Source organism: Equus quagga, chromosome 14 (genome assembly GCF_021613505.1).
Source record: "Equus quagga isolate Etosha38 chromosome 14, UCLA_HA_Equagga_1.0, whole genome shotgun sequence".
NCBI lineage: Eukaryota > Metazoa > Chordata > Mammalia > Perissodactyla > Equidae > Equus > Equus quagga.
In genome coordinates this window covers 40,515,006-40,659,184 of record NC_060280.1, presented here as the reverse complement: position 1 = coordinate 40,659,184, position 144,179 = coordinate 40,515,006, and the positions used below count along the sequence as shown (strand labels likewise).

The following is a 144,179-nucleotide window of genomic DNA, read 5'->3' as shown; positions in this document are numbered from 1 at the left end:
TTAATCCTTATATATGCAGCACCTCTAATTAGAGTGGCTGCTACACATTATATATAAATATTTAATTGACACAAAAGCTCGGTCAGAAGACCAGGTCTCTTGAGCTATAAGGAGATATTTCCACTTTAGTTTTCCTTTAAATGTAAATATATCTGGGAGGAAAGCAGCAGCAGAGACATAGTGACCATTCTTTGAACACAGCTGTTTATATGCCAAAGACTGTGCTAGACATTTCACATATTATTCCTAATATTGTAACCATCCCTACCTGTTATATTCTTTCCTTTTTTCAGATCACTGTATGTAATTGTAGTTTATTTGCCATATTCCATTCTAGGACAGAGGCATGGCAGAAGGAGGACACTTTGGGAAAAGGGGCCTGATGGAACTGAAGGGGTGGAGAAGGTACCAGTGATAACCTGTCGTGATCAGTTTTGTCCCACAATCATCTGATCTCGTATCCTTGTTACTCCTCATTCTGATTGTGCCCATTGGGCAAAGCACCGCATCATTTTATCCCATGGAAACTGTGGACCAGAAACTTGCCTCTGAGACCACACAATTTATCAGCGGAAAAGGTACAGTCAGTCCTTTCCACTCAGTCTTCCCAAACCCCTTTCTGAAGTTGATTCAGACCAGTGAGATAGGCCTCTTTGGTAATCTAGTAAGAGGAAGCCTGGATACCTTCCTTCTAGTGCACGCTGTTGCAGGCACTGACTGTGAAGCCCACTTCCTCTGGCTGAGAGTATGTGACTCTAGAACACAAAATAATTAATGTTATGCCGATACTGCTTTGTCTCACCATAGAGGAGATTGATCGGGCATTTCTCCTGTTTTTATTTAAGCTGTACCTCTTGTCCACGCATAACCCTGGAAGCAAAACAATTACTGTGGCTGCACAGACTCTGGCTGCTGATTTTGGGTTTACTACTAATTTAGCGTGTGACCTGGGCTGGTCCCTTCCTTCACTGGCCCTCAGATTCCTCTTCTGTGAAAATGAAGGGGTTGGTTTGTTGCTTTCCTTGGTTCTTTCCAGTATCAGCATCTATAGGCTAAAGTGATTAGTAGCCCTAGGTTTTATTGGGTTCCACCTAGTGGCTTTGCCCCATATTGCAGCTCTAAGTTGAAAGGAGTAGTGAGAAGGGGAGCAAGACACATATTTATTTTGTCTCATATTTAGTAAAAGCTTCAAATTTAGATCAAATTTAGATTTTGATGTTATCTCTCATTGAGATAATATAGACAGCTACTGAGTCTGCGAATGTATATGCTTAAGCATTAATTAGTTAATGTAATCACTTAAACTATGCTTCAAATTTTGTAGCCATGTGTCAGCATTTCTTCATTTAAAATCATTAGAGTTGGAGCCTCAAATGATGGAAATAGTTTAGACCATTCTTTCTTTTGGGAAATTCTACATGTAGAGAGCACATTCAGGGCAAGCCAAGCAACATTCTGCTGTGCTAAATTCCTTCAGGGAAAAGTTCTTAGGGGAGGTAAGAAAAGCATGTAAAAATAATTAGTCGTAGAACATAACAATCATATTTTCACTATGCACCTCCTTTGTAATTATGTTGAACACTGAGGATAGAAAGAAGCAGGAGACGTGGTTCCTATTATCCTCAAGAGATTGATAATTCAGTGGGAGAGGCAGACGTTTATAAACATATTCACAATGCTGTATGTAAGTATATGAGTTATAATAGAGGGTTTTTAAAAATAACTGCAGTGGTAATACAACAGAGACATCTGTTTTGTTGGGAGAGTTAAGGCAATCTTCATGGGATCGAAGATGTAGAATAGCACAGAATAGAAGGAATCCTTCACCGAATAGAAGCTGCTACTTAAAGGATAATTCAAAGTTTTCTGAAGGGACGGGAAGAGCTCTTCAGAGAAATTGAACAGCATATAAAGGCACATTTTCAGTGGAAAATGATTCAAACAGTACTGATGTCAAATGTGTAAGTGTTTAGAGACTGAAGGAAGTACACTTATCTTTTTCCTGTTCTATTTTCTCTTTTTCTAGGACAAAACCCCCACTCCCACGTGCCTTTTTTTTTTTTTCTGGAAGGACTGAAACCAGCATAGCCATGGCTACAAGGTGTGTTTGAAATGAGTCTGAAATGTTGTAAAGAACATGGGCTTTGGAGGCTGCAGACCTTGGTTTGAGTCCTGGCTCCTTGCTGACCAGCTAAGTAAACTTGGGCATCTTCTTAGCTCTTGGAGAGTCACTTGTTCCTTTGTAAAAGTGAGAAAATAATAATACCTACTACATAGGGTTGTTATAAAGATTAAATGTGAGCACAAATAACATCAGGAATGAAAGTGAGGGCATGATTATTAGATTCTGGAGAAATTAAAATAGAGTTCCAAATAATGAAAAACATTTGCCATCAAATTGTAAAATTTTGATAAAATGAGCAATTTCCTTTAAAGCGCAATTTATTGAAAACATGCACAAGATGTATTATAAAAATTGAATAGTCTATATTGAGTGGAGAAATGTGTCTGAAAATCAAAACTTTCCCACAAAGGAAACTCCAGGCACAGATAAGTTTAGTGATGAATTATTCCAAACATTTAAGGAAAAAATAACACCAATCTCACCTAAACTCTGTCAGAGAATAGAATAAGAAGGAACACTTCCAATTTTACTAGGCCAGTCTAATCTTGATGTTACCAAACCAGGTTCGTTTTTGGCCGCCGCCCAGAAAGCCACACACTGAGACGATGAGATTACAGCAGAGAGAGGGTTTACTCACAAAGCACCCACCTGAGGAAGTGAGAGCATGAGCCTCAAATTTGCTTCTATGAAAATAGGCACTCAGGGATATTTATGGGATGGGGGCAAGGTGGTCTGAAATGTGGAGGTAGGTGATTGGAGGTAAGGAGGGGTAAGGTAATTGATGATCTGTGCAAGTGTAGTCAGACTTCATGCCTCTTTGTAGGACCGATGTTCACAAAATGTCAGCATTAGCATAATCTGAGGGTGGAGTTTTTAGCCTCTTGACATCAAAAGGTCGCCTTTTGGACTTCTCCTCTGTCCCATCTGATGAATTGGTGGTCTCAACCCGCCCGAAGTGGACAAGGAGTTCTAATTCCTGACAAACAGCTCACATACCCATTACCATGGTGACCCAGGCTCCAGGGAGATGTTGTCTATAGGAGCCTAGTGGGCGTCAGATAGCATATTGCCTAAGCAGCACAGTTAACAATGAGGGGATTAAACAGCTAAAAGCTATAACCAGTAATTACAAAAAGGAAAAAACTTTACTTCCTAGCTACTTAATCATCAATGGCTAACTCTCTGCTGTTTTCATTGATAACAAAACCTGATAAGCACATTATAAGAAAGAAATATTGCAGGTTAATATCTTTCATAAACATAGATGCAAAAATCCCAAATTATGTTAGCTGATAACTAAATCAAGTGAGATCAAGGTGGGTTTATTTCAGATCATTTCAATATTCAAACATCAATATAATCCACTCTATTAAGAAAGTAAAGGAGGAGGCTGGTCCCGTGGCTGAGTGGTTAAATTCACGTGCTAGCTTCAGTGGCCCAGGGTTACGCCAGTTCCTAATCCTGGGCACAGACATGGCACAGCTCATCAAGCCATGCTGAGGCGGCATCCCACATGCCACAACAAGAAGGACCCACAACTAAAAATACACAACTATGTCCCAGGGGGCTTTGGGGTGAAAAACGAAAAATAAAATCTTAAAAAAAAAAGAAAGTAAAGGAGAAAATCATATGATTATCTCAATGGTTGCAGAGAAAAGCATTTGATACCATTCAACATCCTTCACATTATAAATGCTCAGCATACTAGAAGTAGAAAGAAATTTCTTTAATCTGATAAAGAACATCTATAAAACCCTCATTGAATGCCTCTTGATTAAGGGTAAAATCTTTGAAGTTTGCACTATGAGATCAGGAACAAGATTAAGGTGCCCACTTTCTCCTCTTCTATTTAACGTTGTACTGGAGATCCTACTTAGAAAAAAATGACATGAATATTGGAAAGGAAGAAATAACTGTGGTTATTTGTGGATAACATGATTTTAGGCATGGAAAATCCAAAAGATTCTCCAGATAAACTATAAGAATTAACAAGGCAGTTTGTTAAATTTAGCATACAAATATTAATTTGCATTTTATATACCAGCAAAAAGTAATTAGAAAAAATTTAAAACTACATATCTAATGAATGATGTACCAGGTCTCCCTCTACACAGAACATTATAAAACATTATTGAAAGATTTTAAACATGTTCAAATAGAATCCAGATCAAAAGCAAAAACATTCAGAGATACCCATAAAATGTTAGCACTAATTGCATGCAAATCTCAATAAAAGGGAGACAACCTATTAACCGCTCATCATAGGGTGGCTATCAAAAAACTTCTATGAAAACTGTCATTGACTTCAAAGCTTTGATCATGTGTGGCAAGAAAGGTTGTGATATGTCTTATGAGTGTCTGGAACATCAGAGGAGCTAAAAAAATAGTGTTAATAGTGATCTTCAATCTACATATGAGGGAGGGTCAGGAAATGGACAGGGCTGGGGACAGAAGTTGATTCATATGTATAAGGCTACTATGAGGATCCGAAGACAAGCAACAGGTCACCTGACTTGTTTTTTCACTTACAACCATGGCGTTGTATTGACAATAATTTGTCTTTTGATTCAACATTAATGTGTACCTAAATCTAGCTTTTTGTATATTAAAAGTCATTTATAGTCTGACTTCTGCCTAACTAAATTTATTGGCAAAACTAAGGCCATATGGTGAGAAATATCAGGGCAACGTTATTCAAAGCATGGATAAATTTTCTGTGCCTCCTGTTAGGCTTATGAATTTATTGAGCATCTACTATGTGTCGAGTACAATAGAAGAGGTTTTACATATATAATATCTGATAGATATTATTGTAGCTTTCTTAAAGATAAGAGAATGAGACTCAAAGAGGATGTGCAGCTTGTTTAAGGCACCCAGAGTGTTGGGTAAAGAGTCAGTTATGAGCTCAAAGCTACCTGACTCTAAAACATGAGCTCTTTGCATTATACCATCATGCCTCCAAGCTTGAGATATGTGATAAACTGTTTAGCTAAGAATCTGCCACATCATTAGTATTCAATAACCTCCATTATTATTATTATTATTAAAATATAACTAAATCTCATGGGGATGCCCTCTTTTTTTTTTAAATGAAGTAGAGCCTGAATCTCTTATCCAATAAATCATTGCTCCTCCTTGAGAGCACGTATTACAAACAATTATAGGAATGATCAGGCAAAACATGGTGGAGATAAGTTTCTCTAAGTTTTTCTCCCAAGAAATGACGGTTATGATAGTAAGTTGTTACTCCATGAAGGAAGCTTCAGCTACGATTAGCAAGTTCTGTACAGTGGGCTACTATCCCTCTGTTGTATTCCCTTGGTAGCAAGCTCTTAAAAAATCTGTGAGTCTCTTCAAAGAGAAGGAAGTTTTGCTCCAAAATTCTGAGGACTGGTCTATTCCTGCAGTGTATTAGTCATCCAATAAAACCTTAATTTATTTAATAGATAGCAATCCTGAAACACCATAAATAAACTGCTAGTAACTAAATTAGTTCTTCCATCTTGAGTTAGATTCACTCGGTCAATGGATCTGCAATAAAAGGATCTTTTCCTGCCTTATAAGTAGGTGACCGATTGGCAGATCAAAGATAATTTCCTTTTTATACTTGTATGAACTTGAGAATTACACCTGAGTAGTGTATTCCAAACAGTAGGATGATTCTGGGAAGTTACAACTTGTTGCCTTAAAATTTTTACTGAAGCTAGAGTGCTCAATATAGCCAAATAAAAAATCCAAAAGAAGGCAGACGTGTAAGTTCTTTGATATTTGTTAATGCAACACACCAAAATTATACTTTACCTTCATGCAAACAAGAACAATAAAATCTCAAAATTCAATTCTCTATAACTACTCAATTTTTTAGTCAATGCTCCCTCTTCCTCACTTCTCATTTCTGCCTGTCCCAATCCTACACATTTTCACTGCCTAGATCTACATCCCATTAGACCCTTTAAAGATTTTTTTCACCTGAGATGAATATTAAGGCTTGTTTTGTGGTGATTTGTACGCATAGTTTCTGTATTAATATCTTTCTTCCCCATGAAATACACAGGCCTTAAAGACAGTGGTTGGTTTTAAATTTATTTTTGTAATCCCCAAGGTGCCTAACACAGTGGCTTCCATCTAGTAGGTTCTCGATAACTGTTTGGTTGTTGAATAAATAGCAGAAAGATTACTTTGAAAAAAATACAATAGAAACTAGAAATTGAAAGACAAGGTAGTCTTAAACTCTCCCTGGGAAAGGATTATTTTTCTTTTTGCTATTCTGAAAAAAAGAAAGTCCAATGGAAATGGAAGAAGCCATTTAAGATGTCTGCCTGATAATATGTAAGAATAAATAATAACACTTCTAATTTACCAATTATTTTGAAGGAAAGAGGAAGGCAACTTTTTATTTAGAAGGACAATTAAGAAATATTATCCACTTTGTGAATCCACATTGTGGATTGTCTGTGACAAATATTTTATCTTCAGCAATCTTTTTATCCATAATACTAGCTATAGAGATAATTCTATTAGCCCATTTATTTTGAGGAAGTGCAAACTCCTTTTTATTTAAAGTTACCAAAACACAGTTAGTATTTCTTTGACCATTCCGTCCTGGATCCATTTCATCTCCCACAACATAACAGCCACTAGAGCACTGTTCCCACTTTACACCTCTTTCTCACAAATCTCATCCACTGTTAAAAACTCAATTAGCACGTTGTATAGTTGGCTGTTGTTTCAACACTCAACTTTATCCCATGCTCCATCCTATATTCGTAAATGCCATCAGGTAGTGCCACTTGAATGCCCCACTGTTATCCTCAAATCAGAATCAGATTAAACTGTCTTTAAATGCCAAGTATCTGCTAGGCACTTTCTAGCCATGTCCATCTCTGTCATCTAATTACAAGATAAAAATATCTAAAATTTAAATACATAATCTTCTCTACATCCCACATATGATGTTGCAGTATTATAAGAGCTCCTTTGGATTGAGCTACCTACTGCATTCTATGCACTATACAAGTTCTCTCTCACACCTGAGATCTCTTTCATTGAAAATAAAAAAATAAAGCTAGGTGGTATTATCTTCATTTTTTCCAAAGAAACAAAGATAGTTACACTCAGAAAGTTTCATGTGCCCAAGACTTCATATGACGGAGAAAGGATTTAAGCCAAGATTATGATTTCAATGTGAAAGCTCTTTTCACTACTCCTCACTGCCTCCAGCCTTCACTCTTTTATTTAAAATATAGTATAGTGGTTAAGAGCATTTATGAGAGTCAAACTACTTGAGTGAATTCTGGATGTTACACTTACTAGGCTTGTGACCTGAGGTCGAGTTACTTTATTTCCCACTGCCTCAGTTTTCTCATCTATAAAATGAGACTAATAAAAATACATACCTCACTGGATTGTAAGAATTAAATGAAATATAAAACACTAGTACAGTAACTGGCATATGGTAAGCTCTCAATATTATCATCCCTGGGAATCGTCTAATAGTCAGTTATGCTATCTTATTAATCCTTTACTTAAAATTCCCCTGTATCCCTTTTCATCTTTTCAGTCTTAATATCCATGGTCCAGATATAGGAATCTATCATGTTGCATGACTGGTCCATTTTCTGTCCCAGCAACCCACCCATCTCTGGATCTGTACCATTTTCCAGGCTGAACTTCCCTTCAGGAATACTGTCTCTGTTTTTCTCTGTCTAATCAGATCCTACCCACCTCTCCAGGTCAAGCTCAAATCTGTGCTTAACCAAAGTCTTCTCTGATTAACCCAACCAGAAATCATAATTTCTTCTTCCCTCTAAGAACCCAGGAGTTGACCTTGTTTTAGGTTTGGAAAGCATTTAAATTTTCAGGTGGTCCTACCCATTCCTGTGGACCTCAGATAGATATGCACTACCCTTCTCCCCACACAACAGCCCCATGACATAGTCCTGACCCCCTGTCCACTAAAGGACAGATTTATGTGAGCCTCATTTGGCTTTAGGGAGAGACTCTTGGATACTTGATTCTCCGAGGAACTCATTCTCTACTTAATATTACCACCCACTGATTAATTGCAATCAGTTGTGGGTACGATGCATATAATTACTAATATTGTCAGAATTTTCTGGAAAGGGTGTAAGGCTGTGTATTCATCAGAGTAATTAACTCTAGCTGCTGAGGAAAACACATCCAAATCACAATGGATTCAAACAATAGAAGTTCATTTTTTGCTTGTGTTACAGTCTGCATAGGGTCAGTTGATTTGCTGGGGACTTTGATGTAGTGCTGGCTTCCAAGCAGTAACTCAGGCATATGGATTTCCCATCATGCATAATCTCAGGGGCCCTCACTTCTAGGCATAAGGTCAGGGGAAAATTAGATAGGGAATTGTTGGGAGGGTTTATAACCAGGCCTGCATAGTAGTACATCTCCATCTACATTTTATTGGCCAGATCCCATTCACATGACCCCAACCTGAATACAGAAGCTGAGAAGTTACCTTTCCTGCATTCTCTGGAAGAGGAAATGGAATTGATCAGTATCTATCTAGTCTGAGACAGGATGCCAAACGAAACAACTGTGGCCCTCCCGCCCCCAACCGATATCGATTCATACAACTACTTTGAAGCTGTTTCTTCCCTGCTCCACCTGAAAACTAGATCATGTCTTAAGACTATTCCAGTCATGTCCAGATAATAAACCATCACTTTAGTTCCAAGAACAATTTCAGTGTAGTAATTGAAATGTCCAGTCTGAAAAAATAAAACCATATAATTTATTTGACCCTAAAGTTTTCCTCTCCTCTAACTTGCACCTATATCATGTTGGGAAGCCAGTTACGGGTTATGAAACATGATGGGCTTTTTTTCACTAGCTCTGATTTTTGAGGTCCAGGATCAGTGTAGGGAGAGAACAAAGAGGTCAGATTCAGGAAATGTTTCAATTGTGTGGTTATGATCTGGAGCTGGTGTCCTCTGGGCATGGTGGATGGTCAATGATTCTTTTCCCCTTATGAGGTACGTTTGTGGGTTCCTTGGAGATTCCCCAATTGGGAATATCTGATTTTCATACCTTGATGTCAACAAGGTCTTCATCTTGGCTGTCCGTTCTTGATTCCCACTCTTTTCTTTCTGGATCTAATAAACACATTTATAATGAGGCTGACTCTTGGACAGAGTCGATTTTAAAACAACCTCCAGGTTGGCTCCCCACTGCACAATTCTTGTTGGGTCTTTGACGAGATGCATCTTTCCCCTGTCATCAGTGGAAACTGAGCTGCTTCCCAATGTAGATACCACTTTTCACTCTGATACTAGGACAATAGTCACAGCCTATTCATTTTAGATTTCTCATGCATTCATTCTGAAACTCCAAAGGTTGTTTATCAAGTTGTCTAAGTGGTCTTCTTTTAAATCTTTCTTAACAGGCCAAATCCAAAAGAGAAGAAAAAAGGTCATTTTTGAGCATACATTTTTCATTCTTATTTTCATGTAAATTATCTCAATGAATTTTCACAGAGTCTCAAATATATTATCTTCTGGATTATAAAAATAAGACAATTCAGACTGTAAAGGGTTAGGAATCATACAGAGTCATACAGGTGGGAGATTGAAGGGTCAGCATTCAAACCTCTGGAAGTAAGTACACATGTAGGGTCTTTGGACCACACCAAAGACCCTTTTCTTGATCACGGTCTCACTGGGAAGAGACATGAGGTTATAACTCAAAGATTCTCTGTAATGTATTCTGTTAGAGTTGCAGCATAAAATACATAGGAGAGTTACATAGTGTCTCCTATGATGATTGCATGGCCACCAAAGCCCATTTGCCTGGAGGTTGAAGTAAACCTTTCTGGAAGTCTGCCAGTGGAGTGATCTTGTCTCTCAACTACTCATCATTTATTAATTTCTTACTGGTATATTAGAGAGCCATGAGGAAAGCAGGATCTCTAGTGAAAGTCAATTTTTAGGAGGTGTAGAGACTGTTCAGAGACAATTTTATGGAGGTAGAACATTTTGCTGATGACAGAATGGATATGAGTTCTTGAGGATGTACTGGAGGGGTTTCAAATGTTGAAGCCTAGGTAAGAAGTGGGATCAGATTAAGGAATACAGAACTATAAGCGGTTGAGAGTCCGGGAGAGAGCAAATGATCTGGAAGTCCTGAGCTCCGGGAGGTGACTGATATGAACAGAAATAAGCCACAATGGAAGTGGTTCTGAAGGACTTCAAGGCAGATGGTGCTAGTAGGGTTTGGTGGAGGGAGGAGTTGGGAGTAGGTAAGAACTGGAACTAAGAAGAAACAGTGGGTCCCCTGTGGGGAAATGAGTAGTGTTTGGCTATACACAAACCACAGAAGGACGGGAGTACAGCTCCAATGAGAGGCCAAGGAACTCATGTTGCCTCATCAAAGAAGCATGAATGAGCAATGCCCCATTCTTTAGTCAAGATCTGTTTTGGTTATCACTTACACGTCTTTAAATTTGGTGAAACGTTGCAATTTTTCAGTTTCATAGTTCTGGTTATTAGAGCTAAAGGAATGTCACTGACTGCCATGCTAATAAGGTATTACTTTTTTAGCAAGTCCCTGTTTTTCTTTACTAGACGTCTATTAAAATCTATTCATCTCAGTTTCAATGAAGTCAGTTTAAAGCTTTGCTGAATAATTTCAAGAGCACCAAATCAAGGACTCAATTATTGGAAAGGTAGTTTAATTTCGTTCATTAATAATATGTTTTAATGTTTCAAGATCCATATCTTTGCATTATTTGCCATGAATCTATTTTGTCACACTAACTTTATGGCAGGATATAAGAATAAATATGATCAAATTACCAATCACAAAGGTAACCAGATGTGACAGTAAATTTATGTGTTAACTTGACCAGCCACAGGGTGTCCAGATTAAACATTATTTCTGGGTGTGTCTGTCAGAGTGTTTCCAGATAAGATTAGCATTTGAATCAGTGGATTTATTACCCGACCAAAGTGAGGCCCCTCCTTGGTGAGTTAAAATCAAAACCTACGCCGAAAGTAGTTGTCACATAAAGCAGAATTTAATTGCCATGCAGCAAACAAAAGGTGACCGTAGAGAATAATTTCACAAAGCTATGAAATTTGGTTGGGTCCAGGGTGGATGGCGTTTAGATCTTCTTCCTGAAACACATCTGAAACTGACAACCTCAATACCCCGGAGTTATTAGAGAAAGGAACATCTGCACCCTTTCGACAAGACAAGAGAAGTAGGTCAGACAGGACAAGAGAATAATAGGTTAGAGTTCATGGCAGGTGGCAAAATCCCTCCTCTAGTTTTGAGGAGCACGGAGTGAAGCTCTGTCTTGTGTAACTACTTCCTGGTAAGCATGGCTGTTGTCATAGGGGCGGGTAGAGAAGCAGAATTTTCACCCCGCTATCTAAGGTAAGTCTGTGGGTACCAGGCATGGCTCTGAGCTGTTTGTATCCTTGAGTTACAACCGCCTATAATTTTATGGCTTTAATACATTCAGTTATAAATTGTGTCAGACAATTAAGAATGCAGGGTCCAAAGAGCAAGAGGAGAAGGATAGTTACCAAGGGGCCCAAGAGTGGAGGGAACCAAGTTAAACTGGGAAAGGCTTGTTTGACTCCATTTCAGATTTGTTCTGTGAGGCCTGGTTCGTTCCTTTTTGTTAGCCAAGTGGCCTTTTTCAGTAAGCTGCTTCTCTTTTATATTGCTGCTAGCACTGATGTAGAAACAACAAAACGTATTAGTTAAGGCACAGGCTCCACCCTGGTTTGCCAAAAGGTCTAAAAAGTTAATGGGCTTTTGTAATATTTTAAAATCTGAACCTGATTCACTAGCCATCATGGCCATGGTGGCAGTGACTTCTTTGATAGTGACTGCATTATAAATGGTACCTCCTGCTAATGCCAATGACCCAATTAGGGTGATTATCCCTGCCACTGCTAGGCCTATCAGAATCAAGGAATAGGTAGCTGGGTTTAGGGTGTGACAGGGTTTTAAAGAAATCTGAGGAGAATCTAGCAGCATAGCTTGATATTGTAGTGTTCTATTTTGGGATAGCCAAAGATGTCCCTTAATCTCTAGTAGGTTAGAGACTTGGTGGGAGGTCTACACTGTCATAGGTTGACCCATAGTCAATTTTTTCTTTCTTGATTAAGAGGCAGTTGGCAAGCCTGGGGGCCATCCTTTTGTCAAGCTGTCTAGTTGCTTTGAGAAATAGGCTACCAGTTTTTTTAAGGGTCCCAATATTTGGGTTAATATTTCTAGAGTTATTCCTTGTCTTTTATGAATGTATAGGTCAAATAGTTTGTTCAGGTCTGATATGCCAGTGAAGGCACTTTCATTAGTAAGTTCTTAAGCTTATTGAATGTTTAGTCACACAGCTTGTCCTGTTCAAAGGGGTCCATTCCAGGCCCCTGTAATTTGTCATAGAGAGGCTTAGCAGTCAACTCAAAATTAGGGATCCACATGTGGCAAAAACCTGACATCCCCAAGAATCCTCATAGCTGCCTATGCATTCTTGGTGGAGCAAGTTGATATATGACCATTTTCCTCTCTTGAGGAACACTGTGCTTCCCTTTTGAAATAATAAACCTCAAATACTTTACAGTTCTTTTAGATATCTGTACTTTGCTCTTAGACACTTTATATCCCTTACTGGCTAAGAAGTTTATCATGGTTACAGTGTTCTCATCAGAGATATCCTTAGAAGGACTGGCTATTAGGATACGGTCCATATACCGAAACATAGTGTTCTGTTTTAATTTTAATTTTCTTAAATTTCAGCCCAAGATTTCCCTGAAGATTGTAGGGGAGTTTTTAAATCCTTGGGGTAAGACAGTCCAGCAGTACTATTGTTTCTGGTGGGAATCTGGGTCTTCCCATTCAAAGGCTAAAGTCTCCTGGGACTCAGGGTCCAATAGGCTGAACAAAGCATCTTTTAAATCTAGCACTGTCTAAAACATGCTGTCCCCAGGGAGATTAGCCAGCAGGGTATAAGTATCAGGTACCACAGGAGGTATGTCCTGGACTGCTTCCTTGACAGTCCTAAGGTCTTGAACAAATCTGTACTCCCCTGTTCCTGGCTTTTTAATGGGTAAGATGGGAGTGTTGCATGAGGATCTACATGGCCTGATTAATTCCCGTTTTAAAAGTTTGTCAGTTACAGGAAGGATTCCTTTTCTGGCTTCTGGCTTTAGGGGGTATGATTTTACCTGAGGCCAGTGGTCTATCTGCTTTAATTTCATCCTTATAGGTATGGCAGTGGCTACTTTTCCCAGCTGTCCTTGTGGCTATGTCTCTTAGTTAACTCAGTTGAAAATGTTTTGGGGAATTTCTTCTTTTTCAAGCGCTGGTATGTCTTATAATAAGGCCATGAGCTTGACTCCCTGATTTCTGGGAACTTGGATTTCTATTTTATCTTATTCCCAGTTTATTGAGGCCACCAAATCTGAGAGTATGCCCTCCCCAAGGAAGGGAACAGGGTACTCTGGTACATACAAGAAAGAATGTCTTAACATTTTTGTTGCTATTTCACAGATGAAAGGCTCCAGAAACCTCTTGGTCTCTCTTCTTCCTGATATTCTTTTTATGTCACATTTTATTTTAGAAAGGTTTTCCTTTTGGGCAGTCAACACTGAGAATGTGGCTCCAGTATTGAGCAAAAATTTAACATTTTCTCCCTCCACTGCTAAGGTTATCCGGGGCTCCTCAGGGGAGATGATCTGGTTGCCTGGAGCCAAACGGGGAGCCCCATGGCCCCGTCACATCTCATGTGTAGTCATAGGATGTTGCCATGGCTTGGTCTTGTCGGATCCCTTCCACCTGTGGGGTTGATCTTAGACAATTCCACTTCCAATGCCCTTCCCATCTGCAGTATGCACACTGATTCGGCTCCAACTTCATTGGTGGCCTCTTGGTCCCATGGTAGGGCCTGGGGTCACTCACCCATGGTGTTTTCTTCCTTTCCCTCAGGTTACCCTGAGCAGACTGGAGGGCTGCCACGAGCAGAGTAGCTTGCCTCTGCATGTTTTGCTTCCCTTTTCCTTCTTCTGTCACATCTCGGTTGTTAAACACCCTGAAGGCTGCCTCCACTAACTGTGCAGTACTGGTATCAGACCCTAGTGCCAGTTTTTGGAATTTCCTACAGATATCTGGAGCACGTTAGGAAATGAAATAGGTATTAAGAACCACTTATATTAATAGCATTTACTCACATAGTATAACCTAAGAAGGTTTACTATCATTTATTCGATAATGTTTGTTATGTAATTTAACACACCAAATAAACTTAACTAGTTTAATATCTCCCTCTTTATAGGAATAGAGAACAAATTTTTTTTTTTTTTAAAGATTTTATTTTTCCTTTTTCTCCCCAAAGCCCCCCAGGACACAGTTGTATATTCTTCGTTGTGGGTCCTTCTAGCTGTGGCATGTGGGACGCCGCCCCAGCGTGGCCTGATGAGCAGTGCCATGTCCGCGCCCAGGATTTGAACCAACGAAACACTGGGCCGCCTGCAGCAGAGCGCGCGAACTTAACCACTCGGCCACGGGGCCAGCCCCAAGAACAAATTTTTTTGAGAAGTCCTGGAACCCCATTGGATATCCTCAGAAAGAAAGGCTTCACTTTTCAAGGATTTCAAGGATTTCAAGGATTTGAACCTTGGGGAAATTTGTCAAAAAATGTCAAAAGATTTTAAAACACTTGACCAAATAGGAAATGATGTTTAGTTATCCATTTAATCAAAGTGACAACTGAAAATGTTAAAGGCAAACAGAGAGAGAGTAAAAGAGTTTAAAAAAAGAAAACCCTAATAAAGAGACTTCAGCCTCCTCGAGCGTAGGAAATTATTTTGACAAAACATAGATTGTTTTATCTTTTAGGTAGATTTACTCAAAGAAAAAATCTTTTGTCACTTATTTTTTTACCTTTAGAATTTGTCCTATGTCTTTTTTCTTTTTTAGTACTTTAAGACAAATTTATCTTTTTTAACAAAGCAAACAGAGATATCTCTAGTCTTTGTGTCTCCTTTAATGAAAACATACATCTTACTTTCCTTGAATACAAAGATTTCTTTTTCCTATTAACTTATAGTAGCTTTAATCATATATATTAATCAGAATTTTTAACCCTTACAGACTTTGATTTTGTTTGTGAAAACTAAGAAGTAATTATAAACTGTCTTTTACATTAGCATATTTTAAGTTGGCAAATTTATAAATACTTTTAATAATTTTTAGAAACGTAATACTTTACAGTAAAATTTTTAAATAAAATATAAAACATGTTTATTAATAGTTTCTCTGTAATAAGAAGCTAAAGTAGATAAACCTATATTTAGTAATTAGTGTCTAATATCTTACTTTACTTAGAAATGACTAGATATTTAATGAATTTTTTTAAAATAGCTATTTATTTATTTACTTATTTATTTTTTGAAGATTAGCCCTGAGTTAACATCTGCTGTCAATCCTCCTTTTTTTGCTGAGGAAGACCGGCCCTGAGCTAACATCCATGCCCACCTTCCTCTACTTTGCATATTGGTTGCCTGCCACAGCATGGCTTGACAAGCAGTGCATAAGTCCACACCCGGGATCCGAACCGGTGAACCCTGGACCACTGAAGTGGACTGAATGTGTCCACTTAACTGCTGTGCCACTGGGCAGGCCCAGAATTTTTTTTTAAATCATTTAATTTAACTGAGTAAAACTTCAAAGTTTTAAATTACCAAAGAGATTTTGGAAGTTATTTTCCATATATATGTTATACAGTATAATTATTCGTACAAGTTTATCTATAAACTCTCATCTCACTTACATCTAAACCATTTATTTTTAACAATCATGTTTGGATTATTCACAAAAACTTTATGTGATACTAAAGGAGTTACATCATTTTAAGTTGTTTTAAGTATATACACCATAATACATAATTATTGTTAAAAAGTTTTCCCAAAAACTTTAATCTTTTTTTCCACCTTTTTAACATCTATTTAGTTTACCTATTTCCAATAATTATTTAGATTGCCCATCAAAACTTTATGAGATATCAGAAAAAATCAGCTATTATTTTTGTTGACAAATTCTGTAACAGAGACAACATGAATTTATTTGACTCATAAAGGCTGTGTATTTACGTTATATCCTATATTGATAACTCTGAGGATGTGTCTATTTTAATTAAATCAGCAAATTTAAGCAGGTTTTTATCTACCAAAAATCACTTTATATCATGTTAACTTGAAAGACATCTGGCCTAGTTTTTATCACATTTAGAAATAATTTATATAAGTGCTTATTTTAAGTCAATTAAATAGAGCTCTTTTTTAGAAATTATACCATCCAGACACACATACATAGACAAGTAGACAGTCACAAACAGAGATCTTTAAAATTTTAGCCATGTCTCAGGCACAAACTCAACACAACGCTGGATCCAAATTGTGACCTGTTCAGATGGCTAAAGATCGTTACTAAAGATTTGCTGTGAGGATCCTTTTTATAGCTGTTTTTAAAGTCATTTTATTTTTTAGAAGCTTCTGTATACTAATCAAAGAATGTATTCCGTAGTGAAAGGTTTTGAATCCTCTCTTTTAAGGGTGACACTTAAGGTGGACTTATCTGAAACAAAGATTCCCCAAAATGGCCATTACGATTTTAAAATATCTCAGAAGTTTACTTGTTTTCACTTGCTTCATTTTAGATCTGGAATTTCAGGGGAGTTGAAGTAGGGGAGCTCAGAAAGAGAGGAGAGAGGAGTAGCAGATTTGGTTTTGTTTTACTAGTATGTTTTTTTATTTAATTATTTTCTCTTAGAGAGGCAGTATGGAAATTCTGATCTTGTTCAGAAGCCTCAAAAATTAGAATAGGCTTCCTGTTGGTTGTTTAATTTGCTTTTTATAGCAGTCTTTTTCCAATTGCAATGCCTCAAAAATTAAAATAGGCTTCTCATTGGTTGTTTAATATTTTTTGTAGTGGGCTTTTTCCAATTGCATATGTAAATACACCAATTTGGGTAAACTAAGTGGTCATTTTTGGCCATTTACAAGTGAGAGCTCCTTTAGCATGTTTAAGTAACATTGCCTGAAGGGTGGATTTATATGGTACACAATATCTATCCCCACAATGTAATTTAAAACATAATCAGGCAAAAGAGATGTAATTATTTTACACAAAATCCATCATTCCCAGCCAGTCCTGTTGGAAAAGTTTAGCACAAAAACAAAAACAAAAATACCTGACAGATCCAATATCCAAATAAAAACAGGACCAAATGCTCTGAGAGCAAGTACCTTGGCACCATCGTTCACGCGTTCCGTTATTTACCAAAGACCTCTTCTCAAGTTCTGAGCCTAATTTTTTCCACCACCGAAAGCAAAAGCAACCTCTTGAAGGTTGATGATTAAGGAGACTGAATGACCCCAGGAAGATCTAATCTTGGAGGGGAGAGGTTGATGGAAATTCCCTAGCAGAAAGTGTGAGTTTTCCCCAATGACTGCTGGTAAAAAAAAAAAATTGAGGAACAGAGAGAGATTTGAGAGACCTAGAAGCCAGTTTGTTAAGGTAACAGAGAGAGATACCAAGATAAAGTTTCTCGTACTTTAAAGCAAAGTTTCTGCCAGGCATCCCCAGCCACTTTGTCACAGATGGCTAACACTGCAGGGACTTAACCCTGCCTTTTACCACAGAAACAAGATAAGACTCACACTGTGTAACCAAAGAAACTCACTCCCTCTGTCACAGACACAACACAACACAAAAGGACTCTCAAAATGGTGTCAAGCTCCTAGCACTGACAAACTCAAGTGAGCTTCAAGACCTCACTGCCCAATGACTAGTCAATAGGGATTGCTCCCATTTGCCAGAACCAAGCATTGGTTCCTCTGGAGTGGCTTGGTTATGCAATCCTTCCAACCAAATGGAAACTCTCACTCCCTTGAGCCAGGCTACCTCTTGATGGGGACTTGAACCCTGAAGCCAGGCTCCAAAAAGTGAACCTTGGGATTTGAACCCAAGGTAAGGGCAGCCTTAAACCCAAGGTTCAGGCAGCCTGACTTTGTGAGACAACTTAAAGAAATAACTTATAGCCATGCTGTGGGGCCAGCATCACTTACCTCCGTCAAGAGATCCTCTGAGCAAAGCACTCAGTGTGGCCACTCAGTCTTCGGATGGAGTAGCGATGTCAAACCAGCAGCACACACACCAAGAAGAGAGTCCTGGGGCCGGCCCCGTGGCCGAGTGGTTAAGTTTGCATGCTCCACTTCGATGGCCTGGGGTTTCACTGGTTTGGATCCTGAGGATGGACATGGCACCACTTGTCAGGCCATGCTGAGGTTGCATCCCACATAGCACAACCAGAAGGACCTACAACTAGAATGTACAGCTGTGTACTTGGGGGCTTTTGGGAGAAGAAGAAAAAAAAGATTGGCAACAGATGTTAGCTCAGGTGCCAATCTAAAAAAGAAAAAAAGAAAAGAATCTTCCTCGTGAGGTGTACTCCTCAACCTCCAGTAGCATGAACGGGTTAGCTTGCGACGAGCTGCCCCTGCCCACTCCTCCATCCATTGGAAACTGAGTAGTTGGAAGAACAGAGCCCCAGATGGACAAGAGTCCCATTTAGGTTGCCAGAGTTTGTTGCTGGACCAAAGTGAGCCCAGTCCTTGGTGAAGTAAAATCAAAACCTACACCAGAAGTACTTGTCATGCAAAATTTTATTTGCAGCATGCAGCAAACAAAAGGAGACCATAGAAAATGATTTCACAAAGCAATGGCTTTCTGAGCATAGGGAGGTGAGTACCTTTATTTGGAGTAGAGAATGAATATTCAAAAGGGGAAATTTCATCATTGCACTTAGAGGTGGGCATAAGCTAGCACATGTGTGTTTTGAAAACATGCCTTTACATACATTACATGATCTAAAAATGGCTGCTTTACCCCTCCCGGAGGAGGAGAATTTAGGATATTAATGAGGGCAGATTACTTTAGTACAACTCTCTGCTTATTTGGACAGGTGTCTCTCTTGTGATTGTGGTCCAGACCCATCTGGTCCAGTTCAAAGCAGTTGGGTCCAGGGCAATTGGCCTTTTGATATTCTTCCTGGAACATAGCTGAAACTGACAACCTCAAGACCCCAAAGTTGTTAGAGAAAGGAAGATTTGCACCCTTTAACAAAGACAAGAGAACTAGCTCAGACAAGATTAAAAAAAAAGTAGGTTAGAGTTCATGACTGGTAACAGACTCAATGAAGAACAGTGCCCTCCCCAATATGGGTGGGCATCATCCAATCCAGTGAGGGCCTGAATAGAACAAAAGGCAAAGGAGGAATTTGCCCCTTTTTTCCCCTGTCTCATGCTGTTGAGCTGGGACATTTCTCATCTTCTCAGCTCCTCAAACTGCGATTTCCCCCATCAGCTCCCCTGGTTCTCAGGCCTTCAGACTCAGACTGAATTATACCATTGGCTTTCCTGGGTCTCCAACTTTCAGACAGCAGATTGTGGGGCTTCTCAGCCTCCGTAATCATGTGAGCCCATTTCTATAATAAATCTCTCTCTCTCTACATATATACATTCTTTTACTGGGCCGATTAAATTAACGGTGCCTTATAAAAAATGCAATACTGGAAAATTTAAAGGATGATTTAATAAAAATCTCTTCATTTTATATTTACTACTGTACATGCAGCCAATGAATTTGTACAAATTGGTAGCTACAAACAATGACCTGCACAATATATTTGCTTGCAACCTGAACGGACTGTTCTAGCACCATTTGGTTTGAGTTCAACATGACCCACAAATATACATGTATCTTCTACTGCTTCTGTTTCTCTGGAGAACCCTAACACATCAGATGAAGCATAAAAACTTAATGCACATACTCCATATGAGAATATTTTGCAAAATAATTTTCTTTGGTTTTAGGAAGAAGATGAGTTTAGTTACATCAGTTTAATACATTCAACTAGGTAGACTCAGATATGCTACTCAGTCTGAGTATTACTTTTCTAGGTAGTATATTCCATCACAAAAGTCATCACTCCACGCAGGTAGATTTTTTTAAACCCACTCTTGTTTTCCTAGAGCATGTACTGCCCCTCTGCTTAGAATGATCTCCTTACTCTATACTATTGAGGAATGTCCTTTTAGCATTTAAAACAGAATCCAGCCGTCTGCTCTGGAAAGGTTTCCTGACCCTCCTCCCTCTATTGTTACCATTCTGAAGTGAATCACTCATGCTCTGAAAGATTTCCCTATATACATATATGAATTTATATATATAAATAAATAAATGTGAATATAAAAATATATGTGTATATACATGTTTTATTTTTACCATACTGTTTTACAACTTATTTATATGTCTGTCTCTCTTAGTGATTATTCATACGGATATATTATATCATTTTCATTTGTACGTCCATGGCATCTAGTGCAGCAACTGTTCTCAGTATCTAAACATTAAAGTTTGTTGAACTGAAATATGTGTGGCTTACGGACTAATTTACCATTCCTTTAGTTTTCATCAGTTTGCGGGAGGTATTCACTTAAATTAACACATATTATTAAATAAGAGAGAGTGCAAGATAGTGATGAAAATTTTCTTAAGGAACTTAAAGTCTGGGGTAGAATTAAAGTTTTATGGCACATCTGAAGTGTCTCCATTCATGGAGGATTTTTTTTCTTTTTATTAACTGTCTGAGATGTGAGGAATTTCTGGGTGACATATTCCATCCCATAACCATCTTCTACTTCTTTCTCCTGGATTCCATTTTTTCTGGTACTTTTCCCATCAAGCTTGAGAATTTCAGAAATGTAAAGCAAGCCCTCTAACTACAGGGTTAATCAAAGAATAGTTTTATAAAAGATTGTTTCTCAAACTTGAGTAAAATATAGACCTCTCTTAAAATGAAAATATTCTCATGGATTCCTGGTGTTGGCTTAATGTATTTTTATTATAATGTTACTAAAATATGTATAAGACTGGGTATAAACTTACCAGCTCTTTTAGAACTAAAAAACCAAAACACATTTATAGATTACATACATAAATCTAGGACTTATTTAATTACAATAAAAATATGAATTAAATGTGATAGACGATGTCATTATTTGACATTTAAATGTCAATATTGAATTTAACAGTACAAATATGCATTTGCTTGTTTTCTGTTTTACTGTTTGTGTACTTGTTTTTGTTCTTTTGAACTGCCCAGACCATTCTTTGGATATTTCTCACTATCACTATCGTTTTAATTTTATTTTTAATAGAAACATTTTTGTAACTACCAAAACATTATTTTAGTGGGCCAGTTAAATTAATGGTGCTTTATACAAGACAATACTGGAAAATTTAAAGGATTCTTTAAAAAAAATTCCTTCATTTTATGTTTACTATTATACATATTTCCCATGAACTTGTACAAATTGGTAGTTACAGACAAATGACCTACCCAACATATTTGCTTGTGACCTGGACTGACGGTTCTGTCACAGTTCAGTTTGCGTTTACCATGACCTATTACCATGATGCTATGACAAATTTCAACCATCCCAGCACCAAACTGATTATAAACCCAAAAGCAAACCAGGGCTCAGAAATCAGAGGCTGAATTTATTTTTCATTTGGTTCTCCAGATGATCCATTTACTCCTCTGTTTGGTCTCTCAGATTTAATGGGACCTCACCGCTGCATCTAGGAGGTGTCTAGGAAACCTCCTTGGATGCTGCATCCATCAAGATATTTTATCATTCTTGGTCATTGTTGGATATAACACACTGTATGCTCAAGAAGTCACTATTTCTTGTCTTAAGAAAAGAATAGTGACATAGTAGCATTTGCCACTTAATCACTTCCATTCAACATAGAGATATTGCTGGAACTCTTTCTCATTATACCAGCTATCCTGTGTTGACCAAAAGAATTCTCTGTCTCCATTCAGTCCTATATCAGTCTCGATTCACACAGTCATCCAATCCTTGGTTCTCTCTGTGTTGTATCTCTGACTTGTTACGTGCATGCGGTTAATTATAATTAAAGGTAGAAAGTTATAAATACTGTAAGAGAATTTTATAAAATAAAATTGTACAAGATTTCAGATAAGTGAGATTCCTTTCATGTAGGATATCTGAACATATATATTAAAGTATAGTAAATATAGTAAAAATATAGTAAACCATATACCAACAATCCTATCACCAAGCTCATTGTAGTAGTTAGTTTCTGGTTCCCCTCACCTCTAGCTAATATTCAGTTCCCTTTCCTTTTTCTACTATGGTCTCTGTGCCTCACCACCAGGATCAGGGACAACACAAGGCTATATGGCAGCTCTGAGCAAGTTAGAGAAAGGGGCCCTTTTCTCCAGGTGAATGCAGTCCAGCACCAACTTTCATGGTTTAGTAAGCAGGCCACGTGCTGGTTTTGAGCCCCCACTTTTTTCCCCTTGGTTGGGTGCCCCTGTTCAAGATGTAACCAGCACAATTGTCTGTGGTGGCATTGACCATAATTCACTCAGACATTGTAACTTGAAGCAATTTAGTTTAGTAAAATACAAGGATACATTAATGGAGGCTTTGGGCAATAAAAATTCTCTTTCTCCTAAGGAAGCTACTAAAAAAGACACTGCCCCACTGGGAATGAGTAAGAGAGCATATAGTCTTAATTTCTACAGAATAATATCATAGGACCATGAAGTCTTGGGACTAGCTTTAATAGGAAGCTATATTAGTTGGGATGTAACATACAAACACACAGAAATGACTCAAATACAATATAGGTTTGTTTCTAACTCACACGAAGTCAAAGTTTTTATTGCTGTCTCTACTTTCAGGCATATAGACTCCCTACACTGTTTTTTAAACAGTTTCATGGAGGTATAATTGACATGCAATAAACTGCATGTATTTGAAGTATACAGTTAGATAAATTTTGAGAAACTATCACCACAATGAAGAAAATTAACAGATCCATCACCCTTTAAAAGATTCCTTTTACTTCTTTGTAAGTTTTCCCCCAAAGCCCTTCTCATTCTCCCATCTTTTCCCCAGGAAACCATTACTCTTCCTTCAGTTGCTATACATTAGTTTGTATTTTCTAGAATTTTATATCTATAATATTGTGCTATATGTATTCTTAGTTTGTCTGCCTTCTTTCACCCAGTGTAATTATTTTGAGATTAATCAATGTTATTGTATGTACCCAGAGTTAATTCCTTCTTATTGCTAAATTGGACCCCATTGAAGGGAAATATGCCGCAGTTTATCTATTCAATGGTTGATGGGCATTTGGGTTGTTTCCAGCTTTGGGCTATCACAGATAAAGCTAACATGTACATCCAAGCACAAGTGTTTGATGGCATATGCTTTCATTTCTCATGGGTAAACATCTAGGAATGGAGTAGCTGGATCATATGGTTGGTGTATGTTTAATATTTCAAGAAACTGCCAAACTATTTTTCAAAGCAGTTACTCTATTTTACTTTCCCATTAATTAAAAGAAATTTTTCTCTCTGTGTTTCATTTAGGTTAGTTTCTATTAATATGGACTCAAATTCACTAATCTATTCTGAAATTGGTTGTTAATATCATCTAGTGTGTTTTTCATTTCAACTACAGTAGTTTTCACTTCTAGAAGCTCTGGTCTCTTTTTTCTTTTCCCCTCAGGTTTATTGAGATATAATTGACATATAACGTTGAATTAGTTTAAAGTGTACAACAAAATGTATGTATTGCAGGGGCCAGCCCTGTGGCCGAGGGGTTAAGTTTGTGCACTCTGCTTTGGTGGCCCAGGGTTTCACTGGTTCGGATCCTGGGCACAGACCTAGCACCACTCATCAGGCCATTCTGAGGCAGCATCCCACATAGCAGAACCAGAAGGACCTACAACTAGAATATACCACTATGTACTGGGGGGCTGTGGGGAGAAGAAGGGGAAAAAAATAGAGAGATTGGCAACAGATGTTAGCTCAGGTGCCAGCGTTAAGAAAAAAATGTATATATTGCAAAATGATTACCACAATAAGTTAATATCCATCACCTCACATAGTTACATTTTTTCCCCTTGTGAGGAGAACTTTTAAGTTCTACTCTCTTAGCAACTTTCAAATACACAATAGAGTATTATTAACTATAACCACCATGCTGTACATTACATCTCTAGAACTTAGGTATCTTATAACTGGTTTTATTATCTTTTTAAAAACTTTCTGAACATATGGAATAAAGTCAGTAAGATTACTATTTTGCTGCCTTTGCCTATTAATTCTATTTTCTGTGTCAGTTCTGGGTTGATTTTCAGTTGATTGGTTTTCCGTTTCACTGTGGGTAGTATTTTCCTACTTCTTTGCATGCCTGGCAGGTGTGTTTTTTTTTTTTTTTGAGGAAGATTAGCCCTGAGCTAACATCTTCTGCCAATCCTCCTATTTTTGCTGAGGAAGGCTGGCCCTGAGCTAACATCTGTGCCCATCTTCCTCTACTTTATATGTGGGACGCCTACCACAGCATGGTTTGACAAGTGGCGCCATGTCTGCACCCGGGATCCCAACCCGCAAACCCTGGGCCGCCGAAGCAGAAGGTGCAAACTTAACTGCTGCGCCACTGGGCCGTCCCCTCATGCCTGGCAGTTTCTGATTAGATGTCAGACATTGTAAGTTTACCTTGTTGGGTGCTGGTTTGGTATTCCTATAAACACTCAAGCTTTGTTCTGGGATGCTGTCATGTTAGTTAGAAACAGTTTTATCCAAATATTAAAAGACTTGCTTTTAATATTTGTTAGGCAGGACTAGAGAAGCAGTTAGTCTAGGGCTAATTTTGTCCCACTACTGAGACAAGACCCTTCTGAAAACTCTACCCAATACCCCAGGCATTATGAGGTTTTCCAGAATAGATGGTGAGAAGAGACACTAATTCCAGCCCTGTGTGAACTCCAGGTACTGTCACTCTAGAACATTCTTTTTCTACCCTCAGCTTCCTGACACATTTGCTAATCAATACTTTACTGAACATGCAAGGGATATCTCCCAAGTTCTCTCTCTGGGCAGCTCCTTCCTTTATAGCGCTGTGTAACTGTGAACTCCAGCTGCCTTGGTGCCCCCAGACTCCCTACTCAATTCAGATAGTGTGCTGGGCCCTGCCTGGGTTCCAACTCCCTGAGCCATGTCCTGGGAACTCTTTCAAGGCAATTGTAGGGCTCATCTTGCTTACTGTTTCTCAGGAATCGCTGTCCTTCATTGCCTGATGTCTATGCCCAGTGCCTTAAAAGCCATTGTTTCAAATATTTTGTCCAATTTATTGATTGCTTCAGGAAGGAAAGTAAATTTAGTCCCTTTACTCCATCCTAGTTAGAAGCAGAAGCACCCAAACTCCTTACATCTCGTGGCTCCTCTATTCTCAGCACACAGCTTGCGAACTCTCTGTAGTCTTGTCCATGAAGCTATGGAAAGAGAAGGAGCATGAAGGATCACATGTAGGTAATTTTTATGAGTCAGGTTTGAAAGTAGTTCCTTATGTCTGTGATATTTTCCTGGCCAGACATCAGTCACATGGCCACATTTGACTTAAAGTCCTGTGGGAGATAATGGTCAAACTGTAATCTTAGGAAAAAATAGGAAACAGTTTTTGGTGAACAGCTAACCAGTTTCTGCCACATTGCTCCTTTATGGGCACAAAGTACCTATTTTATTCCTCCTGCCACATCATAGAAGACATCCATTCTATGTCAAAGGACACAACCATCCAGCTATTTAGATCTTCAGGTGACATTCTTTCGTCTCCATCAAATCTGAATGTCGCCTCTAATGACTGTGCAGCATATGAAGCAAAACATAAATTATTTACTGTCTCATGCTGTTGGTTTGCAACTTTAGGAGCTTCCCAGGTGAAATCTGAGCCTGGCCCCCGTTCACGGAGAGCAAGGAGAGGCCAAAGAAAGAGGCAGATCACTTCAGATTGGGAGGTGGCAGGTTTAACAAGCAAGGGAACTTCCTTGTGAGGCTCATCTTGGGAAGCTGCGAGACAAGGAGATCTCCACACCCACAATAGCTCCTCCTGTGGGAAAGGCGGGCAGAACGTACATTCAACGGACAGAGGACAGGGTGACGAGCCTCTGATTGACCAGCTCTCGGGTCAACCAGCAGGCACTTCCTCTGGATGACTTCCGCCAACACATGCCCACCCAATAAAAAGTCCTGGAGCAGGGATGGGATCACGGCAATTCAAACTTCATTCAGCCAAAAAGAGAGCGGGGTTCTACTGCAGTCAGTGGGCCATAGCAGTGACGAACATTCTGCCAGGCCGGCATTGTGAGAGCCCTTTCCCCTAACAAGTGGAGAAGATTCCTAGACTTTTATTCTGCTTTCTGAAAAGAACTTTTTCATCTTTGGATTTTTGCAGGCCCTGACTTCTCCTGTGGGAGGGACTTCCCTATTAATTATCCTCCATTTCCTTTCATGGTGAGAGCTGAAGTTAGTTTTTGGGAGTAGTCTTCTCTCAGGGGTTGCACCAATTTCATACTTCTTTTCTGTTGGTGAGATTTTGAGGCCTCTGTGTGTTTGAGGTTTGAGTGCTCAAGGCGTTCGGTTCATGTCTTCTTTAGCAATTCAGTTTCCTCAAAAATCAGTGGACTTATTTACTTCCAGCAGTTTCATCTGATTATAAATACACTAACATTCTTTTCCAGACATAATTCTAAAGCCTGATAGATTTTTATTTTTCCTTTCTCATCCATATAGCTTTCATTCTCCACAACGACTACCTGAAAATCATCTGAAGCAATCTGTATGAATGCCACACACTCTTAGGCTACAGTTGTCTAAAGTGTTCTTCAATCCTACCTTTCACTGTTTGAGGTCTAGAATTAGTTATTTTTCTCAATCCTATGAGGCCTCAAATTCTGGAATCTACATATTACCTTTTATTTCTGATTGAAAACTGACTATTACCTAAGGTGATCTACTTCTTGCAGTAACGTGTTGAAAGTAACAAATAGTAGCAATAGTAACAGATTCTAGATCTTTTCAACCACTTCCCCCAGTGCTACAGGCTCATAAGCTACCTTCCAAATTACTGAAGCATTTGTTTTATCAAATATTTTTCTATCGCATAATCTGGATCACCAGCTTTCCAGTGTGTTCTGTCTACAGCTAAACCAACTACAACTGAACACCTAAACCAAATCTACAAAGTTTAGGATGTTCTTGAGGCATCATTTTGCTTCTGGTATCAATATTTTTAAATAGGTCAATAAAGTAATGTAATGGCTCAAGCACTATAATTTATTTCCTTTTCACATAAAGTCTCAAATTGGTCTTCTTCACTGGCAAGTGGCTCTCCTTCAACCGCCAGTAATCCAGGCTTGCCATCTTCTTCATATGGCTTCTAAGATTGCGATGCTTTTCTCCATTAGCTTTTTGGAAGGAGAAAATGTAGAGCATCATGCAGGGGCCATACATGGAAGTAGACACATCGATTTAGCCCACTTCTTCTTGGCCAGAACTCAGTCACTTGGCCAAGCCTGACTGTAAGGAAAGCTAGGGAACATGTATAGTCTAGTTGTGTCATCAGGAGAAGATGCTAAAAACTCTGGTGAATAGCTAAACAGTTTCTGCACAAAAGCCAATACTGTGGAAGGAAGGGTGGGAAGACTGAAAAAACGGAATCCTTCTTGACATCCTTGAGCTACTTGATCAAGTTTCACTGTATCGTTAGACTTTTCAACTATGTCAGCTAACATTGTTTTTATTGTTGAAAGCCATTTTAGTTGGATTTTCTGCTACTTGCTATGTCAAATGTTGTAATTAATACAGTTGCCAAGTGAATTTTCCGTTAGTGTGAACTGACAAACCAATCATCCCCTTCTGCCTTCCTTTACCTATTTGTGTAAAATACAGTATGACTATTTAATGCTTGAGTTCCTGATAAAGCATCTGATGCATTAGGCCTGAATCCTGGGAGGTTCAACTCAGTCCAAGAGATGAGGCTTCAAAATACACAGGGTAGAAGTTTGGGGGCAGGCTAATTCCAGGTCTGAAGGAGCCCTTGGAATTCATGTTTATTTGAGAGTTAATCTTGTAGTCAGGATGTGGTCTGTGATGCTCCACTAAGGCCTCAGAATCTATGACCACATCTTTGAACTTCCTCAAAGCAGACGGAAATCCACAGATTAGTCTCTGATTTAAACTTGACTCTTGTTTTTCTTTGTTTGTTTCTTCCAGCTTAGAGATCATCTGAGCCCAAACCACACTTCTTGGTGATACACAGTCTGAACTTAAAGTCTTCAACTAAATTCAACAACCTTACTTTGTAAGCCAAAATAGAGTTGAGCATAGCCCTCACCTTCTGGTGTCTGCTTCTCTTTGTTTCATTCATAAGAGCAGAAGCTTATTTTCCCAATTTTTCTTTTGCTTTCAAGAATCCTTCATTCACTCAGCCAACAAATGTTTTCTGAGTGTCTGTTGGGTATTAGTACTCTGCAATGTGCTAGAAAAAAGCTGGATTGATCTAGTTCCATGAATCAGGCAGGAGGAAAGCTCATAAAGCATGCAGACAATTTCTAGAATGGTACTGTGACATTATGGGAAAAAATGTGGGCTTTGAAGTCAGATACTATTGAGTTTAAACTCCAACTCAGTTACTTACAGGTTTTGTTAATTTTGAAATTAAGCTATATTTCTCTGAGCTTCAATTTCTTCATCTCTACAAATGTAGATAATATCTATATTTCAAGCTTAGGCTAATAGCTAAATGATACAATGTTAGCGGAAATGCTTGGCTCAGAGGAATGCTCACAATGAATGCTCTCTCTTTTCCTCTTTCATTTCTTTCTTTCTTCTCTCCCACTTTCCTTCTGCTCTCTTTCATCTTCTCTTCTTTCCTCCCTCATTTTCTGTTTTCCTTCCACCTTTTCCAACTTTCTAATTTCCTAACTTCCTTTTCTAGGTAAATATGCTAATGGATGAATTTCCATCCTCCAAGATTACATTGAAATCCCAACAGACACTCTTTAGCACAAATGCTCCAGATTATATGTCTTTTGAGTAATCTAATTGAGAATACAAATAAAAATATTCTTTATGAGATTTGTACTTTCTTCTCTTTCTAGCCTACTGCATGGACAGTTTCTTCTTCTGACTCAAAAAGTAACACATCACTGTCCAATTGGGATAATGTCCATTGCCTCTTCCCAGACGTATCTTATAGGTATTACCGATAAAGAGCAATTAGATATCCAAAATAGTAATCGCAAGGGACGAAGACTAGAAAAATGGCAGGGGAAAATATTTTAAGTGGAAGACACAAAAGCATGAGGAGTTAGTAATCTTTTTAAAGCTGTTTATTTACCTAATTGATCACACTTGATAAAAAATTACTATTTGGTTCTATTTCATTTTAATAAATAATTATAATAGGTAAAATGAAAACAACTGGGTTTTGTTTGATTCCATTTGCTGTATATTCATCTTGAAATAAAACATGCATTTTAGTGCTCTAGAAATTGTCTGTAACCATAAAGTACATGTAGCATCTTATAAAGGATATTGTAGAAATTCTTTGTTAAATATCACCCGAAATTAAATTTTTAATTAAAAAATCTTTGAGTCTTTATTAAGACATGTGAAATGCCTTGATGCTCTCAAGAAAAGAAGTGCTAAATGCTAAGTATAATTAGATGTAGAAAATTTGCATGTGCTAAAGATTATGTTCAAAGACCACATTGATTTTTTGTGAAATTTGCATTTTGGATGAACTCCCAAAAGATATGAAAGATAATTTATATAGCTCAAGAAGACTATTTTTATTACCCCCTATTTCATTTTGGAAAAAAAAGGAAAACAGATGTTTTATTCTCTTTTGAAAAAGGAAATGATATTTTTTTTTACATGCCATTTCCTGTGATATATCACTTCATACATAATGTGTTAAAAATAAGGAAAAAATTCATTAAGACTCTAGTGATATTACACCTAAAAAGCTCTTTTGGGTTCAAAACTGATAATTTGCTGAGCTTTATTTTGAATACACTTTTAAGGAACAATGGACTATGACTGTTTGGAAAAAATACATTTCATAATGTTTGAAATGAAGGAAATCTCCATTATGTAAACAAGTCGAATTAAGAACTCAAGATACAGATTTAATATTGTTATAACTGTATTTATATATATATACACACACATATACATTCCAAAGAAATAAACATAGAAATAAACAATAAAATAAAATGTTGGCAGTGATTGTGTTAGATGATGAAATTATGACTGATTTATTTATTCTACTTTCTGTATTTGCCAAACTTCTTGAAAATGTACCAGAATGAATGTATAATTTAAAAAAATGAAAAATAGCCCCTATTTGTCTCAGAGTGGTGAATGAAATTTCAACATAATATATGTATTGGTAGAAGCATTTATGATTTACTAGTAACTCTCCAAAAATAATTTTCTTTTTAGTGCCCATGTTTTGCTCCTTCATAAAGTAGACAATAATATATTACAGATTGGTGAAGACAAGTTCAGAAAATTATTGGTATTAAGGAATAATAGTTGATATTTTTTGAGCACTTACTCTAAGTACTTTACATACATTAACTCAATACTCAGAACAACCCTATGAGGAGGCACTATTATTATCTCCATTTTACAGCAGAAGAAACCAAGGCACAGAGGTTAAGTATCTTGCCCATGATCACACAACTAATCAACAGCAGGGCCTGAATGAACCCAGGCAGTTTTTCTCCAGGGCCCACACTCTTAACCAGCATACTGTGGCTGTACTTACCAGATGTCTACTACGTGCTCTGAACTTTTGATTAAGCAGCAGTGCTTAATGGAAAGAATAAATGCCTCAGATTAGACGGTTCTGGGTTTAGATCCCAATTCAAACATTTACATGTAGTGTATCTTTGGGAACTTAACCTCTCAGCCTGAGCTTCTTCACAAGTAAATGGGAATAATGGTACTATTCAGCCATAAAGAAGAATGGGCTTGAATTACACACTGGATACAGACAGGAAAAAACTCCTAGACATACTGTTAAGTGAATTTCCCAAGATTATACAGGTAGTGAGTGGTAGAGCCACAATTCCAACTCAGGTCTGCTTGTTGCAAAAGCAGCAGGTGTTACAGAATTTCAGAGGGACCGGGTAGTCGCCTCTAGTTGGCAATGTTCAGTGAGGCTTTCTTAGAGGAGGCTGGATTCTTTTTCTTTCAGATTTATGGCATGGGCAACAGAGTCCTTTTAGCCCTATAGTGTAAGTCTTACATTTAGTCTTCTAGTAGAGTATTAGTATTCAGTCTTATAGCAGAGCTCTTTTCTCCTATAGAATGGGCAATTGGAGTAGTGAGAAATCATAACTTACTTGTGCTTTTTGATCTCTTCAATTTCCTAAACAATTACTCTGTCATTTATTTGATTTGAGTTTTACATCTAGGGAGGGTGGATGATATTCATCACATTTCACTGCAGAAGAATCCGAGTCTCAGAGAGATGCAATGACTGCCCAGGGTCACACTCCAAGTGAGTTGTAGAGCAGAGACTAGACCCAATAATTCATCCTTTTCAGTGGAATTTGAAGAGCCACGAATGTAAAGAATTACCGTTGGCCTCCCAGCTTAGTATGTCCCAGGGCTCTGCCTAGATGTGTTTCCTTTTCTCAGCCAAGATGACCATTGCTTCCCTTGCTGGAACACATAATTACAGCCTTTTCAGTAATGCTTGTCAGCTCAGTGTTCCAGATCTTGTTTTTCCTCTTTCTGCTACTTCTCTGTATAATAAATGCCAGGCAGCACTAGCTAATTAGCAAACAGCAGACAATGCACGTTGATACATAACTCTTACTCTTCCAAGGCCCCTGTTTACTGCCAGTGACTTGTGACCTCACTGTGAACCCTGGTGGCAATAAAGCTACCACTGTGATTAGGGTTAGAATACATGTAATCTTCTTAGTCTTAGTTGAAACTGTGAAAATCCCTTTCATCTTCAATTATTATTTATTTGGCCCATTTCTCTGGAGGGCAAGGGGCTGTCTAATCCCCTAGGCTGAGCTTCAAGAGTCTGTATCAGCAGGAAAGAATGCCAGCCTTGCATACCAGAAGCTGGAAGACTGGGCCACGGATTGAAGAGGCCATGACCCCTACGGGCATGGAGATGGGGAAGCTTCAGGAGTTTGCTTGCCTGATGGTTATTCTCCAAAGAAGCGGCTTTAAAAACGGCTCAAGAAAAGTTCCTAGCAGTGTAAAATTTTCCTAAGTGGAAGAGAATTAACAAACTTTAAAACCATTTATTAAAAAGAAACTATATGGGGCCGGCCCGGTGGTGCAGAGGTTAAGTTCGCACGTTCCGCTTCTTGGCGGCCCGGGGTTCACCAGTTTGGATCCCGGGTGTGGGCATGGCGCCGCTTGTCAAGCCATGCTGTGGCAAGCGTCCCATGTATAGAGTGGAGGAAGATGGGCATGGATGTTAGCTCAGGGCCAGTCTTCCTCAGCAAAAAGAGGAGGATTGGCAGTAGTTATCTCAGGGCTAATCTTCCTCAAAAAAAAAAATATATATATATATATAACATATAGTAAACTGAGGTACTATACAGAATGACTCGAGTGGTTCATATGATTGAACTATTGCACTACCAAAGGTCAACATAGCCAAAGTGTGCCCAGTGGAGATGCACCAGCATCTCAGAACCGCTCAGAGTGTTGAAAGCTATGTTCATCAAGAGCGTATGCCCAGACTGGATGACCTTGGAGGACCTCAACTTTAATGAGTCAGTAGTAAAGACTTTGTTGAAGAATTGTTTCATCGAATGGAGGAAGCAGCAGCAAAAAAAAACCCTCAACAATGGCTGTTATGAGGAGCACTAAACAAGACCGCTTCAATAGAGGAGTCCCTCTTACCTACAATTGTTGTAAACACTTCCCCCATGGGTCCTGAAGTTTGAATGCCTATAGCCCCGATCTTCCCAAGCGTTCTGGTACCCAGTAACCTAGAGGGCCTGGTGCCTTTGTCTTTGGAATTAATCATGGGATTATCAGCCTCAAGAAGCCCAACAGACATGTCTGGGGGGCCTCTGGTCCTTCTTGTGTCTCTGTTCCCTGTAACATAGGCCAATTTGTGTAACAATATGCCTTACCTGGGAGGATGATCGCAGCTGTCTAGATAAATCTCTCTTCTCCAAGGTGAACTGGCTGAGGGAGGCTGGCACCAGTCAGTAGAGCTTCTGACCCAGGTAATCAGTTGCTGAGAAAGATCTGGGATCTAAACCCTGATCAACAGAGATATTTCCAAACACCTTTAGAGGGTAGACTTGAGTCTAAACAGACCAGAGCTAAGAGATCTTTTTTTGGTAAGAAAGTGACAAAAACCAACTCCCATCTTTCCTCATTGCCTACATTTTCTGTCTTTGAGTTCTTCTTAATCCAAATTTCTGAAATAAGGAGGGTCACTAGATGACTAGTCAGTTTTCCCTGGATCTTAGCTTACCCCAAGTTGAGCTTAGTTCAATAAAAGATTTGGTTTGGCTGCATATAACAGAAAACACAACTCAGTGAAGGGTTAAATAACATTGAATTTATGCCTCTTACACATAAAACAAGTTCAGAGATTTATGAGTGCCCTACAGAAGTAATTTATTTTTGAAGAAGATTGATCTAGGAGTGGTGACAGATAGGTCCAAGCAGGGGAAATGGAGTCAGGGAGATTTCCCTAGGAAGCAGCTAGTTGATAAGATGTCAGAGGGACTGAGATGAAAAGGACAGGATGATTGGAAGAGATATTGGAGCAAAGAACCAGCAAACTGGTGTCAGAGTGGATAGGAGGAGCCCCAGCAGGAACGAAGCAGAGATGACACCAAGGTTAGGGGGGCCACATCTTTGAGGGAAAGATGATATATTTCCTTTCAGGCACATGGAGCTTGTAGGGACGGCATCCATCAATGCCATGTGAGCTAAGCCTGGGCTGCTGTGGCAGGCCCTCCAGGACAGTGTGCCTTGTGTGACGATCTGGAGTGTCAGCCTGGTTATACTCCCCATGAAATGGTGCCTTGGTTCCCTTGGGAGGACAAACGTCCTGGCACTGGTAAGATCAGTGGACTCAGGATGAGTAAGGTTGGTTGGAAAATTACTGAAATCTAAAACACTGATCCTGAGTCCCTTGTGGAGAGGCGTAGGAGAAGTCATTGCATGGTGATGGCTGAAGCCCGGCTCAGGAGCTGCGGGGACTCCTCCTCCAAGACCCCCTCACTGTACATTCAATTAAAAAAATTGTTTTCTTCTTTTGAAATCAACAATGTTCCCTGTAAAAATAAAATAGAAAATGTCGAAAAGTTGAAAAAAATATAATACAGCAAAGAAGTAACGTAACCATCCAGAGATAATCTCTGATAACATATTGGTATATAATTTTCTATACCTTTGTGTGTGTGTGTGTGTACATATAGATATTTATATATATACAAAATAGCAATTATATGAATATAATTATATATATATACAATTATGGGTATTATAATATTTTGTAATTTGTCTTTTTCCCAATTTTAAAATGCTGTGAAAAAACATTGTGAACATCTTTCCGGGTCATTCAACATTTTTCTTTAACATCATTTATAAAGGCTCTATAATGTGCCATCATATATTTGTACCATTATAATATTTAACCTGATGCATATTTAGGAAGTTCCCTTTTTTTCGATGATAAGTAACATTGTAATAAGCACTCCTGAAGTTAAATATGTAGAAACCTCTCTCTAATGATTTTGTTATCATAAATTCCTTCAAACGGAATTGTTAGGTCAAAGGGCACATACATTCTTAAGGTTTTTATCACATATAACTAAATTTCCCTCAGACGGCTTTTACTTCAATTATAGTCCCATCAAGTTCATTTGCATCCTCAATATTGCATATTTTTAGTATTAAAACATATTTGTTAATTTGAAAAGTGAAAAATGGTATCTCATTATTGTTTAATTTTCCTGTTTTTATTACTAGTGAAAATATTTTTTTCACATTATTATTGGCTTTTTGTTTTTCTTGTGTGGTCAATTGTTTATTCATATCCCTGTCCCTTTATCTATTTGGATGTTTTAAAACAGCTTATAAGAGCTTCTTTTTGGTGAGGAAGATTAGGCCTGAGCTAACATCTGTTCCAATCTTCCTCCACCTTGCATGTGGGTCACCACCTTAGTGTGGCTGAAAAGCGGTGTAGGTCCATGCCTGGGATCTGAACCTGTGAACCCTGGCCACTGAAGGGGAGTGTGCTGAATTTAACCACTACACCGTGGGGCTGGCCCCCACGTAAGAGCTTATTTTTACAGAGAGAGCATATTTTCTTTTTTAAGATTGGCACCTGTGCTAACATCTGTTACCGGTTTTCTTCTTTTTTTTCTTCTCCTCCTCAAAGCCCCCCAGTACATAGTTGTATATTCTAGTTGTAGGTCCTTCTGGCTCTGCTATGTGGGACGCCCCCTCAGCATGGCTTGATCAGTGATGCTAGGTGCACACCCAGGATCCAAACCGGTGAAACCCTGGGCTGCCGAAATGGAGTGCATGAACTGAACCACTTGGTCATGGGGCCAGCCTCCTAAAGGGTATATGTTCTTTTTGCCTGTCTTCAAAGTCACAAAATTTTCCCCATTTTGCATTTACCATTTGTCTTGCTTTTGGTGATTTTTAATACATATACATTTAAAATGTTTTTCTCTTTATGATTTCTGCCTTTTGCGTAATTCTTAAAAATCCTTTGCCTGCAATAATATTGAGCAGATATTCACCTCTATATTCTAAAAGTACTTTTATGGAGAAGAGGAAAGGCATTCAGGAATTTGCCTGAGATAGAATCAGAGGACTCAGGCAGATGGGACCTGTGGGTAAGAAAGAGGGAGGAGTCAAGAGTGACAGAGTTGTCAGGCTTGGTAGACTTCAGCGAGGGTGGAACCACTGGCTAAAACCAGGAATACAGGAAAAGGAACAAGTCTGTTAGGGCAGATAATGAGCTCAGTTTTGCACATGTTACATTTGAAATGTCTGCCAGAAAGCCTGGTAGAAATGCCCAAAAGGCAGTTGGAACAAGGGGATGGAATGCGGGAGTAAGGTTGGAGTTTTACATACAGGTATAGAAATCCGCAGCAGACATTTGAGAGTCTAAGAAGCTTTTCTTTTCGGTGTATATCCTGAGTCAAACACTATGCTAAGCACTCCACTGCATTATTTCATTTAGGCTTCCTGACAACTTCAAGAGGCAGATATTATTATCCTCATCTCACACACGAGGGGACAGGATTACAGAAGTTAAAATTCTTTACTAAGGTCTTGCAACTGGTTAGTGGTGGAAGGCAAATGTGAATAAGTCTGCCTGATTCCTGAGTTTAATCTCTAGCCTGGTTTGCTCTATTGCTGCAGGAGTGGAGGAGCTCAAGTAGGGCAAGTCAGAGTCCCAAGAATGGAGAATTGCATGCTTTAGTGTTAGGCAACAAAGAAGGGAAGGAGTCAGTGAAGGGATCTGAGAAGGAGGCATAGGGAGAGGGGGAGGGCCCTGTCTGTACATGGTTGTTATTGAACCTGAAGTGAGTTCGTTCACCCATTGTGCAGCAAGCCAATCACTGACACCCTGTACGGTGGAAGAAAGTAGGAATTTTATTATTGCACAGTACTGAGCAGGGAGAGAGCACAGCTAACGCTGAAATCCCAAACTCCCCGAAAAGCTAAAAGGAAGGGTTTTTATTTGGGGTTTTAGGTAGAGGACGGGGAGCATATACCTTGCTGGTCTGAGCTTTTGCACCAGCCTGTCTTTGGCCTTGAGACTACTTGCAGAGAGGAGGGAGCCTGTCACCTTGCTGGTCAGCAGCTTTCCCACCAGCCTGTATCTCTTTGCGAGGACGAGATAATGAATCCAGGTGCTTGACCTGGTCAGTGTCTGTCTCCAGGGAGGATAGTGGATTTTGGAGCCAAGAAGCCAGGGAGTAAGCAGGGAAAGAGTGTTTTGGTTTTTACCCTGTATATGCTGGGTGTAATGTAGCGAAAGTGATACCAGGGTGAGTATCATGCTGACCCATGCTCTAATCAGAATGCTAACCATTTTTTTTGTGAGGAAGATTGGCCCTAAGCTAACATCTGTTGCCAATCCTCCTCTTTTTGCTTGAGGAAGAATGTTGCTGAGCTAACATCTGTGCCAATCTTCCTCTATTTTACATGTGGGACACTGCCACAGTGTGGCTTGATGAGGTCTGTGCCCAGGATCTGAACCCATGAACCCTGGGCCACCAAAGCAGAGCATACCAACTCAACAACCACACCACCAGGCCGGCCCCAGAATGCAAACATTTTGACAGTAGGGACTTATGTCTTATACATTCTCATAGATAAGTCTGAGACCCAATTCTGACTCTGCCCCTCAAAAAAAATTCTGTCACAGTGCTTTGCACATAAATCTTCCTTGATTGATGTTTGGATGGTCTGTCTAATCTTCTTGAGTTATCCTCTCACCTAGACCATTTAGTCCCTGCATTCCCACTTGTTCTGGGTTAGGGGCTCATTCACAGGAGATCCTCAGAGTTGTCAAACCATTGCCTTCTCTGAGAGCAACATAGGTAGACCCCTTGGATTATGCTCTTTACATCTGCTAGGGAAGGTCACGCCCACGGATGAATAGCATGTCATTATTACTTGTGTTGCCTTTTTGCCTGAGTTGTTGAGTGAGCATGGGGTATATATCCTTTTATCTTTGAATCACACATTTTTTTCTTTTCCTCCTTTATTGGATCTTTCCCTACATACTTAGGACTTTGTAAAACAGGAGCAGGATCAGAGTCTTTTCCTTACAACCTTATATCTAATAGTAGAGCAGAAACTAAGCTGGAGTAGAAGTCTGGACCTGAATTATACCACATGCTAAAGGAATGTGGCAGAGTAGGAAATCATGGATTTAGGAATTAACACTTACAATTTTCATTCTGTCACTTTTGGGCAAATTGGTTAAATTATTTGAGCCCATTTCCTTCATTATAAAGTGGGGGTACAGGGTGGTTGTGAGGATGAAAATAATTAACCACGATAAAGGGCTTGGCCCGTTGTAGGCACCCGATACAAGGAAGTTGCAACTCTGAGTTCAGATAGGATCATTTTACTCCATGCTCGTCTCAGATGTTGCCTCCCAGCCATTTCATGGCTCATTTCCACTCATCCACCTTGGTTGGATTAGGAGGAAAATGAGTCCCAACTCAGCTACATCTGTCTAAGCAAGTCCAATGTGTGCAGCGATGGCACAGAATTTTAGTTGGTATGAAACCTACTGCTGAAAATGGCTTAGGACATAACCTGGTTTTCTTGGTCCAAACTAATGGTAGGTTCAAAAACTCACCTGCAATCAGTTTCTGATGGTAATCAGTAAATATCCTAGTATAGTTTTTCTTTCTGAAGAAAAAGTTCCAACATCAAGATTCTCACAGACTGAGACGTATCCATTTCAAGCACTTCCCATAGAGAATCCATCTTGCCCTCTCTCCAAATAATCTAAAACTTGTTGCCCATGTGACAACTGCTGCAGCCCCGAATCAACACTGGATGTGACTCCCCTTGCAAGTTAGCACAGGTTTCGGACGAGCCAAGCAGATAAAAGGGGAACCCTGAAGACAGCAGACAAACGAGCTGCAGCCTTAACTTGGCAGAACTAATTATTAAAATAGTGATTTAGGAGATTTTTCAAATGCCACTCTTAGCTGCAGATCTCATTTAAGAAGTCTAACCCTCTGCTTCAGGAATGAACATTCTTGAGGACAGCCCTGGCTGGTTCCCGTGGTTTGGTGTAATTATTAATAGCGACCCCTTTCACTCTCACGAGTCCTTGTTTGGATAATAAATTCTAGGATCATTTCTTACAGGCCTTTTTCAGAGTAAAATCCATCCTTTCAAGATATATTCCTTGCATTAATCTAAAAAAAATTACCTTACCTTTCCTACAGCAGAGTCTTTGGCACCCTATCTTGCAGTCATTTAAGTATTTCTTCAGAGCAATAATTAGGAACCGCATAACTAATTAGTAACTCCCTATGGCCCTCTTATTGGTGAAAGCAAACAAGGTAACTTCACAGGGACTCACCTCATACAGCAGCCCTGAGAGGGAAATGGGAGGGTTTCAAGTTTATATTTGTAAAGCAATTTCTAGTCTCTTTATTTTTTTTAAAGAGGAAGATTAGCCCTGAGCTAATTGCTGCCAATCCTCCTCTTTTTGCTGAGGAAGACTGGCCCTGAGCTAACATCTGTGCCTATCTTCCTCTACTTTATATGGTGTCGCACCGCATGGTGTGCCAAGTGGTGCCATGTCCACGCCCGGGATCCGAACCAGCGAACCTCGCATCACCGAAGCAGAGCAGGTGAACTTAACTGCAGCGCCACCGGGCCAGCCCCTTCTAGTCTCTTTAATTCATTTTTCCATTTAATAAGTGCAAGACTATGTACCCACATTGGACTACCAGGGAATGGAGGCTTAGAAAAATTTGACTCTGTGCCTTCTGGAATGCCATTCCACGCTGGAATTCTGAGCACTTTGTAGTCTCACACGCCTTTTACAGACTTGAGTCACCTGCCCTCCTGTTCTTTGGGCGAGGGTGTGCTGTGCTCTAGCAATCCGAGGGTGGTCAGATTGTCAAAACATCACCAGAAATGCTTTGAGAGTTACTGCGGAAAACAGGTTTCCAGCGTGCAGTGTAGCTGCCGGGAGGAGGAACCACATGGCACAACCCCAAGCCGTCCTCTTGCCGGAAGGAGAGCTGGCTTGTCAGGAGAAAGCCGGGCATCCTTCTGGATTGTTCTGAAGTGTCTGAGGCAGATGGATTCACAGGTTGGGACAGGTGGGCTCTTAGGAAGTCTCATAATCTGGGGTAGAGAGAGGACAGGAGGCAAGGATGGTCCACCGGTTTGCTAATGCCCTTTTCATCTAAAGATGATGACCTGAATCTAGTTTATATTCTGTCCCCTACCTGGCTGCCTGTTTGCAGTCTAGTTCTGAGCGAAGAAAGAAGTTCAGAGCCAAGCAAGAGAGCACAGAAAGGTTTGCCCTCCAAAAACTGTGCCTGGCGAGCTCTTATCTTGGGGTACAAATGTGCACAGCTGAGGAGAGGACAGAGCCATGAAACCAGAGAGAACTATGGCATAATGTTTGTTTTGAACCCTTCCACATGACCCTTCTACAGCTTTTCTCCCAAATCTCCCAAAGGCGGGTTGGGGTGGGGCTTAAAAAGAGTGAAGGATAGAAAACCCCAGCTCTTGGGTGATGGTGCCCTTGTGGGAGTAATTAGAATCGGCTGAGGTGTCACTCCTGCTGGAAGATGTCTAGAAGACCCGAAATGCTAACATTTTAGGGTCAAAAGTACTCTCCAGAGATCTTGCAACCCAACTCCCTCATTTTGCTTTACAGGGTCTTTCAGGATTTTACTAAACTGCTAGCCTGGGATGCCCACCAAGCACTTCAGTCTAAAAGATTTAAAAAATATAAACCGAAAGTAATTTCTTCCCACTGGGAAGAATAGTCATGAGACCTAAATGAATGACTCTGGAAACAAATTGCAATACTTCCTGCCTAGCCAGGGAGCTCACTCACTGCGGCCTGCCACTGCCGCTGACAGAGGGATCTCCTGGCCCCAGAGAGGCAGTGAAGGGGCCATGAAGCTGAAGCTTCAGGATCCGTTCCTTAATTTTGTATTCTTTTGCTTAAAGACCTGCCACCTGCCCCACTCCCGCTTCAGTTTTATAAGCTGCAGGTCCCAGAAAACCTGAATCTTGGCCTGCCTGTCCCACACAGTAAATCTAAACGCCTGATGCTGCAACGTGCTCTTGATCAGAAGAGGCCAAGCTGAGGGTGAGGATGACTCAGCCCAGACCAGGCTGGGCAAACAGGCTGGGACCTGTGAAGAAGCTGGGCCAGGCCTAACAGAGGGCTGGCTCACGCTATGTCTCAAACTTCTACTCTCCTCCCTGTTTCCACCGCTATGAGCTCCTTGCCCAGACCAAACTTGTCTTTCAGATCTACAGAACCAGGATTTTAGATCTGGTGGGCGTCTTATTTTGTTATCATCCCTAATTTTGCAGGCTCTAAGGATGGCTTAAGTATCTCAGGTTCGTGAATTCCCCTCCCTGCAGACTGAAGTCACAGTCTTGGCCAACACTTTAAGCAGGGAGAATACTTGGCTCACTTGTTAGATATAATCTGTCTGGTGTGTCCCTGTGTGGGTGGAAGCCAAAGAACGATGTCTACCTGTCTAAGCACCAAACACAAACCAGCAATTCTACACAGCTTCACTTAGTGCCCATCACAAGCAAAGCTTCTGAGTTACATTCCGAGGGGACAGAAAGCTGATAAGATCTAATGCCCGTCCACGGTGTTTATATCAGAGAACATGGTAGGAAAGCTTGTCCCTCATTTGATATTAATAGCTGCCATTTATTCACCACCACTGTAGGCTCTCACATTTTATTATAGATATTATCTCTAGCCTTCTCAACAACCCCATGAGGTAGATGTGGAAACTGAGGCTCAGAGAGCTTATGTGATTTGTCCAGGTCAGGCATCTAGGGCATCCCTCTGCTTGTTAAGGGCTTATGGAGGCTGAAGGATAGCGTGTGCCATGTCAGATGAGGGCAGAAGGACAATGAGCATGTCAAACCTTCTATTCTTTCTTTCACACAGGCCTGTATTTAAATCCCACTTCTAGCACTTTGTGTGGACTTGGGAAAGCTGCTTTCTGTCTTGGTTTCCTCATATATAAATTGAACAAAATACTTCATAGGACAATGGGAAAGACGAAATGAAATCAGGTGGACATTGCTCAATTCTCAGTGCGTTCGGGTACAAAATGACTCATTTTGATACAGATCGCTCATCCCCTAGATCCGCACGCCACTTCCTCCCCAACTTTGGGTTTTTACTGAAGTGTTACCTTCTCAGTGAGGCCGTCCCCAGCCACCCTCTCTAAAAGGCCAACCCCAGTCCAATTCTTCAGACCCCTTTCCCTACCTTATCGTCAACTAACATATTACAAATTGTACTTATTTTTGTTTGTCTTGTCTGTCTTTACTACAAGAAGGCAAGGTTTTTGAGACCAGGAGTCTTTGCCTGTACTATTTCTGTAAACTCCCAAGAACAAATGTACGTTGGTTAAAAGAATGCATAAAAAAACCTCTTTGGCACAGAAAATTGGCTTTGAATTTGGCTTTTTCCTCACTAGCTGTTTGATCCTGGGTACAGTATTTAAAACGTCTAGGCTTTGGTTTCCTCCTTTGTAAAATGGGGAGAAAAGTGGTATCTATTTTTAAGATGGCTGGGATGATTAAGTGACCCATGTATAAAAACTGGCACATTGCAAGTGCTGGATAAATGCTCGTTCTTATTAGTACTTAAATAACCAGTCCAGTTGTTTAAATTGTCTTTCAATGCTGCTCAGAGCTTTTAGGAGAGGAGAGGAGGAGGCTAAAGGCCATGGATGCCCTCAGCATCTTCAGCCCAACTGTCTTCCCGTCAGACCATTGACAGTGGAACAGGTGTGAGAGGGTTCCGTTGACGCTCCCAGGCTACTGAAGGGCCAGGATTACCGTTACCGCCTTAGTGAACAACAAGGGAGGCTGGGGCAGCTCCAACGACTTGCCCGAGGTCACTCATTTCAAAAACCAGGGCAAGCAGGACCCAAACCCAGATGTTGAGCTCCTGAAATTCTATTATCCCCTGCCTCTCTTCTCAGCTCTCTCTACAGTGTGGGACGGTGGCGGGTCTGTGGTTTCAGGAGCCCTGTGTTCAGCGGAGCTTGTCACTGACTTTCATCTCTCGCAATTCGCTTAACTTTTTTGACACTCAGTTTTCTCACACGCAAAACATGGACAATAAAACCCACCCCTCACAGCTTTGTGGCCAGGATCCCACGCGAGAAATGCTCTTTGGAAACTGTAAAGCGCTGTAGGAATAACCTCTGCAACAGGCATGAACACGCGAGCCCCCTCCTTGGCAGCCGGAAGGCGCTCCTGTCTCCACTCCCCTCTCGGGCCGCGCGGCAGCGGGGTAGGAAGGAGATTAACCCCTGGGCGCGGGTCTGGGCGTTTCTCCAGGCGGCCGGGAGGAGTTCCGCCCTCGCCCCCGCCCGCCGCCTCCTCTCCCTCGCGCCCGCACTCGCGCTCCAGGAGTCTCCCCGGCCCAGGCCCCGGCTGCGCTTCCCCGGCCGGCACAGCGCGGCGGGCGGGCAGCCAGGATGCAGGCCCCGCACAAGGAGCACCTGTACAAGCTGCTGGTGATCGGCGACCTGGGCGTGGGCAAGACCAGCATCATCAAACGCTACGTGCACCAGAACTTCTCCTCTCATTACCGGGCCACCATCGGCGTGGACTTCGCGCTCAAAGTGCTCCAATGGGACCCGGAGACAGTGGTGCGCCTGCAGCTGTGGGACATCGCAGGTGAGCACCCGGGGAGGGGGGCCAGGGCCGGGATCGCCTTGCAGCTGGTCTCCAGTCCCGGGGCAGCGGGGTGCGGCCAAGTGGGAGACCCAGATCTCTGGGGCGCTGCGCCTAAAGAGACTTTCCCGGTGGGTTGGAAACTTGGTTTCAAAGGAAACAAAAAAGTTTCTTGCCCTCGCTGAAACTTCAAGTGCTTTCCCTGGCTCGTTGGAGCTGTTGCTTTAACTTCCCGGCGCACCCTTCCCTGGGATCTCTCTGCCCAGCGCGGGTGTCCCCAGGAACCCGGAGGGAGACTATCTGGAATCGCATTCAGTTCTCGGCCTCCTGCTCATTTTCCGGGAGCCGGCACTCCTGCCAGTGACGCAGCCCTGAGTGTCACGCCCGCCCTTCCGCGCCCGGGCGAGCGGGCGACCGAGGGGAAGCCCCAGACGAGTGAACGGCGGGAACCGGGAGAGATCCAGGCTAGAGGAGTTGACCAATTCCTGTTTTCAATCGCTCACTTTATTCCGACTTTTGCCACCTGCTTTACTAGTCTTCAGTCAAGGGAGTTCGAGGGTCTCTGTTTTGAGAAAGCCAAAGACCTTTGTGTGTGTGAATGGGGGCAGAGTATTATTTCTCTCTCTCTCTCTGGCTCTCTGTCGTCTGTCAAAAGGAGCTTGTGTATATATTTTAAGGCCATTCATGTCTAAGGGTCTATGAGATTAGCTGTAAAGATTTCTTGATTTGGCCCTGAAGTTTTCATTGAGAAACTCAGAAAATGAAACCTTCTTGACAATGTTGGAAATCAGAATTTGATTCAGAGAGTTTGTACCAGGAGTTAGGCCCAGTCAAATGTGAGGGGGCAAAGTGTATTCCAAGAGTGAGTTCCTGGATTGAGGCTGTTTGCGGCCTGGGCGTGTCCAACCCCTCAGATTCTGGCTCTGCCACACGCTAGCCTGCTCAGTGGCTTCAGACAAGTCCCTTCAGCTCAGGGGCATCCCTGTTGAGTGGAGAGGGGTTGGACAATGACAGCTCAGGAACTTTCTTGATCAGAAGTGTTAAGGTCCTCTGGGATTCTCCATGAGCCACTTCAGACAGTCCCACTTCACCTCTGTTTCATGCTCTGTGGCACCAGGAAGCTTTCTAAGTGCTAGACCCAAACTAGCCGCTTCTCTTTCAGAAAATGGGTTCATTCTAGGTGGCGCATTTGACTGGAAACACTTTATCATGGCTTGAAGTAAGAACAAATGTGGAAAATTTTTGAAAGGTCATTTCTGGTTCTGGGGACTCCAGTGCCTGTTTAATCATGAGCTACCAGGTCTTATGATAAAACTCTTGGCCTGTGGATAGATTCCTGCATTTGGAGTCATCTTCAGCAGCTCTCATGGGTTATCAGAGACTGGAAGATGTCATCAGCCGCTATCCGATTGGGCTTTTTGTGTAGAAAATCCACTATGAGTCTGTGCACTCATAGTGTTGTTGCTGCATGTTTTAGTGTCTGAAATCTCTTTTGGCTGCATTGAAGTCTCCGGGACTCAGGTTTGGAATCAGCTTACTGTTTGAGGGGGGATGTAGCTGTAATTTAGACATTTCTGTCAAGTGCAAGCAAGGCTGTGACCTCAGGCATGTTATATTATGTCTGTGGGTCTCAGTGTCCTCGCCTATCAGGGAAGGTAGAAGGGTAGAGTGATTAGGAGCCTTAATTCCAGAGTCGAACTGCCTCTGTCTGAATCCCTTATTTATCCCATATGTCCTGGGCGATTTTAGGCAGGTTCCCTAACCTCCTGGTCTCAGTTTCCTTCTCTGTAAATGGCAGAATGCTTTCTCCCAACAAATGAGAGATGAGCAACCAACAAATTCTAGCTAAAGTCCGTAGAACCTACTATCTAGGAGAGTGGCAGGGACTATTGTTACAATAGCTACACCTTTTTTGTTTTTTTGAGCCTGTGTAAATGCTAGGCAAGAAGGACATGATATAAATGTGCTGATTAAATTCTAATAAATGATGATTCCTCTATTACACATATAATCTGTTCCAAGACACCCAGCACACTTTTTCAGCTTTATTCATATTAGAACATGCCATCATGAGCGACTTAACCCCCAAGCTTAGAAATGCCTCTGGAGTTGTGATCCTGGACTATAGTTACACAAGTCTGTGTAAATAGGAAACCTGAGGAGCCTTGGAAAGTCAGTCCTACGGATATGGTGGTGTGCAGCATCTAAGTGGGAGAGCTTCTTGTTCCTATGTTCATTGGTAACCCGTCTTTGGCAGCCTCTAGCCCAAAGGCCCTGTGGGCTGAGTTAGAAGTTGGGCTGCAGGCAAGGCTGGTTGGAGGGAAGCTGGGCCATTGAAGGAAAGGATGATTGGAGCACAGTACTGACATGTTTCAAGCTGCATACGTAGACCCGTGAGTTCGTATGAAATCCAGCCTCATCTGCCAGGCTCCAGTCGCTAAGTGTACCTTATATACCTTCAAATCAGCCTGTCTGTCCACACACAGGAATGCTTCTCTCTCTCCTTTGTGCTCACTCTGGTGTGCGTCTGGAAAGAACAGGTAGTGAAGGCTAGTGGGCCTCACTTTGAGAGGGTTGGGGGTGTGGATGAGATAGAGGGGACCTGCCCCGTCCTGATAGAATATCAGGTCCATCTGCTATAGGGGGAATCTTTGCTGGGTACACTTCTGATATTCATTTGATTCAATGCCAAGTCAGGCCCTATTTGTCCAACTAATTCTCATGATCTATCTCTTGTAGCCACTTAGACTTGCCAGTCTGGCTCCTGAAAGACTCCAAAAGGTACCTTTTAGGGCTTGTAAAGTAGGCCTTGAGACCAACTTGATGAATTCCACAAGCCCTATAGGGACAGCAATTGCCCCAAATCCCAGTGATTCCACCGTAGAGGTGCAGCTGGGTCAGCTGTGGGTTCAGAAGCTCTTGATAGAGTCAGAGAAATTAAGTCACTTTGCCTAAGGCCACTCACCTAAGACGTGGAAGAGCTGGATTTGACCCAGTTCTGTCTGACTTGGAATCAAGCCATGCTTTTCATGAGCACAGGCCTGTGAGTGCCTGGGCACAGTTGGCCCACTGGGGTCATGCCCTCTTCCCTTTTAAAGGCATGGCTCCTTTAGTAGCTATTTTATAGGTTATCTTTGCCTTCTCCTTCCTATTTGTAACATGTTTTTAGATATTCATCAGTACCACTGCGTAGAGAGTAGAAGAAAATGGAATGGAAATCTATTTCTGAAAATTTGATTCTTGGTTATAGGGTTTTTCTTTTTATAGTTTTATCAGGAATAAAGTAAACAAAAAGTTCGCACTCGAGACTCTCCTTTCCTACCCCTCTCCAAACCCTGACACTATAATTACTCCATTAGTACTTTCAAAGAGAAATATACAATTTTGCCTCGAACTCTTGGTGTGCGTGGGGCCCCAGCTGCAGGAATTAGGACAGTCATAGTAATAGTAGCTAACATGTCTTAAGCATTTATTCTTACAATTGGCCATGCATATTTAATTTTTCATTTCCCAATAAAATAGCTAGTTAAGCAGTAGTGCTGGAATTGAAACCTTGGCTGTTGAATCCAGCGCCCAGCTTCCTAAGTAGAACTTTGCTCTGCTTTGCACAATTTAAAAATAGAATACTTTAGACATATGCTAAATATATTCTAAATTATAGATATTCTAAAAATGTTATATTCGACGTTGCACAAGCCACAAAACCTTGCTGGACTTCGGTTGCCGCATTTATAAAATGGCGATTGTCTCATTTTCCTGTAATATCGCATATTTGGATTACATTATCTCTTGCGGTCTCTATCAGCTCTAATACATTCTCACTATGTCTAGGTAGTACATGGCAGCAGATTCCAACTTGTTTACTTAGTAGCTTTGTGACTTGTACATGTTACTTAACTTCTATGCCTGGGTTTCCTGTTTGTAAACTGGGGACAATAGCAGAGCCTGCAAGTTAGAGTTGGTAAAGAATGAAATGAGTTAATTGATATAATGCTGTGCCTGACACATAATAAATGCTGAATAAATGTTAGCTATTACTCTTGTTGTTTTCATTGTTTTACAAACTGCTGTCACATACATTTTCCTGCTGGATCTTCCCAGCATCACTCAGGGTATCGATAGAGCAGAAGGTGTAAAACCTATTTTATAGTAGAGAAAAATCAAGAATCAGAGAGGTAGGGACTTGCCCAAGGTCACAAGAGCTAGCAAGTGGCAGAGGAGGACAGGAACAGCACATCTGTTTAACACCACCTTTTATATATTTGTGAGACAGATGACCGAGTCTGTTGGCCATCAGAAAACCCAATTCTAGATTTAAAAAATATAGTAGAAAAGAAATTAATTTGCAGATAATTTAGAGAGCACTTCTTCACCATGTAAAAGTTTCACTGCGAGGCTGTGCTAAATAATAAGTGCCTCTAAATAATTAAAACAAGAGCCAACTTATAAGAAAAATATTTCCCTGCAGGGCACACCTACAGTAACTTTCCCCACCTAAGCTGTGTGACAAAGAAGCATTGGAGGACATTAGCTGTCCTACAGGCAGAGCGGCAGGGGGAGGCAGCCTGGGCCTAGAATCAGGAGTCCCAGGACAATGACTCCCCCCACCAGTGGCTATGAGATTCATCTGGTTCACAGTGATGTGTTAATATAGTTTTAAAGTGCTTCCACATTGTGAAATTCAATGGAGGGAAGGGTTTGTATTTGACCATCTCTTCAATATCTGTTTTTAAAAGACTGTAATTCTCCACAGAGTTTTAGAAGGGTCTTAAATATCAATGTAATAGAGCTAGAAATGTAGAAAGAGCTAAATTGGTCAACCACTATGTCAGGCAAAAAAATAAAAATGCTTGTCCAGTCTGGGCCACTCTCTGCTGGGCAGTTTATTACCTTGTTTTTAGCCTGGCTAATTACACATTTTCTAAATACCATGTAGATTAACATGGTACGTGCATACAGGTAAATAATATATACACTGAGCAAAATGGTGAACTTTCAAAACAGGGTGAGGGATGTGTGGGGAAGGCACCTCAGGGCTTCTGCAGGGCAGTTGTTAGAATCTCCATCTGCCACAGACACATGGGCATTAGGCATGTGGAGATGTACCCTCATCTAGGTTTTAGAGGACTAGGTCTGACAGGAGAGCACATAGCAGCCTGACCAAGAGAAGCTAAGTCATTCAAGAGAAGAAGAGATGGAGAGGAGCAGCTCTTCTGTGTGTGGTGCGTGTCTCCAGAAAATATGTATGTTAAATGCCTGGCCAGTGACAGCACTGTGTTAGATGAGGGGAAAACAAAGAAGGACAAAGAATTGAACAAGTCTTGATTCCTGACCTCAAGAAGTTCACAGTTTTGTGGGCATGATGGCACGAAAGTAAATCACTGTAACAGTGGGTAGCATGTATTGATATCGGCAACTCTAAAATACTCTGGTGGTGCAGAGAGTCCCGTCCACACCACGTCCGTGCCATCTCTGAGATTAAACCTAGCAGGCTGGACAAAGCCTCTAGCTAGTGTGACAGTTCCTGTGCTCTTACCGAGCACCAGTTACTCCTGTAAGTGAGTTCAGGGCTGCACGACCTGAGACAGAAGGTCATCCTCTAGCCCGCTTTAATTCTGTCTCCTTCTCTTGAGGATCTCATGCGTTCCCATGGCTTTAAACTCTATTATACAGACAACTCCAAAAAATGTGCATATAAGCTTGACTTCTCATGAGCATCAGACCTACAATTCGGTTTTCCTGTTGGGCATCTTCTTTAGGATGTCTCACATATATTGCAAGATCAATATGTCCTAGCAAAGTTGCATAAGAAACAAGGATTGTTGTGTTTTTTTCTATTAATAAAGTAATATATACTCAATGTAGCAAAATTGGAAAGTACAAAAAAAAATAATCATTTCAACAACAAAAGAATATGGAGAATATCCATAATCACCCCTCTTAATGATAAGTGGTAAAGGATACTATTGGTAGGTCTAAACTAGATTTCTTTTGCCAAACGCTGGACTTCCCAGTTTGTGTTAACTATGCTGCCTTCCCCCCAGTCACTTAGACTTGAACCCTCTCCATCTTTTCTTCTTCTTCTTTGACCTTCAGATGCCATTGGTCTCTAAGTCGGATAGTAATTATGCTTCTCTTGCCACTGCCCTCCACCAAGGATGGCACCGTTATCACTTCCCCATTCTGCTGTCATAGCCACCAGTTCTTATGTGTGCCAAGTTTATCTCCCCAGAACATCACTTTGGTGGCTCCCCATTGCCTGTAGATTATATACATCATGCTGAGAAGAATTAAAGTGGTGGGGATGAGGTGATAGGAGGGCTGATGACTAGAAGGAGGACTGATTCTGAGTCATAGAACCATCGGATAGGAAGTGACCAGAGTCCTTGAGGCCTGACCAGGTCAAAAGGAAACCCAGGATTTATCTCACTGTGGCCTTGTTGTCAGGAACACAGTTACTCTCATTGAGTGTCCAAGTGGTACTTAAATAATTTTTTGTTCTGTTTTTTTGCATTTTATTTAAAAAGTTGTTTTAAAACTTGTGGATTTGAATGGTGTGAGATCTTGCCTGGGAAAATTTGTTCATTCACTTGATAGGCAGAGGAATTGAGGAGTAAAAGAAATGGATCAGTCTTTACTCTCATGGAATCTGATAGGCTCGTGGGCATAAGATATTTAAAGATAATCTCGGAGATAGTGATTTAATCACTATTCTGACAAGTGCTCTGAAGGGGAAGTGTCAGGTGCTAAAAGAATGTCGAAACAAGGCACCTCCCCCAACCATGGCATGGAGGTGAGCAGACATGGTGAGGATTGTGGGTAATCTGGCATAGCTAGAGATGACAGCATGTGAGGAGGAGGCTGTGAGAGGGAGCAGCAAATTGCGAAAGATGGATATTCTAAGCCAAAGGTTAAGACTGATAATTCCTTACAGATTCCTTATCAATTTGTTAAAGCAATCTTTATTTTTTTAAAGATTGACACCTGTGCTAACATCTGTTGCCAATCTTTTTTTTCTTCCTTCTTCCCAAAATTCCCCCCAGTACATAGTTGTATATTGTAGTTGTGAGTACTTCTGGTTGTGCTATATCGGACGCCGCCTCAACATGACCTGATGAGTAGTGCCATGTCCATGCCACGGATCCGAACCGTCAAAACCCTAGGCCTCCAAAATGGAGTGCGTGAACTTAACGACTCGGCCGTGGGGCCGGCCCCGTGTCAAAGCAATCTTTGCAGTTTAAACACCGCAGTGATTCTGGCAAGTAGGTCTTATTATTTTTAGTTTCATAGGTGGGGAAACTGGGCCAAGTATAAGTGGATCATGGTGCCTCGTACATAGTAGTTGCTCAATGAAAGTGATTTGTTGTTAAGCAGTCACTGAGATTGATACTAGAGTCATTGCTCATGTGAAAAACTTTTGAGAATATTGTCTAGTTTATAGGCTTATAGCCCTTTCTCTGCCTTTTATGGCATAACTTTGGGGAATCCTGTGAAGCTTTCAAACCATTGAGAACTCTCGTTATTGCTTTCACTCTCTTTGATTCTGAGATGGACATGGCCCACTGCTCCTGGGATAGAAAGTAGGTTTATTTCATCAAGAGAAGATCCTCATATTCTAGGTTGGTGTACTAGAGTAGTCTGCATCAGTTTGGCAAGGTCAAGAATGTGACTCCAGGCTGGGGTTCCAAATTACTGTGTTCCTCTCATTTATTTTTTTAGCTGTTTGAGAATTTGGTTAAGAAGTTATATGACTTAAATTATTCTTTGAAGATAACTCAGATTTTAACTTCCACCATTCCCCACTCCCTTTAGTTTCCCACTCTCAACTATTAATCAAATCCTATTTTTTCTACCTTGAAAAATGACTATCTTATCCCTCCTTTCAGTAGCCATGTCTTCTTTACAACTGGTCTGAACTCCTGGAGCAGCTTCCTGATACCCATCCCTTCCTCAAGCCTTCTCACCCATCAGCTTGTAATCTACAAAGGTGAGACTTCTCAGGATGGCATCATTCTCCAGTTAGATATTCTCCAGTTTGGCATCCTTCAGCGGATCCCCATCACTTTTATAGTTAAAGGCTAAACTTTTTAGCATGAAATTCATGGGCTTTTAATGGTCAGACCTCTGTCATCCATTCCAGTCTCATCTGTCATGCCTATGATTCTTAACCATTCCAGCTGTCTTATAGTGGCTTCAATTCACCTACCTTCCCCTCCCTGCTGTGGCTCATACGGTTGTCTCTGGCTACACTTTCCTCTTCTTTACACAGATAAATCCTACGGGTCCTTTGTCAGTCAACCCATCTCACCTCCTTCAGGAAGCCTCTTTGAACCCATGTGACTGAGGGATACGCATGTTTCTCTGCTCCCACAATATCGCATGCTACCTCAGATTAGAAGTCCTCTACTGCTGCACTGGAATGTCTTTTTCCTCCTAAGTGTGACCCTAGGTCCTAGCATAGTACTTGATACTTAGGTGCTCAGTGAGTATTTGTTCAATGAAAAATTTGTCAGTCAACTTTTTCATCATTGCTTTAATTCCAAGACATATCATTGATCTAAAAATTTATTCAATAAAATAAAAAATAAGCTTAATGTTGTCCATGCTTGAAAGACTATAATTTTATGAACATTAGCATATGAAAAATGCATACATTTTAGAGTCTATAATTATGGTAATCACTGTTCTTCTGGTGGCATTCTATTTTATCTTTTCACCATAAAAACTGGGGAATGACCTTAAAGACCATTCTTAACAGCCGTACTTCTTCATTTAACAAAGTCTTCATAATTTGGAGTGAAATGTCATTCATTTGGAGGTCAAATGACAAAACTATATCTCTTTTATGATTTTTGGATACATTAGATGAAGCAATAACTTCTTGAAAGGTAATGGTCACAGGATTAAAGCCTTGAGGGCTCATCATATGAAATCCTTCCTTTTACAGATGAGGAAGCTATGCTCTGAAGTGGGGAGTCACATTAGTTTCAAAGGCCCGTGGAGTGAGTTAGTAGAACTGGAACCAGAATGCAGGCTTGTCTGGTTTATTAATGATGAGATTTGAAGAATTACAAATTTATTTTTTAGCATCAGATGTTCTGATGTTGTCTTAAGCATGGAGGCACAAAAATAATTGAATTCGGTAGGCACTCAGCCCTATGGGAGTCCATGCAATGAAGAAGAGTGGATGATGGTATGGCATTGGGGGCACCCAAAGTCCTCCACAGTCTGGCTTCAAATAACATTCCTAATATTATTTCCTCCCACCCTCCCATATGAGGCTTAAAATTTGGCCATTCCAACTCCTTGCTGTTCCTTCATCACACCCATGTTTACTGCCTCTGTGCCTTTGCTCCTGCCCTTCTTGCTGGTTCATATGCCCTTCCCTTTATTTCCACACATCCAAATCCTATCTGACATTTAAGACGTTAAGACTCTGAAAGAGCAATTCCTCTGCAAAGATTTCCTGAATGCTCTCCCTCCGGTGGTAACTTCTTCCTCCCTTGAATCCCATGCGACGTTTCTTTACTCTCTTGTAGCACTTCTTCATTTAGCCTTGTATTAGAGCTATTTCATACCTCTCCAGATAGCCTTCATGATTTTTAGCAGATCTTGCCACAAGTTATTTATTATGTAATTTCATGAAATGACTGTAGAGTCAGCAAAGAAGCAGAGAAAGAGAAAGCACCAGACAGGAGGAGACCCAAGCAAGGGCAGGTCTTTGGAAGTGAAGGGGAGAGAATTTAAGAAGAGGATAGTCAATAGTTTCAAATCTCTGAGAGAAACTAGAATTCTTTCTTTTTTGCTCTGCGTCTCCACTTTTTTGTTGTCTCTGTTACCCTGCTACACTATTTAACCTGTCTTCCTCAGTCTTGCATAAAACTGCTTTCTCAAGAAGAGCGATGAAAAACTTTGCTTCTTGTGTACCTCCTCAGCCTAATGTAGACAAAGAAAATGTCTCTAAGGTGAGGGGTTCAAACAAATTTCCATCTAATTTATAGGGTGAGGTTTAAAGTAAGTTGATTTAAATTACTATTGGGAGGACTATTCTCTCCTACAATATAATGTGTTATTAATAGCCACCACTTATATACTCATACCCATATACCACTTATACTCATAGCAGGCATGGTGCTATGCTTTTTTATATATCATTTCATTTATTGCTTACAATGAGCTTATCTGCTTGGCGCTGTTACCAACCTCATCATAGAGATGAGAGAATTATGTTCTGACAGGCTAGACAACAGATAAACAAGGGAAAAAACACATACAGTTTTCAAAAGTCACACAAATAGTAAAGGATGGTCCTGGGATGTGAATTGAGATTTGTCTAGTTACAAATACCATTTTCTAAACACTCTGTTCTACCATTGCCTAATATGTGATACAAGAATGCAGTGGTTATCATGTCATAGATTGTTTAAGTTGTATTTAGAGGATACGTAGTATTTATTTTAAAGGAATAATTGATTACTCTTCAACCTTTACACTTTTGGACAGAGCTGAGAGTTGAATGAGCTGAATTCTTTGCACACATCAATGCTGGGACCATGTGGTCGGTTTGGCTTAGTAACAGCCATCTGAATATACTACTTTTAGGCAGGAAAACCACAGCGACTGAGGGACACAAGTCTCAAGCTTGAGGATTAAAGATAAGAATAGCTATGATGCTTGATGGTGTTGGAACAAATTAGGTCCTATAGGGTAGAGGTGTGTGTGTGTTTTACATTTAAAGAAAACTGGGCTCTAGGCTAGACTCTAGAAGCTACAGCAGAAGTTCTCGAACTTCCTCAGTTCACAGCGCCCTTAAGTGTCAGAGTAATTTTTTCATGGTGCCTCTGGGCCAATAGAAATACCTAAAAGTTCTGTTTATTAAGTAGTTAGCACCAAAGAATTTAGTAAGTATTGTGTTCTAACAACTTAACAGACATTTGAAAAAAATGGAACACAAATTAAAAAAAATTTTTATTTCATTGTTAATAACTACAGTTATTTACTGTTGGCATATGTGTGCCTTTGGGCCATGGAACAACATCTCAAAACTTTGAGTCACAGTGGACACCACAATCCTCATTTCCTGGTTCACATTGATTTTCACATGACTCTCGCTTTCTCTCATAAAAACCACGAAAACCCCAGTTTCAAAAAGATATGATTCCATCAAAAGGAATGTAGCACAATCTGATGTTAAAATTGGAAACTACCTCACACTAGTACTTCCTGAGGTGTCTGACTGATGGTGAGTACCACTGTGTTTGCCTTAAAAATTTGAAATATCCTGTTGCACTCCTGTGAATTCACTGAAGGACCCTAGAGCACCTTGGCACCCATTCTGGGAATTTTAGCTCTAGAATAATCTGGAAATTCTTTAATAGTGAAACCTTTACAATCTAGGGTCTCTTGTGAGTTATTTATGAAAGTATCTGTAAAAGTTGCTTAGAGGTGATATCTCGAATGCTAAGTAGTTCAAAAAGCTTTTGGGGCCGGCTCCGTAGCCAAGTGGTTAAGTTTGTGTGCTCCGCTGCCTGCGGCCCAGGGTTCGGATCCTGGGCATGGACATGGCACAGCTCATCAGGCCACATTGAGGCAGCGTCCCACATCCCACAACTAGAACGACCTGCAACTAAGATATACAACTATGTACTCGGGGGGTTTGGGAAATAAAGCAGAAAAAAAAGAAAAAAAGATTGGCAACAGTTGTTAGCCCAGATGCCAATCCTTAAAAAAAAAAAAAAAAAAGGAAGATTGGCAACAGTTGTTAGCCTAGGTGCCAATCTTTAAAAAAAACAAAAAGCTTTTTATTGGATGCATTTGAGCTTACAACTTAGGGGAGGTATTTTTAGATTGTTTGTTAGGTTTTTGTTTAGGTTGTAGTTAGTTTAATTAAAAACATGAGATGTTGATCCTTCTATCTTGATTCACGCCAACCTCTTTTCTGTGACTTGCTTTCATTCCCGCTCTCCATCCAATATTGGACATTGCATTACTATATGATCGTGTTTCTATCCAAGTGAGTTACTTCATTTAAACTGAGTAGTATTGGACCCTAGCCAAAATAAATTATGACAAAGTTTCCTGGGATACTCATTTTCACACACACACAGCCTTAAATTTAAATATATACTCAGAACTTAATGAGAATATTTTTGAATTTAATTAAAAAATAGATCACTATAATCTATCCACCCTTCCTTTCTATAATGCTATGGTTTATGGACACCTAAGAAACCAATTGTCACTTTTTATGTCATCTTATCCTCTTGTACACTTTAGCTTAATTCCATGCACTGCATCTAGGTTTGCCCTCTTCGAACAGAGGTAAGATTTTCCTATAAGAGATGACAACCAGTAGTAAGATGAAATGAGAACCATCATTTATAGGGGAACTAAAGAAATTGCAGAAAGAGCTTTGGTGGTTCTGAATTGTACACAGATTTTTTTCCTGGGTGGATCTTAAGAATGAGCAGGAGTTTAATAGGCATAGAAAGTAAATGAGTTGGATCCAAGATCTTGCTTTATTCACTCCACTCCTCTCTCTGCTGGTGTTCCCTCTCACATATAAGAAATCAATATTAATTTTTATTTCATTATGTAAAGAGTATTTGTAATACCAGTTCCATTCTATTTTGCAAGTCCATTGTGAGCATAGACTAAGAGCCTCTGAGACATAAAGTGGAGACATAAAGGGGTAATAATTGAATAATTCAACAGTGGGCTCAAGGAGTCTATGGTGTAATTGGGGACATAGACTACAGATGTTTGCAGCACATAAAAAGCAGTACAAGGCAGAGCCTGATTAAATGGGCGAGAAAGTGAAACAGTCAGAGCTGTGTGACAAAGAGGAGGAGAGAGTTGGGTATGCAGCCAAGTAATCAGAGAAAGCTCCAAGAAGGTAGGGTTTGGTACAGCCTTGAAGAATAGGCAGGATTTAGTTGGGTGGAGAATAAGGGAAAGGGTACCTTCCAGCGGGAGTGGGAGTGCCATGGAGTGAGTGTGAATGAAGCAAGAAGCAGAACTTAGAGCCAAGCAAGGCATAATTTTGGGCAGGACCTTGATCTCAGTCTGAGGACTAGCCTTTAACTTGTAGATCAAGGTGTGCAACCTTGAAAAGTCCATAGGGGCCCAGAGGGTAAAATAAATGAATTCTTTTCTCTACCTGGCAAACACTGGTTCATCTTTCAAGGGCCTTTCTGAAAAAATCTGTTCCTAATTCTGGACTACCCAAGCGGCTGCTCCCTGTTTCCCTTGGGAATGGGAACAAAGCTCCCCATAATCTTGGCTCTCATTTTGTTTTTCCACAAAGTTCCACACACAGCTAGATGGATGTAACAAAGAAACAAACATGGGATCCTAGGTAACCATTTATCGGAGAATTACAACAAGAAAAATGGATCAATAACAATTCCTTTTAAAGTAAAATCATATAAATTTCATTGAACTATAAATATTTTGTTAGAGTTGTTTTACAAAATTGATACTGATACACAAATTTAAATTTAAGGTAGTGTTTTTGGGGTATATAACAATGTGAAATGAATAGCATATCAGCAAATTTTTTTTCTCCAAAATTGGGTCTTTGATACTGGTCAGTTCAAGTGAACTAATTCCTAAACATTATTAATGTGATGTAGAACCTATATTTCTCAATGTTCTGGGTTTTCAAGACATTCTGATATCTGTCTTATTAGAGATCTTCTAATTTATAACTGTTTGGAAATAGTTCAAATAGCTTTAAATTTTGTGAGGGTCATATAACATGTCAGCCACCCAACCTCCCTTTTTTTGGCACCTGCTGTAGAAAGTAGTGGATCCTTCAAAGTGTTTAATTAGGGAAATAATAGGGTCAACACAGAGCTTTTGGAGGAGGTGGATCTGGTAGAGGTGTACAGAAATTAAATTATAAGTTAAATCTTCAGTCCTGACCACTCCCTGGAAATTCAGCCTCATATACACAACTGCCTATTCAACATAACTGCCTAACAGACATCGCAAACTTAACACATCAGAATCCCAATCTGCTTCCGCAAAACCTGTACCTTCAAAAGTCTTCTCCATCTCCGCTAATGGCAACTCCATACCTTCAATTTTTTAAGCTAGAAGTTCAGGAGTCATGCTTGAATCATCTCATACTCTACATCTTGTCTGTCATCTCTGTCTGCAGATATATCCAGAAAACAACCAAACTTTACCATCTTCCCCCTATCACTTTGGTCCAAATCATTACCTCTTGCCTCGATTATTGTCTCCCTACTTCCAGCCTTGATGCCTGTAGGTCATTCCTCAATGCAGCAGCCATAGTTATCCATTTACTCCTGTCAGTTCATGTTTCTCATCTGCCCACAATCCTTCAGTGCTTTCCTCTCTCATCTAGAATGAAAGGCAGCATCCATATAATGGCCTGAAACTGTCTACAATCTGGGCCTACTACTCTTCCCTTTGTGTGGTCCTCTCTAGCCAACACAGTCTCCTTGCCGTTCTCTAAACACTTGCCAGATACATTTGTGTCTCGGAATCTTTGTACTTGCTGTTCCTTCTGTCAAAAACTCTCTTCTAAATATCCGTTTGGCTTGCTCTTTTACCTCTTTTTGGTCTTTGCTCAAGTGATACCTTCTCTGCGGCCCTTCACTGTCCATCCTACTTAACTTTGCCTCAGCCCCACATACCTTTTTCTCCTTTCCCGCTTTATTTTTCCCCCTAGCTCTTCACCAGCTAGTGTAGTATTATGTGGATCTTACCAACTTTTATCTCTTTCCACTAGAATGTAAGATTCATGAAGACAAGGATTTTTAATTTTTTTCTTCTAGTTGCCAGAACAGTGCTTGGAAAATAATAGGTATCCAACATTTTGTACTAAATGAATAAATGAGTTGAGACAAGATGAGACAATCCTAACTAGACTGACTTCAGTGGGAGTAGAAAGAAAGTGATGAATGCAAGAGACATGACAGAGGATAGCCTCAAGTATCCACTGAGTGGGGGTAAAGAATTAGGGGTTATTCCTTCACTGAGCAAGGAGAGCTTCTTGAACATTCACTGGATACAGAGGGCAGTGCTTGTCTTGGTGCCTGCAGAAGCTTGGTTCATGCAAGGGGAAACTTGTAATTTTGTAGGAAAAATTACACAAAGTTGACTTCAGGATATAGACCTTGATATCTTGGACAAAGGGTGATTAATTGACACGTTTCTGTCACTGGTTTGGTGGGGCAACGCAGGGAAGAGAGAAGATGAAAGAGTTTTAGAACCATTGCCAGAGGGTCAGATGGGCTCTTAAAAATTGGAGAAAATCTTGCTGGACTCTAATCCTAGTCTATGGGTTTCCCTGAGCCTTTGAAACTAGCTTAAGCCATTATAAGTTCAGTGTCCATTTGACCATCACAGTAATTGGATGGTTTTTTTTTTTCTAGATTCTTGTGCAAGGTCCGTATATACTTTTGATTTTATCTTCTGGCTTTTCATACTATTACTCCCCAGAAATAAAGAGCATACCTTGGTGGTAATTTTAGCTCTACTGATTGTTACAAGACTCCAAAAATGTATGTTATTTGGCATACAGTGAATTGAGTCCAAGGGATTATTTCTTAAGAAGATGAGAATGATTTCGAAAACATAACATTCCAGTCTGAAACTTATGCAACAGTATGCATATAACCCTGTTAGAATAATGTTAATTTTCTCCATCAATGAACATCTATTGATTATTTACTGGAAATGAGAGTAGAATATAGAGTAAGTGCATTAGCATGCAGCACTGATTCATGAATACTGACGATGTTGTATTCTAGAGGAAGAAAGAACCTTAATATCAGCTTATTTCTACCACAGCATCTTGCACTCTTACTGGACCCCCAAAGTGGAGAAGTAGGCCTTGGATTTACACATGAAAACATGACCAACTTCCTCTCCTGGTTTTTACAATGCCACGGTGGGGACTGAAGCATGAACATAAAGCATGATAAACGTGAATGGTGTCGGAAAGAGAAAATGCTGTGGGGTCGTGAAAAAGGGAGTCATCGGTTCCAACTGGCAGGACAAGGAAGGTTGCACAAATGTAATGACATTGCAGGGCACAATTATAGGATACTTAGGATTTCATGGAACAGAGTGGGTGGAGAGATGGGGAGAGCATTCAGGCTTTGGGATGCAAAAGAAATGTAAAAAGGCAAGAATATCCAGGGAGTAATGCAGGGTGTGTTTTCGGAAAAACAAGTAGTCCCGGGTGACTGGGCCGTGGAGCACTTTGAAGGAAGTGATAGAAGAATTTGGAAAAGTGCTTGGAGCCAAGGACTCCTCATGTGTAGCGTTAATAAAGGTGTCTGATTTTTACGCATCTAAGAGTCATTAAAGGGCTAGCACAGCAGAGCATAAGGGTAATATTTACATTTTGAAAGTGAATTCTGAGAGAAATAGAGTTTTAAGAATTCACCTAGGGAATGCTTATAAAACAGATTCCTGGGTCCCACACAAAACCAATTCAGCAAGAATCTCTGAGGAATGTGGCCCAGGAATGGGTATTCTATAAATGCTTCTTTTTTTCCCCCAGCTTTATTGAGATATAACTGATGTATAGCTTTGTGTAAATTTAAGATGTAGAACATGATGGTTTGATATACTTATATATTGTGAAATGATCACTGCAATAGAGTTAACACCTCCACGACCACACTCAATTACCCTTTTTTTTTATGTGTGGTGAGAACACTTAAGATCTACTCTCTTAGCAACTTTCTAGTATATAATAGAGTTGTGTTAACTATAGTCCCCGTGCTGTACATTAGGTCCCCAGGACTTATTCATCTTTTAACTGGAAGTTTGTACCCTTTGACCAACATCTCCCTATTTTCCTCATTCCCAGCTCCTGGCAACCACCATCCTTCTCTCTGTTTCTGTGAGTTCGGCTTTTTTTAGATGCCACATATAAGTGAAGTCATGCAGTTTTTTTCTTTCTCTGTCTGACTTAGTTCACTTAACATTATGCTCTCATAGCATTTGCCCATGTTGTCACAAAAGGCAGAATTTACTTCTTTTTTTATGGTTGAATAATATTCATTGTGTGTGTATATATATATATATATGTATACACCACATTTTCTTTACCCATTCATTCACTGATGGAGACTTAGTTTGATTCCTTGTCTTGGCTATTATGAATAATGCTCTAGTGAACATAGGTGTACAGATAGCTCTTCATAGTAGTGATTTGATTTCCTTCGGATAGATAACCATCAAGTGATTTCTTATGCTGCCGGAAGGACAACTGTCTAAGACCTGTGTTTATATTTATATTATTTTAAGGCAGAGTGGGAGTGATGAGAACTGAGATGCTGAGAGCCCCCGTTAGGGAAATGTCAGGAGTCCAGGTGAGGAGCAATGAGGGCCTGAACTGGAGCAGTGGCAATGCTGATGGAGGGGAGGGAACAGAGTCAAGAGCCGCTTCTGAAATACAAGTGTTGGTAGGATGTTGGAGACCCTTTGGATATATGAGTGAGGAAGGAGTTGGAAGACGACTTGAAGGTACCCCTCTGGGTGGCAGTGTTGATGGTAATGCTGTAAACCAGAGAGGGGAATGCAGGAGTAGGAGGTGGAGAACTAGATGCCTGCACATCGGGTAGGTTGATTACAGGGGGTTGCCAGAGGCAATAATGTATTTAGTTCAGGGTATGCAATCCAGTTTCTTTATTTTACCAATGAGGAAACTGAAGCTTAGAATGGTAAGGCTCTCTGAGGTCACAGAGCTAGTTGGTTAATAGAAAACCCTACACACGCTTCCTCTTGTTTTTGTGCCTGTCTACAAGATTCATTGTTTGGTTATGCCCACTGGGAGCATTTATATAGTACTAATTACCAAGTGAAAATATCATTAAATTCACATTATGGCTGTGATGCTTGTGTACATTTTTAGCTAAGTCTGTGCCACTCAATGGACCATTTCAGGCAGTTGGGACAGAGGGCCAAGTGTTGATTTAATGGTAATATCATAGAGTGAGAAGGCATGAAAGCAGGAAGAGGTCTTAGAGATCAGTCAGAACAACTTCATTTTACAGATAAGAAAACTGAATCTCAGAGAGAGAAATACGTTTGTCTAAGGCTGCACTGGTAACCAGTGATTATAATTAAAACCAATGTCTTCTGACCCTTCAATTTAATGCCTTCTTCAGTGAGGTCATCCAGATTTTTCCTGCAGCCATTGTATTAACTTTTGTGATTCAGTTGATTGCTTTATCGTTTAACACCCCTCTATGCTGGTAGCTGAAGCATGAGCCACGTCTACAGGGTTATGGAGCGTGTTTTGAGAATAAAAGAAGCAGGGACCTACATGGTGATTTGGATCATTTTCAGTCATGCATCTATTATGACACTTCTTAGTTTAGAAGTTCCTCAAGGGCAAAAAACTATGTATTTACAGCATAAAGCACAGAGCCTGGATCATATTAGCTATTCAATAAATGTGTGTTGAAAGAGCAATCTAACCTCGAGGGTGATTTTTGAACTATGGTCTTTGATTTTTTTTAAAGTAAATTGCCTATGAGAAATTCATCAGGTCCCTGCTTTGCCCACATGTAGGCACTCACTAAAATCACATGGTTCTCATTCTTTTAATAAGAACCGGTGGAGAGGACTGTCAGCTGACAAAGAAAGGATAAAATGTGAGTGCTAGAAATGCCTTGATCTGAATGTGACCTCTTGCTGGAACGCCAAAAATACAAACTTTCCAAGTCTGCTGGCCCAGTGACCTCAATATACAAAGGTCTTTTCTTTCTAGAAACACACTTTTTTCTCCTTGTTTCTGATCTCACAGAGATACCCTCACAAACTCAAACACACACATATTTTCCTTTTTAAATTCCCAAGAAGGTGTTAAGGCTATATATTGCTTTTCTACACAGTCTTAAAAATGACCCCTTGCCATGTATTTGAAATGTAAAATCTTTCTTCTTGAGGGCTGCCTTACTCTACTATGAAAACTTCTGGACAAGCAGATTATTGAATAACTCATGACTTTGCCCTTCATCTGATTAGTTCCCTGAAAGCCATCATAAGACATCCTTACAAAGCCTGGGGGCCTTCAGAGTCCTGAATGATCACAGAGGGCTTTTTTCCCCATCCTCTTGAAATGTCATGGGCACCCTGAGCCTCAAGGGAGGTCACTGTTTGTATCACGAACTGAAAAAAAAAGGAAATATTTAAAATTCATTTGGGAGAAGTGAAAGTTTATCTGTGGGTTGTGTGTCATATGCAGAGTATTAGATCCCAGTTCTTTTATTGACTGGATGACTGTGGGAAGTTTAAAGAAAAATGCCTCTACGGTATAAGCCATGTAAGAGATGGTTTAGGATCATCATGTGCTGACCCTCACAAAATGCTCTTTCCGGTGATACGTGTTTGAGCACACAGGCTCACACACAGGACGGGAACCCTTGATCTTCATCCGTTTCCACCAAGTGCTTATGGATCATTTCCGCTTACAATCCGCAATGCTAATACCAATGTGAACATAACAACCTGCAAAAGAGTTTGGTAACTTAAATGAAAGCTCACCATCACAAAACCTTGAGACCAAAGTTAAGTGTAAAGTGTTCTTAGGGTTATGTTGACCTATATATCCTTAGATACACGCCAGTTTCAGCATTTTATTCTTTTCAAGATAAGTTGCCTTATTAAATACACACTTCACTTTGTTTTAATTTGTATAACTTAAGAAGACTATGAACATAAATAAATTCTCAAGTCAGAATAAAAAGCCTTTGTCTGGGAACACACTTCTGGAGTTTTTGTTTCAGAAAATATAAGCCCAGTCTTCAGAGGCTACTGTCTTTAGCAACTACTAGTGGACAATTACAACCAATAGGATTTTGTTCATTTTTGTTAATCAGCTGAAATACCTGTAATTTTTGGTCATAAACTCTGGTCTGGAACTTTGATTTCACTACCTATTATTGTCTTTCATAATTTTTAACATGCTGGAAAGAGGGAGGGAAAACTCAAGTATCAACTAGTTCTGAGGTACTGTGCTGGCTGCTTTACATATGTGAATTCATTCCATCCACATGACAACCCTGTGTGGTACATATTATTATTGCCATTTTGCAGATGAGAAAGGCTGAACTTAGAGTGTTTAAGACTCTTGCCAATATTCACTTAGAAAATTAAGAATCAGAGCAAAACTTATTTTAGCTGACCGGTCTAAATAAGACCAATCCTTTTGTTGACTGATTGATTGATTGACTTCTTTATCAGAGGACTTTCCTCATCCAAAAGATTGTAGATTATTTAAGGATAGAGGCCATCTAGTTTACTGTTGTATTCCTAGCATGTAGCCCAGAGGCTGGCATTGACACATAAATATCTGTTATCTCTTAGTTGAGTGGACACTCCTGGTACATAAACCTGGAGGAGAGAGAGCACAAGACTGTGGTTTAGTAGTTGAGAGTATTCAGTGTTGGTAAATGACTATGGGCTCTGGATTCAAAAAGCTCAGATTTGAATTCCAACTTTCCAAGCTTACTGTCTGTATAATTTGAACAAGTTACTTAGCCTTTCTAAGCCTCAGTTGTCTCACCTTAAAATGAGGATGGTAATTGTTCTTTCATGATCACTTATGTGATTTGCATTTCTGATGGTTAGTAACCAGACAATAAATGCTAGCTAATTCTGTTACCCTTAATTGGAGTCAACTATGGATGCCTTTTTAGCATACTACATAATTTAATTATTATCTTTATCTTTATAATCTATCATCTCACTAAAATGTAAGCTCCAAAATGGGAGGAATTTTCGTGTTTTAATCATTGTATCTCAAGTATTCGGAACAGTGTTGTCTAATAGAACATTCTTTGATAATGAAAATATTCCATATTAGGGTTGTTTAATACTATAACCACTAGCTACATGTATTTATTGAACACTTGAAATGTAGCTAGCTAGTGTGACAGAGGAACTGAATTTTAAATTTTATTTAGTTTTAATTAATTTAAACTTAAGTAGCCATATGCAGCTAGTGGGATACTGTATTAACATAGTTCTAGAACATTACATGGTACACAGAAGTTTCAATAAATACCTGTTAAATGAATGAATCTCCTTTGGACTCAAAGATTAAGACCGAAGCTGCACGATTGTGTATTTAGCTCATTCTTTAAAGGTAAGCAATGAAGCACTTTACTGAGTGATCTGCTTGTCCTGGAGGCCTCATGAGCTTCCAATAGATGATTCAGTTTAATTGTAATAAGTTTTTGATTTCTATTTCTTTTTGGTGATAGGTCAAGAAAGATTTGGAAACATGACAAGGGTCTATTACCGAGAAGCTATGGGTGCATTTATTGTCTTCGATGTCACCAGGCCAGCTACATTTGAAGCAGTGACAAAGTGGAAAAATGATTTGGACTCAAAGTTAAGTCTCCCTAATGGCAAGCCAATTTCAGTGGTTTTGTTGGCCAACAAATGTGACCAGGGGAAGGATGTGCTCATGAACAATGGCCTCAAGATGGACCAATTCTGCAAGGAGCATGGTTTCGTAGGATGGTTTGAAACATCAGCAAAGGTAATGTGACCTTAAAGGATAAACCTATTACAGGCAAGGTTCACAAAGAAAATGGCCTATAGTCATGATCATCATCATAATAATATGTTTGTCTATTGACTTATAGTCCCCAAACTGCTTTAAGCTCTTTCTCATCTCAAGGGGATGAGTGAGCAGGGCAGGAATTATTATCCACAGTTTAAGATGATTGTGGCTAAGGGAGCAAAGCAACTTGCACATAGAGATGTTGATAAAAGTTAATAACTATGTTCATTTATTGAGTGCTTATTATGTGTCAGGTGTGTTTTACATACATTTTCTCATTTAGTCCTTGCAACAACCCTATTAGGTAAGTATGATTTTAGAATAAATGAAAGAAATGGGCCTAACATTCAGTGCGTTATTCATGTATTAATTAATTTATTCCATTAACATTTAATATGTTCTTCTGTGTATCAGGAATTGTGCTTTGCCCTAGAAATGAAAAGATGGCAAGAACACAGAACTAGCACATTGGGAATATTGCAATAGTGAGGTGAGAGAGTAGGTGGCAAGTGTGAATGTGAAGAATATAGTGTAGCTCACTCTCCTGGGTGGCAGAGGAGTTAGCAGGATGTGGGGGCAGAGTCAGGGCTGGAAGATAAAGAATCTGATGTGACATGATGAAGATCTTATACTTCTCATTATGCTTCACACTGCTATCTTTGTCAGGTGCACAGTTTTTGCTCTACTCCCTTTGTTTTTGTTTATATTTTGGTATCTAAGTGTCAGAAAGAAAAAAAAATTTCATAGTAAGTTTTGAAAATTAAGAGAACAGCATAAATAAAAATAAATGTTTTGCTGTATCTTTCTATTTTCTGTGTACATATATATTTTTACATTATTAGTATTGCATTCTATATAGTTTTATATCATGATTTTTTCATTTTATTTACTTGTCGGACACACATATTAAATATTTGTGGAGCACAGGCACTGTGCTAGTTGAGATTCAGCTGTGAATAAGATAGGCATTGTCTCTGTACGTGCAAAATTCACACTTAGGCCTTTTTGTGAACATTTGCACACATCATTAGAGAATGGCTTGAAAATATAACTTGAATGGACATCATTTAAATAGGCTGAGGAGGAGCCTCTGACCAGTTTTGCATTGGAGAGTGGAAGGGTCAGATTTGCCCTGGGGACTAGGGAAAGATAGACTGGAGGCAGGTAAGGCTGAAGACAGAGTGGCATGGTAGTTATCTCATTCCTACAGGAAAACGACAAGGCCTGGAGCTAAGGTAAGGGCTTTAGAGGTTGGAAAAAAAAATTGATTTGAGAATGTCACTAAAGTGCGAGCACCAGCAGGATTAAGTAACTGCTTGGACTGGAAGAGGATGGAGAGGGAAAAGAGGGTGGCGTTGTCACTTTCTTTGTCGTAGTTGTGATGTTCCGTTATTTTAGCCGTTTCATGGAGAGTCTCAACACCAACCTTCTCTTCATACTGTCTCATAGTTGGCTTTATGTTTAGAAGTTGCTACTTCTCAGTACCTTGTCTTCCTTCTTGGGGCCCCAGTGTACTAGAATGCTTTTCTTCTTTCTTTTTAAAATCCTTTGTTTCACCTGTTAGGATTCTTCATTTGCTTCAGGGCACGGTATCTATCATTTTCTACTTCCTAGCTGTCATGGAACCTTTTTGGTTTGTTTGTTTGAAGAATTTATTGTTGTAAAGAGAGACAGGTAGAGCAAAGCTCACAGGCATGATTAAATTACAGAGATTTAAGAAATTCTACGTGTTTTATAGTCTGATTCTTTGATGTTTGTCTGGCTTTTTAAAAAATTTCAAAATGTGAGTGAATTCATGTATTCTTCTATTCCTTAGCCCCACACTCAATTTCACTCCACAACTCTTGCATATTCCTTCAAATTCCTTTCTTTCAAAAGAGTCACTCTCTAGCCCAGAAGCTTCCAGGCACAGGAGTAAAAGAGTAGGGTTTTGGAAAACTTTTCTCAATTACTACTTTGCATCTGAAGAACAAACTAGATTGAATGACTCCTATCTATATAGGGAGGAGTCTTCCATCATTTATTCATTCATTCAAGAAATGTTATGTACCAGGCACTGGAAATACAGACATTTACAAAACAGATAGAATCCTGACCTCATGGATAATAATAACAACAAAACATAAGTAAAATCTATAGGGTGTTGAATGGTGAAAAAGTACTAGCAGGAAGAAAAAGAGAAAGAAAGGAAGAGGGCTATGAGTCTGTGGGGAGGGTTGAAATTGATTGTGGGACAAAGAACCTTCTGGACATTTTCTTTCATCTCTCTCTGCCATTCCTAGCTCAACCATTGCAGTGTCACACTCTGCTTAAGGGCATGACATTCATTAACTTAAGGCCTGGCTGACCCACCAGACTCAGATACTGGATTTCTAATCCTCTAAATCCCTGCAAGTGTAAACTTTGAAGAGAAGCTTTGTACAGAGAGAGAGGGAAGGGAATTACACAAGCTAAAGGGCGCTGAACTGCTAATATAATCAAGAGGGTACAAGGCCTCATTCTAAAAGGCAGAACCTCCATTGAATGTCTCTCTTCCCTCCAAACATACTGCTGTTGAAATGGCCCTTTTGAATGTCTTAATAATGAAAATGGCTTCCCGGTGCCAGGTTAGTTTTCAGAGCCAACACCTAGAAGCTCAGGGACAATACTGCAGCATTGACAAGCCAGAGTGTCAAACTGCTCAAAAAGTTTTTTTTAAAGATCCCTGATAAAGCTCTGCTTACTTTCTGAGGATAAGCTTACAGCAAAACCGAGGCCCACATCAAACCGTCTGCCTGAAGCTAAGATGGCACACAACTCGGAGACAGCTACTGATTCATTCTTTGATTACATGTGGGATCATGGAACATTCCCATAGAGATGTTTCTCTTAGGGAGTGAATCTACTTATAGTTAGAGTCCTCTTGAGTGGCGTCATCAGTGGTCTCCTGATAAACATCTGCTTTCCTTTTTTTACATCTGGAAACTTCTAACGAGCCAAAGGCCGTGACCTCTGTCTTTGTCCTCATGGCCACATCCTGCAGAAATTCTGAGGGTGTTACCATCAGCTTGGCCGTCTCTGAAGTGGAAACTAGCAGGATGATAGAGGAGTTTGTCATGGAGACCAGACTCCATCTTGCTGCTGACCCTGATGCTGAGGGAAATTTACCCTCTGGTTCTTCAGTCTTCCGGAGTAACTTGCTGTGAGAGTTTTCATGCCTTGTGCTGTTGCTGGCACAATCATGGTAGCCTCTGGCAGTGACTAAAGAGACAAAATATAAAAACTAAGTGTATACAGGTATCTCTGATTTTTCACATCATCTCTTCAAATATTAAAACCAAAGGAAAGAAAAGAAAAACAGTCTCTCTTAGGTCAAGTTTTCTTTGGTTTTCAACCTCTGCATTCTTTCCCTTTCTCACCATGTTTACTTGAATTCTACCTGTGGATTCACCAGGGCCAGGTAATGTATAATTGGGGTGATCACATGGCCCAGTTCCGGGGACATTCCTGGTTTATGCCTACTGTTCTAGCATAATTATTCATAACACCCCCACTCCTGGTTTGTAATTTAAATTTACGTGGTCACCCTTTTGATCAGGAGCTCTAATACATCTCACTGTCCACATCATACCTTAGCTCCAGTAATGGCTATTTCACGCGTTCTTGTACCCAAATCCAGTCTTTCTAATATGCTTTGGTAGACTTGTGTCTTTGAAATGAGAGCCCTGGCCCATCCTTGTTAGTGCATCCCAAAAGTTGGGAATCCTGTCTTCTGAGCCCAGCTTAGTGGCTGACAGGGCCCTGTTCCTGCTGACCCTCTTACCGGGTGCATTCTTGGTGCCCATTACCTGCATCTCCACCAGTTGCTCCTTTTGGATTCACTCTCTGACCACATCCACCCAACGTCTGGGTTTGTTGTGAGCAACAAGTGACATAACGTATGTGAGGTCTCCAGATCTGTTATGTCTGATCACACACTCACACACACACCCCCTCCCCCACACCATCCTTATTATCTATTCTCACAGACCATCCGCTGGGCTGGGTTTCACCATCTGTACCTGGCTCTGATGCCCACAGCACCTGCACTCGGTGGGAGGGTCTGTTTCTGTATCTCAGCACTTTCCAAGCTGCTCCATCCTGCTCTTGTAATGCAATGGTTCATGTGTGGCTGTGTTCAGAAACAGGACACCAGGAAAATGCCCATGTAGATGGGAAAAAATGGAGCGAGGAATATCTATCCAATGGTGGTGGTGACAGGAACGAAAGTCCCAGAAAGAACTCCAGTGCCCCTTGCTCCTGCTCCCTCCACCTCATGTCCTACTCCTGGCAGATTTCCTTGACTGTTTCTATCCTATTTATAGTGACTTTTTAGGCCCACCCTCTCTCTCAGAATGTTCTAAGATCAATGGGTACCCTGGGAAGAAGCTTTCGTACATTATACTCTACTCAATTTTAGTCTCTTCCCTGAAGCTAAAGAGAAAAATGTTGATACGGGTCCTGCTGAGAGAAGGAACATACCTGATAGTGTTCTCTCGAAGAAGTGATTCGTTTTCTAGGAGGAGGAGTAGCTGTTTCGCAGTGTAGTGTAACATCTTTCATGTGTTTTGGCTTTCCAGCAACTGTTAAACCCATTTGCTATCTTTGGGGAACTTCTAGCCATGGAAGGCTCACCTCCCCAGGAAGAACCCATACAGCTTTCTTCTTTTGCTTTCTTTGCAAGTATAGCACAGGCACATGACCTAGATTCCACCAATCATATTGACTCAGAAGCGAGAATTCTAGGAAGAAGGTGCAATGCAGAATCCAGTTTTTCTGGGGAGGGTGGTAGCAGAACAAGCTTTTATCCTTGGGAGACAGCAAGGTTTGCAAGGTCTTGTTCTTGATACAGAAACAGAGTCCCTGCTGGCCCCAGGGACAGTTGCATTCAATTTGAATTCCTCGGAGCTTATAGATTACAGGACTTAATGCTCAGGGGTGGCTGACTGCAGTGTCCTCATCAGGCTTCTTTTATGTGGGATTTGAGTTTCTAGAAGCTGAGGCTCAAGCCTGTTTCTCTAGACTACTGAATAATTGGGCAAGCTACCCAACATCCCTTGAATAAATGATTTCATCTTTAACCAGTATCAGCTTCTGTATCTTGCAGCTGAGAACCTGGATTAATATACGCAGTCAAATACATTTGAGAAAAGCAACTGGAACCACTGCTTCCCTGGCTGCGGGACTTCTCAGGACTTGGACGTTCTGCTGTGCATTCTGAATCTCCAGTAATAACAATAGCTACATTTCTTGCTACATGCTCTCTGTTAGCTTTGTAGGAAGATTTTTATGTATATGAACTCATTCAATCCTTAGTGTGATCCTAGAGAGTCAGCATTATTATTATTACCGTTTTAAAGAAAAAAGTTGAGACTTAGGTGGCTTCTCTAAAGCTATCTAGTTATTATCTTATTTTTTTGATTCTAACATACATTTGTTGTTCCTTCTTACGTTAACATTTCAAAATCAAGATATGCCCTCTAGTCAGCATGGATTTCTAAAGTGATGGCATGTCATACAAATAATGACATTTTTACTGTCTCCTCTAAAAGGGGACTACACCATGAAGCACTTCCTAAATATTTTTGGCCACAGAGAACACTTAACGAAAGAGTGGAATGTGTTGGGGAAATGCTGGCCTACAATTCCGGTGTAGAGAGAAAGTTTTCTGTGTTTCATTGAATTAGTGAGCTCTTTTTATTATTATTATGTTTTAATTGCTCCGCAAGCTGAATTATGCAGCACTTAGAAAGTGGCTAGTTTCCTGGAAGCTGCTTAAAGAGTAGTATCACACATCATTTCTTGTTATAGACTTCCAGAAAATATGCACTTAGAAACATAATGCATTTATACAAACTGGAAATGTATAGATAATTGCACTTGAGTTTGGGGAGATAGTTATTCTAATTCGTTTTTTAGTGGATTGAGCATAGAACATCATTTTTTTAAAAATCCTTTTATTTTTAAATTGCGTAGTAAGCCATCTCTGATTATTCCCATTTTTCAAATGTCAAACATGAAAAAATGCTTGACAGTCTCTGGTGCGTTCACTGATTCAACACAATTTGTATCGAATGACTGTCCAGGTCTGTGCTGTGAACGATGGTGTTGAGCCCTTTCTGAGCACGCTATTGGTGCCTGCGCTTCTTAAAATGTGAGAATTCCCTAGGTTAGGAATATTCCAGGTTTTAGGCACCCATATCCAAAGAATTTAGAAGGGGTTGCGGGATGTGCCTCCGCTGACCTAATTAGCTGCAGCACATTTAACCTTGTATTTTTAGTTGATCTCATTAGGATAATAAAAGGAAGGGCCAATCTGAAAATCTAAAATCAGAGCAAAGTTAGAAACATCATTTAAAGGAAATGATGGCAACATTTAATAGTCATGATCATTTCATATAACGACCACTAGTCTGTAGTGCAACTGTCTGAATCATCACTTCTTCCAGGTTCTTAATGCTCTACATGAAAAATGGAATTGTTTCTTGAAGTTGAGAGTAGCTTAAGTGCAGGAGCCTCAAACTCAAGCGACTCATCTACTTACGAATCAGTATAAATTAAGAATAACATTTTAATTTTTAGTTTCAGCTAATTAGTTCTCCAGAGGTTTTCTAGGTCTATACTTATTATTAACTAGATAATCTGAAATCCAACTATGACTAAGACATTGTAGGAAAATAGAAATGGACCCTCAGATGGTATAGCCATGGCTTGGGGTACAGGAGGCATGGGGTTGCATATGTCATTCTCTCCCACGTGGTTCACATTTTCATTACTTAGAGCTCAGGTTCTTCCTGTCTCAGGCTTGGACAGCTGTAATGGTCTGCTTCCAGACTTTGCTCATAATAGTCTGTGCTACATGGTGCTAAAAACTCAGCCAAGCCAAGGGATCACTTTGATTTTGTCATTGCCTACTTCAAGAATTTTCTGTAGGTTCTACTTCTTGATTCAAATCTAGACACCTTAGAACAGGGGTCAGCAAACTAAGGCCTGTGGACCAAATATGGCCTGCCTCCTATTTTGTAAATAGAGTTTTACTGGGACACAGCCAACATGATTTACATATTATCAGTGTCTGCTCTTCCACTACAATGTCGAGTTGAGTAGTTGCAGCAGAGGCCTCATGGCTTGCAAAGCCTGAACTATTTACATCTTATCCTTTACCCCTTAAAGTTTGCCACCTGTGTCTTAGAATAACAATAGCTTCTCTTTAGCCAGGCTGTGCTAGTGGTTTTACATGCATTAGCTTACCCTTCAAACAATCTTATACTGTGGGTACTGCTATTATTCTTGTTTTACAGATGAGGGGGTTAAAATTTAAATTGAGGAGCTTAAATGACTAGCTAAAGATCTCATAGTTGGTATGTAGTAGATTTGGGATTGCAAGCTAAGTGTGCTAATGGTACACCCAACCACCACACTGCACTCACTTACAGCCTTTTCCACTTTAGCCTTATTCTATAATAATTATTTGCTGAGCAACTGATACATGGAAGACCAGGGGCTGGGATAGATGGATAGATAAGTAAAATGTGGTCCTGTCTCTAGAAGTTCAGTCTAATGAGAGATACACGGACGTGTCAATAGGTACAACCTGGAATTGTTGAGGGGACTGAACAAGGAGGGGCCCTTTATCATATCTACTTTTGCCCAAGCCATTGCCAGCCACCTGCCTTTTCCTCATCTCTGTGCTATTGTCCAGGATATTCCCTTTGTATGGAGTGTATGAGGCAGTTGACATTCTTTGTCTATATTCCATTTTGCCCAAAGAAGTCCAAGGTGTGAGAGAGGAAAGGGAGAAAAACTCATGGGTTTAGTAGTAGGGAGTCTTCAGTAGTCAGATGTCAGTGGGCTCAAAGATGAGCCACCTTGCTTTCCAGGTATCTCCCACCTCCCACAGACTCATGAGAACAGGCCTACAAGGATTCTTTGTTCTTAGAGAGGATCCAGACAGACTTGCCCCTTCACCAGAAATGACCAGGCTCAACAAGGCACAAGGCATACTTTTGTAATGATTGTTTTCATTATTATTTAATTGTGGTTCTTCATGGGGGATGATTTTGCCCTTCCCACCAGGGGACACTTGGCAAAGTCTGGAGACATGTTTGGTTGTCCTAACTGATTGGAGGGGGTACTACTGACATGAAGTCATCAGTGGATAGAGGCCAGGGATGCTGCTAAACATCCTACAGTGCACAGCACATGCCCGCCACCCCCCACCCCACCTTCCCTCTCCCAACAAAGAATTATTTGGCCCCAAAGGTCAATAGTACAGAGGTTGAGAAACCCCAAATGCCATGCTTTATATTAGAGTGTTCTGAATTCTCCAAGGAAAAGGCACTAATTGAATAAAAGTGCCTGTTACTTAGTTGGCATTTTTCTTTTAATAATAATAAAGTATGAGTGTCTTTTGATTTTTATGTGATTACTGAGAAACTGTTGAGTCTTTGGGTTCAGGCCAACTTGTTTGGCATGACTCAGCCCTCTCGTCTGATGGATGGTCCTTGCCTAGAGCGATGAGGCTGAGTGTGAGTGCCTCTCTGAGTGACTGTGTCTTTATGACCCCAGAAAAACAGCCTTTTCCTGGACTCAGGCTCTAGGATCACCATAGATTTCTGAATCTGAAAAAGGGCACTGAGGAGCACAGAGGGGCACTTTGGCAGAGTGTGGCAAGCGTGGGCTTTGACGCCAAGCAGATATGGGTTGGAATCTTGCCTTCAACACAATGCTGTGTGGCTTTGGGCAAATCCCTTAATCATGCTGAGCCTCCATTTCTCATATGAAAAATGGGGATGGTACTTTATTGATCTGTTGTAAGAATCAGTGTTAATAAGTGTGAAATTCCTGGAAGTTTGTTAATATGCAATAAATGATTGATCTTTCTAAAAAAATACGCATGCATGCAAAAATTGTACACGATTTCAGAGGTCTCCTAGGCCATCCTGCCCACTGAAGCATGGACCCTGTTCTATAGCCAGCCCATGGTGCCTTCAGCTGCTTAATTCCTCTCCAAAGGTATCTTTAGAAAAAATGTGTTGGAGTTAGGAGATTCCTGAAGAAAAAGTTCTAGTTAGTTAGAGCAGGAGTTCTATGTTGGGGTAGGGGATCAAAATCAGGGAAGAGGGAGGGAGGAGATTTTGAAAACAAAACTCTCAGATTTTGCAAAATGACCTGGCTGAGAATGCTTTGCTCTCCACCCTTCCCCTTTGAGAATCACTTTGTGTATTGAGAGTGGTGCCCATGGGAGTGTGTTGCAACCTCTGCATGGTGCAGAAACAGGAACCCAAAGTTGGAAAATGATGAGTTTAGTTAAAGGAAGACTGGAGACTGAAGGGAGGGAGGTATAAGCCCCACCCTAAAGGAGGGAAGAACATAATGAGCTTCCTGGTGCTATCTCAGAAAAGGAGCCAGAAATTATAGGCAGGAAGAGTGTGAGGTCTGTGTAAAATTTCCCATGTTTGCACTTTAAAAAAATTCTGTCCTAGCTCCCCGTCATAATTATTTTGGTAAAATTATTTTAAGGAAAAAGACCTATGTGCCTGTCTTTGAGAATTTCAAGGAGTGAGGGTGCTCCTGAGGCTCTATCCTGTCTTGAGCTTAATCCACAGCACCGATGAGCCATGTGGAAAAGTGTAGATGATGGAAGATGGAATAAGCAGGTAGCGTCCTGGTGCCTTTGGAAGTGAAACCATTGCCTGGGTGCAGCTGGGTATAGACCTTGACTGAATATGGTCTCTGGTCTTCACTAGTAGACATGGCTCTGTTCCAAGATCCAGGGAATGAGTGAATACGACCAAACTCTGTTTCTGGAGTCAGCTGTCCTGGATCTCTAGCTCCAGCCGTGACTTCTTTCCCAAACTTCAGGCTTCCATATCCCTCTGGATCTCTACTTCGATACCACCCAGACACCTCTTCAAACCCATCATGTCTGACACTGAATTCATCAGCTTTTCTGAAAATCATGTCATCTGATTTGGAGACCTCACATCCACCCAGACATCCAAGCTATACACTCATGGAACCAGATTACTCATCTTCAGAAACCCCTAGCTCCTGAGCATACAAAACCCCATAAGGGGGCTTTTCTCTGCCTCTCAAGGTCTATCTCCTACTTCTTCCCTCCATTTATCCCCTTGTGATACTAAACTGCATCAAGCCCCCTATTCACATCTTGTAGTCCCCCTGTCTGGAACATGCTTTCTACAGTTAGCCAGCTGTCTCTCACTCTTCCTTCTGGACTTGGCTCAAGCACCATCTATTAGTGACTCTCAGATGGTCTCTCCTCCCTCTTACTACATTATGTTAAAATTCTCTCTTTATGGATCTGGCTCCTGCACTGCACTGTGACATCCTCCTGGTCATCTACCAGCTCAGGGGCTCGTACACAGAGGTTGAGTACTTGGTCATTGTCTATTGGATGGAACAGAATTGTTTGCTGCAGTGCTTTTCAACAACTCTTTCAGAAGATTCTTTTACTCTATTATTCTTTTTCCTGCCCTTTGTGAGGTATTTCTGTCTTTAGAGAACTGTGCAGAAGTAGAAAAATTAATTTACTGCTGTATTTCCCAGAAAGAGTCAACATTATGTAACTCCTTTCATCCAGAAAACTCTCTGGACACTTTGCACAGCAGGGAGATTATAGTACCCTGCAGAGTGGAGGGGAAAGTAGAGAAGAAAAATGAAGATGAAGGAAACAGCCCCCCTTAATGCCTTGGGCCCTAGACTGAGAACTGCAGAATTCTTTCCTGGTGATGCCACATAGCATCCTGCAAGAACCTGGATCTTATTATCCAGCTTATTTCTCCTTCACACCCAGGGACGAGAATTTAGCAAGTTTCTTCTCATTGCAATTCTCATAATCTTGTTTTACATGTATCTCCCATTTGTTTCGGATGCTGTCATTTGAGCCACACACGATGACTATCATACTTGGATTTTTTTTTACTAATAAAGAAATGGAGTTCCAGAGAGGCTTTTCAGTAATTTTAATCAGACTTCAGATTGACTTCAGAACTCTATCCAGTGACACTGATTCTTGAATAGACCTGTACATCAGGAACACCTAAGGAGCATGTTAAAATTTTAGATGCCTCGGCCCTGCTCTCAGACATGTCTAGAGGGGAATCCAATGTGTGTTTTTTGGATAACTAGCCCTTGGTGATTTTGATATGCACTCTGGTTAAGATACATTGTGTTAGACTTTGTTCGTGTATTCACTCACTCCTTCAGTCATGCATTCATTCATTTCTGAAGTATTCCTTGAATAGCTACCATGTATTCAGGTAGGCACTTTGCTAAGCACTGGGGCACTGATGCTAAAGGGCACAGTTTCTTCCCATTAAGAAGTTTCCAGTCTCCTGGAAGAAAACCCATGTAAACAAATAATTATCATACAGTATGAAGTTCCATAAAAACTGGTAGCTTCCCCAACAGCTGTGAGAGTACGTGAAGGACAAGCTGTTACCTCTATCTGAGAGTGAGGCAGCCTCCTTGATCTGCGTCATCAAGGGGCCCTCTGAGAGGGACTCCTTTTTAAGGGATGCTGTGCAGAGGGGCATTAGGAAGCCCTTTAGGAATCCTTGAGTGTTTTAAAAAGCAAAGACAAGCTTTGCATCTTTATTCTAAGATATCTAAGTAGGAACATGTCACTCTTGAAGTGTTACCTAGCTTTATTAGTCATCAGAAAATTGTTAATACAAGACCACAAAGAATCCTAATATTAGGAATAATAGGAAAAACTTATATTTATGAAATGCGTTCTTACTCTCTACCGGCCTTGTCCTAAGTCATTGATTTAGTTATTTCATTACTTTTCACAAACTCTTATGAACTAGGTGCTATTGTTATGTCCTTGTGAACTCGATACTATTATTAGGTTACATAGTAAGGGACTGAGTGAGGCTTAGAAAGTTAAATGATTTACTTAGGAAGTGGCAGAGTCGGAATTAGAATCCATATGCCTCTATTCAAAGCCCTTGTTCTTTATTTTTTTTTTTACCTCTATGTCTAAATAATACTTGTATTGCTCTTCTTGATTTCCTACATTTAGACATACCCATTGACAACCTGCTATACTAGATGAGGATTTAACTTTCTGGCCTTCCTACCACCACCCCCTATCCTACCGGTAGATTTCTATCATTGCTTTTAGTTGCATCATAACAAAAATCCTACTATATATCATTAGATATGAAACCAGTATTTTCTCACATAATTTGCCATCTTTATTCCTTAATGTTTTGAAAAATCTCCACAGTATTATTTATTCTTTTGATACTTCTTTTTCCTGATGGCCTCCATCCTAAAGGCCCTAATTTCTTCATCCAATGTGACTGCCCTATAGACCCAACCCACAGCTGTAATCCTGGGACTTTTCTTTGTCATTTTCCTGGATGGGATTGCTTGCTGCCTGGATCCCAGTTTTATGTCCTCGTTTTGTTGGAACGTTGCTTCCTGCAACTGCTTAGGAAAAGCTGCGTGGGCGTTTCAGAGTCCTTGATATCTTCATATACGTGTTTTTAACCATCACACAATTTTAATTGTCTACACGGGTATAGAATTCTAGGTTGATAATGATCTCCCCTTGTAACTTGAACACATTGCTCCATTGTAGTGCAGCCATTGGTGTGGTTCTTTCGAAATCTCGTAATACTCCGGTTCTTAAAGTTTTGTATGTAAGCTGTTTTCTTTTTTCTGGCAGTTATTGGAATCATTTCTTTCTTTACCCCTGGTAATCTGAAACTCCACAATCTTATGCTCCATGTGAACCTCTGTTCATTTATTATGCTGGGCCCTCTGTGAGCTCTTTCAACTTAGAAACTTATGTTCTGAGAAATATAATTTCTTTTGCTGGTTTTCTCCTCTTCATTTTCTTTGTTTTTTCTTTATGGAACTCTTGGTTTGGTGTAACCTCCTGAAGTAAGTCTGTAAACCTATTATGCTTTTTTTTTCCCTCATATTTTCAGCACTTTGTAATTTTTATTTTATTCTCCATATTTCTTTGACTTAATTTTCCACTCTTTGATTATAGTTTTTAATTTGAGCCATCATGGTTTTAATTTTGAAGAGCTTTCCTATTCTCTGATTGTTCCTTTTTGTAGCATCCTGTTCTTAGTTAAGAATGTAACAGCTTCTTGTATTTGTGAAGATGCTAATTAGTTTTTTGAAGTTTTTTTTCTATTTCCTGCATTCTCTCTTTCATTAGAGTTCTTTTTTCAGTCCATTTTGTTCTGTTATATGTTTATTGTTCCCCTTAAACAACTGATGATCCTTGACAGGACATTCTTTCTTAGGAACAAGACCATCAAAAGCAGATACTAAGCGCTGTGTGTATTAGTAGGCTTAGTGATTAGTGGCTGTGTTGATTGTTGATGAGTGGGTTTCATTTTAGGTTGGCAGTCACTGGGGACTCCCAGATGTGAGCTGGTGGAGGTCTTTTCTCTACAGAACTCTTCTCTCCTGCTAGTGGTTGGATGTCAGAGTTCTGTGATGGGGGAAGAAGTAATCCAGTGCCATATTGGCAGACTTTTAGTTGACTCTTTTTTCAGTCCCATATCACCTACATAGGAAAATTATTTGGTGTCTGTTGATTCTTAAGTGTTTTTTCTTTGGTTTATTCAAAGGATAAAGCAGTATTTGACTTTGGGTGTAGATGCCTAGCTGGTGGTATTCTATGTGGAGGAATGAGGAAGGGGTTCAATTGACATGCCCTATACTGACCTTCAACCAGTCCCCCTGATTTCAGCTACTCTCAATATATGAGTCTTGAGACTCTTTTGGATTCTCTGGGAATTACTGAGCTCTCTATTATCCATATCTCCCTTTACACACCCTTTGGATCATGCTGTTCAGACCCTAGTAAATCCACTACTACTCTCCACTACTTTCAAATTTCTAAAAATGTGTTGAAATCTCTTGAATGCTGATGCACATTTTCTCATTCTTTTAACTCTTGAGATTCTATTAAAATATTTTGTTTCTTTGAAATAATTTTTTCAGAGTTTTGGTAAGGAAGGGAAATAAACATATTCCCTCAGTCTGCCATGTTTAACTGGAATGAACCCATTCTCTTTGACCTTTTGTTGACTGTCTACTTTATTTCTGGCTCAGTCTTAGTCATTATATAATTTAACTCATTATGGTTTCTTTTAAAATTAGGGTGATTTTATCCTCATTTTATAATGTGGAAACTAAAGTATAGCAGGATTTAAGTAACTTACCCAAAGTCACACAACTAGTGAGTATCAGAGCTACGATTGGAACTCAGGTCTGATTGCTTCTGGTTCTATCTGGTGCTTGCTATCTCTGCTTTCTACTTTGAAAAGAAAAGCAATAGGTAAAGGCTCTATCTCCTCTGTTGGAACCATTGTCAGAACCTTCTGGAAAGGGTTGCTTCCTTGTTTCAGGAGGGGTTTTGTTTCTAAGACATGTTTGCCTTCTCCCTCCCCAGGTTACTTCATTTTTTTCAGTATTGATTTTGTTTGTCCCCTGTTTTGTGGTTCTTTACCTTCTTTGATGTGTCTTGTTTGCCAGCTTTGAAGCACCCTTAGATTTGTGGGTGACAGCCCTGCTTGCCCAAGGTTTCTATTTCATCTCTCTCTGCTTCACTGACTAGTGACGTATTGATTTCTTGGGAGAGCCTGCTGCTATTGGGGGAAAAATCAATATCCCATTAGACATAAGTGAGAAGCAGCAGCAGCAGCTCCTCAGCAGCCTGTTCACTGACCTAACATGCTGGGGCACTGTTCAAAGACTAGGCAAGCCTGACGTGGCCAGGGATATTCTCAAGTGATTAGATTGTCCTAGGAATAATGTAGAAAAGCCAATGACAGAAAAATCAAGAGTTGCAAATTCATTTCCTTGAACTAAATGAAGTGGAGTCATCTTCTGAGAATAATTTTGCCTGTCAAAGATTGCTCCAGGGCAGGGAAGTTAGCAGTTGAGAACTTTTATAATTCTATTCACTTGGAATTTTCTAGTATAGGCACAATCTTTGTGAACCATAAGGCAAGTCATTTACTTTGATGTTCCCCAGGGTTCACAAAATGAAAGAAAGGCTGTCAGCAATGGGGTGCCTGGCATTACCCATACAATGTTTCTGAAACGTTGTGTGTAAATCCCATTTTTAACGCTACCTCAAGGGGCTCATTATGGCAGCTCTCTCTTGGTGAGCCCCTTTGTAAAGGAAGAATTCTTTTGGGAAGATAATTACCACCCTTCTGGTTCATCTGGTTATAAGTTTAGTCTTTGTGTTTCAGATTTTTGTGAAGAAGGACAAAAATGAGCAGAAAAGTCAAATTATCAAAGTCTAAAGAGATCTAGTGTTACCATAGTAATAGAAACCCATACTTAACCCCCAGATTATCATGTTATTGTGTCTTCTTCTACCATTGCATGGAGCCCCAGGAAAATTAGATCTAGAGAATACTTCAAAAGCATCTTGTGATCTACCTACTTATTTTATGGTTTCATTCATTCAATCTTCAAATACTCGTTGAGCACCTCTCCTTCATGTGACAAGCACAGTTTTAGGTGCCAGGGCTAGATCAGTGGACAACTATAAACAGATAACAGAAAAAACCCTGCCTTCGTGGGTCTTGCATTGTAGAAGTGGAGATAGGTAATAAAAAGATAAATAAGTGCAGTATATAGTTTGTCAGTGGAACTAAGTGCTAAGGAGAAAATTAAAGCAGGGAAGGAATCTAGATCTTGTGTGGCATTTATGCAGGAGATACAGGGAGGAGAGCAATTTTAGACAGGTGACCAGAAAAGGTTTCACTGAGAAGACATTTTTTAAATTAAAGATTTGAAAGAGGGATAATATTGAGCCATAATAGATTCCTGGAAGAGGAATGGTCCAAGAAGAGGGTATAGCATGTACAGAGGCACTGTGGCAGGAACTGACAGCTGTGCTTTAATAGAATGATAGAGATGAGGTAAGAGAAGTGATGAAGTCGTGTTGCATTGCAACAACTTTGAGTTTTGCTCTGAGTGAGAGGGGAAGACATTGCGTTTGATCAGAGATGTGATATGATTTGACATAAACAATCATTCATTCTCGTGGTTATGTTGAGCCTGGATTGTAGTGCGAAAGGTTGGAAGCAGAAGATCAGCTAGGACTCTTGTGCAGTATCTAAGAAATAGAAATTGTGGGAAATAGTCAAACTCTAATGTATTTTTAAACATACAGCAGATAAGATATCCTGACAATTTGCATAAAGATAATGAGAAAAAGAGAAGATTTGAGGATGGCTCCACAGTTTTTGGCCTGAGCAGGTGGGAAAATAGAGTTGCCATTTTCTGAGATGGGAGTCCTGAGATGTGGAGGTGTCAGTGGGGAGACATGTCAAGGCTCAGTTTTGTACATGTTAAAATGTAGAAGACAGCTAAGAGCAGATGTCAAGTAGGTAGTTGAGGTGTGTGTGGTTCTGGAGTTCAGAAGAAAAGTCCAGGCTCCAGGTAAGAGGACCAAGGAGCAATCTCTGGGCATTCCCATATTTAGATGAGAAAATGAGGCTACACACAGGGGAAGTAGTAGAGGGCATAGGTATTTTGCAAAATGGCTAAAACTGGAACTTAGTGGACTCTTCTCAGTGTACTACTCTAATAAGATTACATTTAATTAGCCTGAGTTTTCATCTTCTTTTCCTGTGCTATTCTTCTCAGTAGTAAAGTGGGAAGATGTTGAATGAGAAAAAAGCCAGATTACATAGCCTTGGCTCTCTCTCTCTCTCTCTGTCTCTCTAGGTCATCAAAACTTCAATTTATTCACTACGTTTCTGCTGGTTGGTGGGTCTAAAAATCATAGTAAGAAAGTCGGGTGATGAAATGATCGTCTCTGTCTATGCTGTCAACAGTGCACTTGCTTTCAAGTCACTGGGAGTTCTAACATAGGTCAGAGGTGTTTAGGATATGATTGGAGCATGGCTCTCACTAGGTTTTAGAGTGGTTGGAGATATTTAAATCTAACTCTAAGAGCAATTGTGCAAACCTAAGTTTCAGGTCTATGAAAGGGCCAAAATATTTAGAAACTTTGTAAATTAAATTCATCTTGTAGATTGAAAGTCAGCTTTGGTTATTTGCCAAGAATGTTCAAAATGATAATATTTAACTTTTCTGTAGTACTTTCAAACTCAGAAAGTTTCTATGATCTACTTTCTTATTTGGCTATCACAAATCCCTAGCACAGAATGATTTTTCAGTCTTTTGTCAGACTTTGTTAAGAACTCCTGCCTGTTGTTCTTGTGAACTGGTTTTAAGAACCCTTACCATCCGGTTCCCCTACCTGGAAACTCTGTGATCTGTCCCTATGCCATTTTTTTAGTGTGGTGATCAGATCTGTTGACAATATACCAGACATAGACTGAACAGAGCATGGTATAATGAGGCTTTAAATTACTTGCCTAGGTTGCATTTCTGTTTTATATAGTTCTATACTGTATTAACTTCTTTTTAACAGCTGGATCAACTTGTTGACACATGCTGCACTCATGGCCATCTAAAAGCCTCTTTATTTTTGCAGATATACTGTCCAGTAAGGTGTTATGCATTTAAGCTATTGATAATTTGAACCCAAGTGTAGGATTTATATTAATGTCTATTAAATTTTATTCTGATGCTTCAACCTATGATTGTAGTTTCATTTTAAATCTATTATTTTTGCTTATAAAAGTACAATGTCAATTTCGGTTAGGGTTATGCTCATATACATTTGAAAGAGACCCTGAAAACAGTGACAGCTGGCTGTTGGCTGGGGCTTGCTTTCCGGTCCTAGAGGCTGATCTCAGCTCCTAGCCACCTTTCGCCATGTGACCTTATCACAAGGTCGCAGATTACCTCTTCAAGGTCAGAATGAGTCTTACATGAGGTAATTTAATCAAGGGGGTGAATATCCTATCGCATTCACAGGTCCCATCTACATTCAGTGGGTCACATATTCCAGGAGGTGGGAATCTTGGGGACAGCATAGACTTCTGCCTATTACTGGTTTCTAGACAGGAGCAAGTATTCTAGAAAGGTTAGGGGTAAAAGTCATGTCACAGCTGAGCCTGGCTCCCCCTTCTAAAGTTCAGGAAACAATGGTTTCACTAGAAGCCCCACCCAAATTCTGCTTATATTTCATTAGTCATAACTATGCTTAGCACAGGAAAGCCAGGGACTTTGAGTTTTTGCTACCCACATGTAAGGAGGATTCTATTAGAAAAGAAGAGATACTGCATATTGTGTAGACAGCTAAGATGTGAATGGAAATGCCAAAGTAGAGAAAATAAATCTTATCTAGTTTAGGAAAAATGGAACTTCATAGTGAAAAAAAAAATCATACCTAAGCTCCCACACAGGATTAGTCACTGTTAACACTATTGTATTTTGTAATTACATCATATTATGTGCAACTTTTAAGCTTATCGTGAGCATTTTCCATGGAGAGCTCTTTGTAAATATAATTTTTAGTAACTGGATAATATGCTATCATAAGGATGCACCATAATACCCCCTATAATTAAGTTTCTTTTCTTATTGTACATTTTGGTGGTTTTCAGTTTTCATTATTATAAATAATGTCATCATAAGTACCTTTAAACATAAATTATTTTATATATTTAAGATTATTTTATCAGGCTTTATTCTTAGTAAAATTACTGGATCAAAGAGAATAGACATTTTTATGTTTCTTGTTACACATTTTCATGTAAATTTTCAAAAATGATGAACTAATTTATACTTGCCAACAATGAACAAAAGTGTTCATATTTCTATGAGAAAACCCTAAATTCCAAATTTCATCATGTCAGTTCTACTTCTTATCTTTGTATCTAACAAAAATTTGCTAATTATGCCTTTTATGACTTGATCCAAACTTCTGGTTAAAATGAGGTTAGTTCCCGACAGAGATTTGAGCTCTGTGCCACTGCCTTAGAAACTATGCTTCTTGTTTAATGTAATTAAATAATTAGTTAGTAGTCCTCAGGCGCTGTTTGAGCCAATTAAGTTCACCCATTTTATTTTGGAGCCAACCCATAGCCACCTTGTCCACAGAACGTTATGAAGGGCATTATATTAAAGATAAGATGCGCAAAGCATCTCCTGATGGCTCAATCTGAGTCTTTATTACAGAAGAAAATGAAGTTAGTTTGTTGTGTTAGGTGTGCCTTCTCTGTGTCATCTGTTGACATCTCACCATATTCTTCAAGCATTAGTCTGTCCTTTTCTGGTAATACTTTTGCTCTGAATAAACCCCAATACTGTCTTCTTCCGCCTGTAGCATTTTCTCCAGGCATGTCCTCCGACTTGGTTTGAGTTTCCTCACCCTATTTGGATGAGTTCAGACCACCCTTGAATCTGTTCTGAGTTCACTTCCCTTCTCCTTCTATCTTTTGTACATTATTTTTAAACCTGACCTTACCTGAGATATTCCTGTAGTCAAACTTGTTTCTTTTAGATCTCTTTCCTCTTTCATCTTCATTGGGTTACTCATGGTTGTATAATTAGAATTTCCGTTTCTGAATTTCTTGTCCTTATTTTTCTCCAAACTCAATCTTATGGATTGTTTTCCATCTGTAGGAAAAACCTACATAAGTTTCCATTCATTCTTGTATATCTATATTTTCCAGTTCATGAAATATTTATAGATGTGCTGTTTCCTTCTTGTTGTCTGGGCTTTGGGGTAAAATTAACATATTAGGACCTAGACTATTCATGGTTCAAAATTAATCATTCTTGTTTTCTTTGTTCTACATATTTGAATGTGAATATTAACAGTATATATGCCTTATGAATAACTTAGAAAATAACCAGAATTATAAAATAAAAGATTAAAACTATCTGTAATCAAACTACCAGTTGATTTCACTGTTAACATTTTAGTCTGTTTCCTTCTAATCAGGAATATGTGTTTATTAAAAAGAACTTCATCCTACCCGTTTTAAGTCATATTTATCCTTGGGTGTCAATTCAAAGAGTTGGCTTATTAGTTATAGACATATAGCTGCATACACAATATCAGCGGAAGGAGGAAGAGAGAAGAAGTGAAAGGAACCCAGGGTCAGCAAGAAAAACTAAATTGTCTCTGAATAATATTTTACACTGCAAGAAGGCATGTACTGCATTCTTAAGTGGTCCTCAGGAACAAAGTTAACATTTTTAAAGTTTACATTTGAAGCATAAATATCCTTTATCTGGGGAAATTTTTGTCCTTTTGAATCTATTTAATTCAGTAGAATTCTGTGAAAACAACCAGAAAAATCAGAACTGAGGTTAAGTCTTAAGTTCCAAGAAGCCTCTTTTATTCCTTTTTCTTTTCCACAGAAAAATTTGTGAAGCAACTTCTTTATGCCTTTCTGAAGAGGTACTTCGTTTTAGTTCACTTATGTTTCAACTCTATTTTCCTCTTTTTGCGTGTCCAACATAAGAGCCTAAACTGTCCACTTTATTCTGCGTATGTTAAAGTTTTATCAGATGCCACTAGATATGTATCTGTTTGATAGTGCTCAACTTTATGGAAAAATACTTTTCTGTTTCTTTTTAAAATCACGATTGTTATGTATGTCTAAAATGTAAATACATACCACCTACGTTGGTGTAGATGATTGTAAACGTCCATGAAGCTATATAGTAAACACAACTGAGGGTTTCCTGATTTTGCAGTGATTTCTCCATCACCAGTTTTATGCTTCTACTCCCAACCATTCCCATTTAGCTCTCCTCATAGGTTGTCCAAATAGACGTTACCATTTCCTACATACTCTGTCTCTCAAGTCCTAGTAATTGGCCAGTAGTGCCCACATGAGCTAAGTGGGGTCCCTCCTGGTACATTCTCTCCTGGACTCAGAGTTGCTTCAATTCCAAGTGTGAAGATGTGATTGAAGCCAAACTTTCAGAGTCCTTCCCCAGGATTTCTCCAACTGAGTGTTGGGTTAGGAGCTTTTGATGGCAAAGCTATGAGAATGTAAGCCCAGAGGCTACTGGCAGCTACCTCTCTCTTTATATGCAAAAAGCTGCTGGGCAGAGAGAAAATGAAGTGTGTTTGAGAGCCTAGTTTTATTTCCTAAGGTTCTTGGAGTGGCCTGAGTCTCTCCATCACTCCTGGGAGCTCTGCTCCAGATGACCTAGACAATTCAATGGGTTTCTGATTTTTGCAACCAAAAACTTATGGCTAATAGGTTGATAGAGTGCACTTGCTCTAGTAAATGATTGCTTAAATAAACATGTTGTTCTTAAATTCTCAATTTGAGAAATCTCTGCTATTAAGGGAACATTATGCTTAGGACTTCCACAAGTTTAACTACATTAGTCAAGGACTGGAGATGGTCTCAAGAGTCACCTTTGATCCTGTTTGGAAAAAAGCACAGTAGAAATTCTCTTCTTTCACAGTTGATGAAACTGATGCCAGAGAGAAGACTTGATCTGTTTCTAGTGACTAAGCTCACTTGTAGCAACATCACAGCTACGACCCAGGTCTCCTAATTGTCCAAAGCTGTCCTGAGTTGAAAGAAAATTCAGCAAAATAGATTTCAACATAGAGCAGCTTGCAATATTTTTTTTGCGATTTTTACTTGGTATTAGTCCATTTTTCTTTCCATTTCACAGGCCAGTTCGTTCATAAGTTACTCGTTGAGCATATACATGCCAATAGGCCCTGTATAAGCTGCTGGTAACACTCCAAGTACATAAAAGTGGCACTTCTGCTCTCAGGAAGTTTGCTATGTAGTGAGAAGGTAAATTTCTAAATGCCATTGCAATCATGAGTGATTGAGGCTACTATAGGGGGCTGCTGTGGAAGCACCTATGAGAGCTATCCAACCCAACCTAGCTCAGGTTAGGGAGTGCAGCATTGGTCAGAGAAGGCTCACCAGAGTGGATAACGTCAGGACCTTTTCCTAAACAATCAGGCTCATTGTTCCCAACTTTGTTATTAGCATTATCTCACTCTACTCTGTTAAAGTCATATTAAAACACAAGTACTTCATTTGGGGCTAGGCTCAGGAAAATGGAGAAGTGTAAAGATGGGGGTAACACTACTTAGATAAAGGTAAAAAACCATAAGTATAATACAAAATCTGTAATAAATGTCTCTATCAACCCCAACCCATGCTATCCAAGACCACTCCCATATATACCACCACTACTCCTGATCAATAGATGCCAAATTGTGCAAAGAGGAGCACTAGCCCTGCAAGACGGAGCAGGAGATAAGAGTTCTGTGATCAGACAAGTTTATGAAGCACTGCATGCTCATTCTCTGCTTGGAGATGGGAGGGGGGAAGTGCCTGTTTCTCTCTGGCTCTCCCGGCCTCACCTGAATCTGCCTTTTCTTTGTTTACGCTACTGTTGCGACTCTCTACCCTCTTCTCCCAGTTCTGCCATGTTGCTTTGCTTCCCCTCACCCTGGATGCTAAATCTCTTCCATTTAATGCAAGAAGTTCAATCAAATGCCACATTCTGTGAGCTTCTAGGACTCTGAGGAATCCTGTGAGAAAGAAACATTTTTGAATTACTTTTAACTTAATGTTTCCTAAAATTATTTAAACATATGATGCCTTTTTTCCCATACCATCTTATAAAACTTCAGAATCTCCTTTACGATACCTTACTCTAAATAAGAAGGATGTTTGTCCCTCCAAACAGTCTCATGTCCAACTTAATAATAATAATAATATTTATGCAATGTTATATTGTTTCCCAAGTGTTTTATTTTCTTTCCAGAGCCTATTGTATGCCAGCGCTATTGCTGAATTCTTTCACATATCTCAACTCCGTTATACACATCCTCAACAACCTTGGGAAGTTGGCATTATTTTTACCACAGATTAGAGGTAAAGAAACCGAGGCTCAGAGAGAGGTTGTGGTGCCTTCCCTGAGGTTACACAGCTAGCACTGGCAGAGGGAGGATGGTTCTGAGTCCTTCTACTGCACCTTTTGTCTTAAATAAACAAACTCAAATAATAAAAATTCCAAATGGCCAGAAGTTCTGAAACTGGGGAACGTACCTAAATTTCCTTCAAAAGTTCAAAGCAGAATAAAGTGAAATCCTTGTGAATCAGTTAGATGTCAGCAGCTAAATACTTCCAAATGAGATGGGTTGGGCAGAGGATCTACAGATAGAGATGGAGTAAGAATCACCCAAGAAAAGCGCCTAGAGGGAATGGCCTGTGGCTTAGTTCACTTGGAACCTAGCTAAGTAAGGAGATCCATTGGTGGTGAGACAAGAGAGGCAAGTGGTGGCTGTATTGGTTGGCCCTCAATTTAGTGGTCTGGACTGATTCTGAGCAGGCAATGTGAACTAACAAAGTTTTTTTGAGCTTGGAATTGGGGGTGAGGTATGACTGTCTCTACACTTTGACTAGGGTAGTCAGGAGACAGTCTGGCAGGAATATGGAGGATGATAGTCGTGAGAAGAAAATGGAAGCAGGTGACCAGAGAAAAGACTGCCCAGGGCCTGACCTAGGGTGTAATATCACAGTGATTGTGTGAAAGGAACATGCCACCATCATGATCTTGAAGCAGAGGTAGAAGAGTCCTGGGCTAACAAATAATTGCTCCATAGCGTATTACACAGAGTGTAAAGACTTTGATGGATAGCGCCTGGTCCATGGAAAGTGCCCGATGATTATTTACTGAGTAATAAATTATTTCATTTAGTTACATGATATTTCACTATTACTTGATAGGCACTTCAAATTGATGTCTTTCCTCTTTCTTTGCTATTACAAGTTTGTAGAATGAAGAAAAGGATAGTGTTATTCCACATCAGAGGATGAAAATTAGACAGCATGTGCTCAGTGCTGCCTCAGGGAGGTTGCCCAGGCTAGGAATGACTGGCTATCTGACTGTGGAATTCAGGAGTCACACATCGGGGATTTGTTAGGGAGGAGCAGACTTCGTTCTAGGCTTGAGGCCAAATTTCTGGTAGTGAGCTAGTAGCATGACATTCCAAACACAAAAAGGTGATTAAAAGATGGATTTGCCTAGTTTTATCAACTTATCCACTTTTACACATAGTTCTTGTTCCTATATGTTTTCACCCAAACGTTATAACGTTATTCTAACAATGGTGGCGGAAAGAGGTTCAAACTCTCTACTAAACTCTCTACTAAAGAAATAGTTGAGGGCTGGGGGCCGGCCCAGTGGCTCAGTGGTTAAGTTTGCACGTTCTGCTTTGGTGGCCCAGGGTTTGCCAGTTCAGATCCAGGGTGCAGACAGGGCACCGCTTGGCAAGCCATGCTGTGGTAGGCGTCCCTCAAATAAAGTGGAGGAAGATGGGCACGGATGTTAGCTCAGGGCCAGGCTTCCTCAGCAAAAAGAGGAGGATTGGCGGCAGATGTTAGTTCAGGGCTAATCTTCCTCAAAATAAATAAGTAAATAAATAAAATAATTAGTTGAGGGCTGGACAAACTCTCTACTAAAGAATTAAAGTGTTTTCTATAAAGAAAAGATAAACTAGAGGACTGAAAAGAAATTATTAAGCTAGAATTGACCATTCATTTAGTTTCATAAAAGTTTTTAAGAGAAGATGACATTAAAATAATAAAAGTATAATATAGAGTCATAAAAAATATATAATGTTACCCAACCTGTACTTTTACCCCAAATATGATAGTTCTGCCAGGTGGATGCTATTGTCTCTAAATGATAGGTGAGACCCAGGAAAATTAAACATTTTACTTAAGTTTGTCTACTTATTAAATAGCAGAAGTCATCTGAAACAGCTTTTGGGACAACAGGGTATAAAGAATTATTTTTAAGAGAGAAAAATCAATACTTTAACATAGGTCTGTCTGACTGTGAAGCCTTTAGTAGCTCAGCTCAGTTTTTATCAACTGGTTCAGTCAGTCTTCCTTCCATTTCACCTAAAAAGAATGGTGTCAAGTCATAACTGGAGGACCAGATAAGAGCAGGCAGTTTGACTCGTGAAGCAAATTCTGTGGTGAGTATGTTTTCCTTTTCTCTCCCTGAAGAAATCACCCACATCTAAAATTATTTTCAAGTTGCCTGAACTTGTTACTCTTCTGAGGACTGTGTTCACTCATTCATTCATTTGTTCGTTCATTCATTCATTTGTTCTTTCATTCATTTCTTCATTCATTTACTCAATATCTCCCGAGTGCCTACTGTGTGCAGGCACTGTGCTCAACACTAGGATATAGCAATGGAACCCCCAGGAGCCCCCAATCCAGTAGGGCAAACAAGCAATCACATATGGACCAGTGATAGGTGCCAAAAGAGAGGGATGCTTGGCCCAGCCTGGGGGAGTCAGAGGTGACTTCTTCTGAGAGATGATTCCTGAAGAATGACTTGAAGGAGAAGGTGAAGAGGAGACACTGGAAGGGAGCTAGTATTTATCTGAGCACCTACATGTCATGTCTAGTTGCTCATCTGTGTGTATCATTTAATTCCACCCAGAAGCCTATGCAGTGTAGGTGTCATTGGCCTCATGTTACAGGTGAAGCAGAGGAGGCTCAGGCTTGGGACCTGCCCTTGGTCCCACAGTAAGTGGCAAAACCAAGTTTTAATGCTTGCCTCCAAAGCTCATTGTTTTTCCATTACACCCTGCTGCTTCCTGGGACAACAGTGTTCCAGTCTTGGTTCTCAGACTTGGCACGTAGAGGTGTCAGAATGAAAGCATTTAATCACAATCGAAATGGATTGTAAAACACATAATTTCTGCTCATAGTTAGTACTCAATAAATATGACTTTAAGTTTAATTGAATAAGTTCAGCAAATACTATGGCTGCGTCGCTTACCATATATATGTCTCAGTCTCCTAATCTATAAAATAGGTTAATAGTATATCCACCTCCCAGGGTGTCCCAAGGGTTAAATGAGTTGATATAGGAAGAGTACATGGCATAGTATCTAAGTATTCAACAGACGTTAGCAATTGTTATTATTAATATTTTGCATCTGGTGGGTCATTTGTCTTCTCAGGACAATGAACGAGAAAGTATTTTAACTGCAGGCTGCTGCGTCTTCATTAACGGGGTTTGTGAAGTCTGACTAAATGATAGTTTTTATGCTTATGTTTATTCTTTCTTCTCTTTTCGAGACTGATTTTTGGGTGCTCCAGCACTGTTTCAGTATAAGACTCACAGTGATGGAAATTAAAAGACAATACCTTGAAAGACACATGTTAACAGAGGCAAAATCTGTGAAGGTTCTATTCATGATAGTCATTTGTGGTAAGTCATACAGTGCATATTGGATTTGACAAATGTATGGCGGGAATGGTAAACTCTGGACAAGACCTTGGGAACTGCGACAGCCTGGTGCTAGTGCACTCAGGCCTGGTGGAGGAGAGGAGGTAAGGATGGTGAAGTCAGATTCCTCCACGAGCCTGGAATTTGACAGAAATGAGTAAGATGGGTGGCAGATACAGAATGCATGTGTATCATTTAAAGACATTTAACATTAAAATAAATAAATAACTGTGGGTCAAACATGACATGTTGTAGGCTGCTCGTTCATAATTTTTGAGATTTAGAAAGCACTGGCCATCAAGTTGAGAGACTTGACTCTTTGTTCCTTCAGCGAACATTTGCAGAGAGGAGTATGACATGGTAGGTGAAGAGCAGAAACTCTGGGCTTGAGTCTGGCTTTGCCGTTTAACAATGCTGGAACTTTCAGGGGTCCCAGGGATGGTGGTTGAGCATGGGCTGCAGAACCAGGTGCCAGAAAGTTGACTTGTTGGCTGTGTGACCCTGGGAAAATTTTTTAACCTGTCTATACCTCTATTGCCTCACATGAGTTTTCGAGATGATTAACTTAGTTAACATAGGTAAAGTACTTACACGGTACCTGGCTTATAATAAGTTATCAGCAGGTATCGGCTAATTTGGGTAATATTGGTTAGAGATTTCTCAGGCACTAGGCACTGTGCTGGGAGCCAGGAACACAATGTAATGAAATAGGATCCCTGTCTTTAAGGACACAGACAACAGACAGTTATGAGTCAGTGATAAATGCCAGGTGGGTAGAAAGTGCCAGGGGGCACTGAGGGTACATTTTGTAGTGCTGAGAAAAGCCTACTCAGAAAAGAGAATACTTCCAGAAGCAAAGAGGTGTGCAAGCAGCAAGAGCTAAGAGGTAGCCTGTGTGATGCCAGGCAAGTCACCTTCCTTCTCTTTGTCTTAATTTCCTGATGTGTCAAAGGGAGCATTGAATTAGTGGCATCTAATGTCCCTCCCTCTTTAATATTGGGTGGTTCTCCATAAGCTTGGGGAAGTTTCACGCTGAAGTGGGGTTCCAGAGGTTGCTAGAGTGATTGGAGGGAGAAAAGGGAAGAGCGCTGTAGGGTATGAGGCCCTGTGGCTATAGATAAGAGGGGAGAAAGAGGGTTTGAAATGGGCTTTGACATCTAGTGCATCCAGGACAGGGGCTGAGCTGGAGCTATGGTGGGGTGGGAGAGGTGTTGTTAGAGGGACTCCATCTTTGAAGCTGATTTTATTTCCTCTTCTTCCCTCTATCCTGTATTTCCATGCTGACAATGTGACTCTGTCCTGTGTTGAAATCAGTGACAACACGGCTCCATCTTTCCTTCCCAGTCCTCATTAGATAAAGTCTGGTAACTTTCAGACAATACGGCATGCTTAGGACCTGGTTTGTCTGAATCACACTCTCCATTTACACCTTTCGTGTAGAAAGTGTGGCAAAGTGGAAAACCATGGGCTTTGGGCTCAGGCAGACCTTTGCTTGGGCACTAACAAACTGTTAGCATAGACTCTAAGAAGTCAGCAAGGAGAAGAAAAAGAGAAAATATAGAAGTTTAGAGGATTGGCATCGGAAACCCGATTCTGCCCGTTGCTGTCCCTGAGACCTTGCGTATGTCATTTAACTTCTCTGAACCTCACTCTCCTCATCCGTAAGATAAGGACAATACCTCCCAACTCAGCTTTGTTGTGAAGATTAAATGAAATGCCAACTTCTGAGAACAATGTCTGAGCTATGGGGGTGAGTTTGGAGGAGACCCAGTAGAAGCTCATGATTGCAGTGGGAGGCAGCAGTTACCCAAAGGACAGGGGAAGTGTTATTAGGGATGAAGGAGGAAAGAAGTGGTGAGCAGGCAAAAATACAAGTGTCCACCATGCTCGCCTCGTGTTAGATATGAACTCCAGTAAGTGAAAGCTAGTGACACGTTTGGCACTAATGTGTTCAATAAACAAGTGCTGAACTTGGAGAAAGGATTTTAAAGCCCCTGTTCTGTGTAAGACTTCTTACAGTGGTGTTATTATCCGGCGGGCCATCTGCTCTAATTAAAATTTCACAGGGCTGAGGAATTTAGTGCCCTAACCTCGGAGCCTCTGGCACACTTGGTGTTTTGTTTGAGGTTGATGTATTTAGAAAGATTAAGGGAGGATGCATTCTTTGCCAGCATCTAACTGGGCAGATGTGAAAGTTTTCTGCTAGAATATTTTTGCTCTTTGGCACTGGAGATCAGAAATTAAATAATTTGCCACCAGACAGATGTTCTGAAGAGCTAATTAAAAAATTGAGAAGTACCCAAGATCTCGGATACTTAGATTTATATGCCTTCCTCTACAGGAAGATCAGAATCACCACAACTTAAAATCACTATATTAAATGATATTTCCAGAAAGTTCACTATTGAAGTAAAAAGGAGAGCCTTTAAAGCATTCTTACTTATACAAGTGTGTCTCACACCTGGATACACCTTTTTAAAAAGTGGAGAATCTTTTAAAAAAAATCCCTTGCTGGTATTTTGGATGATATCCATCCCAGACCAAGCGTATCAATGTCTGGGAGGAGGGCCCTGGTAACAGATTTTTTAAAAAAAATTCTCTAAGAGACTTGAATATGCAGCTGGAATTGAAAATTACTATTTTAGAAATAGAACTATTTTAATATCCATTTTAACTCTGGGGGATGCTGTAATGTAATGTATGGGAGCAGGATAGGAACCGGAGTTAAGGCAGTCTTGGTTGGAATGAGAGATTGACCAAGATTCCATTCTGCTCTGGGTAAGTTACCTAACCTTATTGTCTCTCAGCTTCCTTCCCTTCAAAGTATGGCTACTAACCCTTTAATAGATTTTTGTGAGGATTGGATGTGAACATTATTTCCTAAGTAAAGCACCTGCTCTGTGGCCAGCACGGAGTAAACACTCAGTAAGAAGTCGGAGTTACTACCATTTGTTTTACTAAAATGCTTTGTTAGGAATTTGAAGCCTGTTTCTCAGGCATGCTTCTTGATATAAATGAAAAGATTCTGAGCAGAGGCACAAAGATGAGCGCACATCAGCCTAAAGCATTCAGCACAATAGACCATCTTGTCATATTGCAAATGTGTAAATTAATCACAGTCAGATTTGGTCTAAGTGTACATGTCTTGGAAGTCAGAGAATATATAAATTTCCTTTATAGCAGAAGGTGCTCCTGGAGATGTTGTTACTACTCTCTAGAATGAATACAAATAAAAATTCCCAGGTACTGTTTTGCACTCAAGCCAGCCTAGAAAATGTGGGCTTGGTTATGTCTACTTGGATGCCAAGTAGCTCAATTAATTATATTGCGATATAATTGCTCAAAGGGTCTGAACCTCTCGTTCTGTCAGGCAAGGTTTGATTAAACATGCTGGCCCGGGACAGGACAGAAGGGGAGAGGGAAGTATGCTCTGTCTTGCTATTCCCTCTCCTGGTCCAGGCCCTTGGCTGTGACTTCAATGTTGTGTAGAAAGACAGAAGGACCAACGATACAAATCGGCCTTGCCTGAGGCCCTGACTGCATGCTCCTACCCTTTTCATGCTGAAACACATGCTCTGCCCATGCTGTTCCTTCATCTATTTCGGGAAATCTTTCTCTATTTGGGGAATTCTTTGGGGGGAGCTAAGTGTCTGGCTCCAGGCCTGTGCTCTAAACACTGTACACCCAGCCTTTGTAGCAAGCATACGGTAAATATCGTGGCAAATATTCGTGTTTACTCCTCTCCCTGGGCTCACACCCAGCCCTACCACTTACTAGTGTGTGTCTTGGGGCCAGCCACTTAATCCTTCTCAATCTCAGTTTCCTCAGCTGCAAACGAAGGAATAGAACACACACGTTATCATGTTCTCTTGATGATTCAGTGAGGAGAAGGTGTAGATAACATTTATTGAATGCGTGCTCTATGCCCTTCCCTGTTTGAAGTATTTCACATGTTCTAAGTACTAATGTATTAACAATTGCCCATAAAGTATTAACAATTCCCTTTTTACAGATGAAGAAACTGAAGCTTGTAGTGGTTAAAGTAATTTTTCCAAGGTCGCACAACCAGAAAGCGGGGGAACCGAGAGAAGAGTTTGGCTTCAGGCCTGTGCTCCAAATACTACTAGACACTTCCCCTTTTTGTAGTGTACTTGTGGTAAACATAGTGGTAAATAAGAATTTGCTCTTCTTTCTGGGTTCCTCTTGAAATTTGTCATTTGAAATGGATATGCCATGACAATCAGCACTGTGGTACACATGATAGCTATTTGCTAAATACCTACTGATTGATTAATTGATAACAGAGTGCCAAGAGTCTGAATGGTGTGCCTCATAATGGATTTGCATTGTATTGTATTTATTGACACTTCACCTGCAAAAGATCTCAGTTACCTCCCTGGCCAACTTAACATTCAAGGCTCTACAGTGATCTGGCCTCAGATACCTTTTCCAACCTTATTATGCCTTTGCTGTTTACCTTGCTAGTATGTAGGCTCAGTCAAGGACAGGGCTTAATTTATCATCTTTGTATGCCTAGTACTTAGTGGGAATCTAAATAATATTAATTGAATGAATGAATGTAGCTCAGTCACCATGAACTGCTACTTTGTTCCTCTGTACAATCAAAAAGTAGTCACTGCCACTCTGGGTCTGACAGTCTCCTTTGTCTAGAGCCCCATTCTCCATGGTCTCATGTCCTAGTCCTGACACCAACTAGTCTTTACTCAGTGTGTTAAACTTCACGAACAATTTCACCAGCATCATCTCATCTTTTATTAAAATGATCCTGGGGGCCCATGCGGTAGCATAGCAGTTAAGTTCGTGCTCTCTGCTTCGGGGCCTGGAGTTCGCAGATCTAGATCCCTGGCACAGACCTATGCACCGCTTATCAAGCCATGCTGTGGCAGGCATTCCACATATAAAACAGAGGAAGATGGGCATGGATGTTAGCTCAGGGCTAACCTTCCTCAAAAAAAAAGATTCTGCAAGGCTGCCACTAATTGGGCTTAGGTTTTAGTTGTTTTTCTCACAGTGATGATGGATTTCCATTGATTTGTCTATACTAGCATTTCCCTCTCCTCATTAGTAGATTTTGACAATTTGCACATTAACGGAAGAAAACCTTGTTTAACTGGCTTGTTAGTATATGAGTAGAGGTTTGAAAAATACTGCTGGCAAATTTAACTTACATTGTATGTAAAAAGGGCCCTTTTTAATGCTTAAAACTTGTTCTTCCTGTCATATAAATATGTTTCTCTTCTAACGTATGAAAGAGAAAAGAACTGAGATTTATTTTGCGTCTATTGGGCCTAACACTGTAATAAGAACTTTTTTTGTTTTTGCGCTTGACCTTCAAACCGTCTTGAAAAGGAATATGGCTTGGTAAGAACCAGGCTTTGATGTCAGAAAGACCTCGGTGTGAGTTCTGGCCCTCCAACCGATCTACTGTGTGATCTTGGGGAAGTCTCTTAATCTCTCTAAACTTAGGTTTTCTTACCTGTAGACAGGTCTGATGATATCTGTGTTTGGTATTTGGGGTGGGATTTTGTTGCCTCCTTCCCCAACACGCAAGCAATAGCCAAATGGGAACAAGTATTGGTTTATTAATGGCTGGGCAAGCACCTTGAAATCACCCACATTTGAACTTGTTTAGTGAGATGTGCTGGCCTGTGGGGCCAAAGCCTGGAAGACTAAGTGAACTTTCCTTGAATTGGAGGCAGTATAGGACCTGGACCAGCCTGCTAATCAGTCACATAAACAAGCAGCTAGATTCAAGATCAGAACATGAAGCTGGGTCTGTCCCAAAGAACTAAGCCCTGCCTAGGTCAGATTACTGCCTGGGAGCAGGTGGTTCAAATGTGACCCCTGGGCATGACACTAGGAAGAGGAAGAGTGGCAGAAGGCATGCCAAGCATGGGCAGTGACTTGAGGGCACAGTGGCTGGCCCAATTGGGAAGAGGGGAGAAGTAAAGTATTGTCTATGGACTGGCTTCCACGGAGTGAGGCAAGTGTCTGAGCTGAAGGTGGAAAGGCCACTCACCCCCACTCCAACAATAACAAGAAAATCAGTAAGAACAAAAATGAATCCTTACCTTATAGGGCTTTAAATAGAATAAATAAGATTATGTATATAAAGTACCCAGCACGTACACATTGGTGAAAGCACCAATGACCTCTATACCCATAAAGAGAAGCAATTTTGTGTGTGTTTTTGTGAGAAAGATTGGCCCTGAGCTAACATCTGTGGCCAATCTCCCTCTTTTTGCATGAGGAAGATTGTCGCTGAGCTAATATCTGTGCCAGTCTTCCTCTATTTTGTATATGGGACACTGCCACGACTTGGCTTGATGAGCTGGGTGTAGGTCCGTGCCCGGGATCTGAACTCACAAACCCTTGGCCACTGAAGCAGAGTGTGCAAATTCAATCACTACGCCACCAGGCTAGCCCTGAGAAGCAAGTTTTTATTAGATAAGTATTACCATCAAGAACTTTGTATGGATGAGGAAAGGGAGGCTCAGAGACGTGATTCTGGTCTGGGTTGAAAACCAGTAACAACAACAACATCACAAACAATACAAAAGCAAGCAGATCTTCACTTTGTTTTAGATTTAGAAATCCTCAGAAGCATTTCTATTAAGACTCCATAAATGGGAGAATATAATCAGGTTGTTGTCTGGAACTCAAAAAGTTACCTTAAGCTTTTGTCGTAGGTGACCCAGGGCTGGACTTGAAGAATGGGGAGCATGCTAATGAATATTTACATCTAATGTTATTAGCTATAGAGACCATTTGGAAACCATCACTACCTCTTACACTTGCCATGTAATATAACTTCATGCAATGATCTCAAAAATATATCAATATATCCATTGATATGTATCAATATATCAAAAATATATCAATAACTTTGACATACATACAAAAATTAGGAATAAGTAGTTACACTTCAGGTTGAACAACAAGGTTTTGGAGTAAAACAATTTGACAAGAAAGTCTTTATCTCTTTACATTGAATGTGAGGAAACACGTCAGAGAATTCTACAAATTGTGATAAAAAACAGTCAACTTGACTTTCCTGAAGATCAAGGTTTTTTGTGTGGTACATTGATAGTAAATGTGCTGTATTTCTCAGTTTTATGACTAGTAGAGAGAAGACAATTTAATCTATAGTAACTGAATAAACAATATATTTTAGATTCGGATGTTTGCTCTACATTTTCCCAAATTGAAGCTTATTTCCTTCTTGAAACTAGATTCATATTTCTGATTTCATATTTTCCTTTGAAGAGTTATATCCATCTGGATTGTCTAGGTAATGTCACAGTAATAAACTCCAATCTCAGTGGCTTAAAACAACAAGGTCATAATTCTCACTCATGCTACATGCATCATCATGGGATACTTGGCTCTTCTCCATCCTCATTCATAGACCTAGGCCAGGAGAATTCTCTGTCTCTGTGCTTCCATGATTGCAGAAACAGGGAGAAAAGAACATGGTGAACTGAGCATTGGCTCTTATTGCTTCTATATGAGAGAGTGAGACACGTCATTTCTCCTCGCGTTTTGTTGTCCAATGAAAGTCCCATGCCCATGCCTAATTTCAAAGAGGGCAGAGCAGTGCTCTTCTACCATCTGGCCAGAAGGCAGAGAGCCAGAAGCAGTTGTGAAACCGCTAACGACTGCTCTAAGAGGTGTCATTATTCCTATTTAATATCAAGGTCACACAAATAGTATGTGGCGGAAGCCAATTATGAACCTAAGTTAGATTGAAGACTCATATGTTTTCTGCAATATTATGCTATAAGAGTATGTAAAAATAAGAAAAGTGTCCTCTAACTTAAATTCAACATGCTAAGTGGGCCCACCAAACACTATTTCTCCTAATTGATAAAACAAATAAATATTTTCACTTTTGTGAAGAACTAAAAAGTAAACTTCTTTGAAGGAATAAATGAGAGTGAGGTGAATAGAAAGAGGATGCATGGATAAGGCATAGGAAGAGCTATTTAAATGCATGGCCACAAATACTTCCCTTTCGTCACATATAGGTCTCTGCTCCAGCATTATTTTAGAATATTGAATAAGAAAAGCTGTTTTGTTTTTTTCTTTTCCCCCTAGGAAAATATAAACATTGATGAAGCCTCCAGATGCCTGGTGAAACATATACTTGCAAATGAGTGCGACCTAATGGAGTCAATTGAACCGGACATTGTGAAGCCCCGCCTCACGTCGTCCAAGGTTGTCAGCTGCTCTAGCTGTGCCAAATCCTAGTAGGCTCCTTTGCTGGCATATGATGGAAATAATCCCATCATCTCATGAATTGTGTCTCAATTCCTACCATTTTGGGTAAATGTCAGGATAGGGATACACATGTGGCAAGCCAAAGATATATGTCTGTATCTTTTCCATAAGAAAGAGAAATAGCAAATGTTCTTTTTATGTTTTCCCCAACATCAGCACAGTGTTTACAAGCTTTTTAAATATTTAATCTGTTACAAAATTCTGTAGCTGACCACAAGTCTGCAGGGCCAGAGTCTGCTCTGTTATTTACTTCTCAGAATCAGCCAAGGCCTTGGGTCTTAAAGACAAGGGGACAGAGCAGAGTAGCTGTCAAGTTAAGCATTGGCTTTCACTCTGCCCCTGGGGTCTTTGTCCAGATTTCAGGACATTCTCAGCTGGTCTGACAGACCTATGAAGTAGAAACGGTGCTGTCTCCAGAGATGACCTCCATTCTCCACAGACCTAAGTGTCGTCTCTGATTTAGCTCTTCAGTCAGGAACACAGGCTTCCTGTGCTTTTGTCGCTTTTATTGTCACTTGCCATGCCCTGACTGTTGGTTTAACTGAAAACTATATGAAAAGACCTGCCGCCTGGATGTGCCCCCTCTTTGCTTTCTCTGACTCAAGCTGTGGGACTCTTCCGTACATGTAACATATAGTATATATACTTTCACAAGTGAAAAATAAAACATTAAAAGATGCTTTTCCCTATTTCTGAATGTGCTTTAAGTTTCTTAGTATTGTGAATTCTTTTCTTGATGGTGTATCCATGGTTCTCAAGACTCATTTCTAAAATTTGATTTCAAAAAGGAGATGGGAAATGTGCATGTAAAGAAACTGCTGGACACTATTAAAACTGAGATAAATCTATTCCATCTGTGTCTACAATTCATATCGGCATTTAGGCCAAGAAAGTAAGCAGTGTATATACATTTTTTTGGGTAAGCAGAGGAATATATCCTCATATATTCTGATCAAGAAATGTGCCAGAGCAATCAACATACAAAGAAACAACTAAAATATGCATCATGGTAACTTGCTTTACACAATGGCTGTGGTGCTGAAATGCTGCGAGTAGCTACTACTTTTTAATGGCATTGTTTTCCATTGATATTCATAATACACTCACAAGAGCTTTACTTTTTATAGCAGATTATGTTATTGGGTGTCCTACCCATGTTATCTTGGCATTCAGTGTTTCCATAAGCACCAGCCACACAGCTTCCTATTGTAAGTGTTTGCAATCCTTTCTTTGAGAGCATTCCCTGACCTCTGGAGCACTTGACCCATGAGGCAGGCAGGCCAGAAGTGTCAGGGAGTTAATGTATCCAGGAGCAGCCCTCAACCAATGGTAGCAGGAACTAGGGAATAATTCCCTAGGTTCTTTGTCCCTCAGGAAAGACAATTCTGAGGCATGCTCTATGCAGAGTCTCAGACGTCCCCGGTGGGATTAAGCCCCTGGTTCCCAGAAGGGAAACCTTCCCATATGACTCATCCTTTATTGGCTTCCTTCCCTCTTTCCTCACTTCCCAGTGCTCCACTGCTGCTTCCTGGGCTCACCTCCCAGATACACTACTGTCACTCAAATCGTTGCTTTGGGGTTTTATGGGAGGGCTTAAATCCAGCCTAAGTTAGTTGGGATGGAGGTGGCCTAGGAAGCAGATCTTCAACACTAGCTTCTTGAATTGAGTCAATCACCACCCAGCGAGGACACCCTTGCTGGTGGGTAATGTGGTAGAGTTAATCCCTGCAAGCTGTAGCACTCTAATTACTAAAACTCTCATCAGGTGGATTGGGATGAGCTCTAGATGGAAGGAAATTCTATTGATCTTGTGTTTAAAAGACATGCGATTATGGAGTTAGTTAACTTCCACAGAAACTCTGTAGGAAGAAAATTACAGACTTGGGTCAGCCAACACCCAACTCAGGATCTGGTGTTAAAGCTTAAAGACCTCCAAGCAACAATCAAAATGAGCCTCATTTCCTTCAGCTACAGGATAGCTTATGCTGAAAATCAGGCTAAGGTTTGATTTTAGGAGAAGCAGAGTTTTAAAGGAGGCTGAATTCATAGAGCTAGCAAGTATTCACCAATAGGATCCTTATAGGGAAGGAGTCAGACTCTGAAATATAGGGGAGATATTTGGTAGATGCTCTTAAGAGTCCTGAACCCAGAGATACTTCTGAAACTCTGGCCCAGGAAAAGAGGCCTTTACCCTTTCCAGTGGGAGAATAGTTAATTGCCAAATAAAAACTCCACTTCAGTAGGATGTTTTATAAGGTGATACTTTTTGTTCTCAACTTCTGCTCCCATCTCCCCTCATTGCTTCTGGACAAATAACTAGGATCAAGTCTCAGTATAGCCTGAGTGGAAAAGTATGATCTATGTTGCAGGATGAAATGGATTACTAATCAAATGAACTACAGAACTGAGCCAGTAAGTGCCAGTAGGCATCTGGAGAACATTGTGAGGAATTGGTCTTGAGATGCTGGATTAGGGAGGACAGCATGTAAGACCAGATAATAGATAATCTATTCCTATGAGACGGCTCTTTTATGAGTTAATTTTTTAACATTCTGGCAAGTTCACCTGGAGCTGATCCCAATTTGCTGCTGGAATAGCTCTTTGAATCTTGGAAACAATGTTGGCTTAAAATAAATGATGTGAAGATGCCAGAACTACCTTGGCAAAGTATTGGAAGAGAGCTCCAAGGTCTCAGGGAGGCGGGCATGTTATAATGTATTTATTTTGTAATGTCAGAGAAGCTACCAGCTAATTATGTTCCCCAAGAGAGTCCAGAAGACACTCCCTTCACTAAAGCAATAAGGAATGTGCCAAAAAGAGGGATACCAACATCAATGAGAAGCTCAGTAGTGGCTGTTCTCTGAAACCAGGTTTGAGATTATAAACATGTTGTGTTTCGCTGGGAGTGACACCCTCCATGCTTACAGTTTAAGATGCAGTACTACTATTAAATGATGGTCCTATTCTTAGCTCTGACCTGAATAGCTAGCATCAAAAGGTGGAAGTGGGAGTGAATCCTCCCCACTATCGCTTTAAGTAATCCACTTAAGAAGGGGAGCTTCCCCTTTTTACAACTTCAAGTTCTGCAGAGTTAAAAGTCTTGATTCTTCTACCAGGGGACACAGTAAGGGTTGCGTTAAACATACAGCTTCAGTCGCTGCCTGATTATTTTGGTTCCTAATGCCCACAGGCCAGCAGTTAGAGAAGGTAGTTACTATACAGGCAGGAGTAATTCATCCTGATTATCAAGAGGACACAGGGTTGCTGCTAAATAATGGAGCAGGGAGGAGAATGTCTGGAAATCATGGGACTCACTGGGGTGCTTATTGATGCTTCCATGCTTGGTGAGAGCTGAACAGGCAATTGTAGCAACAACATCTTGATGAGAAAGGTAACCAGGGACTCATACTCTCAGGGATGAAAGTCAGAGTTATTGCACCACACAATGAACCCAGACTGAAGCACGTTGGTCAAGGGAATGGAAGTGGTAAAGGAGGAAAATGATGACTATCAATTATGGTCTCAAGAGTAACTACAACAGTGGAGACTGTAGCTTGTCTGACCAACTCTCCTGCTGTAAGTTCTCTCTTTTTTTCTCACTCTCTTTTGGAATTACGACCAGTGACTTCCTTAAAAAAATCAGTGAAGAGACAGAATGAACTTAAGACGTAGAGTGAGTGAATCTGAGTCGTGCAAGGTGTAGAGTATGGTAGACAGAGGAAATGCCCATGTCCTGTCAGCATATGGCCTCCTGTTGCAATCCCCTGCAACTCTGCCTGAAAGCGTTCTCTGGATGCGTGGAGTGTTTTTGTCCTTTATGCTCAACAGGCCAGAGTGCTGCAGAGTTAACACCTCCAGGAGCAGCCTCATCTGAGACTGACATAAATTGGTAGATAAATACTCCAGCTTTCTTACCCCTCGGTGATGAGGATTATTTTGGACTGGTTACTTTTGAAAACTGCAGACAGGAAAGAGGCTCTGAAAAGTGGAATTTACTTGCCCTTTGTTAAGAGACATTTACATTTGTAAGGGAGGTCTCCATCTGTGGGGGTGTCTCCCTCTCTGCACCAGGAAGAGCGGGGGATGACCTTATCTCTAGAAACTCTTAATGGGGAAGGCAAGGACATCCTGACTTAATCCGATCTGATTCTTATCTAAAGTTATAGGACCACCCAATAACCAGACCCCACCTGCACTGATACCATTTTAACAACTTTTTTTTACGTAATCTTTCCTTTGTCTTGTAAGGAGATAACTCACATACCTATGCCTTAAATTTGGCCCTACCCTCAACCCATGTTGGCAGCTCTTACTGCCCATGGGTCCTGTCCCCATGCTACTCCATGCTATTCTCTGAATAAAAGAGCACTACTGCCAGACATTGAGAGTCCAAGAACTGTTTCTTTCGACTCTCCACTCACCGAGCTCACATCATCAGGTCTGAGGCTTCCCCTATGCACTCTCTCCGAGGTCCCCAGTGAGACTGAGGCAAAGTTTCACACAGTGGTAACCTGCTCATTATCACAATCTTTTTGTTTTCCTTCCCTTTCTCACTTCTCTGCTCCTCCACCAGTGCTTCTGAGCACTGATCACCTCGCAAGCAAGTGATCTTCATTTTTGATTGAGCTTCAATGGGCTAGTAGCTCTTAAAACATCAGGGCATCCAGGCAATAGCTTTCATTACCATGGAATCTCGAATCCACTGTTTTTCTTTCTAAATATCCACTGAAATGTGACGTCTAGGATATGCATGGTAAGATCATAAGTAAGTGTCTTCTAACCCTTGTTGACCACAGAAAATTATTATTTATACAGTCTTTAAAATGAATATTCATTGATTCATTGATCCCTTCACTACCTCAACAAATGCCTATTGAACAATTACTATATTCCCAGCACTTGGCTAAGCACTGTTGTGAGCCACAAATAACTACGTCATCGTCTCAGATCTTAAGTTGTTATGGTCAGATGGGAGACTCAGTCATAAACAATTCACATATCAAGAGAGAAGTCAAACATCCAAACCAAGATAGCTCTTCTGAAAACATCATTTGTTTCTAAATGCAGGGACTGCAGCTCCAATTGTATTTAAGGAAACAGAATATAAGTTCCTACCATTCTCTTCCTAGAACACTGGGATCTAGCCACACTAGACTATTTTGTTCTGCTAGCTCTTCCTGCTGTTTGCAATATTCTTTTCCCTTTTTGATCTGGAAATCCTACTTATTCTTCAAAGATCAGTACAATGGCACATCCAGGTAGTCTTGTCGATCTGAATAGGTAATTCAAATCTCTTTTCACACTTACAGAGCTCTTGATTGACTCCATCATCAAACACTCACGGGCTGCACCATAGTGATCTTTCAACTGTGTTTTATAGAACACATACTATGGGACAGTCACTGATATGTAACTTTACCTTTATTATGTCATTTAATCCCCACAAGAACCCTGCATGAAACTACTCTTCTCCTCAATTTATATACAAAGAAGTTGAGGTACAGAGATATTGAGCAACTTGTCAAAGATCACACAGCTACCAACTGGCAAAGCAAGGATTCCAACCCAGGCAGCCTAATTCTAAAGTCCATGTTTTTAACCATTGTGCTAAACTGTCTCTTCTTAGATTTCTGGAGGGGGCAATATTCTGAATGCAGAGGACAGTACTCAGCCCAGGAAGTGATAATCGAGTTTACCATATACCATTCACAGCTAAGCACTTCTCTTAACTACTATAAGAGGTGATATTGTCACAAGACAATACATGTAAAACACTTAGCATAGTGCCTAAAACATAGCAAGTAATTGATAAATGTAGTTATTTTGATACTATTCAGTCGGCTTAGTTATTTACTAAAGTACGGTAGTGCACACAAAGCTACCAGATACAAATGGCAGATATTTTTGCAGGTGTCAAAAATGCGACCGGAGCAAGTCTATAGAGACAGAAAATAGGTTAGTGGTGGCCAAGGCTTGAGGTACTGGGGGCGACTGATAAAGGGTATGGGTTTTCTTTTGGGGATGATGGAAATATTCTAAAATTGATTGTGCTGATGCTTGCACAACACTGTGAATGTACGAAAATCCATTGAGTGGTATACTTGAAATGGGTGAAATATATGGTATGCAAATAAATAATAATAAAGCTGTGACAAGAAAAAACTGAGGCCACAGGAGAAAGCAGTATGAGGTTATTGGTTCCCTCAATGCCTTATTTAGCCCCACCATGGAATACAGTCAGGTGTCATTCCACAGGAAGGAATCTTAGGAGGTGCCTTTGTACCACTACTGTCATCTGCTTAGTTCATCATCACTTCTAAATTCATGACTTGCCTCAGATGTTGGAACTAGCATTATACATAGGTTTAAATTCAGCTGTGTCTGAGCTGTTTCTGTTTGAAAATATCTTTGGCTTTCTGGGCTCCCCAAGTACCAGAAAACTCCCCAATATTGGAAAAGAGTGAAAAATCCCAGTAAAAAGGTCAGAAGTGCTGAGGGACTAAGCCAAAGGAACTCTCAAAGATGAGGGCAAAATGCCTCTGGGGAGTGTGTACACGCTAATTCATTGCATTGTTGAGTCTGAAATTTTCCATTTCCACACACCAACTTATTTTGTTCAATTTGATTGATTTTCAGAATATTAATCTCCAGGCACAGGCCTTAGTACATCCTAAGCACAGTGTACTCACTGAGACTGTAATGGGAAACATAAGTCTCTGGAATTCAAAATTCCAGCTGGCTCAGATTGTGCTTTCATTAGAACAAAATTCTCTTGCAAAAGAGCTTAAAGAAAACTTATGAAAGTGTTTTTTTCCAAATGTGAAATATCAGAGTTGCTATTACTTGTAATACAATACAATGTTTTATGTTTTGTCTTGAACTGAACTTTTAAGAAGTTACCTTATGCCAGATGTGTAGTATCAATCAATTTGTGTTCATTGAACTCCTTTACCAAACAGCTATCAAGCGGCTGCTCTGAGCAAGTCTCTGTGTTTGGTGCTTTTAAGTAGATCACATGTCAAGATCTCTACTAACATGCATACTACTTAATATATGCTAGTTTCTTTCCTTTCTCTGTGATAGTTGTTGTCATGGAAACATGAGGAATAAAAGTCATGGGTCTTTGCTCTTGAAGTTTGTTATTTCCTTGGGGAGAGGGGTGTGTGTTAACAAGACAGGCAAAAGATACAGTTATGGATCCAGAAAAGAAGGTTGTTTCTGTTTCTACCACATCACATTCTCCATTTTTATTTTACTACGATGATAAATTTTAATAGTTATCATTTATTGCTCAGGTCCTACGTCATATCTTTTCCAAGCATAATGCCATTTCATTATCGCTACCATACTATTGGAGGGATGACTTCACATTTTATGGATAAGAAAACAAGATAATAGAAAACAATGTCCACAGGATCATGTGATTCTGGCAGGATTTCCAGTCAGTGTATCTGCCCTTTTGGCCACGGTCGGCTAATCAGAGTATCTAGTTCTTGCCAGCTGAAGTGACAGATCTAGGCGTCTGCTTGTGATCCAACTGAACCATTCAGAGTCCTCTCCTGTGCCTTCCCCTCCCCAAAGTTTTCAGAAAGGACCATGGGAAATGGCCATCATTTTCTCTCTTGACATGGGACAGTTAGGTGAGCATATCCCAGTACGTAGAGAGATGAAGAGTCAAGCAGTGAGCGAAGAAGGGCAGGGAGAAACGAAAACGCCAGCTGGGTCCCTTGGTCCAGCAGTGTATGAATTCTGATCTAACCTTTAACTTCCCAGTTACATGAGGAAGTAAATTCCTCTCTGGTTTCTTTGTTCATCTGTTCGGGGCAGATTGAGTTGATTTTCTGGTATTTATAACTCAAACGCTCCTGGTGAATCTGACAGCACAACCATTAAAAGTGGAGTTAAACTTGGATGCAGTGTGTCTGTGTACATGGTCCTCAAGGTCCGTGCTCCCAACCATAATATATACTTACAATAACAGCTCCCATTTAAATGGAAGATGTTTATAGACATTGGAGGCTTTACTTCAAGTATTCTTCTATCAGGGAAATATGTAAAGACGTGAATGATGGAAGAACAGGTGCTTTATGCAAAATTATAACTAAGCAGTCAGTATCCCAAAAGGTAAACAGTGAAAAGTGGCTTATAGAATAAAAACAAAGCGCACAAATGCTTTTGTGGAGTAGATGATGGTGTGAAATTACTGTTAAGGAAATTCTAATAAACATATCATACCATATGTTGTATTTAAATCAGTATTTAAAAATTAATATAAGAAATGCTTTAACCAGATATTGTTTGCATACAAGAATAGGAGATAGTTATTCTTAAAAGTCCATAAAGTGAAATCTGGGAATCTCTACTTTAGAGAGAGATAAGGATATTGAGAAGGATCAGAGAAGAATGGAAAATAAAAATTTTGTGAAAATGCCAAATAATGTGGGGTCACAGAGTCTCCCAAAAGAAGCACAAGAAGGAATCTGATAAATGCCTTAAATACTGGTTAATTTTAGGAAAAAGTCATATTCAACTGTTCTTGTTGGCAAAGGAAACAAACTGAGAGAGTGAAGGTTAAGCTACGTTCAGAAATGCTTTGTTTAGATGTAAGTCCATGAAGAACTACAGTGAGTGCATGGCGGGGTACAGTCATTTGAATATGACAAGTAAACGGAATAGTACTCAATCATAGCTCCTGAAAAATCATCATAGTGAACTATTATTTAACATACAATTTATTTGGTATCTATTTTGCACCAACTACATACATATGCTCCTTATTCTTCATAGAAACACCCAAGATAATCATTGTTATCCCAACTTTAGAGATGAGGAATTAACCCAATTTTAGAGATCAGAGATATTTAGAGACTTTCGGAGGTCACATACCTGGCAAGTGACAGAGCCAGTACTCAACTCAAGACTGGCTGATTTAGAAGACCTTGTTTTCAATACACATCCATGTGACCCTATTTTCATATGACTGTAAGTTTAGATGGCACCAATTTTTAAGATGATATGTTTATTTTGTACATGTCTCAGTTAAGTTTGAGTAAAGAGACAGAGATTATACAGTAAGTTGAACAGTGAGCACTTCACAGGAGGAATTATTAACTAGTAAAAGGAGATTAATTACAGAGTTAAAAGGATATAGGAATAGCAGGTGTAGGGAAAAGCCACCACTTCTGTGGCTGAGGGAGAACATCCAAAGAAGGGAAACATGTGGCAGAGCCTCTCAACTTCCCAACTCTCGCCTGAGGCTGAAATTCAGACCTCATTGGAGAAGGTACTGCTGAGGCCCATTGGATGCTGGAGAAGTTCACCTAGGTGCCTCAGGCGTCCGCTGATGAAGAGGAAACCACTCGCTGGGAAGTTGCTTGCTGGAGTGCTACTGAAAGTCACAGGCAGAGGTGCACCACTACGTCTCCATAGCTGCCCAGGCCTCTGGCAAGAAACCTGTCTGCTGGTGAGGAAGGTGACCTTTGGCAGCACTGGTTCCAGGGAGAGAATCCCCTTCCTCCTACAGTATTTCTCTAGCACCCTTCACTGAAAGCCTTACATTGTGCCTGCTGGCAAAGGAGAAATGTTTACAGGATCCAGCTCAAGAATCAAAAAGCAAGGAAAAGAAGGTGGATTTGGAGCACAGAGGCAATAAATTGATAACTGGCACAACGTATTCATTAGGATAAGTCATGATAACTGTGAAACAAAGAACTACAAAATGTTAATAAAACATAATAAAGGTTCACTTCTCATTTAAACCATGAGCTGGTGCTAGTCAGGTGCTACTCTTCTGCAAGCAGAGATTCAACCATTTCAACTTCTTCCCTTGTGTGGCTCCACCACTTTGGAGTCCTTTGTTTCTGGATGTGCGAATGGGAGCAAGAGAACATAAAGCACTAAACAACAAGACCAATACATACTTCGACATTCAGTAAATATTAGATTCCCTGAATCAGTAATTATTAAAGATAGAAGAGGGAATGGGATGTGTATTCATGTATCAAGGAGGGGGTGACACTAGGGAAAATATTCAATCTTACAGTTTTAAATTTGGAAAACTAAAATATTTAATATTTTTTGCAATAGGAATCTCAGAAGACGTAAAACTCTTCCATGGATGGGATATTAGAAGTTAGATTCACAGGATGGATTTGCAATGGGAAGGGCATGGCGGTTGAGAGCCAGACATAGAAAGTAAAAAGGGTACCAGATAGAATTACATATCAGAATCTTCTGTGTGTTTGTGGAAGTAAAAGAGGTAAGGAAAGGAAGGAGAGTGATAATTTAATATTTACTACATGGGACATGGGTTAAGGAAGGTTGAGAAACATTGCTGTAAATGCTTGTTGGGTATCTACCATAGGTGTGCGCTGGCCTGTGTCACCACGCCAATTTGACTGAACTGACACCCTTGAGAGGAAGTTTGAGAGCATGGAGTTTAGGTTCTGAAATGACACTCCCTACATTCAAATTCCAGCTTAATCCTTAATGCTCATGTGCCATTGAGCAATCTACTTAACTTCTGTGGAGCAGTGACTGCTGGTTGCCGCCTGCTGTGGTCTGAATGTTTGTGTCCCTCCAAAGTTCCTATGCTAAAATCCTAAGCCTCAGGGTAATGGTATTAGGAGTTGGGGACTTTGGGAGGTGATTAGGTCTCTGAATGGGATAAATGTCCTTATGTTAGAGGCCAGAGAGAGCTCCTTTGCCCCTTCTACAATGTGAGGTTACAGTGAGAAGACGGCCATCAATGAAGAAACAGGCTCTCACCAGACGTCAAATCTGACAGTACCAAGATCTTGGGCTTCCCAACCTCCAGAACTGTCAGAAATAAATGTTTGTTGTTTATAAGCCACTAGTCTATAACATTTTTGTTATAGCAGCCCAAATGGACTAAGACACCACCTAATAACTTTCTCACCTTCTTACATGAGAATATAACTTTTAGCTGGGCATTTGGACACTCAGATAAATACTACATTTCCCAGCCTCCTTTGCAGGTGGGTATGGCCATTTGATAAAAATGTGGCCAATATGAAATCAACAGAAATTTTGTATGTAACTTCTGAGTTTTGTTCTTGGAAGAAAAAAATGTATTCTCCCTTCCCCCCTGGAATGTTGACACGAAGTGGCGAGCAGAAGCAGTCATCTTGAACTACAAACTGGAAGCCTCATATTGAGAATGAAAGGGTAAAAAGGTAGAAGTATTCTGGATCCCAGATAATGTTGAGTTGCCCTCCCAATTTTGGACCAGCTGAATATTTTTAGGATAGAGGAAAAGAAATCTATCCTGTTGAGCTAAGGTATCTGAGGTATCTGACATAGCCTAACATGTATCCTTGGTTAAACATTCTAATCCTGTTTTTTTAATCTGTAAAACTGCAGTGACGATTACGTACCGAACTTCACTGTTCTTCCTTGTAAAGATTCAACAACAAGAGCAATAGTAGGAATATCGGATGTTTCTATAGCATAACTCTGTGCTGCCGAGCACGGTTCTGAGTACTCTATTGGTAGAAAAACATGTCGGCACATAGTAAGCACAGATGTTTGCTATTATTATTTTCCTACTGTCTTCATGATCCCCAAGATCAGCATTCCAATTCATATTTCATTCTATCTTCTCTGAATCTCATGGGAATTATAATTAATATTCAGAGGGCCCAATTATCTCTACATAAGCAGTAATATAAATACATAAATAATATAATTATAAATATGACTATACATCATAATTTGAATAAATATAATTATGTACATTATTAAATTTCTCTGTTGGTCACATGATATCCAGCTGTTGAAAATGTTATTAGCAATCCTGTGTCTATGGGAATCAAAATATTTGTTGTAGTATGAAAGAGCAACAATGTCTTTATAATATATTTCCTCTTATAATAAACATCAAACATGTATATTACAGAAAATAAATAAAACTAATATAAAGGTCATGCATGATTCCATTATCCAAAGTAATCAACCTTTTTCTTTGCTTAAAAGAAATTGTTTTCAACATGCTGTTTTGGGACCTAATCTTTTTCTCCTAACAATTTATAATGAACACCTTTCTAACTCATTAAATATTTTTATATAGCACAAATTTCAGGGTGAATAGAAATTCTATTGTATTGCTATATAATGTGTTTTTTTAACCAAACCACTAATGCTGGACATTTAAGTTCTTGTTGATAATTTGCCTTTAAATAATGCTGCAGAGATAAATTTTTATGCACATCCATGATTAATTCCTTAGAATAAATTCCTGGCAATGAAATTGCTGAATCAAAGGTTATGTAAAATTTTAAAGCAATCTGAAAATTACTTTCAGAAAGCTTGACTCCCTTTATTGATGTTTGAAAATGTGCAAAAAGCACAATTAATGACCATTTCTCCTGCATATACTCATAAACATTGCAGATCCCCTGCAGAAGGTCTTCCAACGTGTGTGTTGCAGAGGTTGGGGGTGGTGGTGGTAAATATATGAGGAGAAGAGACAGCTTTGCAGGCACCGAAAACATGAGGTCAGATCACAGCAATGTCACTTTCAATTGGAGATCAGATTGAATTCAGATTTGAGTCTCTGCTCTCCTTCCCTTCTGCAATACACTGAAGAAAGATCACTTTGCTCTTGAATTGTTGGGGAGAAGTGCTATGGCAGTAAATAAAAAAGAAATCTAAGAAAAAACAGGGTTTCCTGAGAACTAATTTGTCTATTTGAAAGATGAAATCTGCAGGCTTTTGCAAAACCTACTCGCCCATAATATTCCTAAAATTAATGTCAAGTCTTTGTGTTTTATGGTGTTTTAGTACATCTATTCTACCAAAAGTGTTATTACAATTTGAACTACTAATAGAATTATCTTAATTTGTTTTAAATCCATGGCAATAAAATGCACTTCCCCAAATACTATTGACATTGTTTACACCTAACTTTGTATAAACCGGAATTGTAATAACAGAATAAATATAAACATGACATTTTTCCCCTCAGAACTGTTCAGTCTTCTATTTTACTTGTAAAAGGAACCAAGTTCTTTGATATATTGGGTTGGTGGAATGTAAAATATGAAATAATCATGGACTATTGGATTATGGATTATAATTTCAATATATCATTTTAAAGTACTTTCTTATACTATTTCCTTGTTGTTTTCAGGTTATACACCATTTCACCACCCCATTTCATTTCTTTTTTTCCATTAGAAGAATGCTAGGCTTACATGGAAGGAGCATTCCATAAATGCTCTCCAATTTACCTTGGCTGATCTTGAATCAGAGTTTATGAGATCTGTCAGTACTATACTATCTTCCTTCTTGGGTATTTGGATTAGAAGCTGAGGTGAGTTTTTTTTTACTTTTTAGTTTGTACTTTTGTGTGTGTTTTATTTATTGTTAAGGAAAGCCACCAGAAGTTGCCCATGATTAGACACTTTCTGATAAAACTGTCAGAAGGAAATTCCCAACCATGAACTTGCTGGATGGATTAAATGAATAATCTATTTGAAGCATTTATAAGAATCTCTAAATCTTGAACCAATGAAATGTTAAATATGATTATTCTGATATGAATTAAACTTCAAATTATCACAAGGCAAAAGTCGTATGTGGACCCTACGTGTCAAGGATTTATTCTGTAGCAACCATATATTTAGATTTAGAGAGTTTGGATCCAAAACTCTTGTCCTCAGAGAATGTCAAGCACCACAAGTGTTGGAAGAGGACCATCTGGTGTGTCTTAACATGTGTTCTCATTCATTATGCAACTTTGAAAGGGAGCTTTGTTTGTGAGAGGTGCATGTGTGTCTGTATGTGTGTGTGTCTGTGCACACACACATCCCTGTATTATGTTTTAATTCAGTTATGCTTACACTTTGGATTAGTTTACTCTCCTTAGCAGATTCTAACTGATGGCAACGGAATGTTACCGTGACTTAAACAGAATTTCCACTTGTGTCCATTTGAAGATCTCTTTCTCCCTCCTTCCTTTTGATTTTTAGAATGTCATACAAAGAAAACTTGAGAGACTCAAGAGGAGATAATGAATTCTGTGAAAATTAAGCAAGAAAATAATATGACAAGAAAGGGGACTTTCTTGAGCTCTACAACCTCAAAGTCACTGAATATTTAATAACAAACTAGGCTTAATTTTAATCTCAGAGTTTATTTCTCATCATTTTATTGCATTTTCCTATACATTATACACAATTAGTCTGCATATGAGAAAATTGCATAGACAGATTTCCTATTCTATTGAGATTGTGTTTGTTTTTTTTTTAGATCAGCGAAAATTCTATTTGGTTTTTAATAATTATTAAAACCAATAGAAATTATTAAAGAGCTTTATTTGAAACGAAACATACACATAGGGAAGTAGTTTCATTTCCATTGGTCCACTCTATGCTCAATTAAAAATTTTTTAAAATTTAGGATAGAATTAGCTTGTATAAAAAGAATTTGTTTTCTTACAAAAAAAAGTTTTAGTATCATCTTTGATAAGAAGAAACAAAATGAAGGTGGGGTATTTTTAATCAATGTAGGGTTCTGTTCTCTTCTCTAGGAATGTGATAGAGATGCCAGGAGTAAGTACAATATATAGGATGCCCTTAGCCATTAACTGATAAGTCAGAATTCCAATAAGAACAATAAACTAAGGTCAAATGTTAAGTACATCTACAGCCCTGGTCTTCGGTTCGATTCTCTTATTTAGTCCCAGAGGTGCTTTTGTAAGACATGCAACTTTTCTAAGTTCATGCAACTAGCTAAGATATAGAACAATAGCTAACAGCTACATATCCCCTATTCCACTAATAATGTCTCTTGCCACCAAGAGTTTATTGGGTACTGGGCATTCTACTTGCATTAATTTATTCAACTAACATAGCAAACTTGAAATGTAGACAAGTTTGCTTTTGACAAATAAGGAAACAAAGTCTTAGAGAGGTTAAGCAACTTGCACAACATCACACAAACTAAAGATGGGTTCAAATCCACTTCTGACCTTTGGCATAGGGTCTTTCTGGTACACTGAACTATCTCCTTCATGACAGGTTTTCTATTCCATCCTGCTCTCTAGTGTTGAACTATCTTTAATTGTGCTCTTGTCCTGTTTGCTGTGTGTCAAATTACTAACAAGAAGCCAGGCAGGCACCGTCAAATAAGACTGTATATATAATGTATTATATATATATATATAACTAACATGCACACACATATATTATACAGTAATATATATATTATATATAATATCTATATTTTTAGCTGTATCTCTAACATAGCTGGTCTGTACTGGCTTAGAAGGGGCTCTAGGGCAAATTCCAAAAGTGCTTAGCCAAATTTCAGAATAACAGTATCCCAAATGTCCCAATATATCCCAAATATCTAAATCTCAACAACTTAAAATTAACAGTCCTAAGTATTATCATTTAGAAGGCTTAATAGACTCTAAAATATTAAAAATATTTTTGCTTTTTTTCCCCAGTTTTATTGAGAAATGATTGACATACATCACTGTATAAGTTTAAGGTGTAAATCAAAATGGTTTGATTTACATATATTGTGAAATGATTACCACGATAGGTTTAGTTAACATCCATCATCTCATATAGATATAATAAAAAGAAAAGAAAAAAAATAATTTCTCTTTGTGATGAGAATTCTGAGGATGTATTCTCCTAACATCTTTCCTATATATGATACAGTAGTGTTGACGATAGCCATGTTGTATGTTACATCACTAGTATTTATTTATCTTATAAGTGGAAGTTTGTACTTTTTGACCATCTTCCCCCAATCCCCTCCCCTCCCTTTGGTAACCACAAATCTAATCTCTTTTCCTATGAGTTTGCTGTTTTCTTTGTTTGTTTAGATTCCACATAAAAGTGAAATCATACAGTATTTGTCTTTACCTGTCTGACTTATTTCACTTAGCATAACGCCTTCAATGTGCACACTTGTTGTTGCAAATAATAGGATTTCCTTGTTTATTAATGGCTGAATTATATTCTGTTGTGTATATATATATACCACAACTTCTTTACCCATTTGTCCACTACGGACATTTAGATTGTTTCCATGTCTTGGCTATTATATAATGCTACTATGAACATGGGGGTGTAGATATCTTTTCAAGTTAGTGCTTTCATTTCCTTTCGATATATTCAGAAAGTGGAATTGCTGGATCATATGACAGCTACTTATTTAATGGGTAAGAAAATTGAAGCTCTGAGGTTTAAATGTACTTAAGACTTCAGTTATTCAGAAACACAATCAGAACTTCTCCTCCTCCTTCACAAGCCCCATCTTGTCCTTTTCTACTTTTCCAGGACTTCTACTTGTGTAGGAGTTTCTTTAAATTTGGAGGTGGTCCCGGTTGGATATGAAAATGTAGAGTCAACAGAAAGAATTAAAAGATGAAGCAACTCACATCCTTTTTGCAGCAGCTAATGGCTTTGATCCGGGTATGTTTATCACATCCCCATCACATCCCCGTGAGTCACAAAGCTGACGCCACCACATGACACACAGTACTGTGAGGGGATCAAAGCAGTCTTGAGGCATCCTGGCTGTGCTCTAGAGAGGGTTCCACTCTTTATTCTTGGCTACTCTTTTCTCTGTATTCCTGCAGGACTAGGCACATATATTATTCACAATCAAAGATTGTTTTGCTTTCCAAATGCTTACTCAGCATTTTCTTCCCCATGGTTATCAGCTCTTTGTAGCACAGATGGAGGGCTGTGTGTCTTCTGCACTTAACTCACAACCAGGTAGGTGCTAAATGCATGCCGGTTGTCTGATTGAGTTTGCCCAAGCTGTGTATCTGGGATTGGACCTGAAATACTCTGTTCTCTATAGAGCGACAGGCACTTCTGGGGGTATGGAGGGATAGCCTGGAAAGCCGTGGGGAATGGGACTAGAAAGGAAAGTCTTCTTTAGATGTGCAACCATGTCTATTTTAATTTAGACAGTCCAGTATTTGATGTTGAAAATTTTTAAAATATGGGGATCCAGATCGCTTTTTCTTTCTTGTATCTTATTCTCTACTTAAGAATTTTTTTTCTGTTTAAAAATTTTCAAGGTACAAATCTGTTCTTTATTTTAAAAATAACAGATAGACAAAAAGAATAGATCCTTCTCCCCAAAAACACCCTCACCATAATCACACTAATGAATGATACACTCTGTTGACATTTTGGTATATATATTTCTATACTATTTCCTATGTATACATTTTTTTCTTTTCTTTTTAAAAATTTAAAAAATATGATCTCAAATTATATATTCACTATTACTCCAAATAACAGGAAAATCCTTTCTATGCACAGAATCTTTTTCTAAAATCACAATTTTTAAAACTGCTCCTTCCTTTACATCATAATTTCTGTCGTAATAGAATCCTTTCTTCAGATGCAGTTTATTTATTCAACAAGTTGTCAGCATTGTTGAGTTGCTGTGGATAAGGTAGTGAGTACAGCAAATCCCTGCTCTCCTGGAGGTTGCATTCTAACTGTCTACAGTGAGCAATACACAAAGATGTGATATGTTAGGTGTTATTGAGTTTCATGGAGAAAAATAAAGACACATAAGAGGGAGAGAGTATGTTTTTTGGGGTACTGTTTATATATATTTGTCAAAGATGTCTTCTATGGTGGGGCAACAATTAAGCAGAGATCTGAAAAAAAATGAGAAACTAAGCCATGAAGACGTTTGAGAGAAGAAAATGCCAGACTGAAAGAATAGGAAATGCAAAGTCTCTGAGTTGGGAACATAGTGGAGTGTGCAAGGAACCTCACAGAGGCCAATGTGAATTGAAGACACTGAGCAAGGGAGAATACTAGTGAATGGGGTAAGAAAGGAATGGAGACGGGAGAAGATGATGTAGTACTCTTTACTTTGACTTTTAATTGGAACAAAACAGGGAACAATTAGAGGGTATTAAAAAGAAGAGTGGCATAATCTAATTGACATTTTAAGGAAGCCCCTCTGGGTGCTGTATGGAGAAGAGTTTACAGGGGCCAGAGGTAGAAGAAGAGACACCCGATGGGAGTTAAGTGTGATAATCCGAGGGAGTGATGATGCTGGCTTGAATCAGGGTGGTAGTGGATGAAGCTTTGAGGATAAGGGAAAGGTGTGAAATAATCTTCTAAGAAAGAAATAAGATGAATTGACTAAAGAAATATATAATTGCCCGCAGCACAAAAAACTCACTTGAATTGTGAACTTAAAATGATATCAGTAAGTATGGTTGTGCTTTTTTGCCCCAGTCACATTCTGCTATGCAGTTTCTGGTTCAAGCAGGAAAAGATTTAGATTCAACCTGAGTTGGCAATTGGATAAGAAAGGACATTAGAGAGAAAGAGGGGCAATGGACATGAGAGTCCATGTAGAGAGTTAATGTAGTAATTGACAATGGCATTTAAGTGATTAAGGGGGAAAGTGAAGCCAGGATGAATTTAAGGATAGTAAGAAGGTGGTAAGATCAATCTATTGTAGGTACAGATGGGTAGAAGGATTGTTTATGGAAAGTGAGACTCATCATTGGTAATGGCAGGGCTAGGGAAAACTTCAGAAGTGAGTGGCTGAGGTAGGTGGAGGAACAAGGCCATTAAAGAAGATGAGGTCCATGATATCAGAAATTTATCCATGTACATGTTGAAAAAGACTATAATACAGGTGGAATTGGGTGGTGAGCCATATAACAAAATCTTTAAATAAAGAGGAGGAGAGTACTTCTGGAAGTTTTGTCTCTATCCAGGAATGAAGGAGAATGGTGATATATTGGACAAAGTACTAAACCTGGCTTCATTTATTCATTCACTCACTCAGTCTTTATTGAGTCCTCCACTGTGTCAGGGAGTAGAGAGGTCAACATGTATAAATAACAACACTGCTTCCCCAGGGCATCTGGCTAGTGGGAGAGACAGCAAACAGATCGTTAGAACCATGTGCTATGTGATCCACTAGCCATGGAAGCAATAATATAGGGGTGGCTGACTGTGTTAGGGAGTTGGAGAAACCATCTCAGATAAGGTAGCAAGGAGCCCTTTGAAGGATCAGTATATCTTTCAGGATAAAGAGGGTAGGACAGCGTGGCATGAAAATGAAGTGAAAGGGGAGGGGAGAGTTAGTTGGCAGATGTGGCACGGTGCTTCCTGTGTAAGGAGTATAGAAGCTCTCCAGCTGGGACAGAAACATGGGTTGGAACCATGCTAAGAAAGTCTTGTATTCTAAGAAGTTTGAGTCAATATTTATTTTAGCAAGTGGAGTGAACATCTGGTCTGGATTTTAGAAAGCTTCTTCTGGATGTAGTATGAAAGATGGATTGTACTATGAAAGATGGATGTAGTACGAAAGGTGGAACAACAAGCATCCTATTACAATAAGATGCTATTGTAGTAATCCAAGTAAAAATTGGTTAAAGGCCTCAATCAATACGAGGAATGGCCATGAAAGTATAAAGTTGCAGTATATTTTTCTAAAAAGTGTATAATTAAATGTTTCAGTGTATTCTCAAAGTTATCTAATGGCGACTACAATCAGTTTAAGAACATTGTCATTACCCCTGCAAGAAACCCCGTAACCATTGGTAGTCACTCCCAGTTGCCACCCCCCCCCCCCCCCCCCCCCCCCCCCCCCCCCGCCCCGGCAATCACTAACCTACTTTCTATCTCCATGAATTTGCCTACTCTGGACTTTTTATATAAATCGAAGTATTCAGTATGTGGTCTTTTGTGACTGGCATCTCTCACTTAGCACTCATGTACAAGTTTTTTTTTGTGGACATATGTTTTCAACTCTCTTGCGTATACATTTATTATACACTAGGCAGTGTTCCAAGAACTTTATATGCATAATCTCTTTTAATCCTCTCATCAATACCAAGATGTAGGCCAATGATTCCCATTTTACAAATGAGGTTGTTGAGACACAGGGAGGTCACACAGCTAGTGAGAAAGAAAGCAGAGACTTGAGACTGAATTTTCTCTCAGCAGCTAGACTAAACTCCTTCATGTGCAAACCACTTTCACAGGGAACTGCCTGTTGTGTGATTCCCAATTACTCTCCAAATGACAGAGCCAACTTCCTAGGACTCATTCAGATGTTGTAATATAAAATCAACTCTTGATTCAGAAGAAAGGGAAAGGGTTCTTCCAGAAATGATAGTCCTCAGGGCCTTTGCATTTATTCGCAAAATTAACTAGAAACTCCATTAAGAAATTCAACACGCAGGCCTCTAATGAAGAGTCGTTGATCACATTTTCCTGGAATCCATTCATTAAAGATAGGCAGTTCCAGGAAGAAGGACTCTGCACATTGATTGCCTGATGGATGGTCCTAGTTCACAGGGTCCTGAGTTCCCATAACAAAATACTATGTGTGAATTCTCTGGTTTCCCTGAACCCCTTGTGGTGTGGGAGCAGTAGAGCAGAAACAGGTATGAAACAGTCCAGGCAGAGGGGCTGTAGACAGTCTCTCAGAACCGAGAGGGGCCAAATGTTTTATTACTGTGGCCAAGAGTGGTGTGTTGTGCTCAGACTCACCATCAGATATGGGAACAAAGACAGATTTTGGATTACCTCATGGATAGATGCCTATGCCAGGGTCCTAGACAACCCTCTGCCCCTATATACACACACAGCCCAAAAACACACATGTGCACTATGGTGGCATTAGATAAACTCCAAGGGGAAGGTGGGTGACACATGCTGATTTTACTGAAAAGACTGAATGACTGAGAGATTAGGATTCTATCAGCAGATGGAATAGGAATTTGCTGAAGAAAGTATGTTCAATATAGGAAAATGAAAGTTACTTTTGAATTTGTATGCTGTGAAAATTATACTGCTAGACTACTAAGTGAGATAGACTCAAGCACAGGGTATTCTTAGGGTCTAAGAAAGGCTTCTCTGATGGGCAGCTTAAGCAAGGTTAGAAAAGAGGAGTTAATCCCCTGAGTAAGAAGAGACATTCCAGAGAAAGACACAGGCATTTAGTCCTATAAAATCTATGAAATAAGTATAGCTCCATTACTGGAGTGTCAGATAAATTAAGCAGTTTGCCCAAGGTTTCAGAGCTAGTGAGTGCTCGAACCAACAATCAATTCTGGGTATACGTACATGGAAAGATTTTGCCTTTTTACTACTCCCTGCTTCTTCTCTAGCCGTGAAAGCCAGTCAGTAAATCTCACTGAGCTTCAGTTATGGAAAAGAAGATACTAAATAAGTCTTATTTTATAAGATTGTTGTTAGATATTCCTTGTGTATAAAGCTTTTGTAGGCGACGCTCCCTTTCCAAACTCTACCCATGAAAATCTCTCCAATGAATACATAACTACGTCCAGGTCTGAGAGCACTGCTTGTTGATATCCGCGTCCTCTCCTCCCCTGACATTTGAGCACTGTCCTGATTACTGGCCCGACAGATGGCCTCTCTTAAGTTTTAACACAAGATCTCTATTAATCAGCATAATATAGCTGATTCTTTCCCACAAACCAACCCTTGAGAAAATCCAATCTGTTAATTGTACCAGCCCCATGATCTCCTTGAACAACATATTTCATTAGTGCTGCTGTCACCAAGATCAATTTATTTTCTCTAGAAATCAGCTCTACCATTGAAAATGATTTAGTCTCGTCCCCTTGTGAAATCCACATACTTAGTTAAGGCTCATTTTGATGGTGGATGTAGAACATGTGGGATGTCTATTCCATGTTCACTGAAATGGTCCAAATGGAATCACTTGTGAAGTATTTTTCTATAGGAAATGAGAATAAATTATTTGGAGTGCCTTTGAAAAATAACAGCAATTTTTTTAAAGCATTTATTTCTCTTTTGAAGATTGGCCCTGAGCTAGCATCTGTTGCCAATCTTCGTCTTTTTTTTTCTCCCAAAAATCCCCAAGTGCATACCTGTATATCCCAGTTCTTCTAGCTCCTCTATGTGGGACGCTGTCTCAGTGTGGCTTGATGAGCCGTGCTAGGTCCAAGCCCAGGATCTGAACCGGTGAACCCTGGGTTGCCGAAGCAGAGCACACGACCCTAACCACTTGGCCATGGGGCCGGCCCAAGAACAATTTTTACGCAAAGTCTATCTTCCTTAAAATCCTTCCAAATCCAAAATGGATTTCTATTCTATTATATCCTACTAATAACATGATTTTTTTCTATTATTGGTTATTTCTCCAGATATATTGAGTCAAAAGAGAAATGAGTCTTGGGGACAGTATACCTCTTCCCTCTAAGCATACGGCATGGACTGAAGACCAAAGTCAGAAATAATGAAGTCAAGATGAATACCAAAGGAAAGGCATTGGTAACAATTAGGATCAAGTTATCAGGCGCAGTATAACAGAGAGAAGACGATGAAATGAGTGGGAGTGAGTGAAACGAGGATGAGCATAAACTACCTAAATGGGGATGGCATATTACCAGAACAGAAAGAAATAGCTGTGGTCCTTAAACCTGAACACTAGTATACCCTGGATTTAAACATCAAATCTACATTTTCGAACTAATCTTTGTTCAATTGGTCCACAGTGGGAGAATCAAAGACAAAACATAGGGGAAGATGGGAAGATGGGTATTGCTAGACATGCCAGGGAAGTTGAGTCCATATGATTATTTCACACTTTAAGAAAAATGTAGTGTGTAATGGAGAGAAGCCTGAGCATTGAGTACCTGCAATGCCCGGAGCCTGCAGTACAAAGCAGTTTTTTAGCGATAGATGGAACTGACATTCACAATTCACTCCTCTGGTTATTGCAGATTGGATCAGAGGTGAGCATCTCTCCCAAAGGCTGTCAGTCAGGTTAGGCTGGCCAAAAGTCTATGAGGTGGCATCGTGAGAAAACTCTGGCCATAGGGACACATGGGGACCCACCAAAATGCATGCTGTCTCAATAAACCAGTCATTTTCTCTGAAGAAGTCTAAATTTGAGAAATATAGGGAGAAGGTTGGTTAATTGGTGGTGGTGGGAACTAAGGAAGCAAAACTGTGTGGTCAATCATGTGACAACAAAGCCCTAGAGTACAGATCAACATGAGCTCTGTATCTTCTATGGTCTTCTAGGTCTAGAATTCTTCCAATCTTCATGGGCGCTGGCTGTGTGAAAGTCCTCTCTTCTTTTGTGGGCTCTTATGTATCTTTAAAATGAACTTCCATGACTTTAAACATCTTTTGTCAAACTTTATTCATTTGTATACTTCCTCCGAAGTATACACTTCTGAATAGAGTCTTTCAGATGTTAACCAGTCACCATGAAGTGTGTCTTCCTGGCTAGGATAGTTCTTGTATTAATTTATCATGCCTAGGGTGAAGATTAGGATTAATTAGCATCCATATATATAACATACTCTCTATGATAAAGTAGTTGAAACAAGTGAAACAATGTAATAAATGGCAAAGCCTGGTCTCTTCCCTGAGAAGCTCTTGCTCTGGGCCTGGGTGGCACCTGAGATCTTCATCCAGAGTTCACCACTTGGGCAGATGACCTCAGAAAAGAGGCATGAGAATTAAGATTTGATTCCAGATGTGTTCTGCTCAACAAGGCATATAAAGCCTGTCAGAAGCAAGACAGAATTGACAAATGTCCTTTCTCTCTCCTCTCCATGCCTTTCACCCCCTAATTCTTAGTTGTATTATGAGACTTCTCCTTATGGGACATCTCTCCCTCTCTCCCATTGTTCTCATAGGATTATCTAGCCCACTTTTCAATGTTTTCAGTTTTTCTGTAAAAATAATAGATATCACGTATTGAATGCTTAGTATGTTCTAGGACCCGAAACTGTGATAAGCACTTTACATCTGTTCCAGAAAACTCTGAGTTGTGTAAAAATAAGAAAGTGCCTGCTCCCTATTTCAGAGGGCACGGGACTTAAAGCTAGAGGTCCTCCTAGAGAGGACAGTGGAAAAGCCGGAAGAAATCCTATATTTACCTAGCTCAACATTTGTCTATATCTTTCTGCTTGCCATCTACTTGACACCGAATTCCTGTACTATTTACTAGCGTCTTAAGGAAGCTCAGTCAAAGGATTGGTCATTTGATTGATTGCTCCAAAATCTCTGTGAATTGGAATCTTACTTAGGCTTATGTCCTAGTCTTAATACCCAGCTCTTGGAGAGGCCCAAGGCCCAATAATTGGACCAGCAAATGCCAATTCTCCCCAAGACACTCAGAACAGGATTAGGGAGTCTTGATACTTTAAACCTTAACACCTAAGCTCTTAAGGCAGACTACTATTTGCTTTGTGAATGGACAAAGGAGAAAGTGACATCATCAATGTGCATTTTCATATATCTGCCTTGAACCATAATTATTTTACTTCCTCACTGAGAGTTTGACTTGTGATGAATGATGCAGTGTTAGTGACTCTTCCTGGACCAACGAGATAGCAACCGCTGGGTTTCTTTGGGAAAAGATGAGGAGATGGGTAAGGAAGTAAATCTCAACAAGGAGACTATACACAGTACAGCCCAAGTCCCTGACAAGCCTTATCTGCAATAGTATTTTTGCTTCTTTCTCACCTTCTAGGCTGTCATATAAGTTGTTTATTTCTCTTTGATTAACTCACCCATAAGATTGCCATAGTAAAGTGGGATTTATTTCTTATTAATTAAGCTGCTAATCCTTGGTGTAACAAATTAAAATAACATTGAAATGTAGTATGTTTTTGCAATTTTATGTGAGAAATTAAAACTTCCTTTCTTAAAACAATATCTATAATACTTCATGATTCCTAACTATTCTATTTCCTCACTCCTAAGGCAAAAGAGTCATGATTTAAGACTTCTGGAATTGCACATATTATGTCATTTAATCCTCACAATAACCTTATAAAGTAAGTCTTAATGTTAATCCACATTTTCCAGATGAAGAAATGGAAGCTTAGAGAGATTAAGTAACTTACTCAAGATCATACAGTAAGTAGGCTGTGAGCTAAAATTCGAACCAGTCAGTAGACTCTGGCGGTCATAATGCTACACTAACCTGCCTTCCTCTCCTCTGGATTTTACCCCTGAATCTACCTTTCTCAGCCTCAACTCTTCTCCATCTATAAATCAGGGGTCAGCAAACCTTATCCGTAAAAAGTCAGATAGAAGATACTTTAGGCTTTGCATGTTTTATGGTTTCTCAACTCTGCAGTTGTAGTGCAAAAGCAGACGTAGACAATACATAAGCAAATAGGTATGTCTGTGTTCCAATAAAACTTTATTTGCAAGAACAAGGGACAGGTGAATTTGGATTGTGGGCTGTAGTTTGCTGACTCCTGGTATAAAAAAATCTTCCAATGATCATTGCCCAGCCATCGCTCTTCTTCTCTTTTAGAACAAGTAGTCACCACTTATTTCTTAGAACCATCTGGATTGCTGTAACTATTTTCTTCAAGGACATAACTTATAATTAATGAAGTTTTCCCAGTCTTTATTGTAATGTTTGGCCTCTGTATACTTTTTGGCACCAGGTAGTGACATATTTTAATGGAAATACAATTAGGTTTGGAGCAAGAATACCTGAATTTGAGTACTAGTTTTGTCGCTTATGAACTATGTAACTTTGAAAGTCACTTCACTCCTTGTGGTATTTTCCCTTTGCTTCTTCAAATATGCCCTCCTCTCTTTACCCTGCTCCATGCCTGGGAGGCTTACCTCTGTGAACTACATTCACAAGCTTCTGTGCCTTCTGGCTTTCAGTTGGATTTGACCAATGAGGAGAATCAACATGAGATAAAAGTAAGAGAGATGAATGGGGTGGGTTCTCTCCTTGGGGGATCATCAAGGGTGGGCTAATTCTCTCGCAGAAGGTCCAGAAGGTCACTGCTCCTATACAGGCCGTCCTCTTAAGAGTCTCTTTCTCCAGGTTCTAGTAATCTTTATGCCCTATATGTACCTTTATCCCTAGTGATTCCCTACACCTGTCCATTCTTTTTAACTAGTCCTGTTACTAAACTCTCATCAAATTACCCATTTTGAGTATGTCTTCTATTTCTTATCAGGCCCACAATGACACATTTCTTTACACCTTAATTCTTCCTCTGTAAAATGGGATCAAAATATGCAATCTGTCTACAAGATCGTTTATTCAGCAAACACTCATTCAGAGCTATTATGTCCCAGGCACTGGACTAGGCACTAGGGCTACCAAGATGGCCAAGATGTGGTCCCATCCTCAAGGAATTCCCAAAGAGCTGGAAAGAAACAGCACAAAATGACAGATTCTTATACAGTATGATAATGATGCTATCAAGAATGAACACAGCAACATGGTGGAAGAGAGAAATGTTATGTGAGAGGGGAGTGGAAGGGCTCAGAGAAGGATCCAAAGAGGACATAATTATTAAACCCAGGCTTGAAGTGTAAAATAGACACTCAGTCAAAACAGATTTAGTGATACAAGAACCTTTCAGAGAAATTATGACCTGACTGACCAAGTAATCTTGTCTCACTTTGTTCTACTCCTTCCTTCCTGATCAATCTCTGAATCCTTCACCAGGTCATTTTCCTTTTTGCTCATAACAGTGACTCTTCAGTATGAGTTTGTCCTCTTTTTCTCTTTTTGCTGTAGACCTCTTGGAGCCTCCATTCACTTCTACATTTTACCTCCTTTCTGGGCAGATAGTATCAATCCTTTATGTTTTACTTTTTGTATAAACTCTAGCCCCAGATTCCCAATGCAACATAACACACAAAATTTCTTATATTTTCTTCCCTTCAACCATAGAGAAGCTTCTCTTCCCAACTTCTCTATTAGTGGTAACTGATTGAGTATATATTCGGTATCTGGCCTCCAGGACTTACATTAAGCTTTTTGCCACACATACCATTACTTTCCATGTCTAATTTGTTGCCTGATGCTTCCTCTGTATCTTCCTCTGCAATAATTGTATATTCATTCATTTAATATTCTTAGTCAATATTCATTGGATAAGTATTTATTGAACACTTACTATTATCCAGACAATTCTAGGAGCTGGGGATAAACTACTAAAGAAGAGAGACAAAAATACCACCCTTAGAATTTATACTCTGGTGAGAATAAATAGATAATAAACATTTTTCCATATTTAATTGAATCTAAGAGGCCAGTGGTTTTCAAATACACCAGTAATTTATGTATCACCACAAAAAAATGCCACCAATTAAAATAAGACGCTATCAATTGTGAGGCATTTTGACTTCAGAGATGTTAAAATGTGCTAAAAATGCAAATTTTCGCATCTCATAATCAATGAAATTCAATAATGTATAATACAGGTAATATTTCTGATAAAAAGAGGTGCTAAGGAGAAAAATTAAGTGGAGAAAAGGGATAAGGGGAGCTGAGGATGAGTGGTGTAATTTTAAATAGAGTGCTCAGAAAAGTCTCACTGCAGAGATATTTCAGAAGAAGCCAACCTTGCAGATCTCTAGGGAGAGAGCAGATCAACACAGAGAATGGTAAATATAAAAGCCCTGAGGCAGGAGTACATCTATTCATGCTCTAGGTACAATAAAGTGACCAGTATGGCTGGAGGGGATTAAACTAGAAGAGTAGTAGAAGACAAGGTCAGGAGGAGTAGAAGGCCAAATTATGTAGGATCCTTTAGGCTATTGTAGAACTTTCATTTTTATTAGTGAGACGTGAAACCATTGGAGGTTTTTTGTGGGGAATTTAGCCTGATTTATCTTTTAAAAGGATGACTGTGGCTGCTGAATGGAGGAAAAACTGGAGAGGATGAGCCTAGGAGCCAGGAAAAATTAGCACAGTGATGCTGGTGGCTTGGACCTGGATGCCTTCACTGAAATGATTAAGAAATGAGAGACTCTGAATAAACATTAAAGATGGAGTTTATAGGATTTGGTGATAAATGAGACATGGGATTAAGATTAAAGAGTCAGTGATGACTTCTATGTTTTTGATCAGAGCAACTGAAAAAGTGGTGTTGCTATTTCTTGAGATAAAGTAGACTGTGAGAGAAGCACATTTGATGGGGACGATTAAGAGTTTAGATTGGCTATCATAGATTTGAGATTCCTTTTAGATATCCAAGTGATTATATCTCTTGACACTGTTTGCTCTCCACTACCTCTCCCACCAGGGTGACGTTTCTCCTGTCCAGGTTCTAAAATTGGTCTCCTTACCTCTAGGCTTTGCGTGTCCTGAATTATCCTACCAATTATTTTTTTCTTTTTAATAATAAGGCTATTAACATCTTTACTCAAAAACCTTCAGTGTCTCCTCACTGCTTATTTAACTTAATTGACTCTGCCTGACCATTGATGGACCTAAACAACCGTGAGTGCTGGCAAACGCATACAGACATATAATCACCACAGCAACTAAAATGTTGATCACCATCCCCGAAAGTTCTCTCTTGTAGCCAATCCCCATCTTCCATCCCCAACACCTGGCAATTACTGATCTGCTTTTGCCTCTAAATTTTAGCTTTTTCCAGGATGTCATATAATTAAAATTAGAATATGTAGGTTTTTGTATCTGGAGTTTATCACTTAGTATGAGGACTTTGAGATCCATCCATTTTGTTACATGTGTTAGTAGTTTACTCCATCTTGTTTCTGAGTAGTAGAGGTATTCCACAACTTGTTTACCCATGCATCAGTTGAAGGATATTTGGGATTTCCCAGATTTTGCCTTCCAAAAGACATGTCCACCTAGAACCTTTCAGTGTAACCTCATTTGGAATAAGGGTCTTTGCAGATGTAATTAAGGTAAAGACATTGAAATAAGACCATCCTGGATTAGGGTGGGCCCTAAATCCAGTTATGAATGTCCTTACAGGAGATGGAAAAGGAGAAGATACATAGAGACACAGAAGGGAGGAGGCCATGTAAAGATGGATGCAGAGATTAGAGTGATGTGTCTACAAGTCAAGTAATACCAAAGATTGGCTAACAGCCACCAGAAGCTAAGAGAGAGGGATGGAATGGATACCTCTTCAGAGCCTTGAGTAAGAACCAACTCTGTTAACACCTTGATATTGACCTTCTGGCATCCACAAATATGACGGAATATTCCGTTGTATATGTACCACATCTTCATTATCCATTCATCTGACAATGGACACTGAGATTGTTTCCATATCTTGGCTATCGTGAATGATGCTACAGTGAACATGGGAGTAAAGAAATCTCTTTGAGATAATGTTACATTTCCTTTGGAAATGTGCTCAGAAGTGGGATTGCTGGGTCATGTGGTAGATCTATTTTTAATTTCTTGAGGAACTTCTATACTATTTTCCATAGTGACTGTACCAATTTACATTTCTGCCAACAGTGTACAAGAGTTTCCTTCTCCACATCCTCATCAGCATTTGTTATCTCATCTATTTGATAATAGCCATCCTAACAGGTTTGAGGTGATATCTCCTTGTGGTCTTGATTTATGTTACCTGATGATTAGTGATGTTGAGCACCTTTTCATGTACTCATTGGCCATCTGTATGTCTTCTTTGGGAAATTGTTTATTCAGATCTTCTGCCCATTTTTTATTTATTTATTTATTTTTCTATTGAGTTGTACAAGTTCTTAATATCTTTTTGATATTAACCCCTTATCAAATATATGAGTTGCAAATATTTTCTCTCATTCGGTAGGTTACTATTTCATTTTGTTGATGGTTTCTTCTGCTGTGCAGAAGCTTTTTAGTTTTATGTAATCTCATTTGCTTAATTTGCTTTTGTTTTCTTTGCTCTTGGTGTCAAATCCAAAAAAAAATCATTGCAAAGATCAATGTCAAGGAACTTACTTGCTATGTTTTCTTCTAGAAGTTTTACAGTTTGAGGTCTTACATTAAATTTTTCATCCATTTTGAGTTGATTTTTGTATATATGTAAGATGGGCCTCCAGTTTCATTCTTTTGCATTTGGCATCCAGTTTTCCAAACACCATTTTTTGAAGAGATTGTCTTTTCCCCATTGCATAATCTTGGCTGTTTTGTTGAAAATTAATTGACTGTATGTGCATAGATTTATTTCTGGGCTCTCTATTCAGTTGCATTGATCTATGTGTCTGTTTTAATGCCAATAACATACTGCTTTGATTACTATAGCTTTGTAGTATACTTTGAAATTAGGAAGTGTGATGTCTTCATTATTGGTCTTGTTTTTTAAGCTTGCTTTGGCTGTTCAGAGTCTTTTTTTGTTGCATACAAATTTTAGGGTTGTGTTTTCTATTTCTGTGAAAAATGGCGTTGGAATTTTGATAAGGATTGCATTTAATCTTTGGGTAGTATGGACACTTTAACAATATTAATTCTTCCAATCCATAAACATGGAATGTGTTTTCATTTGTATCTTCTTCAGTTTGCTTATCAGTGTATTATAGTTTTCAGTCTACACATCTTTCACCTCCTTGGTTAAATTTCTTCCTAAGTATTTTATTCATTTTTATGCAATTGTAAATGGGATTGTTTTCTTAATTTCTCTTTCTGATATTTCATTGTTAATGTGTAGAAATGCAGCTGATTTTTATACATTAATTCTCTGTCCTGCAACTTTACTGAATTTGCTTATTAGTTCTAACATTTTTTTGGTGGAATCTTTAGGGTTTCCTATATACAATGTCATGTCATCTGAAAATAGAGACAATTTTCCTTCTTCTTTTCTGATTTGGATGAATTTATTTCATTTTCTTGCCTAATCTCTCTGACTAGGACTTCTAGTACCATGTTGAATAGAAGAGTAAGAATGGACATTCTTGCCTTGTTCCTAATCTTGGAGGATGGCTTTCAGCTTTTCACCATTATGCTATGTTATGTTAGTTGTAGGCTTGTCATACATGGCCTTATTATGTTGAGGTATGTTCTCTCTATATGCAGTTTCTTGAGAGTTTTTATTATGAAAAGATGTTGAGTTTTGTCAAATGCTTTTGCTACATCTATTGAGATGAACATATGATTTTTATTCTTCATTTTGTTCATATGGTGTATTGCATGTATTGATTTATCAATGTTGACTCATTCTTGCATTCCTGGAATAAATCCAACTTGATCATGGTGGATGATCCTTTTAACCTACTGCTGAATTCTCTTTACTATTATTTTGTTGAGGATTTTTGTATCTATGGTCATCAAGGATACACTGGACTGTTGTAGTGTTTTGTTTGGCTTTGGATCAGGGTAATGCTGGCCTTGTAAAATGAGTTTGGAAGTGTTTCCTCCTCTTTTATTTTTGGGAAGGGTTTAAGAAAGATTGTTATTATTTCTTCTTTAAATATTTGGTAGAATTCAGCAGTGAAGGCATCCAGTACTGGAATTTTCTTTGTTGGCAGGGTTTTGATTACTGAGTCAATCTCCTTACTGGTAATTGCTCTGTTTAGATTTTCTAAGTCTTCCTGATTCAGTCTTTGTAGGTAGTATGTTACTAAGAATTTGTCTATTTCTTCTAGGTTTTCCAATTTGTTGGCACCTAATTGTTCATAGTATTTGTGTGGTATCAATTGTAATCAATTGTAATGCCTCCTCTTTTATTTATAATTTAATTCATTTGAGAAACCCCCTTTTTTCCTTCATAAATCTAGCTAAAGGTTTGTGTATTCTGTTTACCTTTACAAAAAAACCAGCCCTTAATTTTATTGATATTTTCTATTGTCGTTTTAGTCTCTATTTCATTTATTTCTGTCTGATCTTTGTTATTTCCTTCCTTCTTCTAACTTTGCTCTTAGTTTGTTCTTTTCCTGGTTGCTTGTGGTGTAAAGTTAGTTTGTTTATTTTGGGATCTTTCTTTTTTCTTAATGTAGGCGTTTATAACTATAAACTTCCCTCTTAGAACCTCTTTTGCTGCATTCCATAAATTTCAGTATGTTGTGTCTCCATTTTAATTTGTCTGAAGACATTTTTTTATTTCTCTTTTGATTTCTTCTTTGACCTCTTGGTTGTTCAGAAGTATGTTGTTTACTCTCCCCATATTTGTGAATTTTCCAGTTTTATTCTTGCAATCAATTTTTAGTTTTATACTACTGTGGTCATAAAAGATGCTTCATATGTTATCAATTTTCTTAAATTTATTAAGACACTGAACGTCTTTGGCTGAAAATTTGATGTAGTACTTCCTTAAATTGTGTTTCCTGTTAATAATAGGTACTGTACCAGGCTACATGTAAACATCACTGGGGTAGAACCTAAATTTTAATACTGTTCCTAATATTTCATTTTACTAGCCAGAAATCTTTGATTTCATTTTATTCTTTATACTCCTAGACACTAGCATATATAGTTGAGTCTGTCTTTTTATTATATCTGAAAATATCTGCCTTTTAATTTGGGCATTTAGAACATTTATGTATAATATAATAAAGTTATTGATATAATTGCATCTAAGTATATCATCTTGCTTTTTTTTCTATTTATCCAAATTATTAGCTTTTCTTTTTTTTTTAAAGATTTTATTTTTTTCCTTTTTCTCCCCAAAGCTCCCCCGGTACATAGTTTTATATTCTTCGTTATGGGTCCTTTTAGTTGTGGCATGTGGGACACTGCCTTAGCGTGGTTTGATGACCAGTGCCATGTCTGCGCCCAGGATTTGAACCAACAAAACGCTGGGCCGCCTGCAGTGGAGCATGTGAACTTAACCACTCAGCCACGGGGCCAGCCCCTAGCTTTTCTTACTCTTTGCTTCTTTTGTCTTGAGTAATGGAATGTTTTTATGATTTCATTTTGTCTCTAATATTAGCTTAGTAGTTATATTTCTTTACTATAAACTTTTTAACACTTACCCTAGCATTTACAATATACATCTTTAACTGAACAGTTACTTTCAAATTATATTTTACACTTCCTCTATAGTTTCAGAAGCTGACATCAGAATGCTCCACTATCATTACCCTCATCCTTTTTGGCATCCTGGGCTACATTCTACTTCTACAGATGTTGTGCCTTCCACCATACATTGCTGCCCTATAAGGCAGTCCATTTCTTTTATGACAATTAAAAAATAAGAATATCTTTCATATTTATCCTTGTTTTTACCATATATGACACCTTTAGTTTCTTTGTATAAATCTAAAATTCCACCTTGTATTATGTCCCTCCTTCCTGAAGGACTTATTTTTAACATCTTTTTTAGGGCTGGTCTTTTAGCAATGAATACACTCTGCTTTTGTTTGTCTAAAAACATTTTTATTTTGCTTTTATCTTTAAATAATATTTTCTCTTGGTATAGAATTCTGAGATGACTGTTCTTTTCTTTTCTTTCAATACTCTGAAGATATTTCTCCACTGTCTTCTTGCTTGAATAACTTCTGAAGTTGACTCTAATCCTTATCTTTTTAATTCAATTTAATTGTGGTAACAATGCTCAATAAGAGATCTGTTTAATTTTATGTAATGTTTCTTTATTCCTGTGGCTATCTTCAAGATTTTCTATCTTTTTTTGTCATAAGTTTGAATATGATGAATCTAGGTGTGTTATTTCATGGATTACTATTATGTAGAATTTATTCAATATGCTTAGGGTTCTCAGAACTTTGGCTTTTGTAATTGATTTTGGGAATTCTTAGTCATAAAATCTTTATTTTTTTAGACTCAATTTGTCTCTCTTCACTTTCTGACACTTCAATTACATGTATGTAGGACCATTGATATTGTCTCACAGCTCTTGTGATACTTTGTTTTTCTTTGGTTGGTTTTGTTTGTTTATTTCACACCATAACTGTTGACCTGACTTCAAATATATTGATTTTTTCCTCAGCTGTATCTAGCCTGCTGATGAACACAGTGAGGAATTATTCGCCTCAGATATTGTGTTTAATGTTTCCAGCAATTTCATTTGACTGTTTCTTATAAGTTTCATCTTTCTTCTAAAATTCCTCCATAACTACTTTAACATTAATGATATTATCTTAAAGTTTCTGTCTGGTAGTTCCAATGTATGAATCATCTCTGATTCTGGTAATATAGATTGTTTATCTCCTAGACAATGTGATTTTTTCCCCCTTGTGTTTGTGTGTGTTCTGTAATTTTTTATTGAATTTTGTGTGTATACAAAATGTAGAGTTATAGGTAAATTATATTTATACCTGCAATGGACATGTCTCTTTTCTCTGGCTGTAATGTCCGAGGATGAGTAATTCTAATCAGGAATCGAGCTGGTTTGGGTTTTGTTTCTGCTACCATTCGTCTCAGTGCACCAAAGCCTTCGGATCCATCCAGTGGTGTGTGTAGTGTGAGGCCTGGAGTATCAGAGGGCTTTCCCCTAATGTTCCTGATCTGTCCTCAGCTTTCAGCAGTCCCTGCATTTGCACATCACAGAGGGGTTATTTATCCATGCTCTGGTCCCTCTCAGCAGTAACCTGCCACTGCTCGTTACTTGTGGCAGGATTGAGGGGAGATTCTCAAATCTTCTTTGCCAGCCTCAGGTTTAGGTAATCTTTGTGAACCTTGGGGTGGGATTTGGGGTCTTTCTCAATATTCCTACTCTTTCAATATGGCAAACACTGCCTTTCATTTGTAGTGTGTCTTAGGTGGCAGAGTGTTTCCTGCTGTTTCTGCAGTGGTAGCAGATCTCTGCTTTGTATTGGTGCAGGATGCTAAGCCCTGGAGAATTTCCTGCTCCTTTCCCAAGGTTATATGGCTTTTGCTTCTGCCACTCTCCCAGAAATAGGAGATCTTGCTAAACTTTGTGCATGTGAGAGTTTTCAATCCCTCCACTATAGGCAGATAGATTTTCTTCCTATTCTTCCTCCAGACGTAGTGCATCTCTTCCTGAGCCCAAGTGGGTTTTTGTGTATGTGTGAAAAGTTTTCCTGCCTCTCTCCTAACAGGTTAAAACTTTTGTCTTTTATGAGAAATGTATCCTGGAAGGCAGGGAAGGTTTTGTGCTTATCTTCTAGTGCAGCAATCATGACCTGCATGCTTGCACCACCTGGCAGGGCTGTCTCCACTTTGCTGCCCTACCTCTAATCTTTCTTTTGAGCATCTAGTCAAGACCCAGGAAAAAGAGCTTTTGAGTGTGTACTTGTGAACTCTTCCTGAGTCTTTTGGGTTCCTGTTATTTTAAACTTTCATGTTAGCCCACATTTGGCCTTTAAAAATCTGTTAAAATTTTAGCTGATGTTTTCTTAGCCACTTTATGGCAACTGCCTTTCTCTCCCATGTTCTATAAACTGTGACATAGTTCATGTGTCCTGCCTCTCCTTGAAGGAGTTTATCACTCTTTGAAATTTAGTCCAGATCTTACTGTCTTGCCGCCTCTGCTATCTGATGGGCTCAAGAGAAGTGATAATTTTGTAGCTTGCTTGTTTTTTTCTTCTTGTTTGGGTGGGAGCAACATTCTCTTTCAGCTTTCTCCATCTAGAGTGAAAGTAGAATTTTTGTTCATTGTGCTCATCTTGATATTCTGATGTCTGGTAACCAGAGATAACTAGTATATCATTCTTGACCTCAATCTTCAGGGTTTTCTCTCTCTCACCTTTCTCTCTCTCAGGTGATATATTAAAACTTAGGAAAACATTTCCTGTCATACAGAGGACACTCATATTTTTAATTTCTGGGGAAATTCTTACAATAGTTTAGGCTTATGTTTCTTTCTAATGCCCTACTCAAGATAGCCCTATTTGAACAGAGAAAACTGCATCAATACATTTATTTTCATCAAATTAGAGTGGATTGGTGCCAGGGTTGAAGATCCTTGACTTCAATTGGTCCTCCAAATTTATTGGTTTTATAGTTCCTTGATATATACAGCAATACTTTACTTAGCACAGACTGATTGAAAGGATTGACTTCTTTTAAGACCAGGAGCAAGACAAGGGTGCCCGCTCTCACCACCCCTATTCAACACAGTGCTGGAAGTCCTAGTCTGAGAAATAAGGCAAGAAAAATAAATAAAAGGTATCAGAAATGGAAAAAAAGAAGTGAAATTGTCTATTTGTAGATAACATGATTTTTTATACAGAAAAATCCTAAAGACTCAACCAAAAAAACTGTTGGATCTAATCAAGAATTCAGTAAAGTTTCAGGATACAAAATTAATGTATAAAAATCAGTTGCATTTCTATACACTAACAATTAATTTTTTGAAAAAGAAATAAATCAATCTCATTTACAATAGCATAAAAAAACAATAAAATGCTTAGGAACAAGTGTAACCAAGAAGGTGAAAGATCTGTACTCTGAAAACTACAACACACTGATGAAAGAAGTTGAAGAAGGCACAAATAAATGGAAACGTATCCTGTGTTGAAGGTTTGGAAGAATTAATATTGTTAAAATGTCAATACTACCAAAAGCCACCAATAGATTCAATGCAATCCCTATCAAGATCCCAATGGCATTTTATTAAAAAGTAGAAAAAAACACTCTTAAAATTTATATAAAACCATGAAAGATGCCAATAGCCCAAGAAATCTTGAGAAAGAAGAACAAAGCAGGAGGCACCACACTCCCTTATTTCAAGCTGTACTATAAAGCTATAGTCATCAAAACAGTATGGCACTGGCATAAAAACAGATGAATAGACCAATGGAACAGAATTAAGAGCCCAGAAATAAACCCAAGCGTGTATGGTCAACTAATATTTGACAAGAGAGCCAAGAATACTCAATGCAGAAAAGACAGTCTCTTCAATAAATGGTATTGGGATAATTGAAAATTGACATGTAAAAGAATGAAACAGGACCCCTATCTTATACCACTCACAAAAATTAACTTGAAATGGATTAAAGACTTAAATGTAAGACATGAAATCATGGAAATCCTAGAAGAAAATGTAAAAATAAAGCTCCTTGACACGGCCAGTGATTTTTTGGATATGACATCTAAAGCACAAGCAACAAAATAAAAAATAAGCAGGTGAGACTACATCAAACTAAAAAGTTTCTGTATAGCAAAAGAAGCTATCAACAAAGTGAAAAGGCAACCTATGGAATGGGAAAAAATATTTGAAAACCATAAATCTGATAAAGGGTTAATATCCAAAATATATGAAGAACTCATACAAATGGGCAAAAGACCTCAATAGATATTTTTCCAAAGAAGATATGTGAAGGGCCAACAGATACATGAAAAGATGCTCAACATCACTAGTCATTAGGGAAAAGCAAATTAAAACTGCAATGAGATATCACCTCACACCTGTTAGAACAGCCATCATCAAAAAAGAGAAGCGGTAAAAAATGCTGGTGTAGAAGTGGAGAAAAGAGAATCCTTGTGTAAGCTTGCTGGGAATGTAAATTGGTACAGGCTCTATGGAGAACAGTATGGAGAATCCACAAAAAGGTAAAAATAGAACTACCATATGATCCAGTAATTCCATTTCTGGGACCCAAGGAAACAAAAACACTAACTTGAAAAGATATCTGAACCCCCACATTCATTGTTTACCATAGCCAAGACATGGCAAAAAACTAAGTGTCCATTGATGAATAAAGAAGTTATGGTGTATATATATGTATAAATATGTATATATATGTATGTATATATCTACATATATGTATACATCTACATATATACATACATATGTATACACACACATATATATACATATATATACACACATATATGCACGCACAATGGAATAATACTCAGCTATTAAAAAAATGAGGAAATCTTACCATTTGTGGCAAGATGGATGTACCTTGAAGGCGTTATACTAAAAGTAAGTCAAATAGAGAAAGACAAATACTGAATGATCTCATATGTGGAATCTAAAAAAAACCTTATAGAAAAAAGGATCAGATTTGTGGTTACCAGAGGCAAGTGGTGGGGGAATTGGAGGAAAGTGATCAAAAGGTACAAATTTCCAATTATAAGATAAATACGTACTTCAATTAAACACTAAATTTGAAAAGATATATGCACCCCTATGTTCATTGCAGAACACATATGTAATGAAATATTATTCAGTGATAAAAAAGAATGAAATCTTGCCATTTGAGACAACACAAATAGACCTAGTGTGTATTATGCTATGTGAAATGTCAGAGACAAATACCATATGATTTCACTTATATGCGGAATCTTAAAAACAAGTAAACAAACATAAGAGAAACAGACTTATAGATACAAAAAACAAACTGGTAGTTACGAGAGGTGGCGGGTAGGAGGATGGGTGATATAGGTGAAGGGGATTAAGAGGTACAAACTTCCAGCTATAAAATAAATGTCACAAGGATGTAACGTACAGCATAGAGAATACAGTTAATGATATTGTAATTACTTTGTATGGCGACACATGGTAATAAGACTTATTCTGGTGATCTTTTCGTAATGTATAAGAATATTGAATCACTGTGCTGAACACGTGAAACCAGTAAAATATTGTTTGTCAATTATACTTCAATAAAAAAAAAACATTTGCCATGTACAAAAAAAAAGGATGAAAAAGTACTAGTGGTGTAATATACAATATGATGACTATGGGTAACACTGCCGTATGATATATAGAAAAGTTAAGAGTAAATGCTAAGAGTTCTCATCACAAAGAGAAAAATTTTTTTCTTTTTCTTCTTTTTTTTCTTTCTATTGTATCTATCTGAGATGATGGATGCTAGCTGAACCTATTGCTATAATCATTTCACAATATATGCAAATCAAACCATCGCGCTATACATCTTAAACTTATACAGTGATGTACATCTAATTATTCTCAGTAAAACTGGAAAAAAAGAAGAGATTGACTTGCCATTTTAGGGGAAGTATAAGCTTGTAATAATATAAAATGCTGATCTGGGTCAATGTATTTCCATAATAGCTTTACAAAAAATATTGACTTTTAATATGAAAAGTGTCACTGTATTTGGTTTTGATCAAATATTAGTTGAATAAAAAGGAAGAAGTTTGTGGCTTAACTAAAATTGCCTCTCATAGGGTCTAGAAATCCCAAATACTCTGTTTCAATCCCCAGCTTGCACCCTAGCTTTGAAATGTACTGTTTTGAAATGAGGTTCTTTAAGGTTATATAAGTTGTCGAGTTATTGATTGCTTTATTTCTAGATCCCAAGGTCGGACAACATCTCCACATACAAAAGAAACAGCAGAATTTTTGAAATAGCTCTAAAAGTTCAGAGTAAAGATGATGTATCCTCCAAAGTAAATACGACTCAATGAGCAACACCCAGATGTTTTATGCAAACCCACTCATAATTTCTGATGTGTATGCAGTGAGTAAGGGGCTATCTCCCTAGGGCTGACATCATACTATAGTTTTCAACTTCAGTCTTTGATCACATTCTTTAACCTTAAATCTAAATATTGAGATTTCAGTCAGCCCTTGTGTGGAGTATTTGGGGAGATTTGAGTTTTGGGGACCTGATGTCACCCAAGTATTCTTTCTTTTGATAGACATTGGGAAGATACTGTCATATGGAGTTAGACTAAAATTTTAACTCTGATTCCTCAAAAGTAAAGCAGGGGGAAAGCAAAATAACCTCTCTGAGGATTCAATGAGATAATGTGTGGAAAGCACTAAGCTTGGTACACTGCTATTTTAATATTCAATTAATATTATTTTCCTGTCCCTTTGTGTGTCTTTTATTATAGGGATCATGGTGGTGTGTTAAAATGAGTGTAGCTCTAGAGTTGGACAGAGGCTTGAATCCCAGCCCTATTACTTAGTATTGCTTTTTATTTGTTTGTTTGTTTGTATGTTTGAGGAAGACCAGCCCTGAGCTAACGTCCATGCCCATCTTCCTCTACTTTATATGTGGGATGCCTGCCACAGCATGGCTTGCCAAGCGGTGCCATGTCCACACCCGAGATCTGAATAGGCCAATCCCAGGCCGCCATATCAGAGCATGTGCACTTAACCACTGCGCCACCGGGCCGACCCCAGTAGTGCTTGGCAATATTAGGAAGCTACTTAACTTCCCTGAGCCTCTATTTTCCCATTTGTTAATGGAGGAGAGAGTAATATCTATTCAGAGTATTGTGAAGATTAAATGACATAAATTCTTTGTGTAGTGCTGGCATCTAGAAACCTATTCAATGAACGTTAAAGAATATCCTGCTTTTACATATTTCTTCTAATCTTTCTCTTTCCCTTTTTTTCATTTTTAAGTTACTATTCATCCCCTGTTAATTTGAACGTTTCCTCTCTAATGTCAGCTGTGTATCAGTCATCCCAACTGTAACTCTGTCTGGAAATATTAATAATAATAATTGGTAAAATTTATTTAACAATTACTAGGTACCAAGAAATATTTTAAGAGCTTTAAATACATTATTTCATTTCAAATTTAGTTTTCTTTAAAGGGAAAATTAACTCATAATAAAAGAAAGCAGAACCGTGGTTGCCTCTGGAGCGGGGCAGGCAGGGATTAACTGAGAAAGGACCCAAAGGAGCTTTCTGAGGTAATGAAAATGTGCTATATCTGATAGAAGTTTATAAGCATTTGAAAAACTCATCAACTGTACACATAAAAACTGTGTATTTCATAGAAGGCAAATTATACTTTAATAAAAAATTCAGATGAAATATTAATCTTCCTAAAAACACCCTGTGGAATAGAATTTTTATATCCACTTTTCAGATGAGAAAACTAAGGGCCTCAATGTTCAGGTAATTGACTCAAGTTCTTATTTACTGGTAGCCACATCAAAGTCAAATCCAGATATGTTTAAGTGCACAACCCATACACGTGGCCATCAGGCTTCATGGCCTCTAGCAAGACTGGTGCATCCTGACATGTTCTGCAATTCAAACCGTGTTATTTTATCCTTAGTAGCTGTATCACACAGATGGAGGCAGAGCAGCACATTTTAAAATACCCCGGCTTCATATTGGAGATATGAGTTGTATATTTTGTACAAAACTCTGGAAAGAAAACATATCTATTGCAAAATGTTTAGCTAGGATGATGAGACCCAAGATACATGCAGTGGAATCAATGTCTCTCCCTTGTCAGCATGCATTTCCAAGAACGTGGAAGCTGTTGAGAGCACTACTTCGGCTGCAGTAACGTCGGGCAGCATATTCAAATGGTAGCTCAGTAAGTTCGCTTGTGGAAAAAATGCTGTCAATGTCTGCTGTGCAGTGAAGCAGCGAGGAGTCAGGAGCATCTCTAAGACAGGGTTTTAGCAAACAAGGAAACCTGTTATCTCACCCTCTGTTGCAAAGCATATGTTTAAATTTCCAAATCAAAAATGGCAGCAAAGGTCCCTTGCTACTTTGGTGATTACAAAACAAAGCCGTCCGCAGTGACTTGCAGGGCTTGGGTCACGTCAGGGTTATTTTTTCCTCAAATGCGACAGCAGCTTCTAAATTTATTAGAACCTTGCCTGGTATTTCTCCTCCCAACTTCCCATCAAGTGTCCATAAAGATACAGAAAACTGAATCTGAAATGTAAATTTTAACAAAGGACAATTGAGGGGCTGGCCCCGTGGCTGAGTGGTTAAGTTCGCGCGCTCCGCTGCAGGCGGCCCAGTGTTTCGTTGGTTCGAATCCTGGGCGTGGACATGGCACTGCTCATCAGACCACGCTGAGGCAGCGTCCCACATGCCACAACTAGAAGAACCCACAACGAAGAATACACAACGATGTACCGGGGGGGCTTTGGGGAGAAAAAGGAAAAAATAAAATCTTCAAAAAAAAAAAAAAAAAAAAGACAATTGATCAAATCAAAGGGACATTTTCCTTTTGTGTCATGATGAACACAAACTGAGAAATGCCTTATTGTGCTATAACCTATATGGTTCACCCTCTGAAACCCAATATTAAACACAGCACTTTACATACTCATTTAATTCTCGCCTCAACCTTCTGAGGACTTCACTATTAATATGCCCATTCATAGAATTACAAAATGTGTTGGCTGGGGTAACTGACTTGCCCAAGGACACACATCACACAATTTTGAGTGGGAGAGTCAGGTTCAGGCCTCTTTAGCTACACTCTATCCTCCTCTACCAGTTATTTTATCCTCTCTACCTCCAAATTAGAAAAGCATGTTCATTTATTCTACCATCTTTGCATGTTTCTGGGGATGCATTCATCTGGGTCAACTAGTTATGGAATTAGAGCTAGTCGTTTCCCCACCCCTTTCTGTACTTTGTCGTCCCTAAATATCTCTTCAAAGTTCAGAATCTCAGGGCATTGCAGACTGAGGAAAGTTCATTAAAGTCCGAGTCTAAGGCAGGAAGAATATTAGCAATATTTTATGCCTGAACACATGGTCTATCTCGTGCTAGAGTGATTAAAGAATTGTAAATCAAATCTTAGTTTCTATTGAAATTATAGAACCCATCAGTGTGGGCATTGAGTAGAGGAGGGTTAATATTTGTAAAGGAAGTCTACACTTGTGCATCATGCATGGACCTGAGAGAGAAACACAAAACTTGCCCTTCATATCTGGATCCGAGAGGGAAACACTGCAAGCCTGTCAAATGCTGGCCTTGTCAGAGCTCTACCCATTTAAAGATGACTAAAGAGATGGTAAAAAGACAAGGCGAGAATCATGGGGCCCAGGAACAGATACTATAGCCTAAGGCAAGAAACTGTTTCCAAGAGGCTTCAACAAATCTCTGAAAATGATTATTTACAAGAACCAGAAGACTTTCCACTAGATTGTAAGTATCACGAGGCCAGGAGCACCCTGTCTGTTCCCTGAGTATTTCCCAGCACCAAGGACAAGTTTTGGCAAATAGCGGGAACTCAAACAAATAAACAAAAAATGCTGTTGAATGTCTGTTGAACAAAGAGTTGAGAGAAAAAGCAAAGGATTATGAGCAATGAATTCCCCAAACTTTCAAGTTCAAAGGCAATTTTAAGCATACAATAACTCAAATTATATGGCACTCCTGTATTATTCCTGGAAAAGCCACTTGAAGGTGTACGCTTCTATGCAAAAGCGAATCTAAGATAATTAATGCCGGCTGCTTCAACAAACAATCCCTAAATCTCAGAGGCTTAACAGAGTAAGGTCTATTTCTCATGTACGCTATAGTGTGATGTGGGCAGAGGGTCTCCTATGCCACTCTCTTCTGTAGCAACTCGGGCATCCAGCCTCCTTCCATTTCAGGGTATCATACTTCACTTCCAGTAGCATGGGTGACAGGGAGAGAGAGTGAGATCATATAAGAATTCTCATGGGGCATAGCACAGCCAGTCCTGGAGTGGTATTTGTCACTTTCTCCCACGTACCATTAGCCAGAAGTCAGTCACATGGTTCCAAGCTATCTAGAGGAAAGGCTGAGAATGTACTCTTCCAGTCTGTCCAGTAGGAAGAAGTAGAATTTGTAGGCATTTAGCCACTCTCTGGTACACTCCTTCCTCTTGAGCACCAAATATTTCTTACATTATTTCTGTCACACATAGAATACACTCACCATATCCACAAGGCAATAACTCAAAGTCCCACCCAGTCATTGCACTGCATCCATCTCAAAGTTTAGAATATCCACTGGTGAATTCTTTCTCTGAGTTTCTGATGTAGCTGCTTTCGGTTATCTCGTTCCCAATATAACCATTTACAATGGTGGAACATGTCCAGGATAACGAAAATAAACAATTCCATTTCAAAAGGGACACAGAAGTCACTGATCTGGGACCGGCCCTGCCACTGAGTGGTTAAGTTCGCGCATTCTGCTTCGGTGGCCCAGGGTTTCGCTGGTGCAGATTCTGGGCGTGGACGTGACACCTCTCATCAGGCCAGGTTGAGGCAGCATCCCACATAGCACAACCAGAAGGATCTACAACTAGAATATACAACTATGCACTGGGGGGCTGTGGGGAGGAGAAGAAGGAAGAGGAGGACGAGGGGGAGGACGAGGAGGACGAGGAGGAGAAGAAGAGGAAGAAGAAGAAAAAGATTGGCAACACATGTTAGGTGAAGTGCCAATTTTAAAAAAAAAAAGAAAGAAAGAAAACAAGAAGTCACTGGTCCATATCAACTGTGAAATCTCACTCTTTCACATGCTTGTACATGTTGGGAAGACCCTCTACTCTAAGTGTAGAGGGAAGTCCTTCATTAGGCCCTGGTTTTGCTTTCTGACAGGAGTTCTCTTCCTCCACTGCCCACCATTCTGTGGTCCCACTGAAAAAGAAGATCCTTTTTGTGTGTTTTCTCCTTGGCCACTGGCAAGCGGGTGTAAGGCAGGCGTCTTCTTTGAGGGCTGTGGAAACCTCAAAATCTGCCTTTTACTTGTGTAAAATTGGGAAACTAATGGTAATTTCAAAGCTTAAGCAATGTTGTGATTTTTTTTTTTTTTTGAGGAAGATTAGCCCTGCGCTAACATCTGCAGCCAATCCTCCTCTTTTTGCTGAGGGAGATTGACCCTGAGCAAACATCCGTGCCCATCTTCCTCTACTTTGTATGTGGGACACCTGCCACAGTATGGCTTGACAAGTGGTGCGTAGGTCCGCACCCGGGATCCGAACCAGTGAACCCTGGGCTGCCGAAGCAGAATGTGTGAACTTAACTGCTGCGCCACAGGGCCAGCCCCCATGTTGTGATGCTTTTGGACAGACGAGCTTAAGTGGAGAGATGGTTTCTTTGGCAATACAATTACTTAAAAAACTTAGTAAGTTCTGATCTATTGGTTCCAAGCTGATTCATTTGCTTCTTACTATAGTCAGAGTCCTATTATAGACATAGTTCTAAAATATCCTTTATTATTTTTCTTTTTTTGCCACGCCTATCATGACTCTTTCTCCTGA

At 39.4% G+C, this 144,179-nt stretch overlaps 1 protein-coding gene across 1 annotated transcript; it reads left to right on the top strand.

Annotated features, from left to right (window-relative positions):
• The first annotated feature begins 43,270 nt into the window (after window positions 1-43,270).
• RAB38 (RAB38, member RAS oncogene family) lies at window positions 43,271-100,454 on the top strand. Its single transcript, XM_046638459.1, has 3 exons — window positions 43,271-43,532; window positions 64,790-65,070; window positions 99,424-100,454. The coding sequence occupies exons 1-3, from the start codon at window positions 43,331-43,333 to the stop codon at window positions 99,574-99,576; spliced, it is 636 nt and encodes a 211-aa protein (XP_046494415.1). The 5' UTR covers window positions 43,271-43,330; the 3' UTR covers window positions 99,577-100,454.
• The last annotated feature ends 43,725 nt before the right edge of the window (window positions 100,455-144,179 follow it).

Excerpts from the sequence above, each read along its gene's own strand:
- RAB38 (XM_046638459.1), top strand. The coding sequence starts at position 43,331 with ATGCAGGCCCCGCACAAGGAGCACCTGTACAAGCTGCTGGTGATCGGC. Across the intron at positions 43,533-64,789 it reads GCAGCTGTGGGACATCGCAG|GTCAAGAAAGATTTGGAAAC; the intron begins GTGAGCACCCGG and ends TTTTGGTGATAG. Across the intron at positions 65,071-99,423 it reads GGTTTGAAACATCAGCAAAG|GAAAATATAAACATTGATGA; the intron begins GTAATGTGACCT and ends TTTTCCCCCTAG.